Source organism: Tachypleus tridentatus, chromosome 4, assembly GCF_004210375.1.
Source record: "Tachypleus tridentatus isolate NWPU-2018 chromosome 4, ASM421037v1, whole genome shotgun sequence".
NCBI classification, from domain to species: Eukaryota; Metazoa; Arthropoda; class Merostomata; order Xiphosura; family Limulidae; genus Tachypleus; species Tachypleus tridentatus.
Window position 1 is genome coordinate 83,109,296 of NC_134828.1, and position 144,179 is coordinate 83,253,474.

At 33.0% G+C, this 144,179-nt stretch overlaps 1 protein-coding gene and 1 long non-coding RNA gene across 2 annotated transcripts; one reads left to right on the forward strand and one right to left on the reverse strand.

Moving 5' to 3' along the window:
• Window positions 1-23,057: 23,057 nt before the first annotated feature.
• LOC143249575 (pancreatic lipase-related protein 2-like) lies at window positions 23,058-60,799 on the reverse strand. The gene is made up of 10 exons (XM_076499678.1): window positions 60,560-60,799; window positions 38,864-39,126; window positions 38,328-38,474; window positions 37,663-37,759; window positions 37,242-37,364; window positions 35,464-35,547; window positions 35,048-35,296; window positions 31,608-31,749; window positions 24,542-24,757; window positions 23,058-23,701 (listed from the first exon to the last, which is right to left on the reverse strand). Exons 1-10 carry the CDS (start codon window positions 60,648-60,650, stop codon window positions 23,620-23,622), a joined length of 1,494 nt encoding a protein of 497 aa, XP_076355793.1. The 5' UTR covers window positions 60,651-60,799; the 3' UTR covers window positions 23,058-23,619.
• An 8,131-nt stretch (window positions 60,800-68,930) lies between these two features.
• Window positions 68,931-72,508, forward strand: LOC143248370 (uncharacterized). The gene is made up of 3 exons (XR_013026948.1): window positions 68,931-69,693; window positions 69,976-70,059; window positions 71,947-72,508. It is a non-coding gene; the product is annotated as an uncharacterized LOC143248370 (long non-coding RNA).
• Window positions 72,509-144,179: the final 71,671 nt, after the last annotated feature.

Sequence of the window (144,179 nt, forward strand, 5' to 3'; positions counted from 1 at the left end):
AAAGTGGAAAGGCTGCCCTCCTGTGTAGTATCCCTTGATAATAAAAGTAGAGAAACGGATTGGTACAGATCTACAGGTGATGAATAAAAGATACACGATAGAGTTTTTAAGTAAGTTTTTTTATGTAGTGTGACAGCACGCATAATAATAATACCACTCACTAATAATGTAGTACTAGCACTAAATGCAACCGTGCTCAAATACAATTGACTTTAATACAAATAGTTAATCCATATTTTCAAATAATCTACTATGAGACGAAGCTTTTACAGACAGAGCAGACGATATGTTTGTTTGATGAATTTCGCTCATACATACACTAGGGTTACCTACGCCAGCTGTCCGTAATTTAGCAGTGATAGATTAGAGGGACGTTAGCCAGTCAACACCACCCATCGCCAACTCTTACGGCTACTTTTTTACGAACGAATAGTAGGATTGACCATCACATTTTAACGCCTTCACGGTTGAAAGGTCGAGCGTGCTCGGTGATAGGATTCGTACCTGTGACTCACACATTGCGAGTCGCGTGCCATAGCTATCAGGCCGCGTTAGGTCTTTAAGACAGAAACAATAAGTCGATTGGAGTTTTTTTTTTTTTTGAAAGGTTTGTTTGTTTGTTTGTTTGGGAATTTCGCACAAAGCTACTCGAGGGCTATCTGTGCTAGCCGTCCCTAATTTAGCAGTGTAAGACTAGAGGGAAGGCAGCTAGTCATCACCACCCACCGCCAACTCTTGGGCTACTCTTTACCAACGAATAGTGGGATTGACCGTCACATTATACACCCCCACGGCTGGGAGGGCGAGCATGTTTAGCGCGACGCGGGCGCGAAACCGGGACCCTCGATTACGAGTCGCACGCCTTACGCGCTAGGCCATGCCGGGCCGTTTTCTGAAAGGAAACTTCATGTTGTAGATGTTAAAGGCGTAATGGACGGGACTACATTTTACCTTCAGAACTCACTCTAATAATTTTAATCATGTCAGATTTTCAACTAACAGGTTTTCTTTTTTGTCTTTATGGCTCTTTATTGTAATGTATATGATGTGTTTGTCAAGACAAGCTATTAAGAGAAAAACGCTATAATACAGAAAGTCTATAAAAATAAAATAGGAACAATTACAAACTTACTTTTATTTTATTGTTATTTCAGACTGATCAAAAATTATAATTGATAAGTTATTTCAGACTGATCAAAATTATAATTAATAAGTTATTTCTGACTGATCAAAAATTATATTTAATAATACATATTCTGTACTCAAAATTTATTTGCAATTTTCATACAACTTTAATTTAAATTCATCCTTACTCGTAACATTGTTAGATTTCGAACTGATCTATAATTCTTAGTTCAAATTGGTCCATATTCCCAATGTTTCACATAGTGTTAAGTGACGATAATATTATTATAGTAAAAAGTGATGATTATTTGTAACACACAACAGACTAAACTGGTTATTTCAATACCAGTCATAAATAGTTCCTTAATTTTAACATATTTTAGTTAAAAGTGAGTCGTATTTCCACCACATAATGTAACTGCTCACTTATGATAACATTACTGTTGTCATACCTGACCCATATCTCTGACATAACGTAGATTAAATTAGTAACTATCGATAATATCACTATAGTGTAGAACAATTCGATACTTCTAACACATCTTAGTGTAAAGTGATCAATATTCTCACCACACTGTAGTATAAATTGATAATTAACCTTGATCACTATTCGATACAAATCGGTCCGTAATTCTTACGCTACCACAGTTCAAATCATTCGCATTTGTGTTTGGGCTGAGAGACATGAAGTCCGAGGCTCGAGACGGATGTATTTCTGAATAGACTCAGCACTTTCAACTGCGGAAATGTTATATGTGTGACAGTCAATTCCACTATTCGTTTGAGATAATCACCTAGGCAGTGGGTGCTGACGACCAGCTTTCCTTCCATTGGTCAACAATTATAAACTATGCACGTGAGGGATATGTTTCACCCTTGAGGTTTCTTGAACTGGCTGCTCAACCAATGTGTCGCAAAATGATCCATTAGATTGAAAGTATCAAACTCAAGAAATCGTTTTCGAAACTAATTGTCTGTAAGACTACTCTGGTAAAACATATATCCTTTATCTTATCACTGCTAGACCCGGCATGGCCAGGTGGTTAAAGCACTCGATTCGTAATATGAGGGTCGTGGGTTCAAATCCCCGTCACATCAGACAGTTTCGCCTTTCAACCGTCAGGCGTTATAATATAACTTTGAATCTCACTATTCGTTGGTAAAAGAGTAATTCACAAGTTGGCGGTGGGTGGTGATGACTAGCTGCCTTCCCTCTAGTCTTACACTGCTAAATTAGGGACTGCTAGCGCAGATAGCCCTCGCATAGCTTTGGAAGAAATTCAAAAACAAGCAAACAAATTTATCACTGCTTTAGTCAAATCTGACCCGTTTACATAATATACTAAAATATGAACTTATCATTGATTATTGGGTTGAGGAATAATTCGTGAGCGTTTTTTCAAGTTAACAAAATATATTCATAAATGAAACGCTTTCGCAAAATATTTCATGTCATTTGGTAGATAATGTTTTGCTCTAATAGATGGTGTGTTTGATTTTTATATGTCTTTAATTTTTGCTTTCATTTTCAGCTCATTAAATGGAATGTCAAGTGGACAAAATCGAGCGTTTCGACACCATCTGCTTTTCGCATTTAATTTCTTGCAATTTCGTTTAAAACAATGCATACTATATACCTAGGTATTACATGAAATAAAGTATCATAATAAATGTTTTGGGTGTAATGTGTTCATGCATTGAAGTATTGTATAGTCTTGCATGTAATGCTTGAATGAAATTATTTTAAAACGCTCACGAATTATTCCTCAACCTAATATAATATTAAATTAGCCAAATTCATCTGTAATATCAAACACCACTTTATACAGATTCATTCGTGTCTTAATTATCTTGCAGCTCAAACTCTCTGTAATTTTAACGATATCATAGTCTAAATCATTCAGTAACAATATATCACAACAGCCCGTATGTGTCTGCACTATTAGCACACAGCTATAACTTGAAATGATTGGTTATATTAACGGTGGTAAGCCTAATCTGATAAGTCTTATTTACATTACTATATTACGAATGTACCCTAATCCGAAACATCATTATAGTCACTATATATCTGTAATCTTAACGCTAGTAAAGATAATGTTACTTGCTATTTCTTACCATAGTTTATATACTTAATATTAACACTACTACACTCTATATTAATTGTTAGCACTATTATACCCTATATTTGTTATTTTTTCTAACATCGCTACAGTCTACAAGCGTTAGAAAAAACATTCATCGCTAAATAAATGAAAGCTATGCAGGTCTGGCAACTGAACTTAAAGAAAAGCAGCAGTTGTGCTGGGTTTTAACTTCCATATAAAGTTATAAACTATAAACGGCTTAGTCTGCTATGTGATCATTAGCCGGATCAAGTGATAGGTTCGCTTCCATTTCAGGCCTGTTGGTTCCTTTTATACAAGTTCAGTGGCCAGTTCTACATAGGTTTTATACACAGCGTTAATATTTTCCCTAATACTTGTTTGTTTAGATTTCATAATATAGCATGCATGAGTAATTAGGTTATAGAGTGTATTCTAAAGCTTTATAAATTTTCCATAAAATAATAATAAAATAGGTTGTCAAGGATTGTGTATACTGTTTTCTTCTATCAAATGATGATAAAATTATAGAACTAAGTAGTGCTAAAACGGATGAAGAAAGATGATGATGAACGAAAAATAAGAAGTTTCGGGTTTAGATATTCACCGGTTTCAGACTTGGGACACTTTAGATGGCTAAAAAGGGATATTTAAACCGGAGTAGAGTTATTACGTCAGGTTACTCTTTATATTTAACTTCTAATGAGTTGTGTGTAAAATGAGTTTTCTTACTCTTTCTCTTCAATATACATAGTAGAGGGATTGCTCCCTAAATGCAGCTATTGTACAATGTACAAAGCATTGAGTATCCTATATGCTACAGTCATGTATCGATTATTGGCTGTTAATTCATATTTCACCTTGTTTTTAAGCTTTTTATATGAACATCGTTTTTCTGTAAAAAAGTTAAATTCAAGGGGTAATCTGCTCGTTTTAAGTAGAATTACATTTTTCTATTTATTTTATTTTTTCATGGAAGTATAAAAAATAGGAAGTTAAAGAAAAAATCGTCAGTATAAACATTACAACTGTGGTCAGCCTTATGTGCGATCATAACATTCTTGTTGTCCACTCCAGTTAGGTTTCAACATCACTATTGTCTAGTCTAATCTGATGTACAATCCTAACACTAGTACACTGTAACTGTATTACGTTTTATGCTGATCACGAAGTTTTGTAAGTTCCTTAAGCAGTCTACCAACACCTTTGGATGATGTTAGTCGTCTATAAAAACACTATGAAATTGTTTAAAATTGAAAATTTGCTAAAGACAAAATGTATATAAACAGAAAAGTATGAATTCAATATGGAAAGGAACTGATAAAATACAAGTTACTTTAGGATGTCTAAAACTGTTATGTAATCGTACTAATTATGTCCATATTTTGAACGTAACGTACAATAAAGAGAATCGTAGAAAGGACTCTTTCGAGAGGATCATAGTAAATATATCATAACTGAGTTTAAGGGCTTTTTTTTAGTTCCAATGAGAAAATCTTCTATTTGTATTGTTGTTTTCTGTTAAGTAGAAAGTTGCTTATCTGTGCTGTTCCATCAAAGGTATCTAAACCGTGTTTTAACATTATTAACCTTCAGACTTATTGCTGAGTTACTAGAGGGTTAGTGCGAAGAAATTACAAATGTATATGTAATTCTGTTTATCAAATTTACGATGGCACTTGAAGTCATGCTTTCTATAAGATATACTCTGTTATTTCCTTACTGTTAATTTCATTAATAATCGCCAGGTGGTTAAGGCACTCGACTCGTAATTTGAGGGTCGCAGGTTCAAATCCCCGTCACACCAAACATGCTTGCCCATTCAGCCATGGGGCGTTATAATGTTACGATCAATCTCACTGTTCGTTGGTAAAAGAGTAACCCAAGACTTGGCGGTGGGTGGTGATGACTAGTTGCCTTCTTTCTTGTTCTCCACTGCTAAATAAGGGGCGGCTAGCGCAGATAGCCCTCGTATAGTTTTGCGCGAAATTCAAAACAAACCAAATCATTAATAATGTTGATTAGCAGGTTTGATGCATCAAATTTTATAACTATTTAATTTTATTTCTTTACTTTTATTATAACAAGTACTGTTCTATATTTAGCTTAACAGATTTATTTAAGACTAGCCTAAATTTTCCAATCTGGCTGAACCTTGTGAGATATTGGGATTATGGCCGAAAAAATTTTAACAGCGAAGGTGTTCCAACGATGAAATAATGCATTCTAACTTTATAAGTAAAAATGTAAGAAAAATATATACTTTTCTACCAGATTAATTTGCTACCTTCTCTTTAAGTAGGTAATCTGGTTTGATGAGAAAATAACAATAAGAGAACTTCGTACACTTTTACATATGATATTCGTGCTACTTTAACTTAATGTATTTCAGTGAGAGATATGAACTAATTCAACATTTTTGGTGTTAAAATTACATTTTGAATACCTCATAAATAGCAGCATGTAAACACGTGAAATTTATTAAAAGGCAGCGTGGAATATGACTGTGAACTTATATGTGATTGTACTTTAATGTCCTAGTTTTAATTTTCCTTCTTTAATATCTGACTGTGCTTATATATTTAGAAAATTTGCTTAAATTACTACAATTTTATATTACAAAGAGATAACTTGATAGCATTCTTTGCGCTAAGTTTTCGGATGTACAAAACTTGTTAAAGTTACAAACCATTAGTAACATTAGTTTTTGTTTACTGAAAAACAAGGAATAAACTAAGACGTGGCTTTTAAATATCAATTGTACAGGAATCGACGTTTGTTGGCTGATGGAGATCGACTGAATAGGTTGCTGTTAGCCAACAATTATAATGTTTGCTTTATCTGTTTGTTTGAAGTTAAGCATAAAGCTACACCACGAGTATCAATACCAGACCCGTAGACATGCCACTTTGCCACTGGGGAGCGAAGCATAATGTAAAACAAAGATATGTTACCTACTTTTGATCTTTTAATATTTGATTCTTATTTTGCTAGGAGATCTGTATGTTGATCTTATGACGTTTGAAATATTTTTATTTGAATTAGCGTGGGTTCTTTTTGCATACATACTCTATATCTGGGAACATCAAAAACATTATGTTTGTTTACTAAATTAACTACTTTGTCCTTTAAGCCACTTTAAAACTGCAGCTTTGTTGTTTATACCATTTTGAGTACTTTAACATAGATGGGTTGGTAGATAAGAGCAAAGAGAGATCTTAACTCATATTCAGAACGTAGCTCTTCATATTATATATCATTTTTGTCTTTGGTTTATAACGTTTTAAGTACGCAAAATGCACAAACTCACTTTATAAGTAAGCCTGCTTGTACTGCACTTTATTAAACTGTGATAAATACAGCATTCAAACAATGACAACAGTTGATTTCCGTTTAATACTATGCAAGGAAACGTTTTTGTTGAAATTACAATTTAATGAGCGTCAAGTTTCTAGAATTGAGTGTCTTACAATAGTGTTTAGAAAATGAAACTAACAATTTTCCAGATACGGGTGTATTAAAAATACGGATACGTTTCACAACAATGTTAATACATTGTAATGTTGAAAAAGATCACATAATTGCACAAAAAATAGAAGTAGAAAAATAAATAGTACCAAAAGGATAAGGTTCATGAAAGATAAAGTTGAAAACATTTGTAATAATACCAATGTTTTGCGATGGTTCGTACATTGTAATGTGTATATTGTGTGAAACAACCTAATGTTGTATAATATAGAGTGCAGAAATTAGACAGAACAAAATAAAAGCATCAATATATAATTCTTGCAGTGAAAGTACAATGTTTGAAGACTATATTGTTATAAAACGTCATTATGACACTTGTGATGAAATAAGTTATACATTGTTCACATTTTTCTGGGTTATATATGGTTCAGCTGATTTTGGGGATAATATTAATACGATAAAACTTCTGTTAGAATGCGACATTTTACAAGTTTTGATAGGCAGAAGTGAACAGAAAATAGTGCAGAATTTTGACCTTTAACTTTTATTTCTACATCGAGAGAAATTCAGTATCCTAAAGCGAAGTTGTGTGCGTGAATGGAAAATCACGTAGCATCAGCTGTAGAACGTCGCTGTTGTAAAAATTTAGACGCTGCGTAGATGTCACCACCTTTACTGTTTCGCCTCCAGATGTTGGTCATATGTTTTGGAGTCATTGATGTTTTCAAAATCAATATTAAACTTTATTTTGTTGAATAAATGTTTCTCTCATAAGTTGCTTCAACATGGTACAGATATAAGCTGTTGTAACATGCTGTCCATAGGTATAAGTTGTAATATGCTGTTATATACTATAACATGTCTTTAAGGGTATGTTGTTGTAGCATGATGTCTTATAGTTATAATTTGCTGTAACATGTTATTTATAGGTATATGCTGTAGCAACATGTTTTATATAGATAAGTATTAATTGAATATGTTGAGTATAGGTTTAAGTTATTATGATATACTTCTAACATATTCTGTAACCATCTAATCAGGAGAAAAAGTAAAAAAAAATTATAATCTTACAAATGAAGTTCATTACCTTTACGTGGGTCATAATCAAGTAACTGATCAACAAAATACATTAGTTATATTTTAATGTAATACATTTTGTTATATTGAGAATAACTTATAAAGAAATATATTCTCGAAGAAATATTTGATCACAAACGAAGTTCAACGATTATATAACGTCAAGTAAAACACACTTTGGTGTCACTCTTAATATTACTTTAAGTGATACAACACTACGTCTGCGGACTTAGTAACAGGGTGTCTATAACCATGGGCGGTACAGCACAGATAGTCCATTGTGTAGCTTTGTTCTTAAGCTACAAACATGCTTAATACATCAACTCAGTTCCTTAGCTACAAAATCAACCATTATTTTATATTAAGAGTAAAAACAAGGATATAACACTAAATAAAAGTAATTACGGTGACTAGTTTCGGTAACACAGTTATCATCACCAGATTTTACTGTTTACACACTCTTTGCTCTCTCTATATATATATGAATTTATAAGAAATACAAGTATTATTCTAATAATCTCATTTTAGACTGTTTTGCATGTCTTATACGTGATGTTCATGGGTTACGTTTAGAACGTTGATGTTTAATCAGCATTCACAGTTAGATGATCCGAAATATTTCTGTGATTTTTTCTTTATGTTATGTTAATGTTTCAGTAACTAAGAAATTTTAATGTGTTACGCAAGAACATGGATTATTCATTTCTAGCTTGAAAAGAGTGTAACGACAAAACTCTTTATCTGTAGCTCGACAAGTGAATACAACACCTTACTTCTATTGTGACAAGAATATAGTGATGCAACACCTTACTTCTATTGTTGCAAGAATATAGTGATACAACACCTTACTTCTATTGAGACAAGAATATAGTGATACAACACCTTACTTCTATTGTGACAAGAATATAGTGATGCAACACCTTACTTCTATTGTTGCAAGAATATAGTGATGCAACACCTTACTTCTATTGTGACAAGAATATAGTGATGCAACACCTTACTTCTATTGTGACAAGAATATAGTGATACAACACCTTACTTCTATTGTGACAAGAATATAGTGATACAACACCTTACTTCTATTGTGACAAAAATATAGTGATACAACACCTTACTTCTATTGTGGCAAGAATATAGTGATACAACACCTTACTTCTATTGTGACAAGAATATAGTGATACAACACCTTACTTCTATTGTGACAAGAATATAGTGATACAACACCTTACTTCTATTGTGACAAGAATATAGTAATACAACACCTTACTTCTATTGTGACAAAAATATAGTGATACAACACCTTACTTCTATTGTGACAATAATATAGTGATACAACACCTTAATTCTATTGTGGCAAGAATATAGTGATGCAACACCTTACTTCTATTGTGACAAGAATATAGTGATGCAACACCTTACTTCTATTGTGACAAAAAGAATATGGTGATACAACACCTTACTTCTATTGTGGCAAGAATATAGTGATACAACACCTTACTTCTATTGTGACAAGAATATAGTGATACAACACCTTACTTCTATTGTGGCAAGAATATAGTGATACAACACCTTACTTCTATTGTGACAAGAATATAGTGATACAACACCTTAATTCTATTGTGGCAAGAATATAGTGATGCAACACCTTACTTCTATTGTGACAAGAATATAGTGATACAACACCTTAATTCTATTGTGGCAAGAATATAGTGATGCAACACCTTACTTCTATTGTGACAAGAATATAGTGATGCAACACCTTACTTCTATTGTGACAAGAATATAGTGATACAACACCTTACTTCTATTGTGACAAGAATATAGTGATACAACACCTTACTTCAATTGTGACAAGAATATAGTGATACAACACCTTACTTCTATTGTGACAAGAATATAGTGATACAACACCTTACTTCTATTGTGACAAGAATATAGTGATACAACACCTTACTTCTATTGTGACAAGAATATAGTAATACAACACCTTACTTCTATTGTGACAAGAATATAGTGATGCAACACCTTACTTCTATTGTGACAAGAATATAGTGATGCAACACCTTACTTCTATTGTGACAAGAATATAGTGATACAACACCTTACTTCTATTGTGACAAGAATATAGTGATACAACACCTTACTTCTATTGTGAGAAGAATATAGTGATACAACACCTTACTTCTATTGTGACAAGAATATAGTGATGCAACACCTTACTTCTATTGTGACAAGAATATAGTGATACAACACCTTACTTCTATTGTGACAAGAATATGTGATGCAACACCTTACTTCTATTGTGACAAGAATATAGTGATGCAACACCTTACTTCTATTGTGGCAAGAATATAGTGATACAACACCTTACTTCTATTGTGACAAGAATATAGTGATACAACACCTTAATTCTATTGTGGCAAGAATATAGTGATGCAACACCTTACTTCTATTGTGACAAGAATATAGTGATACAACACCTTAATTCTATTGTGACAAGAATATAGTGATGCAACACCTTACTTCTATTGTGACAAGAATATAGTGATGCAACACCTTACTTCTATTGTGACAAGAATATAGTGATACAACACCTTACTTCTATTGTGACAAGAATATAGTGATACAACACCTTACTTCAATTGTGACAAGAATATAGTGATACAACACCTTACTTCAATTGTGACAAGAATATAGTGATACAACACCTTACTTCTATTGTGACAAGAATATAGTGATACAACACCTTACTTCAATTGTGACAAGAATATAGTAATACAACACCTTACTTCTATTGTGACAAGAATATAGTGATGCAACACCTTACTTCTATTGTGACAAGAATATAGTGATGCAACACCTTACTTCTATTGTGACAAGAATATAGTGATACAACACCTTACTTCTATTGTGACAAGAATATAGTGATACAACACCTTACTTCTATTGTGGGAAGAATATAGTGATACAACACCTTACTTCTATTGTGACAAGAATATAGTGATGCAACACCTTACTTCTATTGTGACAAGAATATAGTGATACAACACCTTACTTCTATTGTGACAAGAATATGTGATGCAACACCTTACTTCTATTGTGACAAGAATATAGTGATGCAACACCTTACTTCTATTGTGACAAGAATATAGTGATACAACACCTTACTTCTATTGTGACAAAAATATAGTGATACAACACCTTACTTCTATTGTGACAAGAATATAGTGATGCAACACCTTACTTCTATTGTAACAAAATATAGTGATGCAACACCTTACTTCAATTGTGACAAGAATATAGTGATGCAACACCTTACTTCTATGATGACAAGAATATAGTGATACAACACCTTACTTCAATTGTGACAAGAATATAGTGATGCAACACCTTATTCTATTGTGACAAGAATATAGTAATACAACACCTTACTTCTATTGTGACAAGAATATAGTGATACAACACCTTACTTCTATTGTGACAAGAATATAGTGATGCAACACCTTACTTCTATTGTGACAAGAATATAGTGATGCAACACCTTACTTCTATTGTGACAATCATATAACAATACAACACCTTACTTCTATTGTGAGAGGAATATAGTGATACAACACCTTACTTCTATTGTGACAAGAATATAGTGATGCAACACCTTACTTCTATTGTGACAAGAATATAGTGATACAACACCTTACTTCTATTGTGACAAGAATTATGTGATGCAACACCTTACTTCTATTGTGACAAGAATATAGTGATGCAACACCTTACTTCTATTGTGACAAGAATATAGTGATACAACACCTTACTTCTATTGTGACAAAAATATAGTGATACAACACCTTACCTCTATTGTGACAAGAATATAGTGATGCAACACCTTACTTCTATTGTAACAAAAAATATAGTGATACAACACCTTACTTCTATTGTGACAAGAATATAGTGATACAACACCTTACTTCAATTGTGACAAGAATATAGTGATGCAACACCTTACTTCTATGATGACAAGAATATAGTGATACAACACCTTACTTCAATTGTGACAAGAATATGGTGATGCAACACCTTATTCTATTGTGACAAGAATATAGTAATACAACACCTTACTTCTATTGTGACAAGAATATAGTGATACAACACCTTACTTCTATTGTGACAAGAATATAGTGATGCAACACCTTACTTCTATTGTGACAAGAATATAGTGATGCAACACCTTACTTCTATTGTGACAATCATATAACAATACAACACCTTACTTCTATTGTGAGAGAATATAGTGATACAACACCTTACTTCTATTGTGACAAGAATATAGTGATGCAACACCTTACTTCTATTGTGACAAGAATATAGTGATACAACACCTTACTTCTATTGTGACAAGAATTATGTGATGCAACACCTTACTTCTATTGTGACAAGAATATAGTGATGCAACACCTTACTTCTATTGTGACAAGAATATAGTGATACAACACCTTACTTCTATTGTGACAAAATATAGTGATACAACACCTTACCTCTATTGTGACAAGAATATAGTGATGCAACACCTTACTTCTATTGTAACAAAAAATATAGTGATACAACACCTTACTTCTATTGTGACAAGAATATAGTGATACAACACCTTACTTCAATTGTGACAAGAATATAGTGATGCAACACCTTACTTCTATGATGACAAGAATATAGTGATACAACACCTTACTTCAATTGTGACAAGAATATGGTGATGCAACACCTTACTTCTATGATGACAAGAATATAGTGATGCAACACCTTACTTCTAATGTGACAAGAATATAGTAATACAACACCTTACTTCTATTGTGACAAGAATATGGTGATACAACACCTTACTTCTATTGTGACAAGAATATAGTGATGCAACACCTTACTTCTATTGTGACAAGAATATGGTGATACAACACCTTACTTCTATTGTGACAAGAATATAGTGATACAACACCTTACTTCTATTGTGACAAGAATATAGTGATACAACACCTTACTTCTATTGTGACAAGAATATGGTGATACAACACCTTACTTCAATTGTGACAAGAATATGGTGATGCAACACCTTACTTCTATTGTGACAAGAATATGGTGATACAACACCTTACTTCTATTGTGACAAGAATTATGTGATGCAACACCTTACTTCTATTGTGACAAGAATATAGTGATGCAACACCTTACTTCTATTGTGACAAGAATATAGTGATACAACACCTTACTTCTATTGTGACAAAAATATAGTGATACAACACCTTACTTCTATTGTGACAAGAATATAGTGATGCAACACCTTACTTCTATTGTAACAAAATATAGTGATACAACACCTTACTTCTATTGTGACAAGAATATAGTGATGCAACACCTTACTTCAATTGTGACAAGAATATAGTGATGCAACACCTTACTTCAATTGTGACAAGAATATAGTGATGCAACACCTTACTTCTATGATGACAAGAATATAGTGATACAACACCTTACTTCAATTGTGACAAGAATATAGTGATGCAACACCTTACTTCTATTGTGACAAGAATATAGTAATACAACACCTTACTTCTATTGTGACAAGAATATAGTGATACAACACCTTACTTCTATTGTGACAAGAATATAGTGATGCAACACCTTACTTCTATTGTGACAAGAATATAGTGATGCAACACCTTACTTCTATTGTGACAAGAATATAGTGATACAACACCTTACTTCTATTGTGAGAAGAATATAGTGATACAACACCTTACTTCTATTGTGACAAGAATATAGTGATGCAACACCTTACTTCTATTGTGACAAGAATATAGTGATACAACACCTTACTTCTATTGTGACAAGAATTATGTGATGCAACACCTTACTTCTATTGTGACAAGAATATAGTGATGCAACACCTTACTTCTATTGTGACAAGAATATGGTGATACAACACCTTACTTCTATTGTGACAAAAATATAGTGATACAACACCTTACTTCTATTGTGACAAGAATATAGTGATGCAACACCTTACTTCTATTGTAACAAAAATATAGTGATACAACACCTTACTTCTATTGTGACAAGAATATAGTGATACAACACCTTACTTCAATTGTGACAAGAATATAGTGATGCAACACCTCACTTCTATGATGACAAGAATATAGTGATACAACACCTTACTTCAATTGTGACAAGAATATAGTGATGCAACACCTTACTTCTATGATGACAAGAATATAGTGATGCAACACCTTACTTCTATTGTGACAAGATTATAGTAATACAACACCTTACTTCTATTGTGACAAGAATATAGTGATACAACACCTTACTTCTATTGTGACAAGAATATAGTGATGCAACACCTTACTTCTATTGTGACAAGAATATAGTGATGCAACACCTTACTTCTATTGTGAGAAGAATATAGTGATACAACACCTTACTTCTATTGTGACAAGAATATACTGATGCAACACCTTACTTCTATTGTGACAAGAATATAGTGATGCAACACCTTACTTCTATTGTTGCAAGAATATAGTGATACAACACCTTACTTCTATTGAGACAAGAATATAGTGATACAACACCTTACTTCTATTGTGACAAGAATATAGTGATGCAACACCTTACTTCTATTGTTGCAAGAATATAGTGATGCAACACCTTACTTCTATTGTGACAAGAATATAGTGATGCAACACCTTACTTCTATTGTGACAAGAATATGGTGATACAACACCTTACTTCTATTGTGACAAGAATATAGTGATACAACACCTTACTTCTATTGTGACAAAATATAGTGATACAACACCTTACTTCTATTGTGGCAAGAATATGGTGATACAACACCTTACTTCTATTGTGACAAGAATATGGTGATACAACACCTTACTTCTATTGTGACAAGAATATAGTGATACAACACCTTACTTCTATTGTGACAAGAATATAGTAATACAACACCTTACTTCTATTGTGACAAAAATATAGTGATACAACACCTTACTTCTATTGTGACAATAATATAGTGATACAACACCTTAATTCTATTGTGGCAAGAATATAGTGATGCAACACCTTACTTCTATTGTGACAAGAATATAGTGATGCAACACCTTACTTCTATTGTGACAAAAATATAGTGATACAACACCTTACTTCTATTGTGGCAAGAATATAGTGATACAACACCTTACTTCTATTGTGACAAGAATATAGTGATACAACACCTTACTTCTATTGTGGCAAGAATATGGTGATACAACACCTTACTTCTATTGTGACAAGAATATGGTGATACAACACCTTAATTCTATTGTGGCAAGAATATAGTGATGCAACACCTTACTTCTATTGTGACAAGAATATAGTGATACAACACCTTAATTCTATTGTGGCAAGAATATAGTGATGCAACACCTTACTTCTATTGTGACAAGAATATAGTGATGCAACACCTTACTTCTATTGTGACAAGAATATAGTGATACAACACCTTACTTCTATTGTGACAAGAATATAGTGATACAACACCTTACTTCAATTGTGACAAGAATATAGTGATACAACACCTTACTTCAATTGTGACAAGAATATAGTGATACAACACCTTACTTCTATTGTGACAAGAATATAGTGATACAACACCTTACTTCAATTGTGACAAGAATATAGTAATACAACACCTTACTTCTATTGTGACAAGAATATGGTGATGCAACACCTTACTTCTATTGTGACAAGAATATAGTGATGCAACACCTTACTTCTATTGTGACAAGAATATAGTGATACAACACCTTACTTCTATTGTGACAAGAATATAGTGATACAACACCTTACTTCTATTGTGAGAAGAATATAGTGATACAACACCTTACTTCTATTGTGACAAGAATATAGTGATGCAACACCTTACTTCTATTGTGACAAGAATATAGTGATACAACACCTTACTTCTATTGTGACAAGAATTATGTGATGCAACACCTTACTTCTATTGTGACAAGAATATAGTGATGCAACACCTTACTTCTATTGTGGCAAGAATATAGTGATACAACACCTTACTTCTATTGTGACAAGAATATAGTGATACAACACCTTAATTCTATTGTGGCAAGAATATAGTGATGCAACACCTTACTTCTATTGTGACAAGAATATAGTGATACAACACCTTAATTCTATTGTGGCAAGAATATAGTGATGCAACACCTTACTTCTATTGTGACAAGAATATAGTGATGCAACACCTTACTTCTATTGTGACAAGAATATAGTGATACAACACCTTACTTCTATTGTGACAAGAATATAGTGATACAACACCTTACTTCAATTGTGACAAGAATATAGTGATACAACACCTTACTTCAATTGTGACAAGAATATAGTGATACAACACCTTACTTCTATTGTGACAAGAATATAGTGATACAACACCTTACTTCAATTGTGACAAGAATATAGTAATACAACACCTTACTTCTATTGTGACAAGAATATAGTGATGCAACACCTTACTTCTATTGTGACAAGAATATAGTGATGCAACACCTTACTTCTATTGTGACAAGAATATAGTGATACAACACCTTACTTCTATTGTGACAAGAATATAGTGATACAACACCTTACTTCTATTGTGAGAAGAATATAGTGATACAACACCTTACTTCTATTGTGACAAGAATATAGTGATGCAACACCTTACTTCTATTGTGACAAGAATATAGTGATACAACACCTTACTTCTATTGTGACAAGAATTATGTGATGCAACACCTTACTTCTATTGTGACAAGAATATAGTGATGCAACACCTTACTTCTATTGTGACAAGAATATAGTGATACAACACCTTACTTCTATTGTGACAAAAAATATAGTGATACAACACCTTACTTCTATTGTGACAAGAATATAGTGATGCAACACCTTACTTCTATTGTAACAAAATATAGTGATGCAACACCTTACTTCAATTGTGACAAGAATATAGTGATGCAACACCTTACTTCTATGATGACAAGAATATAGTGATACAACACCTTACTTCAATTGTGACAAGAATATAGTGATGCAACACCTTATTCTATTGTGACAAGAATATAGTAATACAACACCTTACTTCTATTGTGACAAGAATATAGTGATACAACACCTTACTTCTATTGTGACAAGAATATAGTGATGCAACACCTTACTTCTATTGTGACAAGAATATAGTGATGCAACACCTTACTTCTATTGTGACAATCATATAACAATACAACACCTTACTTCTATTGTGAGGAGGAATATAGTGATACAACACCTTACTTCTATTGTGACAAGAATATGGTGATGCAACACCTTACTTCTATTGTGACAAGAATATAGTGATACAACACCTTACTTCTATTGTGACAAGAATTATGTGATGCAACACCTTACTTCTATTGTGACAAGAATATAGTGATGCAACACCTTACTTCTATTGTGACAAGAATATAGTGATACAACACCTTACTTCTATTGTGACAAAATATGGTGATACAACACCTTACCTCTATTGTGACAAGAATATAGTGATGCAACACCTTACTTCTATTGTAACAAAAATATAGTGATACAACACCTTACTTCTATTGTGACAAGAATATAGTGATACAACACCTTACTTCAATTGTGACAAGAATATAGTGATGCAACACCTTACTTCTATGATGACAAGAATATAGTGATACAACACCTTACTTCAATTGTGACAAGAATATAGTGATGCAACACCTTATTCTATTGTGACAAGAATATAGTAATACAACACCTTACTTCTATTGTGACAAGAATATAGTGATACAACACCTTACTTCTATTGTGACAAGAATATAGTGATGCAACACCTTACTTCTATTGTGACAAGAATATAGTGATGCAACACCTTACTTCTATTGTGACAATCATATAACAATACAACACCTTACTTCTATTGTGAGAGGAATATAGTGATACAACACCTTACTTCTATTGTGACAAGAATATAGTGATGCAACACCTTACTTCTATTGTGACAAGAATATAGTGATACAACACCTTACTTCTATTGTGACAAGAATTATGTGATGCAACACCTTACTTCTATTGTGACAAGAATATAGTGATGCAACACCTTACTTCTATTGTGACAAGAATATAGTGATACAACACCTTACTTCTATTGTGACAAAAATATAGTGATACAACACCTTACCTCTATTGTGACAAGAATATAGTGATGCAACACCTTACTTCTATTGTAACAAAAATATAGTGATACAACACCTTACTTCTATTGTGACAAGAATATAGTGATACAACACCTTACTTCAATTGTGACAAGAATATAGTGATGCAACACCTTACTTCTATGATGACAAGAATATAGTGATACAACACCTTACTTCAATTGTGACAAGAATATAGTGATGCAACACCTTACTTCTATGATGACAAGAATATAGTGATGCAACACCTTACTTCTAATGTGACAAGAATATAGTAATACAACACCTTACTTCTATTGTGACAAGAATATAGTGATACAACACCTTACTTCTATTGTGACAAGAATATAGTGATGCAACACCTTACTTCTATTGTGACAAGAATATAGTGATACAACACCTTACTTCTATTGTGACAAGAATATAGTGATACAACACCTTACTTCTATTGTGACAAGAATATAGTGATACAACACCTTACTTCTATTGTGACAAGAATATAGTGATACAACACCTTACTTCAATTGTGACAAGAATATAGTGATGCAACACCTTACTTCTATTGTGACAAGAATATAGTGATACAACACCTTACTTCTATTGTGACAAGAATTATGTGATGCAACACCTTACTTCTATTGTGACAAGAATATAGTGATGCAACACCTTACTTCTATTGTGACAAGAATATAGTGATACAACACCTTACTTCTATTGTGACAAAAATATAGTGATACAACACCTTACTTCTATTGTGACAAGAATATAGTGATGCAACACCTTACTTCTATTGTAACAAAATATAGTGATACAACACCTTACTTCTATTGTGACAAGAATATAGTGATGCAACACCTTACTTCAATTGTGACAAGAATATAGTGATGCAACACCTTACTTCAATTGTGACAAGAATATAGTGATGCAACACCTTACTTCTATGATGACAAGAATATAGTGATACAACACCTTACTTCAATTGTGACAAGAATATAGTGATGCAACACCTTACTTCTATTGTGACAAGAATATAGTAATACAACACCTTACTTCTATTGTGACAAGAATATAGTGATACAACACCTTACTTCTATTGTGACAAGAATATAGTGATGCAACACCTTACTTCTATTGTGACAAGAATATAGTGATGCAACACCTTACTTCTATTGTGACAAGAATATAGTGATACAACACCTTACTTCTATTGTGAGAAGAATATAGTGATACAACACCTTACTTCTATTGTGACAAGAATATAGTGATGCAACACCTTACTTCTATTGTGACAAGAATATAGTGATACAACACCTTACTTCTATTGTGACAAGAATTATGTGATGCAACACCTTACTTCTATTGTGACAAGAATATAGTGATGCAACACCTTACTTCTATTGTGACAAGAATATAGTGATACAACACCTTACTTCTATTGTGACAAAAATATAGTGATACAACACCTTACTTCTATTGTGACAAGAATATAGTGATGCAACACCTTACTTCTATTGTAACAAAAATATAGTGATACAACACCTTACTTCTATTGTGACAAGAATATAGTGATACAACACCTTACTTCAATTGTGACAAGAATATAGTGATGCAACACCTCACTTCTATGATGACAAGAATATAGTGATACAACACCTTACTTCAATTGTGACAAGAATATAGTGATGCAACACCTTACTTCTATGATGACAAGAATATAGTGATGCAACACCTTACTTCTATTGTGACAAGATTATAGTAATACAACACCTTACTTCTATTGTGACAAGAATATAGTGATACAACACCTTACTTCTATTGTGACAAGAATATAGTGATGCAACACCTTACTTCTATTGTGACAAGAATATAGTGATGCAACACCTTACTTCTATTGTGAGAAGAATATAGTGATACAACACCTTACTTCTATTGTGACAAGAATATACTGATGCAACACCTTACTTCTATTGTGACAAGAATATAGTGATACAACACCTTACTTCTATTGTGACAAGAATTATGTGATGCAACACCTTACTTCTATTGTGACAAGAATATAGTGATGCAACACCTTACTTCTATTGTGACAAGAATATAGTGATCAACACCTTACTTCTATTGTGACAAAAATATAGTGATACAACACCTTACTTCTATTGTGAAAAGAATATAGTAATGCAACACCTTACTTCTATTGTAACAAAAATATAGTGATACAACACCTTACTTCTATTGTGACAATCATATAACAATACAACATCTTATTTTATTATGACGAGAATATAGTGCTACAACAACACCTTACTTCTGTTGTGACAAGAATATAATAGTACAACTTATTGTATTTTGACAAGACTATAGTGATACAACACCTTACTTCTATTGTGACAAGAATATAGTGATACAACACCTTACTTCTATTGTAACAAAAATATAGTGATACAACACCTTACTTCTATTGTGACAAGAATATAGTGATGCAACACCTTACTTCTATTGTGACAAGAATATAGTGCTACAACAACACCTTACTTCTGTTGTGACAAGAATATAATAGTACACCTTATTGTATTTTGACAAGACTATAGTGATACAACACCTTACTTCTATTGTGACAAGAATATAGTGATACAACACCTTACTTCTATTGTGACAAGAATATAGTGATGCAACACCTTACTTCTATTGTGACAAGAATATAGTGATGCAACACCTTACTTCTATTGTGACAAGAATATAGTGATACAACACCTTACTTTTATTGTGACAAGAATATAGTGATGCAACACCTTACTTCTATTGTGACAAGAATATAGTGATACAACACCTTACTTCTATTGTGACAAGAATATAGTGATACAACTCCTTACTTCTATTGTGACAAAAATATAGTGATGCAACACCTTACTTCTATTGTGACAAGAATATAGTGATACAACACCTTACTTCTATTGTGACAAAAATATAGTGATGCAACACCTTACTTCTATTGTGACAAGAATATAGTGATACAACACCTTACTTCTATTGTGACAATCATATAACAATACAACATCTTATTTTATTATGATGAGAATATAGTGCTACAACAACACCTTACTTCTGTTGTGACAAGAATATAATAGTACAACATCTTATTTGATTATGACGAGAATATAGTGATATAACACCTTACTTCTGTTGTGACAATCATATAATAATACAACATTTTATTTGATTATGACGAGAATATAGTGATGCAACACCTTATTTCTGTTGTGACAATCATATAATAATACAACATTTTATTTTATTATGACAAGAATATAGTGATACAACACCTTACTTCTGTTGTAACAAGAATATAATAATACACCTTATTTTATTTTGACAAGAACATAGTGATACAACACCATACTTCTGTTGTAACAAGACTATAGTTTCTCAAGTAAAGGAGTTAGATTAGACTTTCAACAGCTATAAACTTCAGGCTGATTTTTTGACGGTATGGGACTCGAGCTACAGAACCTCAGCTCCATTTTACAACTTGCCAACTACTGTGCCTTACTCGGCCTCGAAATTTCCAACACAAAGTTGTGGCTGTAATAAATACAGAAGTTAACCATATGCGGGAGATAATTTAACATTTTGTCCAAACGTTACATGATACATTACAATGTGTGCCAGTTATCTTAATGAGTTATGAGTGGAAATAATATCAAATAGTTTTTCAAACTTTAAGAAAATGGCAATTTAGAAAAAAAATAAAAATTTGTACATTGAAGTTAGTAAACTCAAAATACGTTAACCCTTCATATAGAGCTAAACTTCATAAAACAAAGTCACATATTCAACTGCAGGTTATGTCGATGGCATATTTATGATAATTTGCAGTAAACCTTTGAGGAGGTACAAGATTGATTTAGGTTATGAATATTTTAATCACCAGTTTTCTCTGCTCCAGTTTTTGTTTTGAATAATGTTTTTTGAAAATTAGGAAAATGTTTTAAGTTTATAATTGGCTTGGATTTTTAATGAATCGTAAAAATATTTAAGTATTTTGTAAGATACATTTTCCTAAAGTTTAAAACTTTCTACATATTTATGTATGACGAAAACATTAGGTAACAAAGAATACGTAAGAATGAACGTTTATATTGAAAAGATAATGTTAATATCTCAGATCCACAATAACAATGTTCCAATAATAATGTAATTTTGAAAATTTTACAGATCAGTTTACTGAGAAAATAAATATCACAACAATCTAAATAATACATCATCATTATAACAATATTAACCTAATACTTATATAAAAATAGTGACAATATAATAGCACGTGTTTAATAATTAAAAGAAAGAAGTGCAATTATCACACATAGTCGTAATAAAAATAAAGTAAAAATAGAATCAGTACAAAAGCGTTATGTTTAATGAAGGTAACATTAATAAATATCAGAAACACACTCTATTTTTTATACAGATTAAGAGAAAACTGTTAGTTCATTAGTGTTGTATTTAATGATAATTTAGTAAATAAATAATAATTTGAACTATAATTTATGTTAAGTAACAATGAAACAACGGTAGTAACATTAACATCACAATAGGGTAAGTAAAATAGTTAAAAAAGTGGGTTGTGGTAACGAATGTTTGATGAAAAACATAGAATAAATATTAATAAAATATGGTATTTTTAATGCTTATTTATTAAATAAAAAGTGCCTGAAATGTGTACGTGTTAATAAAGAATAAAGATAGGAGTGTAACACTACTATATGTGTAGGAAAGTGGGTTGTATGAAAATTTAAATTTAATACTACAATGTATGTATATGGAAGGGTATATAAAAATCAAAGTACGAAATTAAAACAGCAATGTGTGCATAGCAAAGGTTATGTAAAACAACAGCATCAATCCAACACTATTTTAAACGTGTAATGTTTTAGTATTATAATTACAAATACAAGTTATAAATGTAAGAACATGTTGTTTTATGTACCAGCAAGGAAAGAACACTCAGTACCAATTGAACATGTATGTTTATTTTAGATGACATCAAGAAAATGTGCGAGAGAATGTTTACATAACAAAAATAAATCCAGTGTGCAAACTGACTTATTACATAATAAAAGAGTGCTGTTATCACCAAGGTAGTTCTATTATTGAAAGCATAGAAAACAGGGGCGAAGATACGATCAGTCTAATGTGAAATGTTTTGTAAATGTTCATTAAGAAAAGTTGCTTACGAAAGTTACATATCACAGAGAGGTGTAAAAATAGTAAAGCAGTTAAATCGTACAAATACAGTAATTCTATACTGCATCAAAATCTTAAAATTGAAAGTATAAGCAATTTTAGGTGAACGATAAGAAATGTAGCTACTTTATTACCAACCTGAGGAGAAAAATAACGTAATAATACAAATAATTATAGAAAATATTACAAATAATTACAGAAGATAATACAAATAATTCACAGAAGAGAGGCACTAATTTGTTTTTGCAACTACTATCAATAATTTCAGTCTTTGTTTTTAAGGAGCAACAATTTTGTTTGTATATTTCATTTAATTATTTTCCGAACTATACACACTCCTCGCTCTTAAAGAAAGGTTTCACTTCATTTGGATAAAGATCTGGTTCTCCAGGTGAGCAAAATTTTGTCCTAAAAGAAATGTGACAAAATTAAAGAATTAGTATGTTTGTTTGTCAGAGGTTCATACCGACATGTGAGCATTTCATGTGTCATTTCATGACACCAAAATTTATCGACACTTTTAACGAAAAAAATATTTTTTTTTTGAAAACGTAAACGTAGTGGGTTACTTATCTTACTTTATCTCCAAACACTGATAAACAGACTGAACTGTCAGCAATAAATACTGATAGATAGAACTGACAACACTAGTCACGGATAGTTAGAATAAAATATAAAAAACTAAACCGTCAACACTATACTACAACAGAAAAGTTGAGCCAATGAAATAAGATTTCAATAAATACAGTAAAATCTGACCATTAGGTACTCGATAATAATTAAACTATCATCGCTAGTTATACAATGATAAATAGCTTAACTGTCAAAGCTAAACTTCAGTCAATGATAAAAGCAAGTTATTACCATTATACGCTTAAAGTTAGTTATTATTACCACTTTACACCTAAAGTTAACTATTACTACCATTATAAGCCCAAGTTATCCATTAAGATTATTTTAAATATTTTTTTCATTTTCCTTGAAGCTAATTAAATACATTTATATGTTTATGTAATATAAATAATAGTTGCTCCCTTTTAATCCACATAACTAAAATATACTGCATTTTAACTTCATGTTTGCTCTTTACCTAAAGTTAAATACTATCACACCACGTATTTTGTTTTCAAATCTACATAACCAATATTGATTTAAAGACTCAATTAATGTTCGACTTCTCTCTAAACCTAAGAATTCCTTCTTGCGCTTATTTTTCAGGAAATTCGCGTAATTAAATAAAATGTTTACCTGATTCCACTTTCCAAGTTATTTACTTCAAACCTTTCTACAGGAAGTGCTGAGAGTTTGACATTGAAAGGAGCGAAGCTGCCTTGCCTATTGTGGTGGAAATTGCCAAAAGGCGTATTCACAGGTTTCCATTCAGCATCAATACGGTTAATACTTCCAAGGTCAGTTGAACTAAGCAAAAACTCAACCTCTTTCTCAGGCGAGAACAACACAGGTCTAATGAAAGGAGTAATTTTGTAACAATTAATTTTTCTTAATACTTGAATATAAAATATAAAAGAGAAACAAGAAAAAACTGCTAGAATTAAATAAAATAAAAAACATTAAGGCATTCAAATTAATTAACCAAAAACAATTTAATTAATAAATCTTTAATTAAATTAATTTATGTTTAACAGCAAATGACTAGTTTTATAAACATTTCTATAGCTGGGTATGGCCATCGGGAAAATATGATAAAAACATCATTTTGAATTAACCAGTAAAATATTTCCTTTTCTCATGTATTAATTCTGCAAAGTCACGACGACATTTATAATTAATTGTACAAAACCTGAGTGATAAAGAGTTATACCTGCTAAACCAGTTCAACATTTATACTTCTTCGTATTTAATATGTAAGAACTTAATGAAAAAAGTCATTTCTGATAAACTAGTTGAACATTTATACTTCCTTTTATTTAATATGTAAAGACTTAATGAGAAAAGGAAATATGCCAAATAAATTCAATACTTATATTTTTGTTCTATATAAATCTGTCAATATACAAGGAGGATAAAGAAATTATACGAAAAAAATGAGTGTAAAAATTATATTTGGTTATTATAATGGAAGAAACTGTCGCATGTGATAAACTTGTCTGAACATATTTTATGTACTGAATGTGTCAAAACACAAGACTATTGTTTGTTATGAAGCACAAAGTTACACAAAGGGTTGTCTGGGTTCTGCTTACCACTGGTATTGAAACCTGGTTTTTAGAGGTATAAGTATGTAGAAATACCACTGCGCTAATTGGGCTTAGTTATATTAAATATCTCAAGACAAGAGGGTAAAAATCTGATGAATTATGCAACCCTTTGTAATACTGTGTTTTAAATGTGTCAAAACACAATACATCAATTTCATCTGAAAAATCAGCCAACGTTTGTGCTTTTGATTAGCAATTTTTATTAAGTAACAAGTCTTTTCGGATAAATCAGTCCAATATCTATATCTTTGATTATTGACTCTGTAAAGACGCCAGAAAGATATAATATATTATGTTCCAGATCACCATTTATAATTCTGTCAAAGCACAACGAAAAGTCCTATTTAAGAAACCATTTGTAATATTTGTATTTTCGTTTGAGTTTGTCACGATGCGAAAATGAATATATTTAAAAACAGTTTAACATCTGTATTTTAGTGTACTCTTTTTAGACACAAAAACATATCTGATAAAGCAGTCCAACATTGTACTTCTGTTTACTGACTGCGTGAATACAAAAGAAAAAAAACAAAAACTCATATGATATGCCAGCCCTCCATTTATGTTTGTGTGTGCGTGTGATTAATTTTTCAAGGTACAGAAAACCCACAAAATCACGTCATATTTAATCAGGAAGCAGACAATTTGTGCATTTTTGTTTACCTACCTTTACACAGTACAATACCACAAAACCTTGTATAATGTACTACGTAAGCATTTGACTATGTCTGTACTGATTCTGCCTAAATATAAGAAAAAATCATATGCAATAAAGTCGCCCAATACGCGTGTTTCTGTGTACTTACGCTGTCTGGATAAACGAACATATAAATTAGTCTGACATTATTATTTCAGTATAATAAATCTGTTATGAGAGAAGAAAGAAAAACATTTGATTACCAACACAAACATGTTTATTTCTGTGTAATATATTTCATTAACAACACTAACATTTTCATGTCTGTGTACTGGCACTGTGAGGATACAGAAAAAAAAAAAGTCAATTGTAATACATCGCTCGTCTGCTGTATTACTTTGTATTGAACTTTACACGTCAACATTTGTTTTCCTTTTTAATGTATCTTTAAGACACACCCATGTCAAATAAAACACTTTAGATTTTGCATTTCCGTAGAGACACAAGAAAAACAACAACAATAATTACATTTAAGAAAACACGTCTTGTTTGTTTTTATGCTAATTCTGTCAGAAAAGAATGAGAAATACTTTATCTAAAAAAACATTCCAGCATTTAAATTTTATACGTAATTAAGACATAAGAAAAAGTCGCTCCAAGCAACAAATTCCTTCAGTTAAGTAAGTTGCGTAGAGAAAAAGAAGGTACTGGGAACACATTATATGTATTGATCCAGGAAACAGCTGTCATTTCACCAGAAAGAAACGATATACGTTATAATACTTATGGATTTGTTGAGTCCTTCTTCATCGAAGATAAAATTGAAAAGAAAATAGATGACGAAAGAAATTTGTAACACAACCGGTAAAAAAAATCGTAAAAGTAAAATCGTTATAAAATATAAAAAAACGTAAAACTAAAGAAACTTCAAAAAGCTGGTAAGAAGATTAAATAGAATTAGAAAGACCAATGGCCCTTGAAAGTTTAACACTCCTACGAAAAGACGTTTCTAGTCCTGATTTCTCCAAGCCCGTTCCCCTGGCTGTGGTTTCGCTAGATAGTAGATAGGGACAGTGGGAATCTCGTTAATCCATTCACTAATGGATTTAAATGGCAATTTCATTTAAATACAAAATTATTAGCCTAATATTATAACCTTTCAAGTTGCTCTGGGGCCTATTAGGCCCCACTTTTCGTAGGAGTGTTAAAAACGCAAGTTTTTACCCATAGTAAAAACATGTTTAAAATAGTGCCATCGTTTAAAGTCGTAACGACGGCACCACAGTAAAAGTGGGATATTGTAACTTGAGTGTCCCAAAGACCACACATTGTTGTGGGATATTGTAACTTGAGTGTCCCAAAGACCACACATTGTTGCATCAGTCGCAAATAAAAGAAAACGATGAGTTTAAAAACTGTGACCAATGTGTAACCTAGTCAGGACAACTTCCGATCTTTATGGAAAAACAACAGCCAAAGAGCAACTGAAGCTTTCATTTGGGAGAATTTGTTAGCACGTTGCTCATTCCAAGTCGACTGTCAACTGGCGCGGAGCCGAGTGTTGAACACAGGACTATGGTCCATGTATGGGACACACACGGCCGTGATGTGACAGCACCAGAGCAGACGAACTTTGCTGCACTGTCAACAAGCTCACTCCCGCGAATACTGACGTGGCCTGGCATCTAGAAAATTTGGATAGAAACGGAAGATAAAATATGGGCCGGTCAGTTTTGAATATCGACGAGAAATAAAGTGAAGCGATTCCAGGGAAGTGGAGAGTTAAAAGAATCGGTATAAATAGTACAATTACATAGCTTATACGTGATCAAAGGCAAGAGAACTGGTATACAACTCGGCAGTGAGTACAGATTCTGTAGATAGATCCTTTGAGCAACCAATAAATCAGAACAGATCATGGCAGAGCACACAGAGTCATCTGATTTCGAACCATCCGTATAAACTGAAATAGAAAAAATGTTTCGAAAGATATTTGGCAAATAGAAGGCGATACTTCCAATCTGAAGTATCTGCCTTTCACAGATGACTCAAATAATGATTACAGATGGGGATGGTAATAAACCATCGTGAGATGGGCTGACTAGTGAAGACAGCAACGTCATCTAAGGACACACCAAGTTCAACTGTCTGTGGCTGGACACAAAAGCCAAAAGAAAGAATGGCAAACCATCTATTCTGATGAAGGAAAACACAACCCCAAGTTGGATTCTGTGGTAAGGATCACAGTTTTAAAGAATACTGTAAAGAAAGTTGCAAATGATGGAGGTGAAGGGGAGAAAGCACTGAGGATTAAAATGAATACCTTATTGGTGACAAAGTGCATTCAAACGGTTTTAAAGAAAGAAAAGGTAAAACCATTTTCTTTGGTCCACTTCAACAAATGATTGAGGGCTGTATAAAGCTTCTGCTGAATAAACCTCATGCTCGACGACTGATATAAGACGTGAAAGTCGTCGACATAGAGCCTGTTTGCAACAGCAGAAAGAAGTTGTGCAGTGATAGCATTAATCTTTACACTGAAAAGTGCGACACTCAAAACAGAGCTCTGAGGGACTTTCACGTTTCTGTTAAAAAGAGTGAGAAAGCGTCGAGTCCATTCGGACTTGGAATCACCAGGCCATTAAAAAGTTCTATACAAAAGTGGGTAAATTGCTACACAAACTATATGAATGGAAGTCTCGTAAAATGCCGTACTTTTGTAGTACTCTGAGCTTTCTCACAGTCAAAGAATACAGAAACAAGATGTTGTTGCTTGAGAAATGCTTCTCTGATTGACGTTTCAAGTTGAATCAGGTGGTTCACAATGGAGCACTGTCGTTGGAACACACATTGGATGGATAAGAGAAGGTTGTTTGATTCAATGAACCACATAAGATGAGCATTCACCATTTTCTCTAAGACCTTACGGATACAGCTCCTCAAAGCAATTAAATAATAGTTAGAAGTAATTTTGGTATCCTTTCCAGGATTAGATAATGAGAAAACAATAGCCAAGCACCAAGCACCAGGAAAAAGTTCATCCTAGATCTAGTTAAAAACAATCCGAAGAATAGTAACAGAGGCAGGAGAGAGATGACGCAGCATCTTGTAGTACATATCATCAGTTCCTACGGTAATACTGCCAAACCGATGAAGAGCAAGCTTAAGTTCCACCAGTATAAAGAGGCGTTTATATTCATAGGGACTATTGGTCCAAAAATAAAGATGCAATCACTCTGTCCGAGATTTTATGGCCAAGAAGGTGATGGAAGAAACAGTAGTGCTAGATGCATGAGTAAAGCTTTCGCCAAAAGTATCGGTGAAGCTCTTGACATCGGTAACTTCCTGGCCATTGGAAAGCAAGTTTAAAAGTGGAGTTAAGTATTTTGACTACTAATCTTCCGAATCTTCTCCATATGATATTAGAACTGGAGGTAAAAGAGACGCTAATTCTGAGCTTAATTCAATATTTCTTCTGGCTTTAGTGTCTTACCTGCCGAGCACAGGTATGGGCCTACTGAAAAGCAATGTGGTTTGAAAGTGTGGGATACCTATGAAAGATACCCTAGGCTCGTTTTTAGCCTTCCATGCCATTTAGCAGGCAGAACTCTACCATGGATGAGGAAACAGTAGAAAATGTCTTGAAGGTTTAGGAATAGATTGAGCAGCAGCTTGGACAATACCGTCAGTTACTGCTTCCACACAGTCTTCTATTGATGGCTTACAGATGACAGCAGGATCAAGTTCGAGGAGAGAAGTAAGAGGCCCACTTGGCCTGGCCAGCTTTCATCAAGACATACGGGTTAGATAGCATTAACCATGACCAGTCTCTCACAAAATAAAAGTGATCACTACCCCATGGATCATTGTCAACCCCAAAGAAAAGTAAGAGTAAAGTGAAGGGGAGCAGATAGACAGATCAGTAGCAGTAAAGACTGACTAGATGCATGAAAATAACTATAAGAACCAGTATTAAAGAGATAAATATTGTAATCCAAGAGGATATACTCTACAGAACGACCCCTCCCATCAACATCAGCACCACCCCTACATGCACTCGTCCATCATATAACCTGTCATAAGAATCAATGAAAGCCTTAATGTCATCCATATTAGAATGGAAAACAAAACAGTTCCACTGTATCAAAGTGGCCATTTTACTTAGGTGGAGAAGAACTGGATGGAGACCCTCTTCTGTTTCAACCACTTCGTTTTTCTTTAGTAGAAGGAAGTCTGTAGATCATTGGGCCCTACTCTGGGTCGAGTGGGCAGGTCTCTGACAGTGGACATAGATTCCAGTGACTGAGAGCGTGGAAGAATAATAGTCCATCATCTCGGGATCAAAGAAGAAGATAGTCCAGAACAGATGTCAAAAGCCAGAGCCAAAGGAAGTGAATCTGGGGACCATCTTGAAGAAGTGATAGGAACAGAGATGGGAATAGATATTTACTCGTAATTTATTTTTAACCATGGACATCAAAAAACTCATTATTTGGTTGAAGAACGACTCTGTAAGAGGCACTGAAAATCTGTCATCTATTATTACATTTATTTTAAAGATTTATCAGATAATGAATGAAGAATGAGAAATCAATTGTAAAACCCCATTGTAATAGCGACTGTGCAACAGAGTCATCCATTCTGTTTTTCTTCAGTTTTATTATTTTCATGGATTGGGGTATCCATGATAAAGATAATAAATTTCAGTGCCCACTGATGACATTGACCATGGAGCTCCAGGAAGGGATGCATTTCAATGCCATACAAGGATACTGCAGCAACGCCAGGGTTTCTTGAGCACTGTACCCAAACACCAGCATCAGATACAATGTTCACAACACCCGTTGAGAACGTCCAACACTCGTACTCAGTTGATCCTAACCCAACAGAACCAGATGTCAACAATAATTCAATACCAGACTAGCATGTTAGACCCCTCAATCGTCAGAATCCTCTCCTCCCCATCATGTGTCGTCACGCCCAGAGAAGGTAAAATGAAAATACAAAATGGGAAGTCCCCCCATCATATACAGGAACCTAATTCCAGAGCGTGTATGCATATATATATATATATATATACACACATGAATATGTAATAATTAAACAGTTGTTTCGTTGTATAATATAGAATAATGAATTAGGCACAATGATTTAACATTGTTTTTACACTAAATTTAATCTAGGTTACTGTGTTGTGATTTAAAAGAACTTAAAACTTAATAACTCATTCCGCATTTGCATTTAATTAGAATACAAGGACAAAGAGATTCATATCCATCAAGCGATATGTGTTTTGTGTATAGTGACTGTTTAACATTACTCCGGTAGATCTGAACACGTGAGTTTACTGACTGTATTATGACACAAGTAGAATATTATTATGTTGTAAATGAATGGAAAATTATAATCAATTATCAAATTATTTGATAGATTCCTAGGAATGGAGCTAGATTCTTACACTGACGTAGTTTGAAATGGTTGTGTCTGCTTTTTTGAACCTGTAATTCGAAGAGTCATTAATCCTCGGAATGGACCTGCTTTGTCTTCCTTGTCGTCCGTCTTATGCTCAGCAATCTTGGCTTTCACGTGATAATGATATCCTGAAAAGAAAGATATTGTGTTATATTTGAGATACATTGTAAAACAAAAATTTTCTCTGATATTTGTGTCAAATTTATTCCAAATCTAAACTTGCTTTGATGTCTGGGACAAATTTAGTCCATGGAAAGTGTAATGTCGCATAATAATTACTTTGGAATTTTATCTTACATACAGCTCTACAGTGTCTTATCAAATAGACACTTGAAAGTGTTAAACTTCATGGCTAGATTTAATACACCGGTCGTCATATGTTTGTGGTGGACACAGTAGACTGTCTGATGTGGCTTTGCTATAAGAAAACACCCACCTATCGGTGTTTGTGATGCTGTGAACTGACATACAATACTCTACAAACGTGTTAGGGCAAAGTCAAAAAGTAGATTTCAGATTACTTTCAAAAGCAGTAGAAGGTAAATCACAGGTAAAACAACAAAGTTTTATAAATCTTCGTATTTAGTACAATTAAAACTCAGTGGAAGTGCATGAGTTCAGCAAACAGTTAATACTTTATGTATCTTCTTTTTTCTTTAATCAGTGCAAACAGTCTTTCAGGCATGGTTGCAACATATTTAATCAAAATGGCCTTTGTGATTTGTAACGAGTTTACTGTTATATATTTATTTTAATATCTAAGTTCGTTTCAGATTAGTCCTTCGCTAGTACAGCAGTATATCTACGAATTTACAACGCTAAAATCAGGTGTTCGATCCCCCTCGGTGGGCTCAGCAAATAACCCGATGTGGCTTTGCTATAAGAAAACACACAAACACATCGTCTCAGATTAATATATATTTAGAAATGCGTGTGATGTATATTGTTAAATGTGTATTGCGCAAGTACCACCTGCTATCTAAATTTGTAGACTGTTCTCGAGCCTCAAGAACCAGCAATGTATATATAAGTAACTACCAGTATTATTGGGTTAACTGAACTTTCTAGAAACTCGCCTTAAGGTTTATAAATTGCAACATGCGAAGAGACAATTTAATAATACTGTTGGTTTGTTACAGTTTGTATACTATAAATCTCGAAAATTATAGCTGTGATAAATGCTTATTGATTGGAAAACTATGGATAGTTGATCAGGAACGTTTATAGATTTTGAACATTATAAACCACCCATCTTCAAATAATTAATTTACGACGTTAGTATTTCTTCGAAGACATTGGATATCTTCCTCGGTAAAAAGTGAGTTTATAAACTGCATGCGGCCAGCTCAGAATAAAGCTATCTATCTTTCCCTTTAAGAGAAGTGTACACGTGTATCAACATAGTATTAATTCATTCTCTGTGCACCGTCAATAAAAAATTCAGTTCCATACTAGGTAGAAAACTCTGTACTTTACGTAAGTTTGTAAAACTTTTGTATATAAACCATTATTCGTAATAACCATTATTATAAATTGTATTGTTGTTTGTATATTAAAATAGATTTGTGTTAAGAAAAATAATTGTGTCTATCAATCTTGTTGGCAAATATCATAAATTTGAAACATAATGACATTTAATGAACTTTTAAATTAAAATTAAAATAACCGGCGATTTGAAATCATAATACCTAATGTACATAACGTAATAAATAGAAGACTCATCCGAGTTACATTATAATACGTAATAAGTTTTACTCCAAGTGTCTTTAATATACTCCCATAAAGTTTTTTGGAAGTCACTTTTGATTTGTCAAGTTTCGACCTATCAAATACCAGATTTACACAATTTGGTTGAGATCGGAGATCAGTGGAGGCAATTGCACGATTTGAATGACTCCAGTAGATTCCATCTTAGATAATTTCTGCATAGGTTAGATAAGTGCTTAGGGTCATTGTCTTCTTGCTAGTAGAATCCTTTACCAATAATACGTAAACTACTTAGTATACCACAACAAATCTGTATCTGATGGTACTTGCTCTGGTCCATTGTTTCATCTATTTTGCAAATATCTCTCGTCGTTTTAGCAGTAAAACACCCCAAAACCGTCACACTGCCTTTCTCATATTTCATGGTAGATGTCATGCATTCAGGTAAATATCATCTACCTTTGTTTTTGTGGGTTCTACAGCCTACGCTTTGAATCAAATATTTCAAATTTAGAGTAATCCGCCCATAACACTATTTTCCAATTACTAACAGCTTGGTTTATATATTTTTTAATAAATGTCATTCTCTTTACAATAGTTCAGTGCAAAAGTAATGTTTTTAAACTGCTACATGACCAAATATTCCATTCATCCCGAGTATTCTTGATACTGCAGATCTGAAAACGTTTCTGTCATTTGGTACATGGTTGTTTATCTCATGCTTGAGATCAGTGACATTTTCCTTCTGTTCCAAAGGCTGCATAAATGACGATACTTAACATCAGTATCACTGAGTTTAGGTATTCTGCCGCTTCCTTTTTTATTTTCAAATCTATCTGTCCCGTTTCACGACCTAGGGTGTACTTGACAGTGTTTGGGAGGCATTTCAAGTTTTCAGCAATTTATCGAAGCGTCCAACTTGCATCACGTAAGCCCGCCGCTAGTACAGCGGTACGTCTCCGGATTTCCAACGCTAAAATCAGGGGTTCGATTCCCCTCGGTGGGCTGAGCAGATAGCCCTTTGTGGCTTTGCTTTACGAAAAACACACACAAACACACGCATCACGTAAATCTTCTATGCGAACTATCTTCTTTACTAACCATTCTCTACGCTTTATGAGGCGTGGCATAACAACTAAACTTAATATACAGTTTTCAACACTGTTTGTATCAACGTTTATTTGTGGAGTGCTATTAAATTAATTTTTCCAAATATATACCGATACCATATGATAGTTCTTTGCTAGCTTCTTTCTATGTAGTTAAAGCACTACATGGGGTACCATGACAGTGATTTCATACCCTAAATTTGATCAGTATGTTCATTCGAGCAGAATCCTTACGACATGTCCTTGGTACAAGTATATAATAATTCTAAAGAATGATAAGTATTCTCACTCTGGCACATTCAGTTGTCATCAGTAATCAGTGAAGCATTACCATAGTGCTGAAAGTTACATTCTGTAACGACATGAAATATTCTCTGGTCCTAACACTTTTACATAGTACTGTATAGATGTACGATTTACTTTATGTTAGATTTTTTTATCTCGGATATACTGGTGTAAAGTTCCGTTTGTTTAAAAAATTAATTTATGACATGTTGGTGTAAAACCGCACTTATATTTTTGGTTTAGTTTTGCGTACTACACACCTATGTGAAGTTATAATTGTTGACAGGTTGGTGTAAAGGTTTTGATTATGTCTTTTTTAACTTACGACACGCTGGTGTACTCTTGTCAGTCGACAAATACATCTTGACAGGTTCTGCTTTCTTGTACTGCTGCCAATCGTTAGCTCTGAAACCTAACGATGCACAGAGAGAGCGATCACCACAGCCATCTGTACACTTGGCGGACGTGAAGTTCGTGAAACTGTCACAAACGTAGCCGTAGAACGGACAATCGGTATTAATGGATTCCGTGAAAAGCTTCCAAGAAGGAACGGTTTCGCAATTGCCTAAATGACCTGTATTAGACACGGAACGAATAAGAGAAAAAAAAAATCCTGGGTATTATTCTGTTTTCTATCAAAGACAACAAACATTATAAGAAATATAACAAACTAATCTTTGAAGTAACCGTGTTTGTACAAACATAGTAACTGTTATTTTACACGTAATACGTAATACTTACCAATGGTGTTGCTACAACCACTTGGCTTCTTGCCCCCGTTTGGATAGAAGTCCAGATGACCACTTGGTTCCACCTGATCGATTTCTAAAAATAAAAATAAAAAAATAACAGATAAAATAAGTACAATTCGAGCTTAAAATATTCCGAAAGTTCTTTTTTTTAAAACATACAATCTTTATAAACACTTCCTCTACAGCCATGCCTATACTTAATTGAGTTGAAAGGTTGAAAATAGTGAAATTGATTATTTGAATATGTGTGAAAATCTCACAAATGTAGCAATATTAACATACCAGTAAATGAGAAAATGTTACTTTTTATCATGAATTATTATTTTGAGGTAGAGAGTCGCCATAAGTAAGAAAAGATAAAAAAGTGCAATTTAGACATGTGTAATAAATTTGGTAAAAACGCCCATAAAAACGAAGGGAGTCAATCAATCATGTATATATGTTTTGTGTGCTTGTTTATGGATTTCGCGCAAAGCTACACGAGGGTTATCTGGACTAGCTGTCCCTAATTTAGTAGTGTAAGACCAGAGGGAAGGCAGCTAGTCATCATTATTGTTAGTTCAGTATTCGCCTGGCATGGCCAGATGGTTAAGGAGGCACTCGACTTGCAATCTGAGGAGCGCTGGTTCGAATCCTCGTCACACCAAACATGCTCGCCCTTGCAGCCGTGGGGGTGTTATAAAGTTATGGTCAATCCCACTATGCGATGGTAAAGGAGTAGCCGAAGAGTTGGCGATGGGTGGTGATGACTAGCTGCCTTCCATCTAGTCTTACACAGCTAAATTCTTTTTAAATTTCGCGCATAGCTACGAGAGGGCTATCTGCGCTAGCCGTCCCTAATTTAGTAGTGTAAGACAGAGAGAAGGCAGCTAGTCATGACTACCCACTGCCAACTCTTGGGCTACCTTTTTACCAAAGAATAGTGGGATTGATGGTCACATTATAACGCCCCCACGGCTGAAAGGGCGAGCATGTTTGGTGGGACGGGATTCAAACCCGCGACCCTCAGATTAAGAATTGTACGCCGTAACCACCTGGCCAATTTTTTTGTGTATAGGAAGCTTCATGACAGTCTGATTTTTGTAATATTTCCTTAAGAAAAAAATCTGAAATATAATATGAAATTGGTATTACTTTCCATATTATTGTTCTTTTTCATTTTATTTCTTCCTTGTTAGAAAACATTTAAAATTTGAAGTTTTATTACCCTTTTCTACGGTTAAGTTTTAATTTTTCCACATTTTAAAAATACTTGACAAATAACTTTAAACTTGTAATGCTATTAAACATCCTTGTTTTGAAATTTCCATCTGTTAGAAAACTTGAATCTTTTAATTTTATTGTAATTTTTATTTCTTTTAGAAAACGTCTGAAGATTAACTTGAAACTTGTAAAGTTATTACAAGTTTTTGTCCCGTAGAAACGTGTGTGTGTGCGTTGTTTTACAGCAAAGCCACATAGGGCTATCTACTGAGCCCACCGACGGGGAATCGAACTCCTGATTTTAGCGTTGTAAATCCGTAGACTTACCGCTTTATTAGCGGGGGACTCCCTAGAAGCACAGAAGTATGTCTGTGGAATTATACTCCTAAAAACCAGGTTTCGATACCTGTGATGGGTAGTGCACAGAAGCGGTTTGCGTATCTTTGTCCTTAATATGCAACATTACAATTTTTATTTTATTTTAAACTTATAGACAACGCTTGAGAAATAACTTGAAACTTGTAGTATAAAAATATTATTTACATTCCTTTTAAGATTTCTCACCTCTGCCGTTCACAAAGAATTTTTTGTCTTTAGTGTGTATAACATCAACAAACTCGGCGTCGGAAGGATCAAGGTGAACTTTTGGATCGGTTTTTTGAAAGTATGGTCCAGCGGGATCGAGTCCTAGGAAAAATGTGAGATACATTTGAAAGGTGCATGATCTTTCTTCCACAACTATTATAACCATAAATATTTTAAGAGTGAAAGACTTGACAAATTTTAAATTTTAGCCCTTTCTTTATTTTGCGATAAAACCCATTAAACGTTTCTTTAAAAAATTATTCAGTTATTACTTTACTAAAGTTTGGCAAGAATATTAGGTTTTTATATTTTTAAGAAAATAAGGAATAGCAACTTGTAGTTCTCACAATAATTAAGAGGTCGTAGTTTCTGTGTGAACACTTTTAGGTCTTTGACTCACCCGTTATTCTACCCAAACCTGGAACTCTTTCTCCTGTATAACCAGCAATATGGGCTCCTACGCCGTGGCCTATAATGTGAATATTTGTAGGAGCCACCTAAAGTTTAAAACAAAATATCAAATAACTGTTTTAAGATATCTTCTTTAGTCTTAGTTCACCTCTTATGTGAATATATTTTCGTTTTGCAATGAAAATACTCGTTTTCGACGTTTAGAGGAAAATAATATTTTGTTTATTTCACTACTTTAAACTTAATATACTGGAAATTGATTACTCTAATAAAAGGGTACAGCAGTTATTCCCAATTTGGGATTACTTATTTGTTTTCGTCTTGTTTTACACTGACTTTCCAATACTGACGTTTGGATACCAGAAACATCTAAATGAGAATGTCTTAGTAACCTAATTTGGAAATCGTCTTGATATATGCAAACTTTTGATGTTCCAAAAGCTATAATTAATCAAAAAGTAATTTGATAAACAATTTACACGTACGTTAATTTAATCCTAAGTCATAGGTATCCTAATTTATATATAACTGTAATGTACTTTGACAATAAACAACATATTAGATAAATAAGTTTATTATTCCGAGAAAAACTTTCATATTTTGCAAAAAAATTACTTTTGTCTAATCCCAGACATTAGTAGAACACATACTTACTTCCAAATTCTTCAAAAATTCTGCTATAATAGCGCCAACCATGCGAGCATTCGCCACTGTCTGAGTGTAAGAGGAAGTGGAACCTCTTGACCAGTCCACAGATATAATGTTGTAATCGTCATGAGTAAGCAATTCTTGTATCATTTGCTGTAAGTTTTAAAAACATATTTCAAAACTTAGAAAAAAAATAGAGATTTTTGTTATATTCTAATTTTTATTATAATTTTCAGAATTTATACAAAGTTTACTAAGAATGTTTTTCAAAAAGTCAAAAACAAAACCTGTTACTCAGAAAACAGATGAGATTTTATTCAAATAAACACTTCGAATTAATGTTGCTCAAGTTTGAATAAGCCTTATTGGCTTTTATACACGGAAATTGAATTCCAAAGTTCATTTCTCGACTTTATCAACACGGAAAATATTAAAATAGACTCACAGATTCTAACGTTTACAATGTTTAAGATTATATCTGTCTTACTTCTGGTTCATAATCGGAATTTTATCATAATCTCAACTAAAGAAGCTTTACAAACCGACAACCATGGGTGATTAACATCTTCCAGATAGTCATGCACCAGAACTTTTATTGGCTTATCAGGATCCAAATCTGACTTGGAAGTGTCGTCCGTGTTTATTATCTGAAAGTGGTTAGGATTTTCTCTAGACGTTAAAAGAAAATGGACATTGAGGGCATCAGGAGGGTAAGGAAACATGTTGATTGGACGATAAACAGAAAGGAAGGGCTCTCCGATCGAGAAACATCCATACTTTTCATAACAACGTTTCAAAACATCATCTGAAAAAAAAAAGAGAGTAAAATGACAGTGAATATGAATCTGTAAGCTTTCTGTGACAGTGAATATGAACCTGTAAGTTTTCTGCGACAGTGAATATGAACCTGTAAGTTTTCTGTGACAGTGAATATGAACCTGTAAGCTTTCTCTAACAGTGATATGAACTGTAAGCTTTCTCTAAACTTTCTGTAACAGAGCTTCAATGAATCGTTTTAAACTATCAAAAGGTTGGTAAAATTCAGGATTTAAAATATCTACAAGGTAACTTCAGTACGTCAACTGTAATGAAAAACTACATATGGTTTGAGAGCTTTAATAGGTCATATGCAATTATTACACATGTTCTGAGGAAAAAAAGGAGGATTAATTGTTACTTATTTTTCAAGTTAACAGTTAATACGAAGTTACAACTTTTATATCAAGTTTGTACTAGTTAAATAATTAAAAAAATTGAAACATGAATCTGGCTTGTTCAATCGACAAGCTAACAATTCAAAAAATGTTACTTAATTTTGAACGTAATGTAAGTACCACTAGTGGCATTTTGAAACGTAACAATGTAAAATGCCAAATTTATTAAACTTGAGTTATTTTGCTAATGATCGTCTGATTTTTGATCAGGATAGATTAATTTTTTCAATATTTTATAATATTTCGGCTGTAAAACTGTATATTGACATTCTATCTTCAGAGACATGCAAGATAAAATTAAAAAATTAAGACTAAATCAACATAAGTCACACAATAGAAGTCCAAGTGGTCATAACACCAAAATCATTTCAGTCAGTGTTGTATGTACAAACTTGTTTTATGGATGTGTTATTATTTAATTTATTTTGTGATTTAATATTTGATAATTGTTGAATTTTATGACAGCAATGTTGGAGATGAATCTACCAATTTCGTTTCGTAACTCTGTACGAGTCCTTATACTGCGTTTACAAATACAGTTTGTCTAAGCTATTTTAATGACGTCGCGTTACTTGAATCTTCGATATTTGTTTTGTGGTCGTAGCTCAATATTATTAAACTATCACTTGTGTAGTTTAGAGAAATTTCGAGGCGTCAGCGAACAACATATGAATATAGGCGGCTAAACGAGCGCAAGCAAAGTAAAGTAGAGAAAAAGTGCAGTTAAGTCAGAAAATTAGTTAGTCGTGAAGCTAGATGGCGCATGGGTGATTAGTCATCATGTGAGATATTTTATAGCGCGTGTTACACTTTGCTAAAAATAAGGAAAATAATTTGTCTTGTCAGCTGGTGTCGTAAAGTAATTGAATCTGTCTGTATGGGCTTTGACGAAAAGGAGACAATTATTTGAAGTTCAGGATACAACTGTGGTAACCCAGGAGATAACATAAGTAAATTTTTTACTGATACTATTGTGATAAGAGTGTAGAAAAGCAGTTCGTTTGCCACTTGGATTTTAAAGTAATTAAATTAACCTTAGTTGACTTTTGACAAAAAATAGAATTATTTATTATTATATAAAACTGTGATATCCTATATTGCAAAGAAGTTTTGCACACATGTTAACTTGTTTTGAATATATTCTCTTAAACAAGAGGATTGATTATGTGCTGGCTGTTTATTGTTCGAATTTGTCGCCAACAGATCACAGACACAATATCTTGAATAATCCAAGCCTGCACACATATGACATATGACAAGCCGATCAGGATTACACAGCGGTAAAAGCGGCATATAAAAAAAGAAAAAAATAGCTACAGCAGAAATAAATAGGTCTGTATATGCACAATTTAGTGGTAGCGAAAACAGTTAAGAGATTACGATTACGCGATATAAGAATGTCAGATTTTAATAAATGGATAGAAAGAGTTGAGCATCTTGGATTAAAACATAGTGAGCTACGAAAGTTTGCTAAAATAACAACTAGAGAAAGAATAGTTTAGATAGATAAGATAGGAAGAAAGACAGAAAAGAGAGAGAAAAATGCGAGAAACAAAAGACTGAAAATAGAAAGAATAAGTGCACATATCGAGATTGTCAAGCTCACCCAACAGAAAGTAGAAAGATCCAGGAATGACAACAGGGCCAGGGCCAGTCGACCTAAGGTTCTCAAACCCAACAGATAAACATGCATATAATATAAGAATTCCAGCCTGTATACATAAAACCCTGACAACTAGATACATTAGAAGTCTGTGTAGTCTCAGTACCATAATCAATTTTAACAGACACACTAGAAGTCCAAGTTACACACTAAAATAAGCACCAAAATCTGTTCCACCAGGTACTTTAGATGTTCGAATGGAACTAATGCCAGAATCAGGTACACCACATACATTAAAACTCCAAGGAGCATTACCACAGAAATAAGTTTCACCATACGCATCAGAGGCTCTAATTACACTTTAGTACCTGCACCAAAATCACTTCGACCAGGCAAATCAGAAATTAGAGTAGCTTTTAGCACCATAATCAGTTCCAAAAGGTATGTTATAAATTGATAGCACCCAAATCAATTTTACCCGACACATTAGAGTAGCGCTAACACAAAAAATAGTTTCGTCAGAAGTCTGAACATCATAATAATTTCATCATACATAATATTGATTTATTAGAAACATAAACACTATTACTGATAATGTGCTCAAAGAAACGAATTTTTGCAGATCACATCCCGGTACAATGTAGAGTCTTGTTAAAGTCCATAAACAGAACCATCTATCATGTTCTATCCTTTCAGCAACAGAAATGTCCTGTAACAGATTATCCAGTTTCTTATTATCTATTTTTAAACAGTTAACATTTAAATAAATTACTGCTCTGCTCTCACATCATTTGTTAGTGCAATCTCTTCCTGAATGTTTTATAGTTAGCTTTGATATAACATTTTTATTCACAAACATCCTGTTGGATGAGACCATCAACGTTTGTTTGGATAAAACTATTTCTTTTATGGTTTAACCAAGGAGCAACGTGGATCCTTAATTATCCACCCTCTAGAAACAATCCTTTAATGGAAGGCGATATGATCAAATTAATGGAGTGGCTATGGGTTCTTCGCTAGAAACTAACCTAGCTTCTATTTTTCTTAACCTCAATGCACAATCTCGGTTGAACAACTGCCCAGAGAACGTCAATCCAATATTTTACAAACGCTACGGCAATAAAACTTTCATCATTTTTCGGTTAAAAGACAAAGTTCAATATAATTGTGAATACCTACACTAGAAACATTCTTATATAAAACTTTCCTGCAAAATGGAAGAGCAGTATACGTTTTTATAGAAGTATTAGTTAATGCTCAAAGCTTTTTAACCTCAATATGTACAAAGAAACTTTCACAGGACAGCTTACCCAGTTTGATTGCTTTATACCGTAAGATATATCAACCTAACAAAATGTCACTGATCCAAACCACTGATATTTGTTCAATTTATTTTATTTTGTAATATGAGCTTTTTCTCCATGAATACTGTTGTTAGATGGTTACCCCAAAATAGTAACTGAAAACATAATCAGGATATTTCTAAATAATTTAAGTCTTTATTAAGCATTTTTTAATCATAAGTCAAACTGAAAATTATTTTCAAACCGTTCTTTAGATTAAAACAGCTCTTTAAGATGCAGAATCGTGTACTTATCTTTTGCGTTCTCAGATTGTCTGTAAATATACGCGTGATGACTGCAACGTCACTTGTAGTAGAAACTCTAAACGACATTTTACTGTCTGTATCCACAATCACAGGGAAATATCACTTAGGCCAGTTAACATCCCTTTAAGTCCACCCAGTTAGGCGATCCAAATTCGTAGACATGAAATTAAGCATCTGATAACCTACTCACTAATGATTCACTATTATGTGCAATTGTAAACATTCTAATTTTATTCAAAGAAAGTTTATTCCAGTAGCAAATCTCTCCTGTGTTCAGTATGACACAGTCATCCTATACATTTAATTTATTTTAAATACACTTTTTTCATAAAAGTGTATCACAATTATTAACTTTATTAGTAAAATACTTACTTAAATAATTAAATTATTTTTCTATTAAGCCTAATTTTCGTTGTTTTATATCTTAGAATGATCTAAGTAAAAGAGTCGAAACGTTACATGGTCATATTTTTACGTATATGGTCATATATATATGTAATAAACAATTCATAAGTTGGAAATAATAAGATGTTTTCTACATGCTCGTGGAAGAATATGGCAATTATAAAAACAAACTGACTAATGAGAAGTAAGTGAAGTATGTATTTGTTGCTAAGTTTAATTTCCAAAGCTTCAAGTTTTCCTGACTGTAAATCAAAACAAAAGATAAGTTTTAATCATATATAAATAACTTTTCTAAATATCAATCTTAGAAAGTAGTGACCTTTGTGACCAAAGGAAAACATTAAATGTTTATTCTTGTTTCGTATATCTAATAATTTATTACTGGAAGACTAATTCAAAAATTATTACTCCTTCATCTTTAATTCTTGTAAATTTTTACTAAAGATTTTTGTAAATGAATTTTACAAGTAAGTTGAAAACATACCTAGCTTTGGCAGGCATTAAATTGTATACCCATGGAAAAATAAATTTTAACTCGAGTAATTACTGTAAAGCAATTTCACGAGTTCTTAACAATAGTTCCAATTAAAATATTCTAATTCTGTCTCTAAAAGTACAACTTATTATGTTTAGTCTAAGTTGGGTAAATTATTCTATTTAAGAATGTGTAAAAAATAGCAAATAGAAACAAAACTAATCGAACTATTTTTATTAATACTTTTCTAACTTTACAGGATAGTTTGTTAATTTATTAACTGATTATTATTTATTTAAACATTAAACTTACTGTTTTAAATAAATATAACCAATCGAAGTACCCAATTAGAAATACTGAATACAAATTATAAATAATTTTAAAAGAACTTCATAAGTAACAATAAAAGTTTAAAAAACTTACTTAATTTTGCATTATATTCATTGGACAACATGAATAAAAATATACATCTTCATATTCAGTTAACAACGTGAATAAAATACACTACATTATATTCATTGGACAACATGAATAAAAATATGCTACTTCATATTCAGTTGATAACGTGAATAAAAACATATTACTTTATATTCAGTTGATAACGTGAATGAAAACTTACTACCCTATATTAAGTTGACAATATAAAGCTGCATAATTAAATGTATGAACTATCCTATCACAAGGATCGAACTCCGAATTTTAATATTATAAGTTCTCAAGCTTACTGCTGAGCTACCAGCATAGACAGTTAAAATAAAGAAATCGAAAGATAATATATTTCTCCTGTTTTTCTCACACAACATGCTTTTGGATTTTCACTACGTTTATATACATGACTATATTACTTCAAAGTATAGAATCGATTTGTATTTGTGAAAATGAAATTAATGTAATTCTTTAGACATTATAATAATTGGTAAACTGAAAAGAACAAGGCAAACATTTATTAAAAATGAAACATTTCAATAACTATGCGATTTAAAATAGTTAGTTTTAAAATCCAAAACCATTGCACACTATTCGTCAAATGGATTTGCTAGTCGAACTTATAAGTCCATTTTTATATACCCTTAAACGTGTACTATCGTGCTGGTAGGTCCAGATATAGACCAGTAACCGTAATTTTTATCTGTAGCTGATAACATGCTTAAAACTACTTTTACCAGCTATAATTCAAAGTTCCCTTATATTATTAAACAGGTGCAAAATTTGCATAAAGCACAAGAAGTATTTGTTGAGACCTAAATATTACTAAAAAACAATAACAAAAAATAAATTAGCTAATCGGTAAAACAAGATCCAAGTGTTAATCTTTAGAAAATACATTTCGTCTGCTAAGTATCCAAATAATGTAAAATGTACATTGGACTTCCACTTTACTTTTCGTATACTGTTTATTTTCAATGTTTACAAAGACCAAAAGTTAAAAGGTTGAACTAATTTAAATTACAGTTGCTGACTTATGAGCATAAATGTCCGGGATAAATTCGATTCTTCCAATTTTATTATATTTGACTTAGTATACCGCTGAATACTTACAACGTTAAGTTGTAGAACAAAACCACACTAGAAGATGTATAATATTTGAATTTATTCAGACTGCTGAGCCTACCTTTAAAACTTATTCGAACATAAGCATGTTCTTTGCATCACCTAATTAACGAAGATACTGATCAGACTGTCATCTGTGTGTGTGTGTGTATCCTCTACAATCTACACTTCGATTTGCTTTTCTTGATACAAGATAAACCATATTTGACGATAATTACGTCATTATAACGTTTCATTTCATATGACCAAATAAAACATTGAAACCAAATAACAGCAACAACAACAAAACTACTGCTTAACTAAAGACTCGAACATTCCAATTGAATAAAAACTAATATATTATAAACCCAATAAAATTCGCTCTTTCGACAGGTGAACTTATTGAAAATCCAAAGAGTTTATTTTATTTTTTTCAATATCAGCTACTTCCTAAAAACTTTGAAATTATTGATAGAAATATTTTAGAAAGGACATGAATCACGTAATGTACTTGTGACAGAGGGTTCTTGGTAATGTTTGGAAAAAAAGAAAAAAAAAATTAAAGTATTCTGTAAGTTTATTGGTGTGTCAAAATTACAATTTTCCGGTTATTGAATTGAACACCAGATAAAATATTCCGATGGTTGTGCTAACATGCACTGATTTTAATATGGAAGCTAACTACGTGACAGGCGATAGAAAAGAATGGGTTCAGAACTGTGTCCAAGTTATTCTCAATATTTGTTTTTCTAAGCTACACCATTTTTTTTTTGTTTTAACCAATCTAATTCCTTTTGAATGTTGAAGAACTTCCACGCTGCTGTTTTCGGATTAATAGTATAGGTATACAGTCAGAAGAGCTGTGTTGAACTTGATTTACTTATAAGCTAGTCAGACTGCGCAGTACACATCCAGGTGATGGACTAGACACCAACCACTCTTACTTTTATGCAGTACAATTCGAGAGCCACTTTGAAATATCCTGTTGGTGGCAAAGTATGTCTGCGGCTCATTCCTCTCAGAAATCCTTCTTGTGTTGACTATGAATGCTTCACTCGTCTTATGCAGAATGTTGTTGTTCCCCGAAACATTGGATAACCAACCAGCTTTCTTACTAGCTGTAGTGTAGGAATGATTTTTGTCTATTATTATAAGCAATTGTCTATCATGGTCTTCAAATAGGTGCTGACAGTTTTTTGTTTTGCTATTTCATTCCCTGTCTAATCTAAGGTTTTCTGTCTAGAACGATTTTCATAGACCCTAATGGTGCCAATGTTTATTCTACATACTTGATGCTTGGTGACGAATAATTACTACAGTGACAACTATGTAGCAACTGCCCATCGATAGATGTTCCCAGAATTACTTTTAGGCTGTTTGAAAGGTAGATGTCTGTGGGATTGTTGTGGAACTGAAATGTTCCAACTGAAAATTAGTAGTGGCTCGATGTTGAAGTGCATGATTTTTACACACAAAAGCTATGGTGAAGAGTTTTGCTTGTGAGGGCTGTTGATGTTTCACGGTGTTCTTGAGGGCTTTAATAGGACGGGTTAAAGTACATTCTGTTACCAGTCTTAGACAAATATTTTGTGTCTTTTCGATTTTATCTTGTTGAGCAACACTCATATCGTTTTAAATATAAAACAGAATACACAATGGAATTTCCGGAAATATGTACGGGACGGATATGTTTAAACCTTGAGGTTTCTTGAACTGGCTGCTTAACCCAAACGTTGCAAAAGGACCCATTATATTGAAAGTACCAAACTCAAGTAGTCATATTGGAAACTAACTGATTAACTACAACACTACTTTAGTGAAACAAATATCCTTAATCCCATCACTGCTAGGTCTGGCATAACCAGGTGTTAAGGCTCTCAACTTGTAATAGGAGAGTCGCGGGTTCGAATCCCCGTCACACCAAAGAAGCTCGCCATTTCAGCCGTGGGAGCGTGATAATGTGACGTTCAATTCCACAATTCGCTGGTAAAAGAGTGGCCCAAAAGTTATTGGTGGGTGTTGATGACTAGCTATCTTCCTTTTCGTCTTACTTTGCAAAATTAGGGGCGGCTAGCGCAAATAACCCTCATGTAGCTTTGCAATAAACCTCCAAACAAACAAATAAGTGCTCTAGACACAGTACATAAAAGAAAAATCACATCACGTAGTTTTGGGAATAAAATACGTATATTTCACACAAATCAAGATGAATGAGGATGGATATTCGTTTGACATCAGTGGTGTTTTCTTTTCTTCAACTAGCATTTTTGTTCATTTTAGTAAACAAAATAATAATTTGATCTTAGTAAGATTTTTTCTTCCCAAGTTGTAAAATATCCTTAATTGATAGAAAAAATGAATATTATTTTTAAATATTCGTAGCTGAATTATCGAAAATCCGCTATTAAAACCAAAACAACGTTTTGAAGTTTAAATTATTAGGCCTGCGTGTCACTGTTCTTTATAGGTTTCCACATTTTTTGATTAATCATGATAAAATCATGAATACATTTTGACATGACATTTCAGGCACGGCATGGCCAGGTGATTAAGACACTGGACTTGTAATCCGAGGGTCGCGGATTCGAATCCTCGTCACACCAAACATGCTCGCTCTTTCAGCAGTGGGGGTGTTATAAAGTGACGGTCAGTCATCTGTTTATTAGTAAAAGAGTAGCCCAAGAGTTGGCGGTGGGTGATGATGACTAGCTGTCTTCCTTCTAATATTACATGGCTAAATTAGGGACGGCTAGCGCATATAGCCCTCGTGTAGCTTTGCGCGAAATTCAAACCACAACATTTCATTTCATAAAATACACGCGTGTTAATTCTTAACCTGAAATTTGTTTTATAGCTTATTCAAAGTTCCCAGACTTTGTTAAATTTTAAAATATTTTTCTTAAGAATAGATTATTAAAATAAACCTGTTTATTAATTTTGGTCTTAGTATTAGCATTAATTATTTATTTCGGAAAGGCGTTTATGATGTTTAACTCAATTCAAAATCTATACGCTCAGAATAATTCCTTTTCATAATTAATGTTTTCATCACTACCAAAGATATTATGTTTATAAAAAGTATTATTACGAAAAATGTTTCTAAAAAGCGTTTACTTCAGTTTAATTTATGAATACGAATTTTGTGCAAGAAAAGGGGAAATGTATAGAATCTGTATCGTTTGTAATCTACAAACTTACCAGAATATCAGGGTAAATTTCGTTATAATTTTAGAATGAATACGAATGGTCCTGGGAATATATTTTTGTTTTTGAGGATTTGATTGATTGATTATTTTGTAGTTAAGCACAGAAATCTACAGTGGGGTATCGAAACTGTTTTTTTTTAAAGGGGCGCGTGAAAACATTTATTCATTCAGTTCTTTAAAGATCTATAATTATTACTGATGTGAAACAATTCTAAGTCACCTATGAATAATAACATATGTGACTCCAAGGACACCTGGACATAGCCATTCTTATTTGTGGGTATATGGAGGAAAGACAGCTACACAACAACATCCACTGTTAACTTTTATACTACTACTGTCTGATTGAACAGTTAAATTTAACTGTCGCTGTAATAACCCACCCAAGGGCAGAGCGTGTTTCAGGGCAATGGGTTGCAAACCGTAAATTCTCGAATTTACAGTCTAGGCAAAAAAAACACAAAAACAAACTATCTTTTAGTAATTTATTATTGTCTGTAAACCTAGACAATGTATTCCACACAAATACTGCTAAACTACTTGAAAATAAATTACTGATTAATTAATATTTTAGACAACGTATATAGAAGGAAAGCAACACTGTAAAATTTGCTTGTTTATTTTTTGAATTTTATGCAAAGCTGTCGAGGGCTATCTGCGCTAGCCGTCCCTAATTTATTAGTGTAAGACTAGAGGGAAGGAAGCTAGTCATCACCACCCACCGCCAACTCTTGGGCTACTCTTTTACCAACGAATAGTGGGATTGACTGTCACATTATAATGAACCCATAGCTGAAAGGGCGAGCCTGTTTGGTGCGACAGGGATTCGAATCCGCGATCCTCAGATTATAAGTCTAACGCCTTAACCCACCTGGCCATGCCAGGTAAACATTGTGATATAGAACACTTTTAACTAAATCACGACAAATAAAGCGGCAAGGCTTTGAAAACAAGTAAAGCCTAACAATAGATGGCATAGTAACATTATCAACTGATATCATTGTCACACTACTCAAGAGACATCAATGTAACACCTACAGAAGTATCCGAAACAACAATACCAGAAAACGTTGCAATAATAATAGCAGAAGACACTACAGTAATCTACTGTTAGAGGGTTCCAAAATAATCATACTATAACAAACGTATATATGTAATTGGAATAAATACAATGTGACGCCATCTATTAATTTGTGTCACAACGAAAAAAATTATAAAAGAGTTCACATTTTGGGTATTCAAAATCCAGAGAATAAGAAAAATAACTGTGGTATACACAACAATTATTTCTTTATAATACAATACAGTTTTAAGCAAATGTGCTCTCCATAACACAATAACACTATTTTCACTAATACTGTACGTCGAGGTTTGATTATACCTTTATTGATGTAATTTTTAAATGCAGTACAGAAAAACTGGAGTCCTCAAAAATATTCATTTTTCAATAAATGGCACCGCTTTAATCTATAAAAAATAGAGTTTGTGTGTAGAAAATATATATGAAAATTTTGAGCAACGTACAATAAGTCACTTTGATGCAATGGGTTATGTATAACTGAAGAGCACATCCCGCCAATTTTTCTTAGCAGTACTTCCCAGGAAAAAACAAACAAACCATATTTTAGAAAATGTTCACTTTTTCTAATTTTTTCCCAATGAGGTATAAACACTACATTTAGCAATTACTAGCACAAATAGTCTCCCGTAGGTTGGCATTTTTGTTAGTAATAACAATAATACCATATTATTCAACAGAAATACTGCCAGGAAATACAAGTAACAGAAAACTAGAAGACAAAACAGTAGTAACAATAAATGGTTTCACAGTAATGATCCCAAAATACCCCAAAGAAATACCACCATAAATTTTTGTAGAATAAACAGTATCAAAAAACTTCTCACATTAAATTCTGTAGGTATCACACTGCTAGTACCAAAGGTTGCACACTAATATCCCATAATACATAACACATAAAGACATTACAGTAGCATAAACAGAAGACATTCCAAAATAACACTGCATAAAGAACACTATAATATAATAATCTGAATATCCAGAACAATTAGGTGACGTAAAGTAGTGACAATAACGATTGTACTTTTAAAATTCATTATAAGGTAACTAAACTCTCTAATAAAACACTAGCACCCTTAGTGGCACAACGGCATGTCTGCGAACTTATACCACTAGAAACCGAGATTCGATAACCCTGGTTGGAGAAACACAGATAACCCTGTGTGTTGCTTTGTACTTAATAAGGAACAAACAACAACACAAGACACTAAATGTTAAAAGTTCTCTATTAGATATTTGATTGTATACTCATTTTCTTTATCACCAGTGGCGCATCTGTAAGGCAGAGGATTTTTAATGTTAAAATTTGTGGTTCGATTCTTAGGTGAGTATAATAAAGGTAGCTCAGTGTTTTGTTTTATGTTTAATAAGAAATAAATAAAGACATAATTCATTTCTTCAGTGATTATAGTAAGGAAAATATCACGACTGTCGTCGTACTTACTTTTCTAATGAAACTTTGGTATCGTTCTCACACGCCTTCTTGATAAACTGTAGTGTGTAGAGAACGGGAACAAGGAAATAACAGTTGTGTGTAGAGAACGGGAACAAGGAAATAACAGTTGTGTGTAGAGAAAGGGAACAAGGAAATAACAGTTGTGTGTAGAGAACGGGAACAAGGAAATAACAGAGAAACAAGGAAATAACAGTTGGGAACAGGAACAAGGAAATGACAAGGAAATAACAGTTGTGTGAAAAGAGAAAAGGAACAAGTAGAAATAACAGTTTACTTTTGTGCACAGTAAGTGTGAAAGGAACAGAAGAAGTTAGTGTAGAGAAAAAAATGAAATAAATAGTTCAAAGAAATGACAGTGTGCTAAGGAACAAGGAAATAACAGTTTAGATCTTGTGCTTAGATACCGATATATGAAATAAATGTACTACGGAAAGGTGATACCGATATATGATGTACTAAAGGTGTATTTTTCGGTGCAATTAGATATGGTGTTTCTACTTTTTTTACACGCGGAAGGACACATTTTAAACACTGTTTGATGAGTACAATTTTCACGTTTGGACAATTTTAAATATTTTATTTTCATATGCACAAGTATACGTAGTGTAACCAGCAGTCCAATTCAAACTTCTTTACGCCGAATGAATCAAGAATGGTCTTACACATACATCTAATTACACTGTGTAACACAAATTTTGTTCCTGGATAGTATGTGTTATTTCTTAATTGCTTATGTTGTAAAAGTACAGAAAATGGCCATTATTCCCTTCAAACTTTGCTTTTGTGACCTGGATAATGATATTTAGAAATTAAATTATTGTCTTTGTAAAAACGGACAAATTTGCACATTTTCATTTACATAAGGTCTGAATAAAACAACATATGAATTAAGATTTACATGTATTTATACTAAAGTTATACAAAAATGTTTAGAAGTGAGTAGTTTTTCGAGCTTTGCGACTGCATTGTAAATCACTTTCACGTATCAGCTCCCAAATATAGTCTCCCATCATGTTTTTGTTATACGCTCCCAGGTTACAAAAGCAAAGTTTGAAGAAAAATAGGTCTTTTCCATTTACTTTACTCATAAGCAATTGGGAAATAAGACTTTCTGCTCAGGAACAAGAAAAAGTAAAAATTTTGTTACACAGGTTTATTGTATCTTACCCTCACTAGATAACATCTTTGTGTTAATGATTCCAAAAACCTTTTGAATACCCGGAAAGAGAATGACGGACCTCACATACTAGGACAATATGGGTCAGTAATTCCTGAGCACAAAAAATTGTTCATAAGAAATGGGATATCCATACCGAATTCATTCAAGTTGTTTAAAAATCTATCGTTTCTGGAAATTAAAGAAAAAAAAGGAACTTCTTTGTTTGTTTTGAATGTTACGCGCAAAGTTACACGAGAGCTATCTGCACTAGCTGTTCCTCATCTAGCAGTGTAAGAATAGAGGGAATGCAGCTAGTCATCAACAGCAAGCGCCAAGTCTTGAGATAATCTTTTACCAACGAATAGTGAGATTTATTATCACATTATAACTGCCCTACAGCGAGCATATTTGGTGTGAGGAGAATTCGAGCCCTTCACCATCAAATAATGATTCTAGTGCTTAACGTCAAAATCTCTAAAGAAACCGTCATAAATCGATTTCGCTAAACGTTTACATAAATACACATTCTTAATATGAAATAACGCTATAATACACACATACATAAATCATGAAGGAAACAACTGATTGGTAAAGGCAAGAATGAAGAGTTAACGGGACCAGGGGTGACCCAGTGGTTCGCATATCAGACTGTGAATCTTTACATCAAGGGGTCGCTTCTGCCAGCAGAAGACAAACAAACAAACTCGCTTTGTTTGTACAACTGTAGGTATTTTATGATAATAACGATCAAATTCTCTTATTCGATGACACAGGAGTAGCCTACAAGTTGGCGGTGGGTGTTTTTTAATAGCATATTTATACTAATTATCAGATTAACACGTTAATATAATAAGCGTTATAATTATGTGACCCTAACTACAAATAAAAGGAAAATTTAAATATGTATAAAATATTACATAATTATGTATTTAATACTGAAAGTACAAAAATTTTACTATATGTTTTAAAATAATTTTAAAAATTGTACAAAAATTACGCATATAATTAAAATATAAAGTTCGTATATTTTAAACATGTATATATGTGTCATTGGCAAAATATTGAGCAACCCACCAACTCTGAGGCTACTCATTTACCAACGAATAGTGGGATTGACCGTCACATTATAATGCCACCACGGCTGAAAGAGCGAGTATGTTTGGTGTGATGGGGATTTGAATCCGTGACCCTCGGATTACGAGTCGAGTGCCTTAACCACCTGGCCATGCCGGTCGCAGATGATTGGAAATGGCTAATGTTTTAAAGTACACAACACCGTTTTACCACCTAAATATGTATATACGTCTGTATACATATATATTAAATAAAAATGCGTTTTGCCTAATTTTTGAGAGGCCCTTGGTTAAAGCCCAAACAACTCGGTGCAAGTCCACTAGCAAAAGTGAACTCTCAGCACATAATTGGTTCTCTTTTTGAAGCTCTTGCAAACCACTTTAAATGTCTACGTTTAAAAGTTTTACAGGTTATTTTAAGGAAATTTTTGACAACTGAAAACTCGAAAACTTCACAATTTGCTAAAAATGAGCCAGGTCTTTGTGAGAATGATCAGTGGCATTAATTTTCCAAAAAACTCTTTTAAGAGAGGTGAAGTGGATTAGCAGTCAAGACGAGAAACTTGGCAGAAATGGCAAAGTAGATGTGTCATTTTATGTTCAAAGCAACCCATTTCACATTAGAGATGTGGTCAATATTTCTATTGTCCTAATTTTGTATATTACCTTAAATTTAATATTAATTTTGAAATTTTATTTTACGGAAATCTATACTCCACATCAAGAAGTAAGAAATATCCTAAAATATTTCAATTATGTAATAATTCTCTAATTTAGGTTTTATCGATTACTCTAATGTTAACATAAACCAGAATAGCGAATTTAAAAAAGCGGTAAATTTAAATGGCAGCAGTACCCTTATTATCCTCATTGTACTAGGTGAAGATGAAATACAAGCCATCCTTTTAAAAAAGGGCACTCCGAAATTGTTTGACCACCTAAATTCACTTTTTAACCTATCTCTATCCTCAGGATAATCCCAGTTTCTTGGAAGCTTGCTAATATATTAATATTCCATAAGGAAGGAAAGCCAGCAAATAAACCTAATAGCTACCGACCAATCAGCTTGACCAGCTGTGTAGGCAAAATTCTCGAAAGAATAATCAGTAAAAAACACTCCACATTCTTGGAGATAACATCAAAATTACCAAAAGATCAAAATGGATTCAGAAAATTTAGACAAACGACAGACCACCTAATCAGATTAACCGAAACCATAATAGATAGCTTCAATAAAAAAGAATGTATTGTCGCTTGCTTCCTTGATATCGAGAAGGCATTCGACACTGTTTGGCACGATGGTCTAAGGTTCCGAATGAATGAAATGGAACTACCGCGAGGAATTATTCGCTGGTTATCTAACTTTTTGGAAAATAGAAAATGTAGAGTAAATGTTGAAGGAACATTTTCTGAATACTTTACTCCTGAAGCTGGTGTCCCTCAGGGAGGGGTGGTTAGCCCTATACTCTTCATCATGTATGTAAACAATATGCCACTGAGGGATCCGAATCATGGATTCTCTTCATAGTTCGCAGATGATGTGACAGTCTGGAAAAGTGCCGCAACACCCACGATAGCAGCCACTAACATACAACCGCAATTAAATAAAATAAGTGAATACTGTCAAAAATATAGAATAAAAATAAACACAGCAAAAACACAACTCGTAGTCTTTACGAAACTGAAAAAAGCACAAAAAACAATAGCCAGAATTATATATGAATGGCACACTACTTCAGACTGTCCCATCGGCAAAATTTTTAGGTCTGACCTATGATTCAAAACTAACTTGGATCAATCATGTTAACGAAATTAAAAATAAAGTCTGGCGAAGAACTAACTATGCTAGGAGTCTAACTGGTGAAAACAGTGGAGCATCTACAGATAACATACTAAAAATCTATAAAACATATATTAGACCTGTAATAGATTATGCAGCTCCAGCATGGATAACTGTAAGCAATAAAATAATTAAAACCAAACTACAAACAATCCAAAACACACTCCTCACAACTGCATACAGAGTTCCAAGAACTATATCATCTCAGTTCATTTACAAATATTCAAACACACCAACCATACCAGATAGACTCCTACATAGTACAATAATGTACTTTAATAAGAACTGGATGAAAAACGAATTACTATGCGAACTAGACAGGTACCTCATACATGATGAAAATAGCCCTAAATATCTCTCCCCAGTTAATTTATATTTTAAATATAAAAATAAATAAAAATACGTATAAAAAAATAATAATAACAAAATAATAATAAAATATATATATATATATGTGTGTATGTGTATTAAGCAATAAAAAAATGTCACCAACAAACTTGACATTCTGCTGATAGAATAAAATAATCACTATATATGAGCCACAATACATGGACATTGCCCTGAAAAGGATCAAAATAATATTCAGTTCTACAATTATAAATATCAATCCGGCAAGAACATAAGTACGGGTAGAAGAGGTCATTGAGAACCTGACCCTCCAGGGCATGAACTTTTCTTACCCAAACACCGACAGAGACAGAGATTCGAACGATCCTCATTGTAGCTGGATATTTTATATATTGGTTACTATGGAAAGTAAGCCAAAATGAGGACAAATTTGTTAACAATCTTTGACTTGTTGAATTTTCTTGAGATCGGAGTTTTATTCAAACTCAGTAATTTAAAATAATTACTACAGTAACGACATAGGTGCTATTCTAAAAATATTTTTATTTGTCAATATATAGGAAAGTTTATTTGAATGTGTTTGCTTTACATTAGTAAGTTATCGTACCAAGTTTGGTCTGGTTCAATCAACTCGTTTAGAAGGATACGCATACACAAACAGAAGGTTCTCCTTAATGTTGTATAATTACTGCACTGGTATAGGGCATAAGTAAAGAACGCCTATACCCCAATTTTTACAGTCAGCTTTGCTCGCGCGAGAGGCCAACGCTAGTACAGTGGTATGGTAAGTCTACGGATTTACAACGCTAAAATCAGGGGCTCAATTTTACTCAGTGGACTCAGCAGATAGCCCGATGTGGCCTTAATATAAGAAAACACACACACGCACTAGCTCGAGTTCAATAACTGTTGCTACGTTTGAAACCGAATTTTGTCATTATTTTTATAAAATAATATGATCCAACGACAAACTGATAGCATGAATATTCTCGAATTCAACAACGAAATGAGATTCAATAGTCTAAATAAAACTAACACAAGAGTATTTTTCGAATTTGACAATGGTGCTGACTGTGAGATTACTTTTGAGTTTAATAAGCTAATCACACTAGTAAAACTGATCCAGAAATAAGATAAGTTTTGGAGTTGAATAAGCTAATAGCACTAGCAAAACTGATCCAGAAACAAGATAAGTTTTGGAGTTGAATAAGCTAATAGCACTAGTTAAACTGATCCAGAAACAAGATTAGTTTTGGAGTTTAATAAGCTAATAGCACTAGTAAAATTGATCCAGAAACAAGATTAGTTTTGGGGTTTAATAAGCTAATAGCACTAGTAAAACTGATCCAGAAACAAGAAGAATCACATGAGAACAAACAAGAAACTCCTAAATACAATCTCAGAAGTCGTTTACTCTATTTTAAGCAATTATGTATTAACCATTATAACATCTGATACATCACTATTTCTTCTGGTTACTGGTAATATAAATAGCATTAATAGAATGCATTACTATAATTGATTCTATTAGCGTCATAACACTTTCAAATGTATTTTATAAATTTCTATTTATATTATTAAAGAACTCTATATTCTTCTTACAACAAAGAAGATATTGCTTTCTAGGTTAATCTTCACCCAATCCGATTACAAATTAACCATCACATTTTAAGACGTAGACGTGCTGTGGAACAAGTGTTAAAACGTTCAATAAATATTTCTAACCTTACCTTGCGAATATAGCGAAGTATTTCAGCATGTGGAATTTGTCAGTCAACTATAAGATACAGCTTAAATTTGACGTTACCACCTTCATTAATCATGGAACACCCGGAAACGTTTTTATATCCATATCAAGTTTAAATTATTTTCTTTTTGATTAATCTAGCTGACTCTGTGGCTAGAAAAAATATAGTTGGGCGTTGTCTTAAGAATAACAATTTTATTTAAAGAAACAGCTAATTAAATGATCACAAAAATACAAACTGCATATGTGAAATTGAACTATGACCATCGAATGTTATTATTAAACTTTGAAAATTTCAATAGATTACTGTCCTTCTGAGTAAAGATTATTTGGTAATTTGGAAGCCAAGGACCACAATGTAATCCTTGCTGTTTCATGGCAACATTGATGATATAGTGTGATTTTACATCGTATCCAAGGTGGTTTGTAAATAGTACACTTGGATCTATGTTGTATAAACGTCAATTTTTGAATATGAGAAAGTACAGAACATCAATAAGCACTCTAAAAACAAAGAAGGAGAACACTCTTTGTAGAAACACACCAACAGGTGGCATTATAAGATTTCGTTTTCTGTTCCAAATCTTCCCAAAAAAGAAAAAGAAATGTACTTTTCCGTTAAAAACCTGTAATGTTAATAACTTAATGTATATGCATTTTACTCATATGGTAAATGTCTATAATAAATTTCTAAAATTATATTAATAAACATTATATTTATACAGTAAGAAAAATATCATTTGTGGAGGTATAACGGAAGAGTACCAAGTAAAAGCATGCACCTATGTGACATTATAAGATTCAATATCTTATCCCCCCCCAGTAAAAATGCTTATGAGACGTGCCATACACAAGGTGGCGTTATGGTAAAAGGTTCCTTGTGACAAGCTTAAAATAAAAAGAAGAAAACATTGCCATTCAACACATCACAGTAATACTTTTATAGATACACAATAAAAACCAAAAGACACGTTTGAATATTTCGTTATTTATCTGAAACCAGTGAAAATTAGATGGTGATTTCTGTTTCTTCATGGTCGTAAAACATTTAAAGTGACCCATGGCAGTTAAAAGTATTACAGACAGAAATACACATATCCAGTTTTGCTGTTATCAAATTTTATTTTGTTGCTAAACGTGTGTGTGTGTTTTCTTATAGCAAAGCTACATTGGGCTATCTGCTAAGCCTACCGAGGGGAATCAAACCGCTGATTTTAGCGTTATAAATCGGAAGACATACCGCTGTACTGGCGTGGGGCTTGTTGCTAACCGCGATTTTTTATTTGTATATTTCAAGTCAAAATATTCAATATTCTTCATATATTTTCTTTCATTACTCTCTCAGTCGTAGGGAATTATATTAATTTTATGACAACTGGCAGTTACAATTAAAATAAGTTTGTTATGAAAATGTGTTATTGTTGTTTCTTTGAGTAATGTTGGTTGTAAAATTATTTAGCGAGTATATCAACATGAATCTTTAAGTACGTACAACATTACTCTTACAACAAAGTATTCTGATTTTGTTACATTCGCAGACTCAAAACTCTTGCTTCACTGGTAAATTTAGTACTAATAATGAGGAAAATATGATTAAAATTCTTAAAGAAAAATATCTTACTTCACTCACACATGTAAGCACTGTTTAATCTGGATCCAGAACTATGGGGACAAGATAAATCCCAGGATCCAAAACTACAGGGACAACGTAAATCCCATTTACGTTTTTTTTTTTTTGTGAGTACATCTTCTGTAGGACTGTTTTATTCTTTGTCCTTGACAAACGATCCATGCAAGAGTTAGATTTAATGAATAAAAACATACTGTGAATATTTCATAGATCGTTTAAATGACAAATGCTGAAGGACAAAATAATTTCTTTACTTGTGATTTCTAAGTACCATTCAAAGTTAGACGACCGGTTCTTGAAAGAAAAAAATCTGTATAATTGTGTTTGAATTCTATTGATGGTCATGAAAATTTTAAAAAGGAAATATTATTCAGAGATTGATGTTTATACTTCCTTCGTACCTTCTATCGTTTACATACATATATTTTAGCTCAAATATTTAATGCATTTTAATAAATAAAATTTGCTCTAATAAAGAGCTAAAACTTTATTGCCTTTAGAGATAAAAGCATTTTTTTTTTCCTACTGAATAGTCCTTTTTCGTTTCTGGGCCCGGCATGGCCAAGCGTGTTAAGGCGTTCGACTCGTAATCCGAGGGTCGCGGGTTCGAATTCCGGACGCACCAAAACATGTTCGCTCTTTCAGCTGTGGGGGCGTTATAATGTGACGATCAATCCCACCATTCGTTGGTAAAAGAGTTGGCGGTGGGTGGTGATGATTAGCTGCCTTCTTTCTAGTCTTGCATTGCTAAGTTAGGGACGGCTAGCGCAGATAGCCTTCGAGTAGCTTTGCGCGAAATTCAAAAACAAACAAACAAAAACAATTTTTTGTTTCTTGCTAGAGATAGCTCATTGCGTAACTTCGTACAAAAACAAATCTTCTAGGTATTAGCGACATCTATCGGTGATCAGGAATTACATGATATAGAAGTTAACAAGTTCTGTATTTAAGTATGGCAGGAATAGAGAGTATGTGTCTGTTTTCTTATGGCAAAGCCACATCGGGCTATCTGCTGAGCCCACCAAGGAGAATCAAACCCCTGATTTTAGCTGTACTAGCGGTGGACAGAAGAAATAGGGGAATATCCTGTATTACATAAAGGGAAAGGATTAATGAGTCTGTAGAGTTTTCACCAAGTTGAATAAATTAACAAAATACGTATGAATTAAGATCGAATTGATCTGAGCTGGTAACTCAAGTAAATGGTTGTTACTGATTGTTTTAACCTCACAATTCTCACTTTGTTAATGTAATATTATAATATCTTTATGGTATATTCTGCGCCTACCAAGTTTTTTACACACTGGTTGTCACACAATAAATTAAGTATAAATACAATTAAACATTCAAACGCTGGCGAGAAGCAATCACAGTATTCCAAATTCATACCTCGCAAGGGATATGTAGCTTTGAAACAAATTGTCTGTGATCCACAGTGTGTCAAGCAGGTCACAACAAAAAATCTGTTGTTTTTAAGCCAACAAAAGCTTCCACGATTTTTGAATATAAAGACAGAATTTGTAACACGTGTATGAACACACTAACACATATATTTACACATGAATAAAGTGACATTCAATGTTTGAGTAAATCTTTAGTAGGAGTGGTTTATTTTTTCATTCGAACAAACGATGTAAGAATTAAGTAACGTGTATAAAACATATTGTCTTTTAAATCATGAAATGTTCATTGATCATTTCAATGGTAGATCCCATAAGACAAAAATAACTACATCATGCAGTTCCTCTGAAAGCATGTAAATTATTCTAAACGAACAAAACTGAAATATAAATGTTCTATTATAATAGATCAGCCATCATCGGTACTAGAATAATTTCATTTATTATATGCAGCTGAACACCTACCTTTGTCTTTTTCTTCCTCACCGTTCTGTGTTCTAACGTGTAGGACTCTTAAGATAAAAACTAACAATACCCACCACTGTTTAGACTGCATAATTTCCCGTGTTAATAGTACTAAAACCAGTTATTTAAGATGAAAAGCGTACTTGAGAGTAAATGTAACACAATGTCCTACAACTCCGCCAACTAGACGAAACACCTCAGCACTCTAATAGTTTCTCTGGTGGTTATTACACAGAAACTCAACCGCCCCTCTACATTAAGATTCTTTTCTTTAGGTAGAACTTTATTTAAAATACTTAATCATAAAAAACAAACAAAATGCAACAAAGGAATTACTTATGGGCATGCGCAAAAAAGATTCTCGATCGCGATTGGTGTGGACTACTCCTACAAACATCAATAACTGGCAGAAGCTTAGAAAGAAAGCAAAAAAAAGTGCCAGGGTCAATCGAGAAAATTAGAAAAGTGCTTCAGACAGATCACATAAGTAGTTGAGAGTTTTTGAAGCTCAGATACAGCATGGCGACCAGTTTTGTGCTTGAGTAATGATGCGTTATTCAGTGTACGGGGCTTCAAAATGAGCTGCAGGAGAGAACAAAACACGAAGTGATTGTTCAACTTTCGCCTTCAGTATTAAGGATAAAACAACGTTATTTCAATTTTTGTAATTTATAGGATATGTGGAAACATTTGATAGTGGTGTTGCCGTTGGCACTTTGCGTATTTTCACAACGTCATTTTAAAACTCTGACACTTACATTTTTAATACAAAGAAATGATTACGCAGTGTGATCAGGAAGTTTATTTGTTTATATATTTTTTTAATTTTGCGCAATGCTATACAAGGGTTATCTGCTCTAGCCGTCCCTAATTTAGCAGTGAAACAGTAAAAGGGATGCACCTAGTCATCATCACACACCGTCCATTCTAGGGCTACTCTTTAATCAACGAATATTGCGATTGACTGTCACATATAACGCCCCCACAACTGAATGTGCAAGCATGTTTGATGTGATTAGGACTCAAACAGGCGACTCTCGGATCACGAGTGGAACGACCTTACCACCTGGTTATGCCGGGCCTTGGTCACAAAGTAACACTAACAGAAGTCTGGAAATTTTAAAAATTGAAATAAAATATCACAAGAAAATGTTTCTTGAGAGTAGTCTCATCTAAAGAATTCACTTTAAATACTAGAATAGTTAAAGTCATCGTGGAAAATACAGTGTAAATACTGGAATAATTAAACTCATCGTGAGAACTGTGGCTACCATCACTCCTGTACCAATTGAAAAAACAACAGTAAAAAATGTTTATGATATGACACATTCTTGTTCCTTTAAAGCTACTCTGTAGAAAGTATTGTTTTTGACAAGAAAACAAAAGCTTAACGCTTATATCACAATTTTGTTGGGCCCGGCATTACCAGGCGTGTTAAGGCGTTCGACTCGTAATCTGAGGGTAGTGGGTTCGAATCCCGATCGAACCAAACATGCTCGCCCTTTCAGCCGTGGGGGCGTTATAATGGGACGGTCAATCCCACTATTCGTTGGTAAAAGATAAGCCCAAGAGTTGGCGGTGGGTGGTGATGACTAGCTGCCTTCCCTCTGGTCTTACACTGCTAAATTAGGGATGGCTAGCGCAGATAACCCTCGAGTAGCTTTGCGCGAAATTCAAACAAAAACACAATTTTGTTGAAGGTTTATTTTCAAAACAACATATTTGTTCTTAATTTGAGTTGTAACAAACTATTTTCCTCTCTCTGGTTGTTTAATTGCGAACAGTTTGAAATATTATAGAACTATTAACTATCTGCTATTTAGTCTCCTTAGTTACTTTAAACTATAGTTTAAAAGTGATTTATTTAAATATTACATAGTTTGTTTGTTTGTTTTGGAATTTCGCACAAAGCTACTCGAGGGCTATCTGTGCTAGCCGTCCCTAATTTAGCAGTGTAAGACTAGAGGGAAGGCAGCTAGTCATCACCACCCACCGCCAACTCTTAGGCTACTCTTTTACCAACGAATAGTGGGATTGACCGTAACATTATACGCCCCCACGGCTGGGAGGGCGAGCATGTTTAGGGCGGTTCGGGCGCGAACCCGCGACCCTCGGATTACGAGTCGCACGCCTTACGCGCTTGGCCATGCCAGGCCTAAATATTACATAGAAAATGCAATATAGGAAAACAACAAGGTATTTTCAATAGCCGCGGCACATGAACTTCTTTTATGCAAGGTTAGAGTAAATTAATCTATGAGACCTTTTTTATCCCTTTTTTATTAGCTCTATTTCAGTGCGTACGATTCGATTTTATTACTCATCAGAATCTTTAGCCCACCCTCACATTGAAATTATGTTAATCAGGATTAGAGTGAATTAATCTATGAGATCTTGAACGCGGTCAAACACATCAACCAAAAGGGTTTGATTTCTTAACAAACGTTTACCAGTTCATAATGAACTGCTTTTTACACTATGAATATCAGCAACTGGTTTTCCCGTATTCAAAGTGTGTAACAATAAATGACGGATTTTGTGGATTTTTTTTCGTAATGTAGCAATGTTCTAGGAACTCACTCAAGGTTAGTTGAAGACTTGAAACTCTCAGTAAAGGTCATAACGTTTTTGTTAGTGCATACTGCGAAAACTCCATACTGTCAATAAGTGACTTTGAAAGACCAGTGTATAAATTATACACTGAGCATCTTTCTCTTTGCTATTTTATATTTTTCTCCTATTTAAGTGAAATGTTATTTCATGCATTTTGATCGATTTTGATCTTGAGTGTTGTCAAGAAAACTCACTTGTAGATAAATATATATGCAAAAAACGGGTCGTTTGGGTTGAGAAAATATTTTACATAGAAGAGCGAACAACGTTTCGACCTTCTATGTAAAAGATTTTAATCTTGAGCGATTTCTAAAAGTCCTTATTTAAAACTTAAACTTTTTAAAACAATCTCAAAATGCAGTGGTTAATTGGGTCAAAGATAAACTGTATTCTATAGTTCGTGTTTTTCTTCACGACAAAAATGTATGTTAATAAATTTGTGTCATTTCAAAACTTTGAGAAGAATTACGTTACTCAGTTACCGTAACTTAAAATATCAACTGTTTCTCCTACTAATGTAGGTTAAACACTGATTTTCGGCAGATAAGGAAATTCTAGTTGGGTTTGATTTCAGATGTTTGTTAATGCTTTTTTTTTTGTTCTATGACTTCCCAGTTAAATGGTTTATATTGCGTGTTGTTAGGAACACAGTTTTTAGTTAAGAAAAAATAACCAATTCAAAACGTTTCTTCTTAAAACAGCAAAATAAATCGAAGTTATTGGTTCTGAAACGAATCCTTATTTTCTTCACAATAAAAGTAAACCAAGGTAAAGCACACGTAACTGGAAAAGATTGGGCTATTGGACGAAAGTAGGGTCTGAGTCGAACCAATCAAACACCAAAACTTTAATAATGTGAATGTGAAAGTAATTTTCGTTAGAATGTGATGACACATATTCACTGAAAGGTATAATGCACGCCTATTAACATAAAGTATCTGGTATAAAACCTATTATAAAACAACGTTTCAGTGTATTGACATTAACTACCTAAATGTAAGAAACTCTTATAATTCAACGTTACAGTTCAACTTCAGAAAAAAAGTAGCATTAACAAGACTGTTCTTCTTACTGAGACCCAAGACCTTAATAATAATAATACAAGGTATTCTGTAAATGGTTTTAGACCAACAACTGAGTTAAACTTCACTATTTTATATTTAAGACGTACTTCCTGTTTTAAAATCTCCAGGAACGAGAGTTCTGTCTTTTGTTGCGTGTCATGAAAGGTATTTAACTAATATTTGTAATTAAATATAAGTATATACAAATCATTGGAAGAAGGACAATTTTAGTTAGAGTATGAAGAAATGTATGAATAAAAGTACAGTTATCGTTCTGCTAAACCTCGTCTTCAGTTAATTAACACTGTTCCCTATATTTTGTTTATTGCATTTGTAACAATTTCTACCAAACCTCACGTTTAGGTAATTAAAACTCTCGACTACATTTTTATCTCTTGTTTTTTGCTTGTTTGTTTTTGAATTTCGAGCAAAGCTACACGAAGGCTATCTGCACTAGCCGTCCCTAATTTAACAGTGTAAGACTAGAAGGAAAACAGCTGGACATCATCACCCACCGTCAACGCTTGAACTTCTCTTTTACCAACGAATAGTGGAATTGACTGTAACATTATAACGCTTTCACGGCGGAATGGGCGAGCATGTTTGGTGCAATGGGGATTCGAACCCATGACCCTGGGATTACGAGTCAAGTGCCTCAATCCCTTGGCCGTGCCGGGCCTTGTCTCCTGTACACCACTAAAAGACCAATTAGCTCTCATAATATTCTACCAGCTCTAGAAAACCTTGACTAGAAATTGTCGTGGTAAACTTGACAGGTTTCTATTAGTACTGTTAATTTAAGCTTGAATGCAATATATATTAAGCAAAAGTTTTTAAATTATAATATACAAATTAAATTATGTTAAAGACTTACTGAACAAAATAATTAAAAAGGTTGTTTAATCCATAATATATCAATCGAAGTAATTTAAATGTATTAAGATTTATATAATATTCTCCAAAAAAAAACAGTTACGTTTTATGAAATCGTGAGCTGAAGGTATATTAAGACTTGGATAAAATTTCATTAAACGTTTTTTTTTTTGGTTTTAAAATTGCAGGATTAGAACTTATATTACTTAAGTTTAATTTTAAAGACACTGGTAGTGTGGGAATTGGGCCCGGCATGACCAAGTGTGTTAAGGCGTTCGACTCGTAATCCGAGGGTTGCGGGTTCGAATCCCGGTCGCACCAAACATGCTCTCCATTTTCAGGCGTGGGGGCATTATAATGTGACGATCAATCCCAGTATTCGTTGGTAAAAGAGTAGCCCAAGAGTTGGCGGTGGGTGGTGATGACTAGCTGTCTTCCCTCTGGTCTTACACTGCTAAATTAGGGACGGCTAGCACACATAACACTCGAGTAGCTTTGTGCGAAATTCAAAACAAACAAACAGTTCGGGGATTTGTAATTGTATACGGATGGATGGATGGATACACAGATTGCTAGGTGGAGCCAGTCGACGTTTATGATATAAATATTTATTAATGAATGAATAAAAAGTAAAAATATACAAATTTACAGATGGATATTAAGTTACACCTATACATATTTGAGTAGTGTGATAATTCATTCTTATTTTTTTAAACTTTAGCCTTTAAAATGAAATATATACCAGTATTTCTTAGCTATCGTCCCTCGCTTGGCCCTCGAATTCTCCACATTCATCTGTGGCAAGATGACAAGAGCTAATTTCTATGCTATAAACATTACAAATTAGCACTTATATTATTTAAGTCTAACTTTAAAGACACTGGTCGTTCGGTGTTTGTAGGTGGATACGGATGGATGGATACACAAATTGCTAGGTGGATTTAGTCGACGTTTATGTTATAAATATTTATTAATAAATGAATAAAAAGTAGAAATATACAAATTTACAGATGGGTAACAAGCTACATATATATACTTACATATATGAATTGTGTGATAATTCGCTGTTTATTTTTTAAACTACAAACTTTGGCCTTTAAAATGAAATATGTTTCAGTATTTCTTAACTATCGTCCCGCGCTTGGCCCTCGAAATTTCCGCATTACATCCGTGACAAGAGCTGATTTGTATGTTATAAACATTAAAAAGTCGAAGGGGTTTTCCCAGGAGAGAAACGTGTTGGTAAATTTCACTCTTAAAATTCCCTTTGCTATCTGTGAAGGCGTATTTTGCTCTATAAATTATAATTATCGTAATGTTACCTTTCCCAGAATAAGCATAATGCTATATTGATAAATATTTTATCTGGTATTGTTGAAACTTGGCTTTAACACAGAACACTTGCCAATTTTTTACAGACAACTGATGTGTTGAGCTTTAAGTTGATACTACTTGATACGACCTGACAAAACAATCAAGTTTTTTGTTCATTTTGCCGTTTTATAAAAGTTAGATATTTTTACGTCATTAGATATATTTATTACGGACATTCGTGAAGAGTACTTGTTTTAGCTTGTTGTACAATTGGATAACTGCAATGTTTCTTTGCGAAGATTGAAACCCAAATTCTAGAGTTATAAGCCCTTAGCATATAATTGAGCCAATGAAGGACTTTTTTTTACAAAAAATTGTTAAAGATTAGAAGTTGAAAAGTGAATGAAGAAATGAAGGGTTCTGTGGCCAAAGATACGTAACTGGTAGATAAGCGATGTATGTTAAGTGAGTCTAGTACCTGTAATCAAGGATTGAAGCTGAGAATTTCCTAATTTCTTATATTTTCTGTGATAGAATAGTTAACACCATTTAGCAAAATGAGAACTTAACAATGATATAAAATAACTCTCTATGTTAGATTGTATAGATCGTTCACCTCTTTCTAAAGTAACATGATATGAGTTATACTATTCAAATGTTTGATATTGGGTTTTAAAATACAGCTGAGGTTTAGAAATGCCCATCCAGGCCTGTATACAATTTCATTGCAATACACATCGTAGAAAAGTGATTATTGATGCAAATAACACGAACATCCAAGAGCTTTTCTTGACTGACCTCTAAGAAAAGTAACGAGATTAATCAACATTGTAAGTGATGAACTATCGTAATTTAATTGAACATCATTGTAAGTGATAAGCTACTATCATCTCATTAAACATCATTGTAAATGATTAGATATGAAAACCAAATTTTACCTCATTGTGAGTAGTAAGCTATTATATATTTATAAATATTATATATATATATATATTATTATATATTATATATTTAATTAAACATCAATGTAAATGATGGGTTATGACAATCGAATTAAATATTATTGAAAGTGATGGGTTATGCAGGTCAAATGCATGCCATATTAAACATCTACTTATGTAATTTGTATAATGCGACAGGTTCTATAGATATCATGAATTATTTATTAGAATACCAAACAATTTTATCAGACACCTTTAGAAAGATATGCAATTCAACATTTCGTCTATCACAATACAACCTTACTAAAACGTAAAAAATAACCAAATATAATATCAAATAATTATAAGTAGTGTCTGTAACTTCTTATCAGCTCATATCAAACATTGAGTACTTGGTTGATCTTTCTAGTACTCTGATATCTTCTGCAAGGCGACGTGACATGCTGCTGATGAGGTTATCTACTACGATTTTATACCAAAATATTAATAAAAGGCGCTGCAACTGACATACAGCAGATGATTTGGGGTTGTGGCTAGCAATTTTTTAGATCTCTCCTGCTCAACGGTTTTCAATTGGATTACAGTATGGAGGCTTTGTTGGCTAATGCAGTCCTGCAATGTCTTTCTGATCGAGGTAGTCCTTTATAATACGCACAGTGGGAGCAGTGGCATTGCCATCCTGGAACTCAAAGTTCTTGTCAAACTTTGCTCTAGCATATAATAGAAACATCGTCTTCATGTGATGTCTGTAGAAGGCACCATTGACGTTTCCCTGGAAGATATGAAGACCAGTTTTTCATCATGATTAATAGCTGCTCAAAAATGTATAGCACCACATCCCATGTGTTCCCCGTGAGAAAGACAGTCTTCTCTCATTTCTTCTCCAAGCAAACGACAAACACGAATTCTACAATTATTTTTAACAAGCAGGAAACGGGACTCATCTGAAAAGATGACATTTTGTCAGTGTCCTAACTGTAAGTTGGTATACTATTTTGTCCATACAGACTGTGATGATGGTGAATTCTGGTTAATATCGGCTTGAAGATAGCCCTTCTTGAAAAACACCCATGTTTGGTTAGTGTCTTATTCACTGTTAATCTGAATACTCGATGTTGAAGGTGTTCATGCAATTCCTGTTGTTAGCTATCTTTCAACCTTGACGTGTTAACTTGATCAAAACATGGTCATCTCGGGCAGTAATATTTCGGCGTCTACTAGTAAATTCTCCTGAAAAAACGTTCGATGACATTCAGGATTCTAAATACAGTATGCAGGGTTACCTTACTGTTCTGACAATGGCCTTTTGCTTGATACCATTTCTGAGCAGTCGAACAATTTGACGCCCTATAACTTCTAGCACGAGACGAGGCGTGATTGTACATCAAGTATAGAGAAACTGTTTGAACAAAGCTTTGATCTGTTTAAAAAAAATAAAAACACACCCTTTTATACAAAATAGGTTTGTATGTGTGTTTTGACGAACAATTGCTGAAAACAACTTATACAATCTAGAATTCGAAGATGTTTGTCCGATCATATGCTACCTTCTCTGTTACTATTTGTGCATTTACTCAATATCTACTCCATGCATTTAGGTAATAACATCATTACAAAACAGTGTTATAAACATTTTCGCCAAAACTGTATTATGTATTTAAATTAACACGTTATGTAATTTTGCTTGAGTTAGTTTTACTCATCACTCAGAGAACTGGAGAATCAGTAAATATCGTTGTTTTGTGACAGATTTACATTTATTTTAATATCTGTGTTTGTTTAAGCTGAAAATATATTTAAAATTACATGTAACATATATTGCTAAATGTGTATTGCCAAAGATCCGCCTTTTCTTTAAATTTATAGAAGATTCCAGAGTGTAGGAATCAACAATATATGCTTTACATTCTTGCATACTGAATTTTCTAAAACTTCGCCAAAACATTATAAATATACGTGCCAAGAGACAGTAAAATAGTGTTGGATCGCTACAGTCAGTATACTATAAACCTCGGAAGGTATAACTGCGATAAACGCTTATAAATTGGGAAACTAGAGATATTTGACCAGGAACGTTTATAGATTTCTAACATTACAGACTGTTTAATTTCAGTGAATTAACTTCGGACGTTAGTATTTCTAAGAGAAATTAAGTATCTTCTTCGATAAAAAGTCAACTTATAAGTGACGTGAAGCCACGAAAAAAGAGACAGGTAGCTAACATAAGAGAACTGTAATAGTATCAACTCAGAATTAATTTGCTCGCCGTGGACCTGGATCGTCGATACAATATTCAGTTCCAGACCAGATAGAAGACTGCATGCTGTTTGTAAGTTATAAAATTTTTGTATATAAATTATTATCCGTAATAATTGTTATTATAAATTCTATTATTGTTAGTGTATTAAAATAGATTTGTGGTAAAAAAGAAAATTTTGTGTATCAATCTTGTTGGCAAATATAAATTTGAAACATATCGATATTAAATTAATCTCTAAATTCACACTCAGATTCAAATTTCTGTTTATTTGAATACGTAACGTACGTGACATAATAAATCGGAGGCTCGTCCGAGATAAATTATAATACCAAACAATTTGTTTGTGTAAAGTTACAGAACAAACAACGAAAACTGTTCTTACCACGAGTATCGAGCCTCGAGTTTTATCGTATAAGCCCTGAAGCCACTATCATTGTAAGTGATGATTTATCATAACATAATGAAGCTAAAGTATTGTAAACGATCAGTTGCCATAATCTAATTAAACACTATTATAAGTGATGACTAGTTTTACTTAGCTACTGCGAAACTAAACTACATACAAAATAGACCATTGGTAGGATTATTCTTCTAAGTTTGGAATAATTTGTCGAAAGCCTAATAAGAAATGGATGACCTGGTAATATATAATTTAACTGTTCTGTACATTTACGCTTTTTTTTTTCTTACAGATATATTCATCGTCCAATAAAGAAATTTGTTTACCAACAACATCCAAAAATATTATTTATTTTTTAACTATTAATATAGTCTATTATTTAATAGAAATAATAAATTCGCTTGAGTCCATAAAGTCATAATTATAGCAAGCGTATAAACTTATCATGAAAAGAATAACATTTACCTTTATTACATCAGATAATTCAGGTTGTGCGTTAGGTGTGGATAACTGCAGACCTAATTAACCTACTTGTTATGTTGAGATACGGTTAACGCGTTACAGTATATGATAATTAATTGTTCAATCTCATTAAATAACTTGAAGGCATTATTTTTTGCATACCTGCTATTACTGTATGTTTTTGGCCAATTTACAAGTACGCTTTTCAATATTTGCCTGCTCTTCTGATAATGTGTTATTAAAACAACTTATTCTCACCTTAATTTATAAAAATACAGTTTCATTTCGCTTCACCACGGATTATTGTCACGCAGAAAACTCAACTTTGTGTTTGTTACTTTCGATGTTCATTATACGATAGCATGCTAAAAAGAACACAGAATACTACCGTTATAGAGTCTCTTACTTAGTTCAAGTCAACCAATTACAACCAAGAGTCTATAGACACAAGATAAAGATTAAAGTTGTTGACTTCTCAAACGCAAACAAATATATAAAACATACACAGAAGATGCAAAATAAAGTTGAAAAAAAACTAGCACTAGATACAATGGTAATAAAATCTAAGAAAGCTTTACTTTGACAAAACGTTTAGGGCCTATATAGTTCTTGATAGCCTGCTTACATCTTGAGAAGGATTTAGATCCGAAACGTTGTGACAAATTAAAGCTTTCCTAGGTTTTATCATCATTATACCTGGAGTTTGTTGTTGTTTTTCTTAAATGTCGACTTCTCAAAGCTCATTGAAGGTTGATTGAAGTTCTGAAATGTATTTCATAATAATGCAGGAACTGCTTCCGGTTTCTCACTATTTTGTTAACTTAGTATATTCATAACAGTTAACTCCTCTACACAGATCATTTTTACTTTCTGTGGAAATCAAATCAACCTCTCTTTCAGGGCTTCAGAGTATAAGGTGCTCTATTTTCACGTAGTAATTCTTAAACTTAGATTTCTGTAAAGAAGATCTCTTAGTGTTTTGACTTTATGTTATTACAAAAGAAAAATATTCATTTATTTGGGCATGTTTTTGCTCAATAGATGTTTTTGATTGCCATATCTCACAAAAACCTCAAAATAAATTAACATACACATGCGTTATATTTCTAGTTTGTTCTGGTCGTAATTAGTGTTGCTGTTCTTTAACAATATTTCTACACAGTGTATTTCTTTTTATAGTAAATCACATATTAACAACCATTATTCTTTGTCAGTGTGATATCTGAGTTTTACTGCACGACGTACGTTCGTGTTTTCTTCCCTCACTATGGTATTATCGTTTTTAGTAGATGATTATTTTATTACTGTATTTCTGTTGATAAGTAATTGTTATACAGTATTATCACCCGTATATCTGTAAATCATTCTAGTGTTTTCTTGTAGAAAAGTATGTTACTTTTGCTATAAAGATGAACAGGAGAGTAATAGTTGTGTTTAACTAACTGGATGATGTATTACAGGTACTTATTTATAGGCAGAGCTGAGAGGCCTAAGATATTTTCCGTGGACCCACCACCCATCTGGGATGGGGTGGTGGTGTGGGCATGAAAGTAGGAAAAAGTGTACAGAATGTATCGCCAATAAATACTTTAAACATTTTTGAAGACGGTGATGGAACGTGAACTGGGAACCTAAGCTGCACAGTTTTGCATGCTAACTAATGGACATCGCTAAGTCTAAGCTACAACGGAGATCTGTTTACGTTAACACGTATTTTTTAAAGCAATGCTTTCATATATCGTTTTGTCTCTGTCTTACCAAAACATTATTTGATAAAAGTATGTGAGTCCGTGTACACTTAAGACTGGAGAGTTACTAGACAGATTATTACTAAACCTGGCAAGTATTCTTACATTCCACTGGGTAGTAAAATACATGTGTACCGATCTGACTTTATATGCCATCCTTCCGGTTGGTCCCTGAGTCATTCCCGTACTTTGAACTGATACGTCAACTAGTCTGTCCTGGATTATCTTGATAAACCTCGTTTCCAGACGGAACTAATGATGAAGTTAATGTATTTCAAATGTCCAACAATAGGAAATAAAAGTGATTTTATTTCTAACCACTGTGTTTATCTTCATTATTAGACTTGTTTTCCTTCTCACGAAACAAGAAGTTACTTTAAGTATCTTTTTGCTTCAGTTTATTAATACCTTTCCACAGATTTAATTAACTACCTGTACACTCTTCGAGCATAATGTAGTTCAAAACATAGACAATTTTATATCTGTTAATTGATTGAAACAATGGACGCACCGTGGTGCTTATAGGCTAACAGGTAACTTATCAGTTATATGATTGTTTTTTTTTTAATTTCTCAAAAAGCTATCTGCACTAGCCGTCCCTAATTTAGCAGTGTAAGACTAGAGGGAAGGCAGCTACTCATCACCACCCACCGTAACTCTGAGGCTACTCTTTTACCAACGAATAGTGGGATTGACCGTCACATTATAATGCACCTACGGTTGAAAGGGCGAGCATGTTTGGTGTGACGAGGATTCGAACTGGCGACATTCAGATTACAAGTGAAGTGCCTTAACCCACCTGGCCATGCGGGGCCTTTTTGTAGATTATAAAATTCAAAGTTTAAAAAGAATTGCTTAATACTAGAGTATGTATGTAACTTTTACAATAATTTTTCTTATCATTTATTAATGTCCTATTTTTATCTTCTATGAAACTTACATATGACCTGGTTTTCTTGCAAAATGACACAAGTTTCAAGGACTCTGCAACTTGAACTGACGTTTACCTTCAAGTAACTTGAACCCGACACGTTTAGATTACTTATATGATAAGAGATACTTATAGACAGGTTGGTACAAACAGTTGTTATAATAAAGAAAAGTTGACGAGAGGCACACTGAATTGTAATTTTAAGAGATAAGTCGAAAAATACGCGCTATGCTGTAGGCCTTTTTTCACATATCGAGTGTAAATATTTTGTATGTGTTTTAACAAAAGTAATGTTACGCTCAACCACAACCTTGCATATCGTTTACATGTTCAAACAGTTAGAATCTGTTGCTAACATTTTCTTTTTTTAACGACAGCGAACAAAAATAATTGAATGGTACGCTTAAAACATACGTCAAACTCCATGTACTGTAATACACTTTCGCCATCTGTAGGTTAAAATAAAACCGGCCAGTATAACGACTTCTAGTTTCGTACGTGATTTCGGTTCCTTTGCCTCATACTGACCTATATTTTGCTTTTTTAAATTAAGAAGATAAAATGGAGTGCATGCCTCATTTAAACAACTGATCTTCTGTAAAGGAAGTTCAGTGAGAGAGAAATGGGTTAATTAACCAAAGCTATTTTGTCAAAACAGAAAGCGACGGGTTATAGAACGTCTTTTATTTTAAAAATAGACATATAATTTAAAAATCAACAATGTTGTACAGGAATGTTGATGGATTTAGTCAAACAATCAAAATGTTCTCTTAGATGCTATGAGTTTTCATCCAATTAAGTGATGCAATAAAATTACTATGTTTCCAACATTATTCAATGAGTAATCCAATTTTATAATAGAATACATTTTTAATTAAAACAAAGACAAATATGAGATTTGAACGTATATACATTTACAAAAAAAAAAAAAAACTTTCATTTTACCATTACATCTTTCATGAAACATCCTTAAATATGAAGAATATTGAGGCCAGGTGTGTATTTTCGTATTATATCGGAATGTTTCGTACTTTCGTATTATATCGGAATGTTTCGTACTTTCGTATTATATCGGAATGTTTCGAGATGTACGAAATGTTTTAAGGAATGAGAAACATCATTGATAATGAAGAATAGCGTGGTGAGAATTGATTTAGTCACAAACCCTCTATATGTGATCAGGCAAAACAAACTGAATAATTGGTGATGGTGGACAAACGGACTTCCTCTGTAGTCTTATTTGTTTGTTTTTGAATTTTGCGTCTCTAATTTAACAGCGTAAGACTAGAGGGAAAGTAGCTAGCCATCACCACTTACCGCTAACTCTTGGGCTACTATTTTACCAACGAATAGTTGGATTGACCACACATTATAAAGTCCCACGGCTATAACGGCGAAAATGTTTGATGTGACGCGGATTCAAACCTGCGACTCTCGGATTAGGAGTTGAGTGCCTTAACCACCTGGCCATTCTGGGCCTATTGTTGTAGAACCTGTAATTATTAGAAATAACATATAGCTAGGGGTTATCACCCTGTAGTACCTAGAATTACAAGCTTGTACTACAAGTTCGATCATCAGCTAATCTGGCTTTATCATAATGCAGAGGATGACCTTCTAAGAGTTGTTACGAACTAAGATAATTAAATAATGAATAATGCTACATGTCTTCAAGTCTTCTCAGTCCTTTTCACGGTTTAAGATTTTGTTTATAAACAAAACATATTTTAAAAAGGCCCCCAACAAAGGTTTTGGTAAAATATCCAACGTTTTGCCATCTCATAATTTCTCGCCATCAGATGTAGGCCAGCGTAGAAGTGCATTAGCTTAGTACGCTAAACAACATAATATATTATGCTAGCCAGTAACTAAAGATTAATGAAAACCAAACATTAAAAGTCGATAAGATAAAAAGGCGTAAGCTATTTCCTTTATCTCGGCTAAAATTACATCCGTAGTTAGCTTAATACAAGGCTTCAAGGAAAAAGAAACTCTTGCTTTATTTTCAAAACTTACATCTAGAAAGGCATTTGGCTTATACTGTTAATTGTGTATTGCGGTTTATCTGCTTATTCACTAAATTTGCAGAAGATTCTTGAGCGTAAGAATCAACAATGTATGTCTGTACATACCAGTACTGTTGATTTAGCTGAGGTTTCTAAAAAAGTTCCTTTCAAGATTATACAAGGTAACCAGCTCAACGCGAAGAGTCAATATACATTGTTCGTTTGCTACTGTTGGCATACTATAAACCTTGGAAGCTAAAATTGGGAAACTACAGATATTTGAACAGAAAATTTGCTAGATTTCTAATATTACAAACCTCTAACTTCAGCATATTACAGCTGGACATTAGTATTTCTTCAAAAACACTAGAGAACTTTAAAAACCTTACATGCGACCAGTGAAGAACTAGCTAGCTACCCGTTAAGCGAATTGTACTGATATCAGATTAAGATTCATTCGTTCATAGTAAACAGTTGGTAAATAATTCAGTACCAGATTAGATAGATGATTCAGTGTTCGCAACCACCTAAAACTCAAACAAATCGAACTTGAACAAACTCGTATCAAAGCTGAAAGGGAAAGTAAACGCTTCGAGGCCGAAAAAGCTCGTGTCAGAGCTGAGAAGTACATTAGACTAAAAAAAATGTAAATTAGACTCAACTCATATCGAACAAGGCAAATTTCAAATTCCGAGATAAATTATAATACGTAATACAGGAAAATTAGACAGTGATAGTTTTAAGCGCAAAAACAAAACATATTTTATTATTATTGATGTTATTATTAGTATCATTTACTTTTACCGAAAACAACTTCGTTTCAAATATTTACCAGAGTGCTTGGTCAACCACTCAACAATAATGAAAGGAGTTTCATGAACGGGATATAACGTACAATAAGCTGGAGAATATGCTTCTCTAAATAAAATATGTGCTAGCACAGTAACTATGCAAATGAAAAAAAAAAACAAAAAAACTTACATATATCTTTCAGCCGATAACAATTCCAATGAATAAGAATTCTATTTCATTCAATATTGGTAACATGATGTTTATCTCTTTACTCCAGTTAGATTAACGTTTCTTTCTTCACTCCAGCTAAGTTTGACATTTGTTCTTCACTCTAGTTAGTTTGACGTTTCTTTCTTCACTCCAGCTTAGTTTGACATTTGTTCTTCACTCTAGTTAATTTGACGTTCCTTTCTTTACTTCAGCTTAGTTTGACATTTGTTCTTCACTCTAGCTAGTTTGACGTGTTTTTTTTCACTCCAGCTTAGTTTGACATTTGTTCTTCACTCTAGTTAGTTTGATGTTCCTTTCTTCACTCCAGCTTAGTTTGACATTTGTTCTTCACTCTAGTTAGTTGACGTTCCTTTCTTCACTTCTATTTAGCAAGACGTTTGTTTCTTGACTCGTTCCACTTAATGTTTCTTTCTTCTCTCTAGCTTACCTAAAAATGTTATTTAGATACGTTAGAGGAAAGAATGTGATCACATGATCACTTTTATTGCTAATGAATAGCTAGAAAAAACGTATATAATTTACACAAACTGCATTATTAACATTATTAACCCAAATGAGAAATGCTTGATTAACTGATTTATTATAAACTCACGAGATGGCAAATAATGATAGGTCCGGCATGGCCAGGTGGTTAAGGCGTTTGACTCCTAATTTCAGGGTCGCGGGTTCGTCGCCCCAAACATGCTTGCCATTTCAGCCGTGGGGGCATTATAATGTTACAGTCAATTCCACTATTCGTTGGTAAAAGAGTAGCCCAAGAGTTGGCGGTGGATGGTGATAGCTAGCTGCCTTCCCTCTAGTCTTACACTTCTAAATTGGGGACAGCTAGCACAGATAGCCCTCGAGTAGCTTTGCGCGAAATTCAAAAACAAAACAAACAAAAGCATCGTTGAAATTTACAAGTGCTAATTAGCAATACTATTATTTCTACTAAATTTTAATTAGTGGTATTGTTCACTTCTATTGAGTCCTAGTTAGTGGTATTGTTTAATTATACTGAGTTCTGGTTAGTACTACTGCTTAATTATGCTGAGTCTTAATTAGTAGTATTGTTTAATTACACTGTGACCTGGTAAGTAGTATAGTTTAATTATATTGAGTCAAAATTAGCAATGTTTATTTGTGAATTTCTTTTCCTCAACAAGCTGTGAACTTCAATGAAAAAAATATGTTGTAATAGTCTAAATTCAAAGTGATTAAAACCATCATCGTATGACAGCGGTATGTTTTGAGAATTACAACGTTAAAATCAGGGGTTCACGTGAGATAATCCGATGTGACTTTACTATAGTAAAACACAAGTTTCTAGAACTTATTTTCTTCACTAAACTTTATATTTTAGGAAGGAAAAAACTTACAGATTTACGCCACGTATAACCAAACATCGGGATATTTAATTATGGCAGTATGCCACGTATAACCAAACATCGAGATATTTAATTATGGCAGAATGCCACGTATGACTAAAACATCTACAATATTTTGTTGTACATAAAAAATAAACAACCAGCAAATTCGTTCAGTTCTACTGAAAATTAACTACAAAGGTCATAACTAAATATCATTTTGGAAGCCAGTACCGTGTTTCAATATTCTGTCTATTTCTGGACAGTTCGATAGTGCAGGAAGAAGTATCGTGCAGGAAACTTAGTGCTCCATGGTCTGTCAGGCCAGATCCTGGAAAAGGTGGGGTCCTATAGATTATTAATAACAATTTCGCCAATGAACTACTTTTATAAGAAAGATCCATAGTTGTCTATCACGGCTTCCACTTTTTTCTGAGGATCTGTTACAGCGGAGAACACCAGGAGTAACCCTAACGAGAATATTAAATTCATATATTTTTTGTTTTCTTTTGAGTTTTAAGATCTTTGAAACGTACGTTGAATATTACAGAAAGATTGCCTAGCCTATGCTGCCACTTGCAATATTTAAAATTTTAAAGATAGACATACGAATTTTGGATTAGTGTTACTCGCCTTTTAACTTAATTTTTCTGTTCTTTGTCAGGCATGGATGGTCATTTTAAGATGTTTCTTTTTATATTTTAACTCAAGGTTCAAAAGTCTATTAGTATTTCTGAACAGAGTATGTTCAAAGTTGGCAAAGGTAGAAGATCGTTACCCCATCTGTTGGCTAACAATTTAGTTTCAGAAAATAGAGGCACCAATGATTCATCACATTCATTTTCTTCTTTTAAATGTTATTGATATATTTCCGTCACGTTGATTATCCATCTATTACAACATTTTTCTCAGCACTAAACCTTTAAATGTAAACTAACAATAAATACTAAATGCTATTAGAACTAAAGAACAGAGTCAGTAACTATTAAAATACCAAAAACTCCGGCACATCTATGCATATAAACCGAACACACGCACCTTTAGATTTGAAATAATTTATAAAAAAAGTGAAAATTATAAACAAGATATATATTCGTTAGAAACAACATTTTCTTGCAACTCATATTGCCTTATATATTTATATCGTAGATTTCCTAGTAGAAAACGTAATTTTTGGAAAGGTTCATACCTTTACATCGTGTATATTTCGGTACAAAATACGCAAGGTAGGTAGTTATAGGTGTAACAATTTATGTAGTGCATAATACGAACTTCATATTCAGTCCGTTATTTAAAATTTAAGTGGTTTCAAAGTATATTACCCAAATCCATGGAGACATTACAAACTTCCTGATTCCAAATATTAAGTTTTTCTACAAAACAGCAATGCATGAACATAGCATAGTATTTTAATTAAACCAATTTTGGAGCCGCTGCATGTCGTTAATGTTTGAGTCACCATGTCTAATCATAATTCACCTGACGACCTTGTGCCTCGAAATTACCACTGTAGTGTTGTTTCCACTGCAGAAGACTCTGCCGTAAGGCCTCAGTTTAAAACAGAACACTCCTGTTTGCGACTTTCCATAATCCATCTCGTGTAAAGGGACACAGAGAAAACCATAGGCGTTACATCTAGCAACTTGACCGGTATGTCTCCATAATGTAACAGTTTGATAATTTGATAATATAATATGAATAACAAGTAAAGCTACATTAAACATACAAATGATATTGTCTTACCAGTCTTTACTTTAAGTCCAATTATCAAATGATTTCTATAATAAAAATACCCTCTACGCATTTATTATAGTGTAAACCACAACAGCTGTCACTCATTTAATTTATTAAAATAAATAGCGTCTCAGCCACCACTGTGTTTGTCATACTTCAGCTGCCTGATGCTTGAAAACTTGGTTGACACGTATATAATGGATATCGTGTGGCTGACATATTACTATTCGTTCTTCTTTGCCTTGGAATATCCTGAATTCCTATATTATTTGCAAACTATTTTAGGTAGGCAACTATTGAACTGATATTGAACAAGTCATGCACAAACGGCCTGTGATGTTTTTTCGGACAGAGATTCTTCTGGATTACGTTGCGCAGTTGGATACAGAGACGACTCTTACCACTTACCTTTATGTTTATGGATTCTAACTTGTTAAAAGATGCCCCACTTTGCTTGTTCCGACTTGGGTATGACTTGTTGCATAACGGTTCTGGTGCCTCAAAGATATTTACATTTCTAATGCTCTAACCCTTCGATCTAAGTGTATCAATACTTTTATCAGACAAATAGATTACATATCCTTTCAAGTCAGCTGTCATGTGACTTGTTGATTTCCATAATAAAAATCGTTTATATATAAAGAACTAAACCATGTAGTTGCAACGTTACACCTCCTCGCAAAATTACTTACTAGACTTGAAAAAAACAACAGCAACGACAGATTAATTAAAACTTGATACAACTGAAAATAACTACAGAACATTTTTCACATTAAAAGAGTACGTCTATTTAATTCGGGCGTAGCATAGCCAAATATGTTAAGGCATTCGGCTCATAATTCGAGGGGCGCGGGTTCGAATCCCGGTCGCACCAAAAATGCTCGCCCTTTCAGCCGTGGGGAGTTATATGTGACGGCCAATCCCACTATTTGTTGGTAAAAGAGTAGCCCAAGAGTTGGTGGTGATGACTAGCTGCTTTCTTTCTAGTCTTACACTGCTAAATTAGGAACGGCTAGCGCAGATAGCCCTCAAGTAGTTTTGCGCGAAATTGAAAAACAAACAAACAAACTATTTAACTTATGGTGAACACTTTCTGGAATACTATATATGAAAAAACTGAAAATGCGCTTCAGTTTAGTGTAAATTGTTCCTTACGTAAATGCAATCGATCTGAAAAAAAAAATTATGTTTACAACAACACATTAATAATGGTTTTATAAACAAATTTAACATAAAACATGATTGCACAAACGTCTTCTAGACAAATGTGAGATGTTTATGAATATCTTTAGAATAATTGATTAGGATATGTATCGGTTAGTAATCACTTCCTAGATTCTTGTGAAGAAGTTTCTGAATGACTAGCCTGCAGAACTTGATACTTCTAGCAATAGTTTCACACAGACTTCGGAGCAAAACTCAAGCTGGAGAGGAGGTTGAAGTGTTCCCCCGTAGGGATACCGTTGAGGAATGTTTTTAGGCTGCTCTACAAAATTCCGCTATCATGTTTTGACCATGCATGAAATTATAAACTTTAATGGATGGTTTCTGTGACTTGGCCTTGTAACTGAGGGGGCAGAAAGACACCTCCTCCCTTGTGACTTGGCCTTGTAACTGAGGGAGCAGAAAGACACCTCCTCCCTTGTGACTTGGCCTTGTAACTGAGGGAGCAGAAAGACACCTCCTCCCTTGTGACTTGGCCTTGTAACTGAGGGAGCAGAAAGACACCTTCTCCCTTGTGATTTGTCCTTGTAACTGAGGGGGCAGAAAGACACCTCCTCCCTTATTTTGAAATCTGTGGGGGCACCTTCTCCCAAAGCCCTTCAGGCTTCTTCGTCTACGTTTTATTCGTATTGAAATGCAACTTAGGTGTTGTGGTTTTTTACATCTATCAGGTGGGTGTGCTGATCTCCCTTTCTGATTTTATTCACTAGACTTTCTCGTCAAAAATATCGACAAATTTTCTGTACTCGTAAACGTTTTCATGGTAATGCTGCATCTTCGAATTATATGAAATGCTCGTGAACCTAATAATGTGTACGTTACATTAGCATAACGCAAACTGTTCTCATGAATTTGAATAACACTCATTATATAAGGTAATTTTAAAATTATAAATAATTATATATTTTCTAAAGTGTGTGTATTAATATTAAAAAGGAATTATTCAAACTCTCTCTTTTTTTCTTGATGACGAGAAATCCACTTAAAATAAAAATGTATCTCAGAACGGCTGGTATGGATATTAACACTTTTATTGATAAGGAGAGAACAACGTTTCGACCTTCCTAGGTCATCCTCAGGTTAAGAAAGAGTGTTTGAATGTTACCGTTGACCGACACACATCTTAGAGTTGAGAGTATAAACGGGTTTTGGATTGTAAGGGGTGTATCAGGTGGATGTTAGGTTATTAATTAGTATAGGTATAAAGGTGTTCCTTTATTTTGGTTTTAGTTGTTGTATAAGTAGGGCTTCTTTGATTTTGCGTTTGTTTATATTTGTTTCCATACTTAATATCTCAATGTTTTCTGTGGTGATTTTGTGTTTATTTGATTTGCAGTGTTCAAAAACGTGTGAAGGTGTTTTTTGTGTTCTTTGAATTTAGTTTCCATTTTTCTGCTCGTTTCTTCAATATAAAAGTCATGGCAGTTGTTGCATTGTATTTCATAAATAATGTTGGTGTTGTGTTTGTCAGTGTAGTTTTTACATAGTATGGACTTTAGTTTTGTACCTGGTTTTTGAATAAATTTGGTGTTTACTGGAATGTTGTGTTTTGTTATAAGTTTTTTTCCAAATGTTGGTTATTTTTTTCGATGATATCGGGAACATATGGTATGCAGCAGTATAAGGTTTTGTAGTTTGTTGTATCTTGGGATTTGTTGTTGGTCTAGGTGCGTGTGTATAATTTTTTCCACGGTTTTTTGAGGAAATTTGTTGAAATTTGTTGATGAAGTGTTGTTTTATTTTGTTGATTTCATCGTTAATTTTATCAGGTGAACATAGATTTGTGGCTGTGTTTATTTGGTTTCTTAATATGTTGAGTTTTTGTTTTGTTTCATGTACTGAGTCCCAGGAAATGTATAATCCACTATGGGTGATTTTTCTGTGGATTTCTGTTTTGAATTGTGTATCAGTTCTAGTGATTTTGAGGTTAAGAAATGCTATTTGGTTAGTGTTTTCCTGTTCACATGTGAACTTAATGTTCGGGTGTATCGAATTAACGTGATTGAAAAATCTAAGTGTGTGTTCTGTAGATGTGAATCCAGCAATTGTATTATCAATATACATGTACCAGTATAATGGTGGGTGTAAGGCTGAATTGATCGCTTGTGATTCAGTCTGTGTCATAAAAATGTTGGCTAGAGCTGGTGACACGGGATTTCTCATACTTAGGCCATTTACTTCCAGGTAGTTTTGGCTATTGAACATAAAGTTAGTTTTGGTGGTAGTGAATTCCATAAGGGTTGCTAATTGGTTGCTGGGGATGTGTATCAATGGGTTGGGGTCTTGGATATAAAGCTCTAAAGCTATCTTGCAGGCTTCAAGTGTTTTGACATCTGTGAAGAGGGAGATTACATCAAAACTGGCCATTAAGGCTTTATGATTTAGTTGTTAAGAATATATTTAAAATTAAAAGAGTTTTTGAAAAAGGAGCAGGTTGATGTTACAGATTTAGATAATCCCCACGTTATGTATTTACCGAGGTTGTAGTTAAATAATTCATAGATCGACATTATGGGTCATAGTGGACAATCAGGTTTGTGAGATTGGAGGTGCCGTATAGTTGTAGTGTGCATAGGTCGGTCTTTCGTAGATAAGAATAAATGTTTTCTGAGATTATGTTGTTTTTATCATTTGTAGCAGTATTTTGTTTAACTGGTTTTCATATGTTATTGTTGGATTTGTGTTTAGTAGTTTAAAATTTTTGGTATCTGACAAGATGTTCATTTTTTTTAACGTAATCATTTGTGTTTATCATAACTATTGCATTGCCTTCATCTGCTTTTAGAATTTTGATGTTGTTGTCTTGTTTTAAGCTGTTTATAGAATTTATATTTTTTGTGTAAGGTTGTTTTTTAGATTTCTTTATGTGACCGTCAACGATCACATTCAAATTCTCTCTTTCTTAACCTGAAGATTACCTAGGAAGGTCGAAACGTTGTTCTCTCCTTATCAATAAAAGTGTTAATATCCATAACTGTCGTTCGGAGATGCATCTCTCTTTTTGTTTTCTATGTGTTTATAGATTAATATTATGGTAGTAAATGTTTTGTGATTTTATGTACGTTCTTCGGTTACATGTTGATGCACTTCAGAAATCGAAATTCTCAAATTAACTATATTCGATGATAAAATATCAAACTGCCATATACAATCCCCGTCACTTACTCGACCTTTCAGCCGTGATTGCATTATAATGTGACGGTCAATACCCCTATTCGTTGGTGAAAGAGTAGCCAAAGAGTTGGCGGTAGGGGTGAGAATTAGATGTCTTCCCTCTGTTTTTACACTGCTGAATTAGGAACGTCTAGTGCAGATAGCCCTTGAGTAGCTTGGCGCGAAATTCAAAACAAACTAAATCAAATATATACAAATATTGTATTTGAAAAAAGGTTTTGTTAAGCCATTAAGACAAGTCCTTATATTTCGTTGGTTATAAAAATAAGAAATACTTTGTTTCAAAGAGCAATTCTAAAAATAAAAGAGAAAATAATATGTATATATATATATTCACATAAACGGTGTGAATTTATAATAAAACCTTGCTCTTCTGAAAGTACGATAGTTTGTCAGTAGATGGTGCGATAATCACTCATAATGTACTTTCATGTCTTTTGTGTGTTTTCACATAATTGGACAATGCTTCAGCCTTGGATAACCCTGATCTTTTAAAGTATTTGTTAAAGTGAAGAAAAACAATTATTGCATTCGCGTTCCATGATTGACAAGATTAGAATGAATCAAAATAAACTAACATATCCTTTATTCTAATCCAAACTTATGTATGTTTTTTGAATTTTGCGCAAAGCTACTCCAGGGCTATTTTCGCTAGCTGCCCCTCATTTAGCAGTGTAAGACTAGAGGAAAGGCAGCTAGTCGTCACCACCCATCGTCAACTCTTGGGTTACTCTTTTACCAATGAATAGTGAGATTAACCGTAACATTACAATGCCCTCAGGGCTGAAAGGGCTAGTACATTTGATGCGACGGGGATTCGAACGCCTTAACCCACCTGGCCATACCGGGCCTCCTACACTTGTGAGTTTGGGTGTGTGAGGAGTCATCAATCCATTTAGTCTTTAATTTGTAGTCTTTAAAGTAGTTCTTTAATTTGATAGGTTACATCGGAGAAATTACAATATTAATACTCCAATTTTTTATGCTTAACACTTAGGATAAAAGCTATGTAAACTTTAGAATTTCACGTTGCTCATGTACTGTTCATTTTTAGAATCAAAATCATAAGTGTTTACAAATAACATAAGGGATTTTTGTTTTTTTCTCACATTATTGGCAGTCGGCAAGTCCTTTTGTAGAATAACAAAACTCATCAGTTATATTGGGCGATGAAATTAAACATTACACCGAAACATTGTATATATATATATATATATATATATTTACGTACACTAATACATGTACACATATATTGACATTTTTATACAACATAAGACTAAAAGTTATGGTTTAGACCTTGATAGCTGGCTAACAATCAGAAATTATATGCTTAACACTTATGACAAAATACTAAATTTCTAATCTAAATGGATTGTTTATTAGAAACTGATATTGGTGAAATATGATACTGAATCAGTAAGATACAAAAATATATTTGTTTGTTGTTAAGCACATAACACAATAGACTTGTCTTTGTTTTTTTCCCATCGCTGTATCTTAACTGTATTTTTAGCGTTTTAAGCCCTTCTTTATATTTCTCGCGAAGCCATTAGAGGGCGTGATACAAGAAAGAGAACTGTCATATGCAATTAATATTACAAAGATGCAAACTATGACCGACAAAATAAAAAATGAATAACCATAATTTAAGTTACGTTATAACCAAGTCAAGAAGTTACATTTCTAATGTAACACGTCATTCTTTAACAAAAGGAATAATTTTGTATTTCAACACTATTGCTATTTATACCGCAACATATTCTCACAAAATAGTTTACTTAACATACATTATCTCACTGCGAAAATACAGAATAATTTAAAAGCAAATTTACTTAGCATGCAGTTAGTTGCACTACTATTTCATTTTTTTTCTGGCAAAATCAAATATCGTTGCAAATCTTAACTTGGTAGTTGTTGCAATTATTGTGTATTTTTTATAGTTTATTACATAGTTACCACAGCGAGTTAGACATTATATATTTTTTTCTGTTCAAGCTATGACAAAATGTGTAAACTTATGAAAAGGATCGTTTGCCTTTGCATAAAGTGGCAAATATGACTCAAAGAAATGTTCTAAATATTCATTATATTTTCGTTTATCATAAATGTCTCATGTGGAATACAATTAAAATGTGACTTGAATTTGATAAACATCCACTATGTTTATATTTATATTATAATTTGATAATAAACATCCATTATGTTTATATTTGTACTATAATTTGATAATAAAATCCAGTATGTTTGTATTTATATTATAACTTGATAATAAACATCCATTATGTTTATATTTATATTATAGCTTGATAATAAACATCCACTATGTTTATATTTATATTATAATTTGATAATAAACATCCATCATGTTTATATTCATATTATAACTTGATAATAAACATCCATTATGTTTATATTTGTACTATAATTTGATAATAAAATCCATTATGTTTGTATTTATATTATAATTTGATAATAAACATCCATTATGTTTATATTTGTACTATAATTTGATAATAAAATCCATTATGTTTGTATTTATATTATAACTTGATAATAAACATCTATTATGTTTATATTTATATTATAATTTGATAATAAACATCCATCATGTTTATATTCATATTATAATTTGATAATAAACATCCATTATGTTTATATTTATATTATAGCTTGATAATAAACATCCACTATGTTTATATTTATATTATAATTTGATAATAAACATCCATCATGTTTATATTCATATTATAACTTGATAATAAACATCCATTATGTTTATATTTGTACTATAATTTGATAATAAAATCCATTATGTTTGTATTTATATTATAACTTGATAATAAACATCCACTATGTTTATATTTATATTATAATTTGATAATAAACATCCATTATGTTTATATTTGTACTATAATTTGATAATAAAATCCATTATGTTTGTATTTATATTATAACTTGATAATAAACATCCATTGTGTTTATATTTATATTATAATTTGATAATAAACATCCATCATGTTTATATTCATATTATAATTTGATAATAAACATCCATTATGTTTATATTTGTACTATAATTTGATAATAAAATCCATTATGTTTGTATTTATATTATAACTTGATAATAAACATCCATTATGTTTATATTTATATTATAATTTGATAATAAACATCCACTATGTTTATATTTATATTATAATTTGATAATAAACATCCATTATGTTTATATTTGTACTATAATTTGATAATAAAATCCATTATGTTTGTATTTATATTATAACTTGATAATAAACATCCATTATGTTTATATTTATATTATAATTTGATAATAAACATCCACTATGTTTATATTTATATTATAATTTGATAATAAACATCCATTATGTTTATATTTGTACTATAATTTGATAATAAACATCCATTATCTTTATATTTATATTATAATTTGATAATAAACATCCATCATGTTTATATTCATATTATAATTTAATAATGAACATCCGTTATGTTTGTATTTATATTATAATTTGATAATGAACATCCATTATGTTTATATTTATATTATAATTTGATAATAAATATCCATAATGTTCATATTTATATTATAATTTGATAATGAACATCAATTATGTTCTTGTATTCTTTTAAAAATTTCAGCGTAAATTATCTACATTTCCTACAATGAATTGTGGCAATTTTCACTATTAACTTATCCATTTTTGTTAGTACTCTTTTTACAGTGTTAAAATGCTCGACGCATTAAGTTCAAGGCATCTATACACTAGCATTTGAAGTGAAGTGCTTCATGACACTTTGAGTATATTTTATAAAAGCATTCAAATGAAAACAGAATAATGATTTTAAAGCGTTGTGGAATTTAATTAATATATGATTATCTAATTAGTAATACTTAAGTGACTGTATGGACTACTGACTATCATAACGAAAATGTATATTAGTTACGTATCGAATTTATTTTTGTGTACTTTCATTAATGAAAACGCAAAATAATAAATCGATCTCTGCTAACGATTGGCTCAATTAATAATTAAGAAAGATATTAGCTTTCATCATTTGAATACTAGAATAAAACGTACAATAATTGTAACTACAACAGATGCTGTTCCTGGAATGTGATATTTGATGATATATCTTAGTATTTTTATTGTGAAAATATAATTTTTGCATTTAAAAAAATTTGAAACCACTTATATATGTTTGAAATGTGCATTAATAAATACAAGTCTCCAATCATTTTCAAAATATATGAATTACTATTTGTTTAGGTAAATGTAAATTTTCAAACGTATTATTTACAGTAGCAATGTGTGTGTATGTGCGCGTACGTGCGTGTGTTTCATTTAATAATATTTTAAATCCGTAAAAATCGCTGAGTGGTTAGCGGTTCTGCACTTTGAATCTGAGGGTTTAGAGTTCACGTCCCGTTGCCATAAAGGAGCGGTCTGTACTTTAAGACAGTGAATTTTAAATTCCACTATTCGGTCAGAAAACACTAGTTCAAGAGGCCAGATACTGTTAATTAGCTATATTTCTTCTGGTATATCAGTACAAAATTAGGGACATCATTTTCAGGGACACGTAATTAGTGTTGTGTGAACTTTAAGAGAAATTAAAAGGATTTTGAGTGGTCTGATAATTCATAATAGAATTAAAAATACAGTAATGTTATTTCTCAAGTTTTCTAGTTATGAGTCTGAAAGAATTACCTCAAAAACACGACACAGTAATATTAGTGGGCGTAAAACATAATTAGCATGAGATTAGCTTAAAGTGTTTAACACATACCACACGATCCAGCCTGGTATCTTCATGCGAATAAAAAAAAAGGTGGGATATTCCAACAAGACTTGAGTTGTTTTGATTGGCTAATAAGAAGACGCCTGGCACTATCATCGAGATTTAAGTCGCTAGACCAGACTTTTGACCTGAGCCCAGACCATGAGAGCCAACATGTGGAAGTTAATTTATAAATATAAATTAAAACAATCTAGGAACGAAATGTGCTTGAAAGACGTGAATGTGATGATTTAAGTGTAGCGATAAATATAAACCGTGGGTCCAGGTCGGATGAGAAAATAATTTACTCAAGATATCCCAATCGATTTTACATACCAGCTGAATTGGAGATTGGTCATTTGATTACTACTGCATTGACAGCGAAACAAACAAACAAAAAACGGACACAATGGTATCGATATCTTCAAAATGGAGGATTGGAATCATATATTGAAATCTTTAGTTTAAATACTTTGTGAAACTTATACTACAATAAAGCCCAAGGATGTAGTGATGAAGTTGAAGCAGATACACAGTGTATTACAAGATGATGTCAATAAGGATTCTCATATTAAAAATGATATTTCTGCATTAAAAGGTAGGTACACAAATGATATCGTGTTATATTTTCTTTATTATTATTTTTTCATTTTATAAGTTGTGCCAAACTTCATTTATTGAGATCTAGGAAAATAATCCTAAATCACTGGTTTCCGAAATGGCCACGATGTTGACCAGCTTGGGATCAGTACTAAAAGACAGTGAATCAGATTGTGTGACAGGTGTTCAAAATATTGATTTTTGATGGCTCATCTCTGTAGAAGCCTTTTGCTAGTTTGTTGTCAAGAGCAAAGATGCACAATGGAATACCAGTGGAAACTACTGATCTTAGTTTTTATATGATAGCAACAACTACTGTATTTTGATAAACAATACAACCAGGGTATCCATAGAATTATTTTATTCAATTGTTGCTTTCAAAGTATTATCACTGTAACGTGTCATCATCATAATGTGTACAGCAATTATTTTTTGCTTTGTGTTTAAACACAAAGCTGCACAAAGGGCTAACTGTGCTTTATCTACCAGGGTTATCGAAACCCTGTCTATAAGTCCACAGACATACCGCTTTGCTAATGGGGGACTAGGTATAGCAATTATTACAAATAAACAACATCACGAAACTGTTTTATCTCTAGTCCATGTAATGCGCTCAATAACTTAATCTATAAATACCGATAAACTACTGCACAGAAACAGTGTCACGAAACTGGGTTACCTGTAGACTATGTTATGTGTTCAGAAATTAATTTAAACCCTAGATGTTAATAAATTACAGTACAAAAACAGAGTAACAAACTTGGATTACTGTTGCTCACGCACGATTAGAAAACAGCAACCTATGGTTGTTATTGATCTCAAAATACTGTCCAAGGATTGGAGATCGATAACCCATGCTTACTATTGATTCAAAAACAGAAAGTTGGGAATAAGAGCAGCAAGCTATGGTAACAATTTATAATAAGAAAAAGGGAGTTAGGATTAGAGATCAGCAACTTATGACGAATATTGACCATGACAGAAAACTAGGATCAAGAGCATCAACGTATGCAACTATTGATCCAAAAACAGAAAGTACCGAAAATAACCAGAAACTTTAGTCGTAGATTCTTAATTACATCTTGTTTATCCCAGAATAACCATGGAGTATCTTCGTCATTACCATGGTACATACAATTCACAAATCTTATAAAAAAACAGAAACTGATTGAAACGTAATCCAGTCCAAAGTTTATCAGGCAAGTTGTTTATTTCAATAATTTTCAAAACCTGAAGGAAGAATTGCTAATAACAAAAGAAACAAAAGACTAAGCTGCAACAAGTAAACCAGATACCAGGATATGTAACTTAAAAACAACACTGTTATATATAAAGCATCAGAGGGCGGTAATAAACTCTATATAATAATGGAAGTGGAGCATATAGCAGTTGCTATGATTAAAATATGTTTTCAGTTTCAAATATCTCTTCACCTACTCTTTCACCAAAGAATAGTTGGATTGACGATCGCATTATAACACCTCCTCCGCTAAAAGGGTAGGCATGTTTGGTGTGACGGGGATTCGAACCCGCGACACTCATATTACTAGTCAAGCACTCTAACCACCTGGTCACGTCGGGCTCCATCTAGAGTACTGATTAACCATTAAACATTGTTGTTTCAGCCCTTTAGAATATTTTTTTTTAAGTACAGGAATAATACAATTTATTAGTTAACAATATAGAAACGTTTGAATTCATTATTATTTAATCATCATAGAAATAATTTTTAGTAAAGAGTTATCAAACGCTATCTGTTAGTTATTACACATCAACATGTTTCATACTATCCTTCTACAAAGGCCCGGCATGGTCAGGTGGGCTAAGGTGTGCGGCTCGTAATTTGAGGGTCGTGGGTTCAAATCCTTGTTGCACCAAACATGCTCGCCCTTTCAGCCGTAAAGGCGTTATAATATTACGGTCAATCCCACTATTCATTGGTAAAATAGTAGCTCAAGAGTTGGCGGTGGGTGGTGATGACTAGCTAGCTGTCTTCCCTCTAGTCTTACACTGTTAAATTAGGGACGGCTAGCGCAGATAGCCCTCGAGTAGTTTTGCGCGAAATTCAAAAACAAACAAAACAAACAAATTCTTCTTGTTTAGTTTTTTTTCAGGGTATTTGTGTATTTACTATGTTGATAATCCAGTATTACTGCGTTGATCAGAATGATAAAATTACGTGACTTTCAACTTTAAGAAACAGTGTACATATTAACGTCTTACATTAATTTAAATAAAGGATTTTACTGTATTAAATAATAAACATCTGGACCTTATAACGCAAATGTAAGCTTTAGGATATTTTACTGTTACGGTATCCTGGCTTCGAAAATCAGAGTGTTAAGGAATATTTACGGTTAATTAATATTGGCATTGATAACCTTTAATGATAAAGATTTATTGTTAATATTTTCTGGATTGGATAATCACAATATTGAAGAAATAAATGTTAATGTGAATAAATTTTGGTCACAACGATCCTAAAGTCGGTTGTTGTTTGTTAAGCACACGGCTACACAAAGTGCTACCTGTGCTCGGTCTATCACAGGTATCGAAGCCCAGTTTCTAATAGTATAAGTCCGCAGTTAATATCGCTGTGCCACTGGGGTCCTAAAGTCGGATAATTTTAAAGGTTATAAATAATTCATGTTACAATAACAGGACGTCGGAATTAAGATTAATGTAAATTAAAATTGGTTTGAAATTTGAGATAGTTTTAGGGTTAACCATTCTTGATTTCGATAACGACCCGAATCATTTTGGAAACGTAAACAAAGTTAGGTTAACGATTTCTATTTAAACTACAGGGTTTTATTTTTATATATATTAATTCAATGCAGCATTCATTCCTGTTCGATGATACAAAATGAAGCAAACAATATGAAAGTTATTAAATAAGCATTTTTAGTTTTCTAATAAACCACAACAGTGTTCTTTCTGAAATATTATGCTAAATACATGACGTTCTGAGTCACGTTTTATTGAAGCACACAAAGACTTTAAAGATTTCTATTTCAACTTTTCTTTTCATCGTGAACTCGAAAGCAAAAATAAAGCAAGTTAAATGTTTTCATTTCATGTTCCTTGAATTTTAATTTCCTACCAGATGCTGCGTTTCACTGCTATTAGAACTCGTGCATATTTAATGAAAACTTATTTGCATGAATTTTGAATAAATGTTTCCTTAAGCAGCAGATGTATATAATTAGATCACACTGTTAACCCACGGACATAGCTCTCCAGCACGATGTAACCTGATAGATAGAAAGCAAGTAACTCCACAAAAAATGTCTGTATATAAAATAAATATGCGATTTTAAACCTGGATGAAATAATGCTCACTTGAATGTACTTTCTGCTTGTTATTTGGTTTTCTTTGGTCGATTTCTAAGACGATCAATAACGAAGCCGTGACGTTATGTATTCTTTGTTGTATACAAAGAATCAAAGATCGCGTATCAGGAGTATTGAAAAATGGTTTCACCTTTCACCTAAGATTTTGTTGGAGTGAATAATACTGACAAATGTCACCTGGTATCTTAGTCAGAATGCTGAACATTGAGAAATAGTTTTGTGGTCCGAGATCTTATGGGAATGATGACTATTGAGCAATGATTGGATCTATCAACTATGAAAATGATTGAATCTTTCACTCGAAATCATTATCGGAGTGATGAATATTGAGAAATTGTTAGATCTGTTACTCTATATCTCTGTCGTGGTGACGAATATTGAGAAATAATTGGATATGTCGCCCGAGGTCTTTGTTACAGCAGATAAACAGAACTGCGACAGTAAAAAGTATTTGGATTTTAATAATGACAAAGGATGTATAAAATATTATTTTTTCCGCATTTTTTTCTCTATAATAAGATGAATATACAAATGAAGTAGAAACCCTATAACCTGAGCGCTTTCGAAAGATCCATTTTTATCAAGACTTCTTGGTCCTACGTGTTTTTAGAACGTCATGAATAAGACGAATGTAGTTATTATTAAAAACATAACTGTTGTATTTCCTTCACAGCCATCTTAATTGGTCCATTGTGACTAACAATTAGAAAGTGTAAAGCACAGCAACAGCAAATAGGATCTCTCTTATAAAAAATATTTACTTCCTAGATCTTAACAAAACCATAAATTATAGGTATCAGTTTTAGCTGGCTAATTTGTTCGGGGCTACAATAAAATAAGTGATAAATCATCAATGAGAAATCAAGCATTTGGAAAAAGTTCATACATTCAAAGCTTATTTTTAACTGGATATTTCATATCTGATAATGAAAGGTTGTTTGTTTTGAATTTTGCGCAAACCTACTCGAGGGCTATCTGCACAAGCCGTCCCTGATTTAACAGTGTAAGACTAAAGGGAAGTCAGCTAGTAATCACCACCCATAGTCAACTCTTGGGCTATTCTTTTACCAACGAATAGTAGGATTGACATTATAACGTCCCCACGGCTGAAAGGACGAGCATGCTTGGTGTGACGGGGATTCGAACTCGCGACCCTCATATTGGGAGTCAAGCACCCTAACCCTGGCCATGTTGGGCCCAAAAGGTAAGAAAAAATAAAGTAGGCCAATAGAAAAAAAAAAGGAAACTGATAAAGAAAGAGGTTCAAATTACTCGCTTGAAACAGAACATATTAACTTTATTTTCAACATGGAAAGTAATTGCACGTTCAGCCAAACGAAACGTTTTCTTGCTGGCTGCTCTCAAGCTGATGATCCTATCTTGTCTGAGAAAACAAAATGAAATAATTCTGGTTTCAACAAAGTGAAATATTGAATTTGATAAAAAGTTTATCATTAGGTTCAAATTGGAACTTGGAAACTGTTGAAAGTTAAGGTATTTTTAAATTTTTTTAAACTAATATCTACACTTATATCGACATCATTCAAACTTAATGTGAGTCATGAATAACAAATAAAAGTGGTATTCTGTTCAGTGTTCGCAATACTTCAAAAGTTCAGTTTTATTTTTCACAATTTTTAAAAATGCTTTTATGATTTTTGTTCATGTTTAACTTGGAGGCCTTTTAATTCCCTCGGTGAACTCATATAGCCCGATGTGGCTTTGCAATAAGAAAACACATATACACACACATACACATTTTAATGTGACAGCCAATCTCACTGTTCGATGGTGAAAATGTGTTTGTGTGTTTTCTTCTAGCAGAACCACGTCGGGATATCTGATGAGTCTACCGAGGGGAATCGAACCCTTGATTTTAGTATTGTAGATCCGTAGACGATGGTTAAAGAGTAACCCAAGAAATGATGGTGGGTGATGGTAGCTAGCTTTCTTTCCTTTGTTTGTTACTTCCAACTTAGAAAGGGAAAGTGCAGATAACCCTCAGTAACTTTGTGCGAAATTCACAAAAATACATATAAACATGAATAACTGATACAGATGATTTTTCAGCTCGTACATACTGTGACACCTGTCAGCCTAAAGAAACTTGGTACTAGGTGAAAAGCTTGTGATTAGAATGTATGTCAGTCTCTTTGAAATGAAATATTACATCAAACATGAACAACCACAGACCTGTTTCACACTGTATTTTTTACCTTTTTTGTAATGAAATATTTCACTCACCAACAATTAACACAAACCAGTTTTACAATGTGTTTTTCAACTTTGTGTAATATTAAAATTATCTTATCATTATAAATACGAGTTTTCAGTATTAACTGTAATTCCACTGTAATTTTGCTATAAATTAGAATTTTGGTTGCCTATATTTTTTATTTTATTGATTTTAAAACAAGCCTTATTTTAATTTTCTCTAGTGTGGTATACGCACACACACACACATAATAATTATAAGTTTGTTCATACATTGTTCAAAATTTCATTTTAGAAAAGTTACAAATAGTTTGTGAATCACATCAATATTTGCAACGACTGAATTGTATTTAAGTCTCGATATATTAAGAGACAACATTTTACTGTTTTATTTTCAATTCAGTTGAACTTATCATCATACTGTAATAGTAATTCTGTAAACATTCATTAAAGATAAGTATGTATCACAGCGTTTTGTCATTTACAAGGACACTTTTTGGAAGACACTTTTATTTATTCGTTACCGAAATTCTTTACTTTTTCAGTCTCTTCTGTGCTTAAAACAATAAGCGGAGTAATTAGAAGTACAATTATAAAACGTAGTTTTGATTCCATTAATATTTATTTATAGAACTTGAATTATATATTTTACCAGATTTCAATTCTTTGTACGAAATGAAATTTTAATCTTCGTTTATAAATTTTTACTTTTTCCTTGCAACTTTAAAACAGAACTAATGAGTTGTACGTTAAGCTCCGTCACCCGCTGTTACAGCGGTAAATCTATGGACTTACAACGCTAAAAAAATCAGGAGTTCGATCCCTCTCGGTAAACTCTGCAGATAGCCCGATGTGGCTTTGCTATAAGAAAGCACATACAAACCCATTAAGTTTCGTTTGACTAATTCACGGCAGTTTAAACCAGGTGGTTGGAGATCGAGCAAGCACGGTTTTGTTTTACTTCTAAGAAAATTATTGTGGATACCTTAGAGAAAAATAACAAGTATCTTTGGCTTTTACAAGAAAGTAAAATTTTGTTTTCAAACTTGTGTAATTTTACTTCCTTGCACTTTTTTACTGCCACTGCAGTACCTATTATATATTATGACCTGATGACAAAGCCATCTGAAATATTTGTATGTGAAACATAACATTATTTATATTAATAATATTAAGTTATTGTAAGTAATAAGTGTACATGAAATATAATTAATATTTAGCAGATGATATAGTTCTCAGTTAATAATGAGCTAGATGTGAGACTAAAGATTTTAGCTAATAATAAACAAAGTCTAGAGCCTGAAATAGATCCAATAGAAAACTACATTTAAATAAACATACAGTTTTAAGATTATCTCAAAATCAAATACACTTTTGGAAGCGATAGCAATATACGACTTTTGTAGTAATAAATACTTACGTATCCATCTATTCACCAAATTGTAATAGATTTTCAAACACAACAAATGAGAAAAAATTTAAGGATGCTAGATTCTGAAAGGATTCTTTGAAAGTGAGTGCTCGAGGCACAAACTCAATTATTTTAAAGGAAAATTGAAATAAGAAAGAAATGGTAGACAGAGTATTGATAAATAAAATTATTTCAATTACTCAGTTACCTGTCATCAGTTACTTGTCATGGACAATACTTATTACCTGCACAAGGAAGCGCTGAAATAATTTCTTATAAATCATGCTTAAATACTATGAAATTTTTAAACGAATTCAAAGAATTATAGAAAATGACACCCCTACAAACACTTAGAACACAAAAACACTATTAACGGCTACAATTTACAGGATAAATATGGTTGGGCATTCGGAATTTAAATGAAATAAATTCTATGAGTATAGTTTGTTATAACATATTTTACTAAAAAGTGGAACAGTGAACGAAATTAACGATTGTTTACCAAGTTTACTAGAAGGTGTCTCTAGATGTTCCGTCAACGTTTACAGAAATAACTGCTGCTTGTTAATCATTAGTAAAAAAAAAACAACTCTTCTTGAACTGATCGTCTGACAATTGAGTGGTTAATAAAATTTCGGCGGAAGACTGGCAATTCTCTGGTGGAGGTGTTTGAGGAATCTCTGGTGAATGTTCTAGAAGTATTAATAAACAATAATAAAGCTGATACCAAAAGCAAAAGATACATTTGACAGATGTAAAAAAAACTTGGTGACCAATATCACATTGACGTAGGGATAATGAAGTATTCTCTAAGGGCATAACAACCAGAATGAAACCGTTTATTAGTTAACTGATTCATGACAGCCACACTTATTGTGTTATAAAGTGGTACCTTTTTGTTACATGCATGTTGTGCCTGATATGATAAGTTCTGCAAACCAAAATAATAAATGTGTGCATATTATACATTTAGATTTGGTAGAAAACATTCAAATACATTATTCATGAACATTTGAAGATGATATTTAAAAAATTTGGTTTTGAAGGAAATTTTGTAAGGGAAGTTCACGCAGTGTATAGAAATACTATATTCTATGTAGATCAGATGTCGGTTTAGACTTTAGCCATTCACTTTAATAGAGGTGTAACACAAGGAGATCCATTAAGCGGTTTTCTTTTTTGTTACCTGTAGAACCATTTCTTTATAATTTAAGAAAAAAAAAGTATGCTGTGTGAGAACACTATTACATTTTATTAATCATAAGATTTTTTTTATGCTGATGATGTAAGTATTTACATTAGAAATGAAACCGATTTTAATGTTACTGAGAACAAAATCAAGGAATTTGAAATATATTATAGATCAAAGTTTAATAAAGAAAAATCTTTGGGTTTACAGTGTGGTGCATGGAAAATGCGCATAAACAATAAATTAGGTTATATGGGGTTGAATTGCGGAATAAAAGTATTTGAAGTGCATTTGAGAAATTCTTCACCATACGTGAAATAAAATTCCATGGAACACATCCACTTAAAATATGTATTGATTTGGATTACCGCATTCCCAAACGCAGAAGGTAGAAAATCACTAAAGTGTCTCTCTTGTTAATAAAGCAAAGTGTTTCCTGCAGGGTTTTTTTTTCTGGCCACAGGATACTCAACTGTGTGGTTTGAGTTGTACAACAATTTGATAAAAAAAAAAAAAGAGCAAACTTCGTTGTGAATGAACATCATTTTAAATGACCAAAAGGCATACGGAAAGTATGATACAGAAGTTTGTCCGAAGAACGTCATTCAGATATACGGCAGGGAATTATGAATGATGCATCACCTTCGCCTATTATGGATAAAGCGAATAAATGTGGCTGATGATAAATTGTGTCAATAGTGAAACACGAGGATAGGCAATAACTGATATGTGTATTTTAGTTGTGTAGTAGCCGAACTTTTATAAATATAATTTTTAATTATGTTCAAGTATTCTAGAAAGAAATATGCATCGTACGATTACTGGTGTTCATACTCGCATAAAAAAAATATAATTCCACATCAACTGAGATATTATTTTAAGGAAAACTATAATTTATGGTTATTGGTGTGAGACACAAAAAACATATTTTACAGCTTAAAATAATTAGAGTCAATAGTATATAATTTAATTAACTGACCGAAGTTACGGACTATATTAGAATATATATGGCCTGAACAAAATGGTGAATTTGGTTCATTAAAAAACACTGGATTCAAGAATATCGATAATTCATTATAGAAAAAACAAACGTGTAAAATTACACATTCAAACTAATTTTATTATGCCCATTTTATCTTTTTATGTATTATGTATACACACACATGCATATATATATATATATATATATATCATGATTATTACGTTATATACCGTATAATGGAAATAGTTTCTTTGTTTCAGTAAACGTATCTAAAATTATCCATCCAACGTTTCACAACAATCGGCTCGATATTGGTCATTATGGATAAAAATCGTTATTTTTCATATGTAAACCATTTTAAAAATGTTTACAGATATTATGAGTATAAAGGTTAGGTATAATAGCGTAATAAATAAATATGTGCTTTTTTCTTGTTGTAACAGCTATTTATCTGGTGTCAAACTTGTAAAACCTGGTTTGACTATTTTAATACAATGTATAAAAGTATTTTCCGCTTCTTTTCAGAAAATATTGACTAAAAAAAACTATTTTCTAAGTCGATGACGACATTGATTTTCCGGGAAGCACATTGACTGACAAAATACGATTTCTATCCTCTGGCTATTAAAGTTCCGTTGTGTCATGATACACTCTTTCCACATGGCAGACAAGAATCCAATAAACCCTGCAGATAGTTTAGAGCCAATACTGGCAACAGTCGTGATTCTTGTGAAAGTTCTGGCTACTTGCAGAGCACGTTAAGACCTTGTGGTTTTGGAATGTATTTTGAAAAGATAAACCGAACTTTTGTAGTTTAAAAAGACATATGGAATTTTATTAATCAAATTAAAAATCTATCCTAGTAGCAATGCCTCTAGTAAAGAGCAATGTATTTCAAATTTTTGGAGCAACAGATAGATGGATAGATATAGATAAACAGATAAATACATGTAGATAAATAGAAAGATAGCTAAAGTTACAGATAGATGGATAGATATGGATAAACAGATAAATACATGTAGATAAAGAGAAAGATAGCTAAAGTTACAGATAAATGGATAGATATAGATAAACAGATAAATACATGTAGATAAAGAGAAAGATAGCTAAAGTTACAGATAGATGGATAGATATAGATAAACAGATAAATACATGTGGATAAAGAGAAAGATAGCAAAAGTTACAGATAGATGGATAGATATAGATAAACAGATAAATACATGTAGATAAAGAGAAAGATAGCTAAAGTTACAGATAGATGGATAGATATAGATAGACAGATAAATACATGTAGATAAAGAGAAAGATAGCTAAAGTTACAGATAGATGGATAGATATAGATAGACAGATAAATACATGTAGATAAAGAGAAAGATAGCTAAAGTTACAGATAGATGCCGTAGAGTAGAGTTTGAAGAAAACGACTTTTGAATTTCGTGCAAAGCTACACGAGGGCTATCTGTGTTAGCTACCAATAAAACAGTGTAAGACTAAATGGAAGGTAGCTAGTCATCATTTTCCACCGCCAACTCTTGGGCTACTTTGAATAGAGAGATATACACACATGGATATAGTTATATAGATAGAGATTGAAACAAATAGATATAGACACATAGGGAGAAAAAGTTACGATGATAACTATAGATACATGAAGTTAGATCAATAAATATAGATACATATATATAGGTATAGGTAAAACTAGAATGATAAATATAAATGCACAGACATATGTTGATAGACAGTTATTTAAAAGTTCTCACGTTTTGGAAGAAATATTTAACATGGGATTTATTGGTCTACAACGGTTGTTCCATCTTCTAAACTAAACTGAAATTATCAATAACTAAATTTTAAAAATCTTAAATCCTTTTCTTATCATTCGTATACTTATTAAATGTTTTCTTAAACTGACTTAAATTTACTGCTTCTACGACATCTAAAGGCCAACCAATCTGTTAAAAAAATAAAACTGTCTTAGCTGAAGAAGACTTATATTCTGCCAAAATTTATATATGTGTCCCGTAGTTCTACCTTTCTCACTGTTAAATATGAGAAAACGATGCATCAACACTATCAATTCCCTGTAAACACCTTTGTCATATCCTCTCTTCTTTTGTTAGAGAAAACAAATTCAGAGATTTCAGACTTTCCTCATGTGAGAATTTCTCCAACTCAGGCACCATTCTAGTAAGCCTTCTCTGAACTATTTTCAACAATTCTATGTTTTTCCTGAAGTAAGAAGTTCAAATCTGAATACAGTATTCCAAATGTGGCATGACCATTGACATATTCAATGAAATTATAATCTCTTCAGACTTGTATGTAGCATTTCTGTTTGCCCTACTACTAGCAATAGTACACTGCTTGGTTGGCTTAAGGAACTAATCAACTATTACACCAAGATCCTTTCTTTCATGACACTGTTTAGGTTATTTTCATCCAAATTATACTTATAATTCAAGTTAAGATAATCTACATGCATTATCTTACATTTATAATAAATAAAATCCATTTGCCACTTATTTTCCCAACTGACTAAATGATGTAAATCTTTTGGTATATCGGTAGCATCTTCTTCATAGCTAGCAACACTCAATAATTTAATATAATCTGCAAAGTTAAATGATGTATTGACTATTTCTTTATCTAATTAAGGTAAATTAAAAAGAGGATAGGTTTTAAGACTGAGTCCTGAGGTACCCCACTTGTGACATTAATTTAGTTTGACTGAACTCTATTTATAACAATTCTCTGCTTTCTTCCATCAAACCAGTCTTCTATTTAATTTACTAACTTATCCCCTACATCTACAGAGATAACTTTTACAAGCCTTTCATCTAGCATCTTGTCAAATTCTTTCAGAAAATCCAGATGCACCAAATCTACATACACCCTTACTCTCATCTACATAAGTAATAACATTTTCAATGCATGTCAAAGATTTGTAAGGCAAAATTTTTCCTTAGCGAAACAGTATTGGCTGTCTGATAAAATTTAAGTTTTGTTAAATGACTTTGCAAAGCATCTTCTATTAGGCTTTCTAAAACCTTTCCCACAACTCATGTAAGACTAATGGCTCTATAGTTAGTGGGACAATTTTTATCACCTCCCTTGAAAAGAGGAATTATGTTAGCTGACTTCCAGTTACTCTTGTACCTGTCCATTATTCAAGTACTGGCAAAAAATAATAGCAAATGGTTCATATATCTATTCTTTAACCTCCTTGAAAATCGTTGTCAAAATGTTATCTGATCTAGGAGTCTTATCATTCTTTAACCTTCTCAATTTTTTCTTAACTAACTCTGAATTAATGGAGGTTCGATGTCGTTTCTATCTATCAACTGTTCAAAGTGTGGAATACTTCTCAAATCTTTGTTAGTAAAAATCAAGACAAAGCAAAATTTAATAACCCAGCTATCTCATAATCATCACGTACGAGCCTTTCTTTATCAACCCTCAAGGATCCAACCTCTATCTTAACTTGTTTACCTTAATTTATTTAAAGAAATCCTTACAGTTAATTTTAACATTTTCAGCTAACTTTTTCTAATACATTATTTATGATGCCCTAATTTCCTGTTCCACCAACTTTCTTGATCTTCTATAATCTTGTAAATCTTCTATCAAACTATTCAATTTAAATTTCTTAATGCTTTTCTTTAATTTTATCTCTAAAACTCTTCATGACTCCACCTTGTTTATTTCTTGGAGCTACTTTATTTTTCTATAAATAATATTTTTATCTTCGATATTTAAAAATATAGATTCACAATTTTCTCACATCTGATAGTTGTCTTCAAATAACGCAGCTGCCCGATTCACAACAGATAATTCTTGTCACATTCTTTCAAAATTTGCTTTTTTGAAATTTGTAACCAAAATATCATTATTCCAGATCTCTGTATTCAGTAAAACATCACACCTAATAGAGCAATGATCACCCTAATGTTCCCCAATTTCAATCCTTTCAATCATTTTTAAATTTGAAGTTAACAAAAAATTTAAAAGAGTATTGTTTCTAATAGGTTTTAAATGGTAAAGAAATCCACTTTGAACAGTTTTCAAAAGCTTTCTTCGTCATGATTTGATTCTTGTATTTCCCTGTAATACGACTGCAATTAAAATCACCCATAATTATTTCTTCATTAATAGCTGAAATTTTAATATCATTGCAATGTTTCTCACTAATTTTGTCAGTTTTACTAAGTAGTCTGTAACAAATTCTAACGAAAAGGTTTTTATTTTTATATTCACTAATAGACACAGAAGTGGATTCGATTTTTTTGCTATTATCTTTAGTGTCCTCCACTTCAATAGGATGTAACCCATATTTTACATGTAAAACCACTCCTTTCCCTCTCTTTAATACTCTACCTCTATTAGATAGTCTGTAACCCTGTATTTCAAAAAAGGTTCTGTCATCAGAATCATCTACGTTTAACCATGTTTCAGTTATTACTATTATATCAAAATCTTCCATTCCTACTAATTCTCTAAAGTCTTATATTTTATTTCTTATACTTCTAGCATTACAGTACTAACAATTAAGCTTACTTTTATAGCTACTTCTATACTCATTTTCTATGCTAACTTTTCTGCATTTTTTTCATTTAGATGGCCCTTACCACTGTCTAGTCCTTGTTTATAACTTTTTTTACAGCTAAGTTAACAGGCATAGCAAGAAGTTCCCTTCTTTCATTGAACTGATCCCACAAGACCAACTAGCTGATCTGCTCATCTTACAAATTAGCGTTAGCCTAGCATTTAGCCCTAGTGACTTACTTACACTTTTATCCCCAAAGTTAAATCTAGACAGTATTCCATACAAAATGAAGCTATGGCCTTTTTCTTTAAATGCCTTTATTAGCTCTTTGTACTTATTAATTAGCTCCTCTAACCTATCTTTCTATACATCGTTATTCCCTACATACATCACAAGAACAGGATCTCTGCTAACATTCTTTATTATATCTCATGCTCTGTCAATTATATCTTCCATCTGTAACCCTAAATAGCATAACACTATGTAACAAAATTTTTACTTTTTGTTGTTTCTAGGCAGAAAATGTTATTTCCCAATTGCTTATACCTAAAGTAAATGGAAAAGACCAATTTTTCTCTTCAAACTTTGTTTTTGTGACCTGGAAGCATAAATGAAAACGTGATGGGAGACTATTTTAGGGGGCCGATACGTGAAAGTGATTTACATTACAGTTGCAAATCTCGAAAAACTACTCACTTTTAAACATTTTTATATAACTTTAGTACAAATACATGTAAATCTTGATCCATATGTTGTTTTATTCAGACCTTATGTAAATGAAAATGTGCAAATTTACCCGTTTTTACATAAAAAATAGGTTAATGTGTGTGTTTTCTTATAGCAAATCCACATCGGGCTATCTGCTGAGTCCACCGAGGGGAATCAAACCCTTGGTTTTAGCGTTGTAATTCCGGAGGCATACCGCTGTACTAATGGGGGGCAAAATAGGTTAATTTATAAATTTCATTATCCAGATCACAAAGGCCAAATTTGAAGAGAATAATTACCATTTTCTGCACTTTTACAACATAAGCAATTAAGAAATAACACATACTATCCAGGAACAAAATTTCTGTTACATAGTGTAATCTAATTGTTTTCTCCCTATTTACCCTATTTACTATTCACATGCCTTGTCAAGGAATGACCTATAACTATACCTCTCTTATCATCCATATCCTTCTCTGATCCTTTTGGTTTTCTTTCCCTCCAACAGTTTTTCGTCTGCATAAGCCAAGCTCTTAAATTTGTTGCTCAATATGCAGCAATAAGAGTGTTTAATCTTATTTAGATATCATTTAAATTTGATAAGGGCGTGTGATGTTTCAGTTAATCACACAAGCATGTAACATTTTTTTCCCTATGTTTGGCTGATTAAACTTTTCTTTACTTACTGAGAAATGGGACTAGAAACAGCTTTAACAAAATGTCAATAAAAGGGTTGTTACTCTGCTGTATAATAGTTATACCCACCACTGCTGTAAAGATGATTACGTATTAAAGTTTAATATTAACACTGCGTGGTTGATTTATGAGCGTTAGTTGGCTGTGTGGTAGAGCTCTAAATGTCATAGGTAGTGAACATGGTTTACATCCTTATGAAACCACAAGATGTTTCCTGCACTTCAACTTGTGGATGTGATATCAGAGTGACATTCAGTCCATTGGGTGGGTGGTATGGTGCTACTGACATTTTTCGGCCAGAATTCAATGGCGACAGATAAGCCTAAGTACTTTTAATACAAATATGCACCATTAACCTATACAAATGCTTTTCCTCTCTCCAGTTCAAAAACAATATTGTATAATATTATGATGGTAAAAGAGTTTTTGTGTGTTAAATATTGTTGTTAAATAGATTATACTGTGAGTGACAAGTTAACCTATGTTTACACATTAATTTACAAACAACTGTTTGATCCTGGTCTTCATATATTTCAGTAATTTTCAATCTCTTTTTTTGTACTTAATAATAAAAATAAATAAGCAAAAACTTTGTTTTAACGAAGTAAACATTTATTTAATAGAAAACAGCTATTTAGAACATATTGTTGGCATTTTCTTAATACATCTTTTCTAGTAGTAAGCTCCAGAGCTTATAATTCTAAATAAAAAAATAGCCCAAGAGTTGGTAGTTGGTGGTGATGACTACCTGCCTTCTCTCTTGTCTCATACTGTTAGGCCTGGCATGGCCTAGCGCGTTAAGGCGTGCGCTTCGTAATCTGAGGGTCGCGGGTTCGCGCCCGAGTCGCGCCAAACATGCTCGCCCTCCCAGCCGTTGGGGCGTTATAATGTTACGGTCAATCCCACTATTCGTTGGTAAAAGAGTAGCTCAAGAGTTGGCAGTGGGTGATGATGACTAGCTGCCTTTCCTCTAGTCTTACACTGTTAAATTAGGGACGGCTAGCACAGATAGCCCTCGAGTAGCTTTGTGCGAAATTCCAAAAAACAAACAAACAAAATTATACTGTTAAATTAGGGACTGCTAGCGCATATACCCCTCGTGTAGCTTTGCGCAAAATTAAAAAAAACAAACAAACAGTAATTTTAAAATTTGAGGTTCGATTCCCTCTTCGGACACATTGTGCAGCCAAAAGAGGAGCCAAAAGTAATTTATTTTGTTTAAAACTCACCGTTTACCTATTTATTTAAAGATACTTCACAGCAGTTGAACTAGTGACACCACACTTTTAGTTATTAATGGATCATCAAGTTTGCCTAATATGTTTTGAATTCAAAGTTAAATATATAAAAACTCAATTTTTTTAGAAAGTAGTTTCGTTCACTTTCAAGCGGCCCGTCATGGCCAGGGGGTTAAAGTATTCAACTTGTGGTATGAGGGTCGCCGGTTCGAATCTACGTTACACCAAACATACTTGAACTTTCAATCATGGGGGCGTTATAATGTGACAGCCAATCCCACTATTCGTTGATAAAAGAGTACCTCAAGAGTTGGCAGGGGGTAGTGGTAACTAGCTGCCTTCCCTCTAGTCTTACACTGCAAAATTAGGGACGGATAGTGAGATAGCTCTGGAGTAGCTTTGTGCGAAATTCAGAACAAACCAAGCCAAATTATTTCAAGCAACATATACAGATTAAACGTGTTACAGAAAGAACACATGTAGATAGTTAAACGTAATAAACTACATATGAAAGGTAAATTGTAGGGAAAAAATAGAAGAGAAATGAACAAACTATTCTTGCTCAAAAATTTTGCTATTTTTATATGTAATACTGAGAAAATGATGTCATGAAAAAAACTACTATTTTTTTCAATAAATAGTGCCAGCTTTAATATGTAAAACAATACAGTTTATCTCAGTAAAATTTAAGAAAATTTTTATCACTGTGCATTGAATCATTTTGATGCAATGATTTACATATGATAAAAGATCGCAATCCCAAAACGTTTCCCGTGCAGTATTCTCCCTCCTCCCAAAAAAAGAAAAATTACTATTTTTTTAGAAAATTCGCTTTTATTAATTTTTTCCGATGAGGAATCAATGCTACAATTAGTAATTACTGGCATAAACAGCATCATTACACTCGCTGAGAAATAAGTGAAAAAAAATATAAAATTGGGTGTCTGATTGATCATTTCAATGGAAATCTATATATAAAGGAAAGGATAAGACTTCTAAAATGAATTATCACAGTCCTTCATAGAAACACGGAAACAGGTTATCTGGATGCATTTAATTGTATCACAGTTAGTTCCCAATGAAAATACTACAACAATGAAAAGCGTTGAAATTTATCAGATAATAAAACATTTATCAAATACTCGCTTTAGAAAGAAAATGATGCAAGCTAAACTAATTTATAAAGCTTATCTACATATAAAAAGTTCTCGAAATATCTAATCTGTTTTTGCTGTGTGTGTTTACTCGTGTTTTTTTTTGTGAATAGAAAACGATAAAACTTACGTATACGTTACACTCCATTCGATGCTGATTCTCTTAATCTTGTACACTTCATCAAAAGATCGTATTACAGGATGGACTGTTAGGACCATAGTCATTATGAAGTCCTCCCCTCCCTGTTGGCGGCTTTACTATTCTTTTGTTTAGCTGTTCGCAATCTTTCTTATGTGCTCATTTTAATGCAGTTCACGAACTCTCAGATTTGTTCCATTATAAATGCGATAATCATTAACGATGCATGACAAAACTTATGTGTTTTTTTTTTCTATAACACTCCATAAAGATTAAATTAAATGGTAAAAGTTTCCCACAAAGCATTAGATAAAGAATCCCCCAGGTTCGTATTTAAACCCGCATTCGGTGGAGGTTCCAGGAACAGATTACATTTTAGGGTTTTATCTTGACATTGAAATATTAGCTTTCACATAAAGACTACGAAAGACATTTTTAATTTTTAAAACGAGCATTAGCTTGTCTTGCCGATTATGGTATAAAACAAAAATATTAATTATTATTTTAAAATATTATTATAATAATACATACTGTGTCCACCGATGGGACTCAAACCATTTATTTTAGCGTTGTAAATCCGGAGACTTATTGCTGTTCTAGCAGGAGGGCCCGGCATGGCCAAGCATGTTTAGATGTGCGACTCGTAATCTGAGGGTCGCGGGTTTTCATCTCCGTCGCGCCAAACATGGGGGGCGTTATAATGTGACGGTCAATCCCACTACTCGTTGGTAAAAGAATAACCCAAGAGTTGGCAGTCAGTGGTGATGATTAGCTGCCTTCCCTCTAGTCTTACACTACTAAATTAGGGACGGCTAGCACAGATAGCCCTCGAGTAGCTTTGTGCGTAATTCAAAAAAACAAAACAAACAAACCTAGCAGGAGACTGGATTTGATGTTAGAAGATTTCTGAAAATACTAAGAAGAATCGTACTTTTAAAGTTTTGCCAGTGATCCAGTAACTTGTTCAAGTTTAAGCGTTAGTTATTAAAATCAGTTATTATGAACTCCTTCAAGGAAATCATCACGGATTATGCATATGTCTAATTTAAATTATAACACGTATTTAAGAAATGTAATATTTCTCGTTCTTATCTAAAACAATTGATTTTTTATTATAGTATTAAATATTTTAAAAAACTACAAATTAAAGACAGATGTATTTCTTAATGTCTGTTTGTTTGTTTCAGAATTTTAAGTCGAAGTTATGCAAAGAGCGATTTACAAAAAAAAGTTATTTAATTTGAATTATTACATTTAGTTAACTGCACCATCCGCCAATCCTAGGACTACCTGACTGAATAGATGGAGTTTATTCGTCACTCTTATAACACACAAATGATCCAAATTATTGAGCGCATTCTTGGTACAAGGGATACCGAGACGTCAACCATTGGTCCTTAGATTTGCAGTTGGGGCCCGGCATGGCCAAACGTGTTAAGGCGTGCGACTCGTAATCTGAGGGTTGCAGGTTCGCATTCCCGTCGCGCCAAAAATGCTCGCCCTTTCAGCCGTGGGGGCGGTATAATGTGAGGGTAAATCCCACTATTCGTTGGTAAAAGAGTGGCCCAAGTGTTGGCAGTGGGAGGTGATGACTAGCTGCCTTCCCTCTAGTCTTACACTGCTAAATTAGGGACGGCTGGCACAGATAGTCCTCGAGTAGCTTTGTGCGAAATTCTAAAAACAAACAAACAGATTTGCAGTTGGAGCCGCGAACCACAAACCCTTGGATTTGCAGTTCTAGCGCTAATCTATAAGTGACACTTCAGCAGTATCATTAAATTTGAATTTTAAAGCTTAATTATAATAAAATAAATATCAAAGTTAAGCTAGCATGAAATCTGAGCGCCAAATCAAAGTAAAACTCGATACTTTTTAAAGATTACAACTTAAGAAAAATATGTAGTAGAAACAGTTTTAAGACACATTTACAGTTTTGGAAAATGGTATTGTAAGTCCATATAAATATAAACTAATTCAGTTTGTAATTTGTTATTAAATAAGATGCTGTTGTTGTTGTTGTTGTTGAATTAAGCACAAAGCTGCACAATGGGCTATCTGTGCTCTGCCCACCACGGGTATAGAAACCCGGTTTTTAGCGTTGTAAGTCCGCAGACATACCGCTGAGCTACTGGGGGTCAAAAGGGCGAACATGTTTGGTGCGACGGGGATGCGAACCCGCGAAGTCGCACGCAAATAAGATGCAAAAATGGATAATAAAATAGTGCATTTTCTTTTCTTCTAAGAGATCTAATTAGAAGTATGTTTTTCCTGAACATTAAAAAGCAAACAAACAGAAAACATTAGCCACAATAAAAGTAGGAAAAAAATCATAACTAGTGAACTTAAACAATCAAAAACATTAATTGCCCATTTTTTGTGTGTGACGCGTAAATTAGTTTATGTTAATGGAACAGTACTGACTTTTTGTCTTCTATGAACTCTAATCTTTATCCACGTTATTGCGACTCATAAAATGGTTCTGAATTTTTTGCAAATGCAACCTTTTAGCTCATAGGTCCATCTCTTGACCTATTTGAGATGTAATTATAGCTGCGGCTACTGAGACTTCCCTAGAGTGTAGGTGCGATTTACGTTCCAATTTGTGATGAGGCTTCTTTAATGAATTTTTGTGATAAAACTCCATACTTATAAATGCACCCATGCTGATACAGTGGTAAGTCTAGGGATTTACAATGCTAAAATCAGGAATCCGATTCCCCTCGGTGGACTCAGCAGATAGTCCGATGTGGCTTTGCTGTAAGAAAAAACAACAACACACATATACATACAGTGTAGTTACCTTCCAACCACCTAGAAAATATTTTTAAATTTAAATATTAGGTTAATTATAACTTTATTGCTCCTAACTTGAAAACTAAAGTTAAATTGTAACAAAAACTAAAAGCTGTATAGGATCTTTTAAAAATATAATACGTTGTAACTACTCATTATTTAAAGGATTCTTATAGATCCCTGAGAGCTGAAACAGGCACGATTATTAAAAAAAACATACCTGGAGGCCTAAACACGTTTTCGGCTCGACATGGCCAGGCGGTTAAGGCACTCGACTCTTAATTTGAAGGTCGTGGGATTGAATCCCCGTCACACCAAACATGCTCGCCTCTTCAGCTGTGGGGACATTATAATGTGATAGCCAATCCTACTATTCGTTGGTAAAAAAGTAGCCCAATAATGGCGTTCGGTGGTGACGACTAGCTGTCCTCCCTCTAGTTTTAGACTGCAAAATTGGGGACGGTTAGCGTAGATAGTTCTCGTGTAGCTTTACGTGAAAATCGAAAGAAACCAAAACATGTTTTCCTGCTTAGGCAGTTTCAAACTTCCAAACAATTTAATATCAACTTGTGTGTGTGTGTTTTTTTTTCGGTATATGTTATTCTAAGTGGAAATGAGTTGTTGGTGTTTTTATTTATTTATTGAATTATTAGTTTTAAAGTGCTTCAATTCCTCGTATTTTCTAAGACTTTCCTAAGTATTTACCTTCATACAAAAATAAGTGTGTGTGTGTGTTTTCTTATTGCAAAGCCACATCGCGCTACCTGCTGAGCCCAACAAAAATAAGTAATAAATCTTTAAAATAAAGTTTGTATATTCTTAATTTTCTCCTTTTATAAATTTTATCCACACATTTTCTTCATTAGCTATAACTTATAATCATTTCCATGGCTTCTTTCTGAAATAACCTTTCTTTGTAATTAAATGTGCAAAAAATCACTATAACTTCTTATATTTTTGTTATATCCATTCCACATTGCGTGACATGTAATCAACATTTTTTATTCGTTGATTATTCTGACTATGATAGATACGTAACAATATGAATTACTGTCATAATCCAACTGTTAAACGAGAATATAGAAAGTAACATCTCACTTTATATTTACTTACTGTGTGAATATCGAAGAGTTTAGCAATGCGTTCACGCTATTAGTTGCTAGCTGGTTTAGAGTACCTATCCATGACTGACTAAAATGTCTATCGATTTTTAAACTTTCAACAGAAAAGCTCTGTCTAGTGATTATAGAGAAAAATATAAGGTTTTCTTATGCGTGTTTTATTTTATGACCGCATTCTTTGGGACTATGGTAAAAACAATAGGAAGTATATCTTGAACAATAACTCCATCTACTGTTCACTTGCAGCAACTAGTTAATTTTAAATAGCATTATTGATTGAAGACACGTTTCAGCTGAGGTTTTAAATGAAACTAGTAAATAACTTCGTGAGGGAAATATTTCAATCTGTGAAGCACAATTTCCATACGGCCCGACATGGGCAGGTGGTTAGGGCGCTCAATCGTAATTTGAGGATGGCGGGTTCCAACCTCGTCGAACCAAACATGCTCACTCTTTCGGCCGTGGGGCGTTATAATGTGGAGATCAATTTCACTGTTCGTTGGTAAAAGAGTAGCCCACGAGCTGATGGTGTGTGATGATGACTATCTGCCTTCCCTCTAGTCTTACAATGTTAAATTATGGACGGCTAGTGCAGATATCCCTGGTGTATCTTTGCGCGAAATTCAAAAACAAACATTAGTATTAACACTTTTACTACTAGAAACACAGAGAACAACGTTTCGAAGTTCTTAAGTCATTTTTAGATTAATAAAGAGAGATGTGTGCGTGTTTTCTTATAGCAAAGCCACATCAGTTTATCTGCTCCACCGAGGAGAATCGAATCCCTGATTGTGTTGACAAAGAGAGAGTGTGCAACTGACCGTTGCCGAGCACAGTCTTAGGGACCAAACTGTAAACAGGATTGTAGGGGGCGTCGCAGTAACTTCAAGTAGGTTTCTTGCCATCACGAATTACTTCATCAAAAACAAAAAGTTTCCATATTGTTATGAATAAATAATACTTTAATGACGTAGAGCTTTTATCAGCTTCTGTTTTAATTGATGTAGTATATATTATATTGCCAGTTAAACTTCCTCAACACAGTTGATGTTAGTAATTCAGATGAAACTATGTATTTTTTAATCATAACCTTTTAATACAACTGATGAGAAAAATTCATGATAAAAAATGTGTTCTTGTGATCGTAACTATATGTTAAAGTGTAATACTCGTGTTCTTGCGATCGTAACTATATGTTAAAGTGTAATACTCGTGTTCTTGTGATCGTAACTATATGTTAAAGTGTAATACTCGTGTTCTTGCGATCGTAACTATATGTTAAAGTGTAATACTCGTGTTCTTGTGATCGTAACTATATGTTAAAGTGTAATACTCGTGTTCTTGTGATCGTAACTATATGTTAAAGTGTAATACTCGTGTTCTTGTGATCGTAACTATATGTTAAAGTGTAATACTCGTGTTCTTGTGATCGTAACTATATGTTAAAGTGTAATACTCGTGTTCTTGTGATCGTAACTATATGTTAAAGTGTAATACTCGTGTTCTTGTGATCGTAACTATATGTTAAAGTGTAATACTCGTGTTCTTGTGATCGTAACTATATGTTAAAGTGTAATACACAAACATTTTTTGTTGAAATAAAATAATCATTGACAATATGATAATGTGGATCCCATTTTACAATACTCGCTGATGGCTGAGCAATAAGATTGAGGGGTTATAATGATTAGATTCGAGTTTCGATATTGGCAAAGGACAATGTGCAGACAACTCGTGAACAGCTTTGCGCTTATACAAAATAAGCAAGCATTTAGCACGAATATATATAAAGAATTAGAATTTCCAGTTTTCTTTATACAAAATATAGAAATAAACAGAACGATACTTTCAAATGAAGGAATAACTGTTACCAGTTTCCATACAAAGTAAAATAGTTTATCAGATTAAATAACTACTGACGACACACGTCTTATTGCAATATTACGACAGCGCCAATGTACATCAGATTAAATGTAGACAGTCGTGGTGAAGCCTAGATCTCGTTACATAAAATATAAAGACAGCCGTCAGAGTAGATTGAAACATGTTAAATTTTAAAACAATATTGTAGCTCAGCTGATGCTGTTTAGTGAAGTTTTAAACAGGCCAACATTAATTCGACATATATTAGTTGAATAAAGTTAACAAACTCTGAGCTGCATATTGAAATATAGATAAACATATTTTGACATCGATTTTGACTTTTAAAAGTGTGAAGTCGAGTTGTAAGGAAAATACGATATACGTATTGATACTAGAGCTTTGGGTTATTGGTGTCGTATTTCTTACTGTCATGATGCTATCTACAAGCAAACTAACTGCAAAGCGTAATCTAAAGTACTGGAGGGCACTGTGGCCTAACATGTGCTTCCCCACATATTTTATTTAGTTCACACATACAATATGAACCACTTATTAAAGTAGAAACTCATGCATTAAAGAAAGAACTATTCAATAACTTGTAATAGGACGTACTAAAATGAGACAAGTAATGTTTTCATTATTTAAATTCTAATATTCTATATTATACTCTAACAATTAAATGATGCTGCTGATTGTATGTATTCTTAAACTTGTAGGTGAATCATGAAGCCAATTAGTTGTGGCTACTACATGTACACATTCTTAAATTTGTAGGTAAACCATGAAGACAACTACTTGTAGCTATTGCATGTGTACATTATTAAATTTGTAGATAAAACATAAAGACAACTAGACGTTGCTGTTGGCTGCATAGATTCTTAACTTGTAGTTAAAAATAAAGTTAACGAAATCCTTCATATTTATTTATACATTCCTAAACTTGTACGCGAAACAAAAATATAATTAGATACTGCTACTGGCTATGCATTTTTAAACTTACTGGTTTAGTGTACTTGATGTAACATCAATACAGAAATTGAGATGTCTTCTTTTTAGTTCGTTGTATTTAAGTAATATTGCTATAGAAACTGAAACGCTTTCTTGTGTAAGTGTAACCCTGCTGAAGATCTCATTATAGAAGGCAATATGAAAGTTTATTGTATTAATGCTTAAAATGAAAGTGTTAATAAGAACTAAATCATCTTCTTTTACATCAAGTGAAGAAAACTACAATAAAATGTTTTTTTTTTAATTTCGCTCAAAGCTACACGAGTGCTAGCCGACCCTACAATAAAAACAACAACAACAAAAACACTGAAATGTGGTAATTATTCGTAAGAAATATGATCGAGCAGCGAAATGTCGTTCAGGTGAAAAATTCAGACAGGTTCTTCCTAAACATGATATTTGTTTACATCAAAACATTCATATTTCACATTAAATAATTAGTTATGCACGAAGGAAAGACGGGTTTCAGGAATATTCAATAACATTATTAAGATCCAAGAATAACGAGTAAAAGTTATAATCAAATATATAAACTCTTGACGACCTAATTACAAAGAGTATCTCATGATGTGAAACAGAAGTTTTAGAAACATCCCTTCAGCATCCTCGAGAAGTTTACTGCCAAACAGAACTTACTTAGAAACACACAAGCAAGAAATCGATTTACTATTTCATAATTCTGCGAAGATGAGAAAACTTGGTGATGAAATTAAAACATAAACAAAAAGCTTTTTCCTTTGGTTATTCGAATGTCAAGATAGGTTCGGTTTCTTTACATATAACTTTCCAAGTCAAACTTTAAACGTCGTTATCTATTTAAACATAACTTATTTTTCTATTAGTTTTAAACGTATAGTAAAAGACTGTAGTGAAATGTTATATAAACCTGTTACAAACACAATTTGTTTTAAACCCAATCATTATATTTATATTTTCACTAGGAGAGCTCCTTAAAACACTTGCGATCTAAAGAATACCTTCATTGCAACAGTACATCTTTAAATACAGGATTTATAAAGTAACAGAAAGTAATTCTAATTGCAGACACAGAAATGCACAAGTTCACTTATCTTAAATCTAACATTAGTTAAGTCTTTATTAATTACGGCCTATATTCGGGAAAGAGATAAATTAATATTGTAACATAGATACGTCTTTTGTTTTAGTTAGGTAAAGGATAAACTTTACCGTATTTAATACTATTAATAAATAAATTTATTCTACGATCTCGCGTTAGACCTCTTTAAACACTTTGATAAGCTTTTAATATCTTGAGGTATAAAATGTCTACTAATGTACATTTACATTCACGTTTTGTTTACATCTGTTGAAATAACAAACTCATGTATGTATATTTAAATAGTAAGGTGTGCACGCACTTTCAGGATAGAAGAATTAATAATATTGAGTATTAGTAACAGTTGATCTGGACAGAATACCACAAGATAACAAGTGATTTTTGACATTCCTTTCGTGCCAAAGAGATTTTAACCATACCCATGTCTACTTCTTTATATTCTTTGTTTTGTTTTTCGACGTTATATATTAAAATTTTGACGTGGATACAATCAATGCATGGGGTTACGCTCCAAAAATATCTCTTGGAATTTTTTTAAGAACAGATCTAGAACATATAGGTACAGTAATTGTTTGTTTTTGGACTTTCCTGCAACGCTACTGGAAGGGTATCTGCGCTAGTCGTCCCTAACCAAGAAGTGGTAGACCAAAGGGAAGGCATATAGCCAACACTAAATACCGCCAGCCCCTAAACTACTCGTTTATCATCAAGAACTGAGATTGGTCATTACATTAACGCTCCTACGTTTGAAAGGATGATTGTATTCGGTGATGGGATTCAAACTCACAGTGAACAGATTGCGAGTCGAGTGACCTATCCACTTAGTTGTGCCAAATATGACAACATTACAAAGTTAGTCCTATTCCTCTATGTAGAGGAGCGAACAACGTTTCCACCTTCTTCGGTCATTGTCAGGTTCACAATGAAAGAAAGGGGTAACTGATCAATAGTTGACCACGTTTAAAGGCATTTGTGTAATTGAGTGTAGAAATGTAGAGGGCGTGCTTAGATGTTTGACTATATTTATTAATATAGGTATAAAGGTGTTCCTTTATATTGATTTAATTTTGGGATTGAGTTGTTATATAAGTAAGGCTTCTTTAATTTTGTGTTTGTTTATGTTTGTTTCTTTATTTAGTATTTGAGTGTTTTCTATGGTTATGTTGTGGTTATTTGATTTGCAGTGTTCGAAAACGTTCTTTGAATCTGGTTTCCATTTTTCTACTTGTTTCTCCATTATAGGAGTCATGGCAGTTACCACATTGTATTTTATAAATAATGTTGGTGTGGTGTTTGTCAGTGTAGTTTTTACATAGTATAGACTTTAGTTTTGTGCCTGTTTTTGAATAAATTTGGTATTAACTGGAATGTCATGTTTTGTAACTAGTTTTTGCCAAAACAACCTTACAAAAAGAGACAATAATTCCATTAAAAACCTAAAACATGGCAAAAACATAAAAATTCTAAAAGCAGATAAAGAAAACTCTATAGTCATAATAAACACAAATAAATACATCTAAAAAATGAAGAACATCCTATCAGATACAAACAAATTTAAACCTATACACACAAAAATACACGAAACGCAACTAAACAAAATATTACTAAAAATGAAAAAAGCCAACATAATTTCAAAAACACTTTATTCCTACCTACGCAAGACCGACTCACGCACAGCACAAATATACGGCATTCCCAAACCTCATAAACAAAATTGTCCATCATGACCAATAATGTCCACATATGAATCGTTTAATCACAATCTTGGTAAATACACAGCATGGGCATTCTCCAAATATGTAACATCAGCCAGCTCGTTCATTAAAGACTTTTTTAATTTCAAGTCTAACCTTAACCAACTTAATCTTAAAGCCTTGATGGCCAGTTTCGATGTTATATCTCCCTTTACAGAAGTCCCAACTGCTGAAGCCTGCAAGATAGCCTTAGAACTCTATATCTTAGACCCTAACCCATTCATAGACACTCCTAGCAACCAATTAGCAACCCTCATAGTATTCTCCACGATGAAGACAAACTTCATGTTCAACAACCACAACTATATACAAACAAATGGTCTAAGCATGGGCAATCCACTATCACCAGTTCTAGCCAATATTTTTATGATACAAGTTAAAATACAAGCAATTAACACAGCATTACATCCACCACTATACTGGTACAGATATGTAGACGACATGATTGCGGGATTTACATCTACAGAACACATATTTAATTTTTTCAACCACATTAACTCTATACATCCCAGCATCAACTTCACATGTGAACAGGAAGAAAACAATCAAATATCATTTCTTAACCTCAAAATTACAAGAACCGACACACAATTCAAAACAGAAATCCACCGAAAAATCACTCATACTGGACTATACATTCCTTGAGACTCAGCACATGAAACAAAATAAAAACTCAACATACTAAGAAGCCAAATAAACACAGCCATAAAACTATGCTTACCAGATAAAATTAACGACGAATTATACAAAATAAAACAATACTTCATCAACAACAATAAATTTCCTCCACAAACCGTAGAGAACATTATACGCACACACCTAGACAGAAAGCAAAATCAATCAATAAAAGTAAATATATCTCACGAATCAAAAAATCACGAAACCATATACTGCTGCATACCATATATTCTTAATATCAGCAGAAAAATAACCAACATTTGGCAAAAACTAGTAACAAAATATGACATTCCAGTTAATACCAAATTTATTCAAAAACCAGGTACAAAACTAAGGTCTATACCATGTCAAAACTACACTGACAAACACTACACCAACATTATTTATAAAATACAATGTGATAATTGTCACGACTTCTATATTGGAGAAACAAGTATAAAAATGGAAACCAGATTCAAAGAACACAAAAAACACCTTCACACGTTTTCGAACACTGCAAGTCAAATAAACACAACGTAACCATAAAAAACACTCAAATACTAAATAAAGAAACAAACACAAACAAACGTAAAATTAAAGAAGCTTTACTTATACAACAACTCAAGCCCAAAATAAACCAATACAAAGGAACACCTTTATACCTATATTAATAAATATAGTCAAACATCTAAGCACGCCCTCTACATTTCTACACTCAATTACACAATCGCCTTCAAACATGTGGTCAGCTATCGGTCAGTTACCTCTTTCTTTGTGAACCTGACGATGACCGCAGAAAGTCGAAACGTTGTTCGCTCCTCTACATAGAGTTTTCTCTATATCCATACCAGCCGTTTTAACATACATATATTTCTCTACAAGTGTGTTTTCTCGTCATCACGGATTAGTCTTATTCCGTTAGTTACTTGAATAAGTGTCAAAACAAACTAACTAATTTCCAAAAATAGTTTCTGCAACCACTGTTGATAACGGATCAGTGGTGATATTTATTACCACTATATTTATTACTTTTATTTTTGTTTTACAACGCTGTAACTGAAGAGAATTTTATAAAGGTTGTTACTTTACACCAACTGGAACTAATATTTTCTTTAAGAATAAACTTTTCTTGGAGTTTTCCTTCAGTTACTGGAAACTAAGTCATATACAGATGTGTAGTTTAGAAAAGATCTGTTATATACGTCTTTTCTTGAATTATTAACTTATGTAAATCTTCCTTTCTCTTTGTGATATATGTTGTGATAAAACCATCTTTGGAATACACATTCTGTTTTTATTTTCTTTGCTTTTATTAATACGGAAGTTCAGAAAACGTCACTTATGTTTTTATGTCATTTTAAACTAGTGTTACAAACTATGCAGTCAGCTGATGTATGGCATCCTTCAGAAACACGTGACTGAAGGGAAACAGATGCATTCAAATGCACATTTGAGAAATACGAGTTCAGTTTGCCATTCTCACAGCGAGTTTACTTTATATCTTGTCGTTTGTATGATATGTTTTATTATATCTGCCAGAACCAAGTGCATCCAATAAGAATTAAGCACCCTTTCTTAGCATAAATATTATTTTGTTAATGAGGTCCAAACACAGCTTAGAGATAATAGGTTTTAATAAATATTTTAAAATCTACATATTTGCTCTCTCCACTTGTACTTGATGGTTGACAAGATACATCAATTTATGAACAGCATTACCGAATACAAATGGAAACCCTGGAGGATCGGTGAAGCAGAGTCTAAGAGGAAATGTTCAAGATATTCAAAACTTGTGGCTACAACAAGGGTTAGGGAGGATAATTGTAACTCTGACGTAAAACTGTCCGAGTACATATTAAAAAAGGCGAATTAACGGTAGCCAACAGAAGTCTTGTCCAGCAGTTCCACATATGAAATAATTAAAAGCTAACAGTCATAGATATGAAACAGAAGAGAGCTATGCCGTCATAGATATGAAATAGTTAAGAGCTAAGCAGTCACAAGTGTGAAATAGTTAAGAACTAAGCAGTCATAGGTACGGAATAATAAACAACCAGAAATCTGAAATCATAACGCCTATCCATTAATAAATTTCTTCCGTTAATTACGTAAATCAGTAATTTATAATTATTTATCTTAAGTTCTCTGTATTACATACCACTAGACGTCCATCCACATATCAGTTATATCAACACCCAGTACTGCTTTCCAGATGGTCGGAATGTTAGAATACTTACACATTTTTCTTTTCCTACACATTCTTATTTTCCTAAGTTATCTCTCCTTAAGCGTTAGTTAGTGAAACATTTGTCAGTTTCTACAGAATGTCACAATCTGTAGTAACGGTTCTCAGTCCGATGGCTCCAAAGTGGTATTCCGTGTACAGTTTAATCTTTACATGGTCAGTCTTGACGTTAGCTACGTGTTAATGGACTAAGTGTTAAAACGAACTGGAATTTTAATTTCTCGCACTTCTTACCAATGATGTCACAACTAGGAGCTTAGAACAATAGAACAAAAATAGCATCATTTACAAACCATTGCACTCTTTTACCACTATTTTATGTCGTAGCGATTAATAATGATATTTAAGTAAATACATTGAAAACATACATCATACATTTGTTTCTTGTCCGTTGAAACTGTCCAGAAATACTGCATCAACTAAATTATATTTTTCTGTCACGCCACCTAGATAAATATATAAAATACGTATGAAACGTAGTAAGTATATTTAGAATATTTGTTTGTTTAGTGTTAAATTATGCACAAAGCTACACGAGAACGATAAGGTTTAGCCATTTTGAAATGATAGACAGTAAGGAAAACAGCTCGTCAACACTAACCATTGTTAAAACTAGGACTGCTCTCATGATACCGAATAGATTATCATCCATTTTATAATTCATCCGCATCTTAAGGTGTGGTGCGTGATTTTCTTTTTTCATTTTTGGCGGTAACGAGACGCGAACCGTGGACCTCAGATCCACAGTCGGATATTGTTGCATTTGTTTTGAATTAAGTTTTTTTCTAACTGTTTTATGCACATGATATGAACATTTTATATGAAGACGGGTTTAAAGTAGCATCAGTTAAGGTTGAAAGTGTTTAAGAAACGGGCCCGTCTTTGGTCGGTTTGTAAGGAGTGAATGTATTACAGTAGTCTAAGTCATCAGAAAATTGTTGGAACAGGCTGTCTTTCTATGTTAATCCGGTAAGGAGGCTACAAGATCCCCTATGATTAAGAAATGTTATAATCCGATGTGCGGGAAATAGATGCAAGGTGAGAAAAAAAAGTTCGGCATAGGTTTGAGAAAGAAATATATATGTTTAATGAATAAAAAAGAGAAGACCGGGAGTTGTGAGAGAGAGTCAATAAGCTAAAGAGGCGAAAGAAGAAAGTAATATACTACCAATAAGAAACAATTTTATTTTTAAATTCATGTGCTTTTGATTATCAGTAATAAACAGCAAGTTTTATGTGTACAATTCCTGATATAAATATAAAAGGAGTAATTGAAGATGATAGACATACAAATAAAATGCGAGTAAAACACAATAATAACAATATTATCACTATTTATGAAATTAAAGAAAACCTCTCTTAACAATCCAAATTGAAATTTAAGTATCATAACATTTATATATAGAAGTGACACAATATAAGTTGATTAGCCGTTGTAGCTATCTTGACCACATTCAATTAATTAATTTTTTGTTGTAATATAGTTTTGAAAGGACAGCTGAGCAGCTTCAGAGCTAAACCAGTACACGTTTCTATATGTTACAGTAAAAGAAATGTCCTTCGAGATTTGAAAGAGGCTGACTTCTTTAAACATCCATTGTACGTGACGTTGTCAGAGAGAAAGACCATCAACTTGTAGCAGCGTTTTGTTGATAACAAGTGTGTTGAGTTGAACTCTAATGAGACTCAGGCCGTTGTGGGAAAAAACGAAATTGTTCTTATCACTCAATGTGTCACACTCACTAAACTGTTTGATAAACGAGTAGAAAAATCAGATATTTACTAACGCAGAGAGTGGAAGGGTCAAGATTTAGTGAGACAATAAAAGTAAAAAGATGCAAACAGAATTATTTAGACAAAAACTTTAAAACAAAACCAGTATTTAAAAATATCATTAAGACAAAATAAACATAGTTTGTATGAGGGCTAGAGTAAGAAAAAATTATTTTATTAAAATGTAGATGTAAAGATACGAACGACATTGTTAGTTTACATTTAATATTAAGCGTAATAAAACCATAGATTTCTAAAGTTAAAATACCGCACATATGTCAGTCTTTCAATGTTTATTTTTTGCATTCAACAGTGAAAATTAAAGCTGAGATATCCTCAATATATGTTTTGTACATTTTATATTGTAATGTGTGTAATATGGAGTAAGTCATAAGATGGTCAAAAATATCATGAACCACAGTAATAGTTCGTAATAGAGTGCGCCCATTTGTTTTGATTTATTATTATTTAATATTGTTCCCCAGCGTACAGCAGAAATGGCTGTGAGTATTGTAATGAAACTTGGGCAGTGTTACGAAGTGCTACTAAACGACAGTGACTATATAACCCGTTGACACCCAGTCTTTTTAAAAATAGTGTGTTTTTTATGGAGCTTCACAATCTGCAAAGTGCGTACGTGTAAAGTTGCGCGCAGGCCGTGGATGTAATTTAATGTTTATGTGGCGGCCACGACACGTGTACCACAGTGATTATTAACTTATTGTTGCAACTATACTGATGCTACATACCGTTTATCTATATATAGAAATCTTGCCCTTTCAGACACTACGCTGCTGAAAGAATCTGTTGTTGTTTTATTAACCAGGGCATGATCGATTTTAGTCATGTTACAAAAACGTCTAAAACGTTACACAAACCTCTAAAACGTTATACAAACGTTTAGGCTATCTTACACCATAGAAATCTTCAAGCCATAACTTAAAAGATAGCACCGAGCTCAGTTTTGAACATCAACTCAAAAATCATAGTAATGGCTGATGGTAAGTACCAAATTATAGCCAACATTACATTAATGTGTGCTTTATAGATACTGCATACACAACAGCCGTACTTGAAGCTGGCTTTATGAAGTGGCAAAAATCGTATGTAACAAAGACGACCAACCAGATTTTAGATTCGTCATAGCAGAAGATTATTTGTTTGTTTTGAATTTCGCGCAAAGTTATACAAGGGCTATCTGCTCTAGCTGTCCTTAATTTGGCAGTGTAAGACTAGAAGGAAGGTAGTTAGTCATTACCACCCACCGCCAACTCTTGAACTAATCTTTCATCAACGAATAGTGGGATTAATCGTCACATTATAATGAACCCATGGCGTAACGGGGATTCTAATCTGCAACCCTTATATTACAAGTCGAGTGCCTTAACCACCTGGCCATGCCCGGGTCTCATAGTGGAAGAGTGTCGTAGAAGTGTCACTACAGAAATTGAAGGGGGAAGTTATATTAATATAAACAATTCGTAATTGTTAAATATCGCGTTTCTCACCTTGTACAGTGTGCAGAATGTATCTCTAAGAGGAAATCTGATCAACTGCAGCAAAACCGTGACCAGCCTTACTATGACCAGCGGAGAGTAAGAGGGAGAAGATATAACAAATATAAGAAATGTTTTAAATGCTTATTGGTATACATATACTACAGGGTGTTCGAAAAGTCACTGTGCAGTTTTGTCTGTTAATAAATATATAACTGCACAATGACTTTCCGAACACCCTGTATTATATTACGACACATTGTCTTATATTTAAATTGTTAAAATTGATATTTTTATAGTTATTTATATAAATGGCTTTATAACCTAAAAAACAAACAGACCATAATGTCTGTATAGGATGCCTGCGGTTACAAAATCTAAATCATGTACCGTTCCATTATATTTCAATAGTCCGTCCAGTCTAGTGTTTACAGACTCCCCGTTTTGCTAGAGGGTATCAAGACATACTGTAGTGTGTTTCATGCAGCCACAACAATTCGCTGCAGAACACGCTGTGTTTAATTAAAAAGGAGAGATAATTTAGCGATTTTCTGCCATCTGTGGATGTGCTCTACTGGACACTTAGTCCATATACCAAATATCAAGGCAATCCGTTCAAAATTACCTGAGATATAACATCTCCAATTCTGTTTGAGTTTCTTCCTATATAGGCCCGCCAATGTCAGGTGGTTAAGACACTCGATTCGTAATTCCAGGGTCACTGGTTCGAACGCCCGTAACACCAAACATGCTCGCCTTTTCAGCCGTGCGGGCGTTATAATGTGACAATCAATCACACTATTCGTTTGTAAAAGAGAGTACCAAGACTTGGTGGTGGGTGTTGATGACTAGCTTCCTTCCCTCTAGCTTTACACTGCTAAATTAGAGATGGCTAACGCAGATAACCCTCTTGTAGCTTTGCGCGAAATTCAAACCATTTTTCCTATATTTTTTCACAACAAAAGTGCGGAAACTTTATTTGACAGAAAAACTTATTTAACTTTTTATGGATTATTTGTTTTACGTTAGTACACTGAGAGATCTTAACAACTTACATTTAAGAGTCTAATTTGATGTAAATGCGAGCTACATGTGTAAAGTTCTTCAACAAAACCACTCAGATTTTATGAGCATTTTTGAGAAGTCTCGCTTCAAGTGAAAGTAAAAGTAGACCGTTTTTAGATTTTGTCATTCGTATTAAAGAGAGCTGACATAGGTGTTGGTTAGGCCAAGTAAACAAGGTTAACAGTTTCTAGCTCAAGTACTCCAAACAATCATACGAGTGAACGGTTATTATTCATTGACAACTTTTAATCACAAAGTTAATGAATTTGATGAAATTATCATAAATAAAGAAAGTGTATTAGTCACGTGATATTACCTTAAGCAATTAGCATGAATAATGATGCTTGATATGGCTGTAAGGATTGTATGCAGGTGATGAAAAAACCTTTAATCTAAATTCCATGGCGTTAGTATAAAGAAAGTTATGAAGGCTTATAGAGAGGAAAACTACCATCATATTTTGTAAAAAATCTGGTTTGTTCTGTGAAGTAAAGATTTGTTCTGAATAATAAAGCTGCGATCATAAAGCTAATGTTGGTTACTATCGAGTGTTACTTTCTTACTTGCTGTTGTGTGTTGTTAAAAAGTCATGATATTTAAATAAAAACATTTTACGTGTGAAAAAAATGCGGACAAAAAAAATTGAATATGTGACTTAAAGTAATGAAGTAAAAAATGAGGGCAAATTGAAACTACGTTTATAACATTCATTATAATCTTACAGCAAATATTCATTAACTGAGCCGCATATTTTGTTTTACCCACCATCACGCTCAAAATTAAACAAAAAACACCACATGGTTAACTATTGAATGAACTTATGTTGTAACATTCTTATCAATGCTGTATAAGTGTAACTATTAGTTTGACCGCCAATTTTGATTAAATCCTTTAAGAAGGTCCTCCAATGGGACAGCGGTAAGTATACAGACTTACAATGCTAACATCAAGAGTTCGATCCCTCTCGGTGGACACAGCAGATAGTCCGATTTGGCTTTGTTATGAAAAAAACACACAAAGACAACCTTAAAAAACATGCTTTTTTGACTGCACCTTTTTTTACACCTAAGGTGTTTTTGATTAGGTACAAATAATAATTATATATGTAACAAGCATATACATAACACATGGTTCGTTGATCAACATGCATTATAGTGAACATACCACATTATCACTATCAATGAACACATTATGGCAACGATATAAGAAGGAATAGCCATCCAGTCAACATGAAATCAGTTCAAAAGCTGTTATTGTTTCCCGAGAGAGCATCATAGACGAACTATATGTTTCATTAAACTAAGCTGTTTCAAATAGGACAGCACTGCTATTATAGGTACGACTGAGGTTTCTACAGTGTCAGGCTCATTCAATTCTTCTTTACGGTTCCGAATGTTGGACAGTATCACCAACAGTAAAGAAATGCGTCGGTACAATAGAAATGTGGTTCTTAAGATGACTGCTTAAAATATGAAGTCATTCTGAAGAAGACTAAGACAAAACCAATGTTGTGGGAAAAGTTAGGAAAAAAACAACAACGGAGTTTTATAGGACATATCATGAAAAAAGAAAGAATTGAAAACATCATTACGATAGGAGAAATCTCAGGAAAGAAAACCAAAGAAAGACAACAGTTACTATTAACAATTATCAAGGAACTGGGAATTATCACTATAGAGGTTGTAAGAGAAACGGGAGATTAGTGGAAAAACATTCTCACCAAAGCTCTTGATGGACATGGTAACTAGACTAGAGTAGCCTATTGCTATTATACAGATTGATGTTCATGACTGGCACACACACAAAATTATAGAAACAAGATTATAAGAATTTTTTTAATTTAAAAAGGGGGAGGAGGAATCTTAAAAAAATACTGAAACAAGATAGGTAACTTAAAACAAAATTTTATCTTTACCTCGTTCGTGGCTTAGTAGGTGCAATAAAAATTCGTGGCAGGAAGACATAATAAAATTAAAGATTAAAACTGTCTCAAGCTACAACATGTCTGTGAAGAAAATTAACATTGTAACCTAGAATAACTTTCCTATTAGTACAAACAACCAACAAGATGGAGTTGATACGATATATTTAATTGAAAGCCAGAATGTAGGTAGATTAGACTGCCTATAAGAAACAAACATCTCAACCTTCGGGTATCCACCAAGATCCAAATCGTGGCAGTTATCTATGTTGTTTAAAACATTTGGAGTGCTCAGAGATCCTGTGATCCCCCTTCACCCCACAGGTGGCAATAGTTTACTGAGAAAAACGAATCTATATGGATGTATAAGTTCGATCGCGGGTGGATATATGAGTTTACATGAAAACAAAGTCACGGAAAGCCGTCAGGAAAACCGAGAAAGCCATGAATATAGGGGATTCAATTATCTTTAGCTCTGGAAACAAACGGCTTCTGTGGGACGGATGGCCCTTTATGAGGTAAGGAATCTGCAAATTGAAAGTTGGGGGGTGGGGAACGAAAGTGACCCGAAAAAACCCACTTTCATGGTCCAAGCGCCGAATTAGTTACCTAGGTGATGCTCGAAAATTCTTAGAATTGAAAAATGAAGACGATCGCTATGAAACATGAAAATAAAACGTCTAACTAATTTCTAAGAAGAGAGATGCGGCCAGGTAGCTGCAGGCTGGATAAAGCATGGTCATATTCATCGTCGTAAACGTCATTGTAATTACAATCAGGTTGCGAGAAAGATGTTGAGTCGAATAGGAAGTAATCCCCCAGTTGTGAGATTTCAGCGGGTGAAGGTATATTCGATGGAAGATTCTGGGAGATGTTTGTCAAAGGTTGTTTGTCGTTGGACAGCTCTGATGGTTGCTAGGTTTGGGCGACTTTTCTCTTTGACTAAACTGGGTGGTTGATGTATTAATGTATGTCGTGGTAGAAGTGTGGTGTTTCCTGGACTTCTGTTTGGATTGTTTGGTCTGTGGTTGATATTCTCCTGTTTGTTTGAGTAGACTGGTTGATAGATGATGAAGTGATACGTTGTTGCGCCTGAGTGGTTGGATGGAGGTGTTGGCATTCAGTTGAAGATGCTAGAAATGGCGAGGCTTGTGGACGGGTATTTTTTTTGTACGTTTTCTCGGCACTAAAATGAAAAAAAAAGTGGAAGTAACATTCTTTAGTGAGAATATGCGATTACATGGAACAATGTAAACAAGTTTCATGAACTGGGTCCGTCTGTTCAGTTGTTTTGGTGAAAAAAGAAATATTTAACATGTATATATACATGGGTCACTAAACTGTTGGTTCGCTGTATAACATCGAATAATGAATTTGATTAAATGTTATAGCATTATTTATATACCTAAATTATCCATGTTGATTCCGTCAGAAAAGAACAGGAAATACTTTAGCTAAGAAAACATTCCAGCAAAACTCAGATAATATACATACACTTCGCTGCTATAAGAATCCTAATGGTATTTTTTTAATTTGCTCTCCGAAGCTGTGCAGATGACCCTTGAATAGGCGAAATTATAATCCATAACAATGGGTAAGGCCAATCGAGGAATGCAATAGGTCTCTACGTCACAGATTTTCTTTTCAATTTCACCGTTGGTGAAAGAGAAAATGCATGTTAATGTATAAATTAATATAAGTATATATATAAAGCCAAAAAAATAAAAGATTAGTTTTACTTTTAGGAGTTGCACAGGTAGCAGGTGGGGGGGGGAGATTCCATGGGCTGAGAGATACACTAAGTCGCAAGGGTTAGAGGAAAATTCCACCCCGTCGAAAGATTCTTGTCTTAGTAGAATCAATTGATATCCCACGTTGATGAAAGCGATAGTGTGTCGTGGAGAGAAGTTGCAGGGTATTGCGTGAAGGATTATGGGAAGATTTACCGGGATTGGAAAATGTCTCGACATAGTAAAAAGTGTAGCGTAATCAGTGAGTCAGTAACCAGTAACGAGGTTTGAATTGCCTCACTAAATAGTCTAGTATTCTTAACCTAGAAAAACTACACAGATCAAGCTTCGAGTAATCTCACTGTTTCAATATTTAAGGTTTCAGTTTTGTTAACATAATATTAATATTATTTAATGCTTAAGAAGCTTAGTATAGAGAACCACACAGAGGATATTAATATCTTTTCACGTTTTGGTCAGTTTTAAATATTTTAATTGAAACAAGAAAAAAAAAATTTATAACGAAATAAATATAAAAAGACTATTTCAAAATTTCTTATTTTATACGGCGGGCCCGTCATGGCCAGATGGTTAAGGGACTAGAGTCGTAATTCGAAGGTCGCGAGTTCAAATCCCCGTAAATATGTGTGTCAATCTCACTATTCGTTGGTGAAAGAGTGGCCCAAGAATTAGTGGTGAGTGGTGATGACTAGCTGCCTTCCCTCTTGTCTTACACTGCTAAATGAGGGACGACTAGCGCATATAACCCTCGCGTAGCTTTGCGCGAAATTCAAAAACAAACCTTATTTAATACACTGTATATTTCAGATATGTTCCAGTATACACTGAATGTATTTCAGATCTATCACAATTTTCAGAAATAGCCCAGAATACGTTATTTAAGCCTACTAAATCTATCATTGTTTTCATAACTATTAGAAAACAAACTGGTCTATACTAAATATATGTACTTGGTACTATACTCTAAATATTTTAGACATATTACGGTAGTCGACCTATTTAATGCATAGTGTAATCAACATTTACGTATTTTAGGCATATCGTGGTATATAATCTGCGTATTTCCAACATGGCTCTGTCTGCAATCTATATACGTCATACATATTAAGATATACAGTTGACATACTTGAAGCATTCTGTGATATTTATAATCTACATATTACAGGCATATCTCTGATCTTATAAAATGTATTTCAGACATAACCGATTTATTCCTGGTATTAACGGCATATTGCATAATACATATTACATATATTTTTTTTAACATATTTCACTCTATACCACCTATTTGAAACATATTTCTATCCACTCTGCTTAATTCAAACAGTTGTTATTTTAGTACAGAACTACACAATGGACTTTCTACGTTCCATCATCAGCAAAGAATAGATTCCCGAATTATAGAGCTGCAAGTCCATAAACTTACCGCTGACGTACCGGGGACAGTTTAGACAGGTCCACTGTATACTACATTTTTTAGTAATAGTTCAGTTTAAACTAATTATTAGACTCAATTCATGACGATGTATTCTGGGTAGGTATCTTGCTTATTATCTAGTTTAAATTTGGAGCACGTGTTGTTCTTATAATACAGATGCCTGATCTGCAAAACAACTAACTGAGAATATAATTAATGTTGTTTATTTAAAATTACTTTACCATGCTATAGCTATAATAGTATTACTTATTTTGAACAGTGTACTTTATAGCTGAAACTTATTTAGCATAGTATAAATAGGTGCTTTTTTATGTAAACTTGCCTATACTACGGTATTCTTTTCTTTGGTTAGTTTTCGTATATTTATTGTTGAGATGACGGTTATGAAAAACTAATTTTTTAACACAATGACATCACTGTTCTCAGTAGCTCACATGGAAAACAGAGCCACAACATTTCAAATTCGACTTAAGAGTAATTGAATGAGAAGGAAAGGTTCATTTAAAAAATTTATGTTTGAAATTAAAGTCATTGTTTTATATTGTGGTATTTGAATAAATTGTTTTTGCATTAACACAAACGTTTTGTTAGTCGTAAATCTGGGTTAGTAGTTGAAATAGTGATATAAAATACAAAGTCTCGGTTAGATAAAAAGTCTAGCTATAATTTATAGTATTTAAAATATACTGATCGTGTAGTTGAAACTGAAATAAATGTTTTAACCAAATACTGTAATATGCTAAACAGCATTTTATCACTAACTTATAAATAACCATGTACAGAACTTTTTTTTATATTTCGGTAGTGTAATATTTTGTTCTCACTGCTAAACAAAATCAAACTTGCGCCGTTATTAATACAAGTGCTGCATAAACACATTTAACGTGACGTGCATTAACTTTACAGGCTTCATGAATATTGACTTTATTATATCAAGAGTTCATTATTAGGATTCGTACAGTTTATTGTGATTTGAGTTTGAACACCACGAGCTGCAATTTACATTTCTACTAACAAATTTAAGTTTTCTTTTCCTTTACCACGCAGTTTAAATTAACTTATGATTATCTTAGCTCTTCATAATTTACATAGCATTATGAAAATAATAATTATTTTCTTGGAATAGAACCTAAGCCAGCATAGATCATACGTGTGAACTATAACTTGTTTCTACAGTGTGATCGCTCATCTTGTCTGTCAACTATCGATAACTGCGTAAGATAATAAAACTTACAGGTTTGTGAAACTCGTATAACGTATGTTCAGTCTGGGTAGCTACTAGAATAAACAGAAGAACAAACTTAATAACTTACAGAAATATTCTTAGTGTTGTACTCAATACGATCTTGAGATGGAAATGTAAATTAGTGCTATAATTATTTATACCTACTGGGGCTAAGTGCAACTGACAAATAATTTATAAATTTAAATTGTCACGATCTATGCACGCTAGAAGTAAGTTATGGGACATAGTTGCTGGGAGCACTGCAAAAGTAGGAGATAACCATACGAGAGGGAAGGAGGGTCTCTGATCACCTTTTATTCTCTTTTTTTTCTGAAAAGTCTATATCGTATATATACTCGCTTCCAATTACATCTGCGAAAAATATAGACAATGCTGTAAAGTAACCATACTTGCATTAACATTTATTTTGTTCTGGCCTACAAAATAATCACAAATCTTTATTAATTTGATATCCCCTTACCGTGGTTCCCCCAGTGGTTCAGTGTAAAGTCTATAAGCTTATAACGTTAAATATAGAGATTTGATTCTCACGGTGGGCACAACACAGAAAGTCTATAGTGAGGTTTTGCGCTTAACAACAAACAAAAAAGATTGTTTGTTTTGGAATTTCGCACAAAGCTACTCGAGGGCTATCTGTGCTAGCCGTCCCTAATTTAGCAGTGTAAGATTAAAGGGAAGGCAGCTAGTCATCACCACCCACCGCCAACTCTTAGGCTACTCTTTTACCAACGAATAGTGGAATTCTTCGTAACATTATAACGCCCCCACGTCTGAAAGGGCGAGCATGTTTGGCGCGACGGGGATGCGAACCCGCGACCCTCAGATTACGAGTCGCACGCCTTAACACGCTTGGCCATACCGGGCCTAACAAAAAAGAAATAATCTCTTCTTTTGGTGAAAATCTCGGACAGTTTAATTAAACAAAGTTAGTAATACCATGAAACTAGTTACATTTCTGTACACATATACATAGGTGTTTAAGAGTTAAACTAGTTACGTTTCTGTACACGCATACACAGGTGTTTAAGAGTTAAATTAGTTACATTTCTGCACATACATACATAGGTGTTTAAGAGTTATCAATACTAATTTTTTCTCATCATCCTTGCATATTGTTTAAAAAGGAACATAGTTTATTCGAATTAATGTTATTAAAAGTGAGAGCATTGATTCCCTTACTGAACTCTGGCTGATCAACGTCAGCATATCTGTTCAGCCACTTACTGTTTGAAAAACACATAGTTTATGCGAGTTAATATTATTAGAAGGGGGAAGTGTTTCCCTGATTAAACTGTATCTGATGAATATCTGTACATCTCTTGAGTCCCCTTGTCAATAATTTGTATATCTCTCTCTTGAGTCACTTAAACAACTAATTACACAAATGTTATTGCCACGAGCTTTCGTAGATTAATTATCGTCACTAATTCAGTGGATGCAGTGGGTCTTTTTAATATAAGCATTGCTTAAAATACTACTTAACCCTAATATCAGGAAGCTTCCTATTATAGAATATTTAATCTATAAGTTAAATGAAGTAGCACTTAAATAATACGTGCATATTTAGAACTATTCGGCCTAACATGGCCGGGTGGTTAAGGTACTCAACTCGTAATCTCAGGGTCGCGGGTTCGAATCCCCGTCACAGCAAATATGTTCGCCATTTCAGGTGTGATGGAGTTGTAGCGTGCCTGTCAGTCCCACTATTCGTTGGTAAAAGAGTAGCCCAAGAGTTGGCGGTGGATGGTGATGACTAGCTGCCTTCCCTTTAGTCTTACATTGCTAAATGAGGGCCGGCTAGCGCAGAGAGCCCTTGTCTATCTGAGTGCGAAATTTAAAAGAAAGCATACTATTTGCAATTATTTCTTTTTTATATCGAAATATTAGTCCGAGCTCCCTTATTTAATTTAGTTACAATTCTAGACAATAGGATATGTACTATTTCGAATCTGGCTGATGTTACTCTTACATACAAACACACGTTTCACTACTGGGTCCAAGATATTTATGTTTGGACGTCACCTGCTTGTTCGGTAATTTTTTTAAATTGATCTTGGTATATTTTTCGACTTGGTTATATGAGGCATCGTCAGTCTGGGGAGACAATTAAGTAAATGACAAGATCTAAAACTACTGCAATTCAGGCACAACTGTTCATAAAAAGGAAGTAAACGGTTAGAAATGGCCATCATGTACCAAGCTATTCTTAATTGACCAAATACCAAGAGTGAGTGTCACAGCTTTTTCGTTTTTTCCACTGGCAGTGAAGAACATGTTCAGTAGCATAATACGGCTCGAACCTTAGACCTTTTGTTCTGCTATATAACACGACATTCACAGCCTAAGTTTCTTGTATTAACTGAGAAGTCGAAAATATTAACTTTCATCTCTGTTTATTGAAGCTTGCCTGATGATGTGGGTGTCATGATATTTTGCGAACTTCTGATGGAGCATCGAACTGTAATGTAACTCTTTTTAAAGTTAGCTCTCTTATAGGAGTTGTATTCTTTTTAACTTTGAAAGTATATCACACTCTATCTATCATTCTATATGCACAGAAACGGCCAACAAAGAGCCAAGAATAGACAACACTGTCCGTAGATGAAACGTGCTAATTGATTTCGCGAGTTCTTTGAATTTCAGTCTTTTTTTATTTCGGATCTGATTAGGTATTTTACACCTTATACGCACATTCGATCCAGTCTCTAGTTTCTCAATGTACCATGCCACTTTGATCATTAAGAAGGATACTGAAAAATCCAAGCCTCAGTCTATTTAATTTTTACTAATTTCCTCTTGCTTCTTTCCCTTTTATGTGTGTTTTTTTTTTGTTTCTGTGTAGAGGTGTTGGAGGTATAATAGGGTTATTGTCATCATCGGTAACTTGAACGATCTTGATTAATTTAAATATCATTTTCTGTGAGTGCCGGCAGATGTTTGTATTTGTAAGCTGTGGTGATGACTACAGCTGAGGGTCGCGGGTTCGCATTCCCCTTGCATCAAACATGTTCGCCTTTTGAGACGTGGGGACGTCATAATGTTACGGTCAATCCCCACTATTCGTTGGTAAAAGAGTAGCTCAAGAGTTGGTGGTGATGACTAGCTGCCTTCCCTCTAGTCTTACCCTGATAAGTTATGGACCGCTAGCGCAGATAGCCCTCGAGTAGCTTTGCGTGAAATTCAAAAAACAAATAAACAGACTACAGCTATCCCTTGAGATTCTCATGAGAGGGGGAGAGTCTGTAACAGCAACTTTCCACCCAGGCCTAATCCAAGGATTGATTGTCACTCTTATAATGCACTCATGGCTTAAATTACCGGGAATATTTAGTGGAACCGTATGGATTCGTGACCCGCAAAAGGTCAAGGCATTGTATACTAAACTTCGTATTGTTTCTACTAGAAAACTAAAAAAAACTAACAAAACCAAAAGTTGTAAACAGCGATAAGTCGAAATTTTCTTACTTTCTTTTCTTCATTTAGCCTTCTTTATTTTACTCTATCTTTCTTTTCGATTTAGTTTCGTCTAAACCTAAATATAAACAATTTATTGGATGGTAGTCTCTCATAAGTATACCTTTATACTTACTGTTGTTTAGCAGCTTTATAACATTAAAAGAATTTTCCGATTCCTCCTGGGAAATCCCTTCCAATCCCTACAGAGTTTTACTCCTAATAGATCTTTCCATTCCCTCGGGAAGGAATTAATTTGACAGGTGTTCCTTGAACACGCCTCATATCGCTGCTATACTAACTACATAACCCAAATCGATGTTTTCATATACATAATATGACAGTAAGTTAAATACTCCAAATATTTACAGGTATAATAAATATTCATGAAGCTTTTATATACATATAACTACACTTTCTATGTCATATACACAAGCATGTATTATCACGAAACAAGTAGCTCAAGCATCGCTGTCACAAGTTTCATTTTTAAATAGAAGTAGTATCGTGTGAAAGAATGTTAACGACTTTATTTAGACTTATAATAAAAAATTTAATTCAATATTCCTCTGTCTTCTAAAGTTTCCCTACGGACGAGGAATTCATTTGGCAAATCGCTGGTTGGAAGATGTTGATTTAGATGTAGTTAACTCTAAAGTCGACTTTTTCTCCTTCATGGTGACTTGAGAACACACAACGGAGCCATACATTACTTCTGTTCTTGCTCATTCAACTAAAGCAAGGTACTTAGTTTTACTATTAAATCGTTCGAAATCTGTAAATGAGAAGAAGAAATGCTCTTGGAACACAAAAGAAAACTTAACCCATGTTAACAATCCAACAATTACAATTTTTATCTTTTACAGAATACATTAACTATAATTTCCGTTAATTTATTTTATCGTTTGATTTACTTTAGAAAACCTCAGTAAAGGAAGACTTTTCTTTTTAAGGCTAATAATGAATTCCAATTTCCTATAGTACTTGCAAAATTTTGTTTCAAAGAAACATCATTTAGAATTACTTGTATGGTTTAGACAAGGAAATGGGCAGAATGACACAATAGAAAAAAAGCAGTTCAGCATTATAAAGAATAATAAATGGTTACATATTTAAAAAAAATATTTTCATTAATAACAACAAGTTAAGCTTCATCATTCAAAGATTCAAATGTCATGTGTTATATACTCAGAGACTTGTTTTATTTGATTAAATAACTGAATACATTTTCCTATCACATATAATAAGATATTTTATGGCTTGCAACTGAAGCTGACCACGTATGGGAATTCAACAGATGCGTCTACCACGTGATATTTACAGAACTCAATGGACCTAATTTACTGACAGTTATATTGTACTCCATTAGCGAAGATTTGGTGGCGTAGTAGGTTTCTCAATTAATACACAGTAATTAATCCACATCTTATTTTGATGAGGCATCTCTTACAGATCCAATTTACTTTACTCGTTTGTTATCCAACTTTCAGATTAAAAGAGTTTAAAGTAATTCTACTTAGTTCTTTTCCACCGGTACATAAGCCTAACATCGCCTTCTCTCTTTCTTTTTTTTTCTTACTGCTATGAAACAAGCTTTGGTTGCGATGGCTCTTAACAATTCTACAGGGTGTTCGGAAATTCACTGTGAACTTATACATTTATTAACAGACATGTTTCAATACAGAATACAGGAGGTAAATATGAATGACAATTATAAACAATGTTGAAAATGACCCCCGTTGGCATCAATACAGGCCTGGATCCTTCTTATTTTGTTTCTAAACACCGCTATCTGTTGCTGGTTTGAAATGGACTGAATGAATGCTGATTATAAAACTGCACAGTGACTTTCCAAACACCCTGTACTTTTTGTTGAAAACGTTTTTGGTAGAGTTTAATGAATCTAATACACAATGTTACAAACTGTGTTATTGAATAAGTAGTGCTATTATTTCAGAAGTTTGATTTTACATGAACGAATAAGGTCTTTTACAGTGACTTGTGTTTCCAAAATATTATGTAGTTTGGTATTTTTTGGAGATTATCATATTCGTCAAATTTGTTTCAAAATGCTAGATCCAATAACTCTATTATATCACAAGATAATAAATAATAAATAAATAATGTTAGAAACCTGCGCAAATTCATGACATAGGTTGGCTATGTGATAGAATAGTGGATTTCAGAGTTCAAATCCTTGTAATATCACAAAACATCCACCCCATTTTAAGCTGTGGAGGGGGGTTATAAGAGTGGTAATCAATAGCTTGAGGTGGATGGTAAGGTGTTGTTTTCCCTTTTATTATAGGTACTAAATGAACGGGGGTACTTCTTAGTAGCTTTGTCACAGATGTTTTTAGTAGCTTTGTCACAGATGTTTTTAGTAGCTTTGTCACAGATGTTTTGAGTAACTTTGTCACAGATGTTATCAATGGCTTTGTCACAAAAGTTATTAGTAGCTTTGTCACATATGTTTTTAGCAGCTTTTTTCACAGATGTCTTTAGTAGTTTTGTCAACTTTAACGAAAACTAATATGAAGTTAATCTTGTTATTGGATACATTTGTCTGATCCAAAGTACGAAGCAGTAACGGGAAGTGAACCCTGAACCCACGAATTCTCAATCCGATATTACTATTTAACTTTAGCATCAACACTTACCTACAAATTATGTTTTATTTATTGTTTAGTATAGCGTTTTTTTAAAATAGATTTATCACTAGAGTGTAACATAGCGTAACCATTCGAGATTGCTTATCTCTAATGTTTAACAAATAGACTATGATCTTGTCGTGAAAGTGAAACTATACAACGGAGATAATACATATATACGTATTAATGTGATGATAAATCTGTGCTGAAAAATAATGTAATAATTCAACGGTGAATACCTTCTAAAACAGATCTTCAAAGCTTACTTTCTATGTGTTTACTCTTGAAACCCCAGATGTTCTTAGTAGATTTTTCACAGATGTCTTTAGTAGTTTTGTTATTTTATCGGTTAATGAATAAGTCAGTTCTTTAGTGCCGTACATCACCTACATAGTAGATTATTTATCAGAATACAGCTTTGTAATTATGATTGTATTGTTTAGTCCTAAATCTTCATACCAACAAAGGTAAAAACTTCACATTTTGTTGTAATCGACAATTTGTAATAGTATCTCGATACTTTGCGTGAGATTCTCTCTGTCGTAATAATTTTTCTATATTTCTTTCTACCTTCATAACTGATCAGTGTTTTTTCTCTATCAAAATACTTTTCTCTCTTCTTTCTATCTTAATACTTTGCCTTTCTTTACTTTAATCGGTTACTTATTTTGAGAGTTTTCAGAGACAACTAACTAAAGAAATAGCAGTGGTTCCATCAACTCCTAAGAGAGATGAGGTCGTAGCACTGTGTACTGCTATATTACTACCTGATGAATGCTATTCTTCTATTCTCTGTATATATTTCTCAATAAACAAACGTTTTCATACGTTGGTACGACACAGAATCTTTCCTCTTTGCATGGCTCTCATGTTAGGATTCATAACGTTTTTGAATCCCATGGACTTTGTTTACAGAGAAAACGTGCTTTTTTGTCTTTATTACTAAACAAGTGTATAAAATATTACCAAATGAGCCCATATCATTGAATATCATTATTATTTTTATTGCATTACTGGCTTAGTGTACGGTGTTATGACTCACCTATTTTTCCTAAACTGGCTGAAAACATCTTTATAAAATGGATACTTAACTGATGATTATACACATTCACATTGTTATAGTTTGTTTTTTTCTGAAATTATTTACGATATCAAGAGCTTCTCCCTCTAGTCTTACACTGCTAAATTAGGGACGGCTAGCGTAGATAGCCCTCGTGTAGCTTTGCACAAAATTCAAAAATAAAGAAACAAACAAGAGCTTTTAGTCAGTTTATGATATCACATTGTTTTTTTTTTAGTCCTAATCTACATAGATAGCTCTCCAGTGGCACAGCGGTATGTGTGTTGGCTTACAACGCTAAAAACCGAGTTTTGATGCCGTGGTGGGCAGAGAACAGATAACCCATTATGTAGCTTTGGGCTTAATTACAAATAAACAAACTATAGAAGTAACTTGTTCTCGTCAGATGTTATTAATAATGAACGTTCAAGTTTGTTAGAAGTTGTTTATGATGCTTTAAAAATATATGATGGCCAAACAGTGTCGGAATTATCAGTCCGAGCAGCATCTATGTGAGTATAGATTAAAGATCAGGTCAAAACCACTTAGAGTTCAGGTTAGCCTTTCGTCCATTATTTTGAACTACTATCATGAGTCAGCTACTGACTAAATGAACAACTCATCAGTATTCACTGCCATAAAAGCCACAGAATTGGCCGTCACTCTTATAACTGAAAGTGCGAAAGGTATTAAGAGGCAATGAATTTAAAACTTGCATTCCCCAACAGAGTGTTCCTTAATTAATGTACAGGCCTGGTATGGACAGCTGTTTAAGGCACTCGACTCGTAATTCGAGAGTCGCGGGTTCGCGCCCGAGTCGCCCTAAACATGCTCGGCCTCCCAGCCGTGGGGGCGTATAATGTGACGGTCAATCCCAATATTCGTTGGTAAAAGAGTAGCCCAAGAGTTGGTTTTGAGTAATGATGACTAGCTGCCTTCCCTCTAGTCTTACACTGCTAAATTAGGGACCGCTAGCGCAGATGGCCCTTGAGTAGCTTTGCGCGAAATTCAAAAACAAACATACGCAGAGAACTGTATGGCTTGACAATCACCTTAACTTTGAATGCGGTTTTCATCAGTTAAAATATTTTTATGAACATCGAAAGATTTTTAAATGAACCACGTTTTATTATAAATGTAAATTTTAGTTATAAGAAATATTGGAGATAAAGCTTTATTAGATGATGTAAAATGTACTTATTGTGGTTAGATGCTGTTCTAGATGTAAGACTGTATGAAAAGGGACCCCAAGAATGTATAAAATGATCCCCATATAGCTCATAAAATTCCCATTTTGAAATATAATGTTGCATTTATAAGATGTATTCAAATTACTCAAATCAGCAGTTGAATTCAGGGATCAGAAAGGCTGTGCACCATGGAAACGTTGCGTATTATCTATGAATTGGAACAAATTACAGGTGGTATTAATGTGGGAAAATGACTTAATTGCGGTCTAAGTCTATGGTGGAAATAAATGTCATTAAATTAGTGTAAGATGGTCCTGCAGGGTGTTTTACTTTAAGCTATTCATAGTTAATAAATTGTGTATTATAAAAGCAAACACGTGAACTTGAGCTGTGTTTCATTTATAGAATATTCATCTATCTTTATATCTTAGTTATTTGAAAACAAAATATTAAGTTTTCTAAGTTATCTACTTTAAAACAGTAAAAACTTCAAAGCGCTTACCTTAGCTGAAAGTTATTCAACAACAACAAAAAAAAAACAAATAGTAACAAGGTCAGGTTTTAATAATTCATACTGACACCTGTTTGTTGGTGTTTATGAAAAAGATCATGTGAAAGATAACGCAATCCAACATAATTGGTAAAAGAAACATATATGGTCATTTTACTGAAGGGGACCGTCTTACCTCATTTTTCCTTTTAATGAACTCGTAACATCACCGTATTTGACAGAAATCATTTGTCTGTAAATCTTATTATCTTGAATATGTGCTTAACATATTACACTTATGTATTTTCATCAGGGTTAAACTAAATATCATTGTAATATTGTTTGGAGTTGGAGGAATATGTTTTAATGAAATACATTTAAAGTCAAATTCTTCATACAAAACAAAGAAATAATAGCTTTTATTCTTATAAATTGCCAGGTAGTTAAGGCACTCGACTCGTAATCTGAGGGTCGCGGGTTTGAATCCCCGTCGCACCAAACATGCTTGTTCTTTAAGTCGTAGGGGCGTTACAAGTGAGGATCAATCCCACAATTCGTTGGTTATAAACTAGCCCAAGAGTTGGCGGTGGGTGGTGATGACTATTTGCCCTCCCTCTAGTCTTACGCTGTTAAATTACGGACGGCTAGCGCAGATAGCCCTCGTGTAGCTTTGCGCGAAATTCAAAGCAAACCAAACCAAATCTTATAAGTTGTATCGTTTATATTGTTATTCGTGTTTCCTCCCCCATTTCTCAATGTAATCCTCAGTGTAAGAACTCGGTAAAAAAAGGTTTTCATCATTAAATACAGGACAACAGTTCCTTATTCAAGCTGTCATAAACCTTTTGTTTTGAGACATCTTTCTAACTTTTTTTGTTATGATTTCTTTTAGCTCATGAATCAATGGTATGTGGATTAACTTCAAAAAAGACACTTGTTCTCGAGCTAGCAGAGAATGCTTCTCATTGCGTCAGATGCGGACAGGATGTGTCATGGTTTAAGTAACACCTAGTGAAAAATGTCATGGTTTGAGTAACACCTAGTGAAAAATGACGTTTCCTCTAAGATGTTTTTAATTGTTTATTGTAATTTTTCCTTGATATTTTTCGAGCAAAATAAACTATGATTTACAAATTTATAAGAGTCATTTAAACATTATGTTTAGAAATAAGAGAGAACTTTATGAAACAAAAATGAATAGTGATGTTTAATGTGCAGTTATTTTAGAAATGTGTTACTTTCATTTGACATTTACTACTTTAGAAATAAACTTCGTATAATCTATTATTACGAATACAATATTTATATATCGTCTGCTGTTGATATTATTTTAATTATTGCAATCGTAATATTTGTACTTAACATTTACTGCTACAAATATAAAAATAATATTTATGATTTTTTTACGACTTAAATTTATTGTTATATGAGACAAAAATACAAGATTAAATGCTACAAAACGTCAATAAAAACCGTATGGTACTGTTAGATTTAGTATTTTGATAAAATCCTAAATTATAAGTGGTTTTCCTTATTTTAGATTATTCTTAATTAGATCTCTTACAAATTTCAAACCAGTGGAATATAAAAATAATTCTCAAGAAATATTTTCGCCCAATATCAAATTTCGTCAGCTGTTCTGAACATAATGAGAGACAAAATGCTGTTTTTATATCAGTACGAAATATTTAATGCTACAGTGTTTGACTTCCATTGTGACAAACATGGAATTTGTATTTGGTATGTACTGCCGTAAATGTGAAATTTATATCTGCTGTTGCAGTTATGTTAAAACATGAAAACATTTTTTTTGTTGCTCTGTTAGAAGAGTATAGAAAATATAAATGCTGCGAAGTCACAAGAAGGACCTTATATATATATACATAAATAATTACCTACATACATCACTCAGTGGCACAGCGGTATGTCTGCAGACTGCCAAAGGTAGAATTCGGGTTTCGCTACTCGTGGTGGGCGGATCCTTATGCTTAATTATAAACAAACAAACAAAATCTTATGTATTTATATTTAAGGTCCTACATTTAAGAATGGTGCTATAGTCTTCAAATTAAGTCTAAGTGACCCTTACTATAACCAGTTGAAGGAACAGAAAAGGTTACTATTGTTTGAAGCTAAATAAACTGAAAAACGTCTTACTTCAGTCGTGGTGGAAAAAGGAAAAAAATTGATTGAATAAGTAACCATCGCTTTATTCTGATGAGATTCTGTGATGCTTTCCTCTAATATATCACTTCAAAATGAGAAACTACTGTATGCAGATAACCCTTATGTAGTTTGTTAGAAAATTAAAAAAAAACTTACCGAATTGATGGGAGAAAATAAATTGTCCAAAAAGAATCGTCTGTCTTCCAGAATAAAATCTTTACACGTTATATAAGTGTTTAGTCCACATCTATTTAACGATCATGTTATGCGTTTTTCTTTACATTTTCACAATTTAAAGTTTATTGGTAATGCGCTCATCTTCTGATTAAAAGCTGATTTTCTTAGCGTAATGATAAAAGGTTCTACTATTTTGAGATAGAGAATTAGAAAAATGTGGAAGTAGGTACAACATTCTATTCATTTAGACAGTAGAGTGGAATTTCTGGGCGTTTTATGCTAATAAATACTGTATAATATTTGTGATTTTATTTTTCTTCTCTTACGGTTTTCAATTAGTGCTTAGTTCTGTGTTTCTTAGTATTATATATTTTTGCTTTATTACAGGATTTTCATTTGTTGAATAATGATTTATAAACGTTCATAATTTATTGCTAAAGGGCACAAATTTAAATTGACGAGACTTTTTAGTACTCTACTGCCAAACATATTTCATTAAGCAGCTTAACATCAAATTCGAATAAAAAAAGCTATCCGCTAGTAAAGCGGTAAGTCTACGGATTTACAACGCTAAAATTAGGAAGTTCGATTCCCCTTGGTGGGCACAGCAGATAGCTCGAGGTGGCTTTGCTATAAGAAATACACACGTATCTACCTAGCCACGCCTACTCACACACTTTTCAACACTAACAGGTCTGATGTTTTACTTCAGTATAATTATATTTTTAAATTATTGTGTGCTTTAAGGTTTTATGCGTGAATATATCTTACAAATATTATTTTACTAAGATATGGTAAGAAAGACTACAAGTTAAAAAAATACGCAAATGTATTTCAAACTAAACAAAATTTATTGTATTAACATTTTCTCCTGAAATGCAAAAACGAACATCTTATACCAAAACCCCTCGGGTACAATGTTGTAAGTAAACAACTTATGTTATTTAAAGAATACAAATGGTTTGAGTACGAATTTTTGGACTTTGAAATTAAAGACTTTGTCTGCCAAACTAAAATTCAAAACAAAGTAGTTTGAAGTAATTCATAAGCAATATTTATTAGTTCCTTTGGACCTAGAATATTTTAAAGTTAGAATTATCGGCTGCAATAATAAAGCTTTAACAGAGAACAAAGCTTAACATTTGCGTAAACTTAATGGCCTGTGTAAATATTCTTAGGAACATGGAGCTGACATTCTTCGTGATTCATGAGAGTACCATCAGTCTGATGATGGAAAGAGGATATTCGGAAGAGGATTACAATTTTCTACTCCTCCGTAAGGAAGTTACTGAAGAATATTATTTTCTAAGTTTTAAAACTTTCATTCAACGTGTCAAATTTTGAAAAAAAAATGGGTGCGGAACTTATGAACACGTAAGATCTAAAAGTTATTGGTTTTGCCCTTGGGTCATTATAAGATTTTTAAAACTAGAAAAAAAATGACAGTCATTTAATCAAGGACTAGGGCAAAGTGTAAAAGTTTTAGAATAATTGTGTGAACATTGTAATAATCAAATAGGAGAAAAGTAATTGGGTTACTATTTTAAACAAAGCTGAAGATATTGTAAGTAATATAAATAAACATATACACATTAGGAGTGATTCTACAATAATCAGAGATGCCAAACTTATGAGGTATGATTTGAAGTTAGAAAAGCTCAAGTTAAACGGGTTTGTAATGTTATATAACGTTATTTCATATAGAACACAAAATTGTGAAAGTTTGGCGCTCATTAATAAGTATTAAGTATTAATAATTTCAAAAGATAGTTATTTATAATAATAATGCTATATAAAAATCATTGTAACTCATTAGATATGATGACAGAAAAGTATGAATGTCAAATAATGCTGGAATGTAACCCCTTTATGGTATGAAAATGAACCGAACTCGAGTGAAGCTACGCGTCCATAGCTTACATTATGACTGACTATCATTCAACCAATCAAAATATCTCACATTATTTTTAAATTAATAAAGGCACAAATATTCATATTGTGCCTAGTAGTAGTAGTAGTAGTGTATTTCAGTTATGGCTCCTGGAACTAAAATACTGCAACATAAGCACATAAAGTTTTGACTAGTAAAGGATCTTTACAAGTTTGGATCCACACTTCAGCCAAAGGTCATCGTAGTGGAGGATCTTTAGAAATTTGTGTCTGCATCTCGGCCAAAGATGTTGGTAATTTTATAATCTTAAATATCGGTTTTTTTTTCCAGAAAAGCACGAATTAAAAAGCAAGGTATTTATTTTCCATAAATAAAATGATTCCAGGCATATATAAATATTGCGAAACGATGCCTTGACGGTGAAGAAGTTAACTGAACACTCGTAGGTATCGTCTTGGTGTGTAAAATACTCCGATACGAATATTCTCGAGGATTTATGAGCTTACATGAAAACTACAGAGGATAGAAAGTGAGAAAATGAAATGGCTGAATCATTAGAAGTAATACAGGACATTTTGTACAATATTTCATGGTTATCCATTTAAGGAGTGTCTTAAAACACAAAATCAAAATATAAAGCAAAAGACTAAACTAGTGCATCATACACCTTGTTAACTTTTTGTTACGCTTTTGTGATAATGTCTAGCACGATCTATAAATCCATCATCTTGTTGCCATCACTCGTTGTTTGTGGCTCCTGTATGTGTATTGTTTATGTGTTTCTATAATAATTTTCATCATCGTACGTCTTGTTAAGTGTATCTTGGTTTGAATTATTGGTTTTATTCTGTGATTGTGTTATAGAAATGAAAGAGCATTTCGTGTCTTGGAAAACATCCTAAATTTAGGTTTTATAAAATAAAATTAATGTGACTTATCAAAGAGAAAGTAACGGTTAGAAAAAAATGAATTAGCATGACCGATGTGACGCTCAAAATAATGACAAGTATTTCTATAATTAATCAATGTGACTCAAACGTAAAGCACAAACGAAGTTAAATAAGCTGAATACATCAGAGCTTCAAAATATCCAACTCAGATCATTAAAGACCATTTTCAATGTAAAATAAGGTATACCAAACTTCCACGTAAATATGCTTGAAACAATATAGTATTATGCTTATCAACATAATAA

Coding starts and splice junctions, on each gene's coding strand:
- LOC143249575 (XM_076499678.1), bottom strand. CDS start 60,650: ATGCAGTCTAAACAGTGGTGGGTATTGTTAGTTTTTATCTTAAGAGTC. Junction 35,297..35,463: donor TGGTTGTAGCAACACCATTG/GTAAGTATTACG, acceptor TGTCTAATACAG/GTCATTTAGGCAATTGCGAA. Junction 31,750..35,047: donor CAAGAGTACACCAGCGTGTC/GTAAGTTAAAAA, acceptor CTTTCTTTTCAG/GATATCATTATCACGTGAAA.